This window comes from Pungitius pungitius, chromosome 9, assembly GCF_949316345.1.
Source record: "Pungitius pungitius chromosome 9, fPunPun2.1, whole genome shotgun sequence".
In the NCBI taxonomy this organism is placed as follows: Eukaryota; Metazoa; Chordata; class Actinopteri; order Perciformes; family Gasterosteidae; genus Pungitius; species Pungitius pungitius.
Window position 1 is genome coordinate 12,506,998 of NC_084908.1, and position 143,083 is coordinate 12,650,080.

General features: G+C 42.9%; 6 protein-coding genes and 4 long non-coding RNA genes across 14 annotated transcripts; 1 reads left to right on the plus strand and 9 right to left on the minus strand.

Moving 5' to 3' along the window:
- Positions 1-1,199: 1,199 nt before the first annotated feature.
- On the minus strand, positions 1,200-7,629 carry LOC134132772 (mucin-2-like). Its single transcript, XM_062564777.1, has 10 exons — positions 7,519-7,629; positions 5,730-5,781; positions 4,894-5,427; positions 4,556-4,755; positions 3,984-4,048; positions 3,706-3,854; positions 3,291-3,610; positions 2,469-2,533; positions 2,230-2,369; positions 1,200-1,934 (listed from the first exon to the last, which is right to left on the minus strand). The coding sequence occupies exons 1-10, from the start codon at positions 7,519-7,521 to the stop codon at positions 1,831-1,833; spliced, it is 1,632 nt and encodes a 543-aa protein (XP_062420761.1). The 5' UTR covers positions 7,522-7,629; the 3' UTR covers positions 1,200-1,830.
- Positions 7,630-14,612: 6,983 nt separating this feature from the next.
- Positions 14,613-17,814, minus strand: LOC119218388 (uncharacterized). Of its 3 annotated transcripts, none has more exons than XR_005120383.2 (2): positions 17,153-17,814; positions 14,613-14,775 (listed from the first exon to the last, which is right to left on the minus strand). It is a non-coding gene; the product is annotated as an uncharacterized LOC119218388 (long non-coding RNA). The 3 variants fall into 3 exon arrangements; XR_009956938.1 differs by having other exon boundaries at positions 14,613-16,760; XR_005120385.2 differs by having other exon boundaries at positions 16,736-17,814.
- Positions 17,815-19,194: 1,380 nt separating this feature from the next.
- LOC134132707 (uncharacterized) lies at positions 19,195-24,019 on the minus strand. The gene is made up of 7 exons (XM_062564375.1): positions 24,003-24,019; positions 23,640-23,788; positions 21,858-22,030; positions 20,332-20,396; positions 20,093-20,232; positions 19,907-20,017; positions 19,195-19,495 (listed from the first exon to the last, which is right to left on the minus strand). Exons 1-7 carry the CDS (start codon positions 24,017-24,019, stop codon positions 19,392-19,394), a joined length of 759 nt encoding a protein of 252 aa, XP_062420359.1. The 3' UTR covers positions 19,195-19,391.
- Positions 24,020-25,824: 1,805 nt separating this feature from the next.
- LOC134132743 (uncharacterized) lies at positions 25,825-26,368 on the minus strand. The gene is made up of 3 exons (XR_009956934.1): positions 26,307-26,368; positions 26,028-26,176; positions 25,825-25,915 (listed from the first exon to the last, which is right to left on the minus strand). It is a non-coding gene; the product is annotated as an uncharacterized LOC134132743 (long non-coding RNA).
- Positions 26,369-28,019: 1,651 nt separating this feature from the next.
- Positions 28,020-28,984, minus strand: LOC134132740 (uncharacterized). The gene is made up of 4 exons (XR_009956933.1): positions 28,903-28,984; positions 28,576-28,640; positions 28,297-28,445; positions 28,020-28,184 (listed from the first exon to the last, which is right to left on the minus strand). It is a non-coding gene; the product is annotated as an uncharacterized LOC134132740 (long non-coding RNA).
- A 1,979-nt stretch (positions 28,985-30,963) lies between these two features.
- LOC134132708 (uncharacterized) lies at positions 30,964-32,589 on the minus strand. Its single transcript, XM_062564376.1, has 4 exons — positions 32,391-32,589; positions 31,580-31,779; positions 31,253-31,317; positions 30,964-31,126 (listed from the first exon to the last, which is right to left on the minus strand). The coding sequence occupies exons 1-4, from the start codon at positions 32,587-32,589 to the stop codon at positions 30,964-30,966; spliced, it is 627 nt and encodes a 208-aa protein (XP_062420360.1).
- Positions 32,590-33,407: 818 nt separating this feature from the next.
- Positions 33,408-34,098, minus strand: LOC134132771 (uncharacterized). The gene is made up of 3 exons (XR_009956968.1): positions 34,051-34,098; positions 33,602-33,750; positions 33,408-33,476 (listed from the first exon to the last, which is right to left on the minus strand). It is a non-coding gene; the product is annotated as an uncharacterized LOC134132771 (long non-coding RNA).
- Positions 34,099-41,165: 7,067 nt separating this feature from the next.
- On the minus strand, positions 41,166-47,031 carry mettl14 (methyltransferase 14, N6-adenosine-methyltransferase subunit). Its single transcript, XM_037470919.2, has 11 exons — positions 46,830-47,031; positions 46,226-46,314; positions 45,586-45,670; positions 44,937-45,014; positions 44,089-44,176; positions 43,912-44,002; positions 43,627-43,768; positions 43,132-43,224; positions 42,154-42,270; positions 41,772-41,982; positions 41,166-41,675 (listed from the first exon to the last, which is right to left on the minus strand). The coding sequence occupies exons 1-11, from the start codon at positions 46,893-46,895 to the stop codon at positions 41,374-41,376; spliced, it is 1,362 nt and encodes a 453-aa protein (XP_037326816.1). The 5' UTR covers positions 46,896-47,031; the 3' UTR covers positions 41,166-41,373.
- Positions 47,032-47,153: 122 nt separating this feature from the next.
- On the plus strand, positions 47,154-67,122 carry prss12 (serine protease 12). Of its 2 annotated transcripts, none has more exons than XM_037470916.2 (13): positions 47,154-48,573; positions 49,009-49,147; positions 51,563-51,735; positions 51,890-52,040; positions 52,609-52,787; positions 53,464-53,605; positions 53,702-53,922; positions 56,022-56,163; positions 58,928-59,133; positions 59,852-59,930; positions 60,439-60,561; positions 62,934-63,229; positions 64,102-67,122. In XM_037470916.2, exons 1-13 carry the CDS (start codon positions 48,237-48,239, stop codon positions 64,446-64,448), a joined length of 2,535 nt encoding a protein of 844 aa, XP_037326813.2. In that variant the 5' UTR covers positions 47,154-48,236; the 3' UTR covers positions 64,449-67,122. The 2 variants fall into 2 exon arrangements, with proteins under 2 accessions (XP_037326813.2, XP_037326814.2); XM_037470917.2 differs by having other exon boundaries at positions 51,893-52,040.
- A 922-nt stretch (positions 67,123-68,044) lies between these two features.
- On the minus strand, positions 68,045-99,685 carry ndst3 (N-deacetylase/N-sulfotransferase (heparan glucosaminyl) 3). Of its 2 annotated transcripts, none has more exons than XM_037470913.2 (15): positions 99,528-99,685; positions 96,525-97,801; positions 88,788-88,875; positions 87,972-88,126; positions 86,899-87,084; positions 82,813-82,941; positions 77,006-77,188; positions 75,878-75,974; positions 74,950-75,073; positions 74,265-74,439; positions 73,676-73,846; positions 73,250-73,359; positions 70,765-70,867; positions 69,843-69,953; positions 68,045-69,115 (listed from the first exon to the last, which is right to left on the minus strand). In XM_037470913.2, exons 2-15 carry the CDS (start codon positions 97,515-97,517, stop codon positions 69,086-69,088), a joined length of 2,655 nt encoding a protein of 884 aa, XP_037326810.2. In that variant the 5' UTR covers positions 97,518-97,801; positions 99,528-99,685; the 3' UTR covers positions 68,045-69,085. The 2 variants fall into 2 exon arrangements, with proteins under 2 accessions (XP_037326810.2, XP_037326812.2); XM_037470915.2 differs by having other exon boundaries at positions 68,045-69,120.
- Between the last annotated feature and the right edge of the window lie 43,398 nt (positions 99,686-143,083).

Genomic DNA, 143,083 nt, shown 5'->3' on the forward strand with positions numbered 1-143,083 from the left:
GTGAAAATGTCTTTTGGATTTTAGAGCCACATGAGTACAACCAACACAAGCACGCTACAATTTTGATCCAACAATGACCCGCTGAAATTAGAATTAAAAAGAAAAAAATCACAAATCTAATCCTCCTGGGATTATATTTTGAAGGGACTTTCTTTAATGCAGAGGAGTGTCGGTTTTTTTGCCGGCTCGTCCATGTTTTCAGCAGCGTGTGGCAGGTTGGGTCAAACCATTCTGATATGGGGGAGACATTGGGTTTTTAGGATAATTAAACATCCTGAATATAGAATGATTGATTTTGAATAAATTTAAGAAGTTGAGAATGTTCCTCAATTTGGGTCGCGGCTTGTCATTAAGGGGGGATGGTGGCTCCCGGAGCCAGACCAGTTGAGAACCACTGCTCTAGACCCTCCTAACATTTTCAATCCCTTACTCTAGCTTTCTACATAGAGACCTACCTAAATCTAAATGGACCAAAAGACGAATAAAGCAGAAGGATCTAAAAGTTTAATATTTGAAAATTAACTCCATTGTACAACCATGCTAGGACCTAATGATTTTCAGGGTGTTAGCATTGGCGGACCTTAGACAACAGGTTGGGGCATGGAGAAGGAGGAGGTCTGAGGGGCCAGGTTGTTTAGAGCTTTGTAGGTAATAGGTGATTTATTGAAGTCTTTCCTGTATTTTACCGGGAGCTAGTGGAGGTTGCATGCTAGCGGTCGGCGGCCGGGCTTGCAAAATCTACTTTTTCTTTGCAGCGTCAGTCTCATCTTTTTCCGTTCTAATTGCCGCGCTTGACTTTCAAGGTGTAACCTTTATTATTGTTCGGTCTGAAACGGCGCGCCCGGTGACGGATGGTGTAGCAATATTGTTGTCCGGGTGGGAATCGGGAGAAATTCGGGAGAAAGGTCGGTCCGGGAGATTTTCGGGTGGGGCTTTGAAATTCATGAGTCTCCCGGGAGGGTTGGCATGTCTGCACGCGTACCGAACCCCTGTCTGAAGTAAAGACATTGTTTTTACAACCACCTCGCCTTGAGTCTAGATCCTTGTTGCCCCAGCTCCATAACAATTGTTGACACTCATGTGATGACTGATCCAAATCATTTCAACCTTTTATGAAGTATTTTCTTTTTACACTAAACCTGTGTCTAAAAGAAGAAAACCAACAAGTTAATTGTAATGGATGTATTTTAATAATGATTGATTAATTATAATACCAATATTTATAATCCCCCATGTACAAGGATTCAATTTGAAGAGTTAAGAAATTACAATCAATACATTTCAGTATTTTAAAATAACAGCTTGACACTCTTAAATGTGCATCTACCATTCCACTTACACAACATTCTCAATTGAAAACTGTGGTGTTGTTAAAGTAAGCAACCTTAAATAGCAGGTTTATGTTTGGATGCATTGTCTTTATAATTGCTGGTCTCTGGTTTCCCATAATTAGATTTCACCATGAACATGATATTAATCCACACCATTGTTTTCTGGCACCACAGTATATAAACTTTACACTTCTTCCTTCATTTGTGCTTCACAATGGCATTGGATGTAAATTGTGTCCTCCTTAGTGTTTAATGGTTTTAATTGGCAGTAAAAATGTACATAATTACCAAGAAAAATATAAAGAAGCATTTTCAAAGCAATTGGTGGTAATTCATGTATTTTTAAATCACATAAAAGTCAAGCACATGTAATTCTAACATAAATGGTGATAAAAAAGGCTCAATCTTTGACAAATAATACACATCTTTAAATCATGAATTATGCTGCTTTGATTTCGTTTTTCATTATTTGTATTTCTTTTGTTACCTCCAATGTCTGTTATAGGTCTACCAGCATCTGTGCTACAGCCAGCAGTGTAAGTGAAAAGACTGCCAGTGAGCCCATTGTGGGCACAGGGGGGCTGCTTGAAGTTGATGTGGACTCTGAAATATTAGAAAAAGCAAAGGTTTTAGTGATTGTGAGGTTGTGTTGCCAGTGAAATTTTCTGGAAAGAAAGTAAGACAGTAAAACTTTCACAACTTCAAAATATTAGCTTAAAATAAAGTTGCATCCCATACTTGTTCCCTTATACTTTTGAATTTAAAAATAAATAGTAATGACTATGAAATTGTTAAATTCATTTTATAACAACTAATATTGACATATATGAACCATAAAGTCAAAGCAATTTGAGCTAAAACGATATAGTACAGATATTTGATGTCACCAACAACTTACGTGCAGAAATGCTGCCTGGTACGATGCCAAGGGAGGAATTGGTGAGCGCACTGATGAATTGTGAAGTTGCATTGCTTGCTTCAGGAACTGAGCTCTTATCTTGGAACACAAGGGTGCTGTCAACCTTTACGGATCCATTCCTACAGTAACAGTGAAGGAGAGCGGTACTTTGTAAAAAAAGAAAAACATAGCAAATAATAGTATAGAAAAAGTAGCCAGTAATTGAAATCTATTCTTACGTGAAACTGTTAATGATGGTGCGTCTGAAAGATGGTCCATAGAGATTTTTAGCCACTCGGTTAACCTGAAAAACAATAAAAAAATGAAAACACTGGATGCAAGCACAAATGCATAAGTTCCCTAACTGCTTTGTAAATCAAGGATGTTGCTACGGTCATTTAAAGGAATTGTGAACAGAAAAATGAAACTTCCAACATAACCCAATAATCACCGTGTAAATAATGGAAATGTTTTTATATAATTCGTTTGCACACGGATTGCAAATATCGCCTTTAAATACAGCAAAACCTCCATGAGCTACAAATCTCTTGTGTTACTTTAGTAAGAGATTTACCTACTCAACAACCTCACACTTTGTCTTTCTATGATAACATTTAGTAAATTTTCTATACATATTTCCGTTAGCCAAATTTGGAATGGAAGGAAAAAAGTAATATATTATTAAAGATGGTATTTGGTTTTTGCTAGAACTGTACCCGGCTTTAAGAAACTCGCTCTGGCGACACATGACCTGCCAGCCACTGAACATTCTGCACTTAAATTATGCCATGTTGGCACAACTATGCCATATTTGCACAACATCGTCATTCATAATTACAACCCTGCGCTTAATGTAGATACTCCTCCATGTATATTTCACACTCTGCATTTATTTATATATTCTCTTCACTTCATCTTGTTTTTTTATACTTCTGGTCAGGAACTAAATAACTGGTAACTAAATAATTTTGTTGTCTCAATATACAGTACATTGATAAGTATTGTTAGAATATAATCTCAGTTGATTTGCATGCAAGTTTTTTGCAGCAAATACATCTTACCTCTTTGATGACTTCAGCAGCCAACGTTCTAAATGCCGTTGAGGATCGGTTTGAGAGGTCGGATGTGAATGCTCGGCTGAGACTGAAAAGAAGGCGAAGGCTTCCCTCACTGGATGTCGGGGGATCAGTGGATGCAGGGGCCTCTGTAGTAGTAGGGGCAGGAGTTGGGGCCACTGTAGCATTAGGGGCAGCAGTTGGGGCCACTGTAGCATTAGGGGCAGCAGTTGGGGCCACTGTAGCATTAGGGGCAGCAGTTGGGGCCACTGTAGCATTAGGGGCAGCAGTTGGGGCCACTGTAGCATTGACAGATGTAGATACAGCTGTTGGAAAAAAAAATCATCTGATTGTAGAATTTGAAGCAGCTTTGGAAGCAGTGACATAAAACATGACAAAACAAAACATAAACTTCTCATACTTGCAACAATGGTTGACACATTCACTGGTAGGGAGAAGTTGGAATTGTTGGACGCTGCCTCCACCAGAGTGGTCTGTGCATCATTAGCTTCTGGCACTGAGCTGGCATTGGCAAAAATTAGCTCGGATTCTACCACCACTGAACCTTGTCTGTAAGAGAAATAATCATTTAAAACTTAATATAGGTACCAATGGATACTATTTGTAAGATGACACCAATGGGACACAATGTATTTTATTTTCCTTCTTGAATGTTGGATGAAGAGTCTTGTCAAATACCTGAATGAGCGTATCAATGATCGAAGGAATCTTCTCCCAAATTTGGTTCTAAAGATGTTATCGAGCTGGGCAGATGATACGTACAAATGGTTAAACAACATCTCAACATTAGGACAGAGGTTTTGCAGGGATTTGCTATGACCAAACTATTATGTAGTTTTAGTTTTTACTTTAATACTCTTTTTGTATATCAGACCTGGTCAATCGATCTGTAAACACTAAACACCATGTGTGCATCTCGACTACAGCCTTCAGAAATCCAGGTGACTTAAAATTAGACTAATTGTCTTTTCTTTAAACCAAGCTAGTCTGCTACATTTTTTTGTTGACTTTGCTGTTTTGATTTAAATTGTACTTATAACGGCTCTTGTCTATAACAAGTTGTAAATCGGCTTATTTGGGGAAATTGCACATTCTTGTTTTTTTTTTAATCAAACCTGGTCAATCTATATGTAAACACTAAAACATGCTAGAGTATTGATAGTTCTGCTTCCTGTATTTGCAAAGACACAATCCTTGTTTTTTATTTTGAATTAGACAGTAGGTGTGATAAGAAATTTCAATGTACTTACTGCGGTTGTTATTGTGTTTGCTAAATCTTTGAACTTTTGAGAAGCTCTATTGTTAAGATCTGAATCAAAACTTTGAATCAAGCTAAATCCCAGCTTGATCGTTGAGTCTGGTGCTGGAGCAGCTGTGGTCGTTACTGGAGAACCAGTTGTGATATCTGGTTTGAGTGATGTTCCATTTACTAGTGCAGAGGTGACATTTCCTGATGAGAAATAAACTGGTTATGAATTCTGCAAATTAAGCAATATCACGTGACTTTGCGCAAAACTTTTTGAACTATCCAACTTGAAGATATATCTCCAGAGTAATATGATGTAATTGTGTATTGAGACATTGTTACCTGGTGGTGACCTGGTAAAAATTGTGCTCATGTTGTCTGCTGGTGAGGTCATGTTGACTCCTGGTGAGGTCATGTTGACATTTGTTGACGCCATGGTGACTGCTGGTGAGGTCATGTTGACTCCTGGTGAGGTCATGTTGACATTTGTTGACGCCATGGTGACTGCTGGTGAGGTCATGTTGACTGCTGGTGAGGTTATGTTGACTGCTGGTGAGGTCATGTTGACTCCTGGTGAGGTCATGTTGACTGCTGGTGACGTCGTGTTGACTGCTGGTGAGGTCATGTTGACTCCTGGTGAGGTCATGTTGACATTTGTTGACGCCATGGTGACTGCTGGTGAGGTCATGTTGACTGCTGGTGAGGTCATGTTGACTCCTGGTGAGGTCATGTTGACTCCTGGTGAGGTCATGTTGACTGCTGGTGAAGTCATGTTGACTCCTGGTGAGGTCATGTTGACTGTAGAATTACGGGCTGCAGTTGGGGCTTCTGTAGCATTAACGGCCACAGTTGTACTTTGAGCTGAAATCATTTCACCTAGTCATGTAGAGAAGAAAGAAAAAATCTAACTTGCATTCAGTCAAATTCAAAATACATTTTATATTCATAATAACATTTTATTATTCCAGTCTCGTTTAATCACTGCAATGTTGCAACTTTAGTCTCATTTTCTCTTTCTGCCATCTGCTCTCAGGCTTCACCTCAGCTTTTAGATAATTATGTGCACAAAACAAAGCAAATAAACCATGCACTCCAAATGAAAAACTTTGCTCTTGAGATAGATCCAAAAAAAATCATTGTGACACACACTCAAAACAAGCGTGCAATGTAACAAATACCTGCCAGCAGTAGAATCATTATTAGAGGCCCGATCCTTGTTTTTTCTGGTCCCTATTAAATATAAAGAACACATTGCAAATACATGGTGAATTAGGTTCATCGCACAGACCAGATATAATGCAATTCTACGTTCCAAGTTCTAATTTTCCGATATGGTAGAAGCTTTTTTAGAATGGCATGGATTCCACTCAAAGGCCAGTTTAATGTTAGATTTAGAACTTGTAGTCGTTGATTTCATTGTAATTCAAAGAAAAATCTGTAGTATTCTGTCATTCCATTGAATTCAAGAAGGACGATCATTGTTGGAAACATCTCTTGGGGTAAAAGATACAATTTCACAGCCTAACACATTACAACTAGATAAGTGACTATAGAGATTAATTAACACTGCAAATACACTGCATTTGCAAATATCACTCCTATTAGGACTGTTCCAAATAGAACTTATTCTTTCTTCTGTATTTTGCAAAATGTACACAAAATAAGTTGGAAACAAAGCTATGAGTGCTTTTGACTAAATTACTTAGGTGTTGTCTTCCTCTGTGTTACAATGACTCACTGAAACTCACCCTGATAATCTAGTAACAATCACCTGAGTGACTAATGCATACAGAGACAAATTTGAGAAACCTTTGAATTTCTGACATATAGTGTCACAACCTGCTGTTCAAGATTCAAGCAGAAAGCGCATGCCCCGCCTACAACACTACCAAAGAATGAACTAAAAGACGTTCTTTCAAAACTGAAGCTCAATTCATGCAGAGTGTAAAGCAAAAGGTGATCCACCCCTATTTCTAAAAGGAAATCATTTATTTTATGAGGCCTGTATTTTAAATACCTTTGTGGATTGAATTCAAAGGAATTCAGAAAAAAAGTTTCAGCTATTAGTTAAGCATCTGAATTTTATTACCAGACATTATTTTATTGTGTCAATTTAAAGAGAAAACTAATCAATTATTCAACTCCTCAGACATCCAAATGCTTCAGTTCAGTTTTAGCCCTAAGCAATGGTACTGAACTGAATTAGTTTTATGTATGTTGTTTGAAACTACATTTCCTTCCTTTTTTATATATTAATTTTGAAATGTGTCAAATATGGCAGTTATTTTACAAAAGTTTCATTAATTGATTATTTGGACAATCTAAGCATTTAAAGCATAGAGCCTTCTGCTCTTCATTATAAAAACAGAACTAGTCATTAGATTGGAAACATTTTCTCAATCAACTTAATGAAAGTGTGTCCAAACTTTTGATTGTTCCCAGATAGAGCAGCCGCACCCTGATAAATCAAGGAGCAAAAAAGTTTAATATAGAGTTTACTGAATGTTTAACTTTTTCGGCACTCAGAATCAACAAAAGTTTTCTGACTGAACCTCTTCACATTTTAGTTGAATACGCCTGGTATTTCAGCCTTCCGAATCATAAGAGATTTTTTAACGATGCTTTATCAGGATTCTGATGCTGTGACACATTAGTAATCAAAAGTGTATCCATGCAAATACCTAAAATGATTGAGTCAAGGAAAATGAGTAGATAAAGTGTAAGACATGTTAAAGAAAAATCTTTAAATTGATCCTCACAAAATATATTTTGTCATAAAAAAGTCATAAATAGAAATGGAGAAAACAACCAGATCAAAAGTACATCAGTATGTATGCATACATTTAACATTAAAACAACTAAAGCTACATTTATGGCTCACTGACAATCTTTTAAAGGTCAAACATTTACTAATTTCTTATGATGTTATATGTATATCTATGTCAATATATTTGTTTGATTTCTTACCATGTTGGAGGCCCACTGTGCAGCAATATACGGTACAAGTTGACACAAAGAAGGTAGCAGGCGGAGACGTGAAGATGGAAGTGAAGGCTTGACAGTCTCTGAGTGTTTTGTAGGGAACGGTAGATTTATTTCCCTAGACAATTTTCAACAGATCTGGAAAAACTTGTTTTTCTTTGTTATACGTATATAGAAAGGAGGTGGGACCGAAAGCACACTGTATTGCGAATGCAGAGGGAAGGTGGGTGAGTTGAAAGATTTGAATAACAATGCAATGAAGGCATCCTCGCTTTTTTTCAACATCAATAGGTGTGTCAGTACAGTCGATCCCAAATCAATGTGCAACTTATCAGATTTACACGTGGGATATGTTCATTGCTTCTTAATTGGCCGCCACACTTAAAGTATCAAGCTTTAACTTTTTGTAGAGTCAGCTGCATTAGGGTCAGAAAATAAGAAATAAAAAAGCAGGCAAACTGTTGATCCAATAGCATGTGTCATCGGCCACTGTGTCACCCCTGTCTGCAGAGTAGCGGCTGGGGGTTTGACGAACCTCTCATCTGTTACAATAAGAAGACTTAAGAAGTCAGCAGGCATTCTTTACCATTATAGAACAGGTAATAAAAATGGCCATAAAAAGATAGGCAGGTGGCTGCCAAGAGAGTGAAATGTGTCACACACACACATCATCTGAAGAGAGATAATAACAGAACAAAAGGCAAATGCAATTGAAAACCATGCTTGTCCTGTTCATTAAATCAGTAGTGCTATTACACAACACAGAAACCTAAGCTCATAGGTTGTGACCTCAAGTAGTTCAAGAAGTTCTCAAACGATACTCCAGCTTACCAAAGATCTTGGCAAACAAAGTTGGTTTACCAGTAGAGCTTAATGGCTTGAGTGGCCTTGGAGCGTTCCAATTATATAAGCCACCAACAGGCGTAGTTAAAAAATGTGTCTTCATGTAAGAACAGTAATTATGAATGCCAATTTATAGCAAAACTGTCACAAATCATTTAGCAAATTAGAGATGAAGGTTTCTGAGAAAGGACTTTATATATCTAGCATATAAGTAACTTCATTAGTTAAATCATAGTTTAATAAAACAGTTATAACATATATATATATATTCTATATTTTTAACCAACCAAAAGCAAACATGGTTTTATTTAATATTGTTAGAAATGTATCTAATGAAGCTGATTCTTTCTACAAGCATACATTCAAAATCATTCTACAGAGATTCACCCTAAAAAAAACAATAATTTTAAACTTTTCACCCCTTCTCAATTTGCTCTCTTAGTCTGCAGTCAGAAATAAAAGGGTTAAGACAGCCGAGGAGGAAACAAAGACATCCATTTAAAGGAATCAAACTCAGATAAATGTCCTGTTGGTATCTCATATAGGAGTCATAGCAAGGGTTGGAGTCAGAATGGTTAAACTGTCTGTGCTTTGATTATGGCATAAAAATATGTTCATAACTAAAACAACTCACATTAGATTAAAGTTCCTACAATATAAATTAATAAAATACACAAAAGCTATAATGAAAGACATGACACTGTGCTTTGAGTTTTCGTTCAATTAACCAGTTTAGAGAGTACACACGTCACAGGCAACAAACAGCACTACAACAAAGGGGAAGAATACAGTTTGTCAGCCAGCCTATCCCCGGTTCAACCCTTTCGTCCATTTTGCACAAAAGTACATGATTCATGAAGCTGTTGTCATAACATTCTACAAAAGTTGAGTAACTCTGATGTCAGAACCACACCCAACCAACACAATACTGAATGTTTAAAAATGCCTAGCATGTGTCAAGATGCAAGACCAAGTGGACCTGGAAACAGAGTAGTAGTTTTTGTGTCATTTACTTTCTGCTTTTGATTTTGGAAAAATAAGAATAATGTTACCATTCTGCCCAAGTCCAGACTAAAAACTACTTTTGGATTATGATTGTTGTTGTCTCCCTCCTTTGCTATAGCCAGTCATAACAACATTTCATATTTTCCACTTATTAGCAATAATTCAAGTATAACTGGCATACATACATCATCCCATGTCCAGAAACGTTCAGTGTGGCTGAGGGTGATGCCCTCGCTGTAGTATTCCTCTAAGGGAGGCTCAAGCAGAATGACGTCAAACTCACATATATATATTAACTTGATATCAATTTGCTCTGCTTAATTAAATCTTCTAAAAAAAATTCTATAATGTCTGTAATCACACAAATATGGTCTTGAAGGTTCATAATTTAAAATACATTGGAAGGGTTTTGGTGGTAAGAGATGAGCTCGGCCTTTCGTCTGATCAACTCTCGAAACTTAAGGTATAAACCGGTCCGTCAAGGCTAAACCACAACGAGGTCAGAGCCACACACCCCAAGCACTGTTAAAGATCTGATGACGTTATGTGGACTGCGCCCTGTGTCAACAAAGAGATGGTTCACAATGACTTGGCCTCACAACAATTCAACCTGTTATACAACAATACAACTTGTTTTACAGCTTTGTATTAAAAGAAAAGAAAACTTGTTCATCTCACTGTTTGATGTAAATACTGATGCACATCTGTACGGTGGCCGAGAAGGTTCAGACAAATACAAAAGCAACAACACAACCGCAAACGCCACAACGCAACACGAACGCCACAACACGAAAATACAAAAGCCACATCACAACCGCAAATGCCGCAACGCAACACGAACGGCGCAACACAACACGAAAGCGAAAACGGAAGTAGCTGCCCACGGGAGCGAGCGTATTTTGGAGGAACGCCCACGGGAGCGAGCGTATTTTGGAGGAACGGAGCTGGAGGATGCCAGATCGTTTAAGAAGTAAGTGAAACATGATTCCTTGCGGCTACAGTTAAAGTAAGGAATCATGTTTCACTTACTTCTTAAACGATCTGGCATCCTCCAGCTCCGTTGTTACGTGCCGACTGGTTTTTGAACCTACTGGTTTGGCTACGCGTGCGTGTTTGTTTTGCCCCGACAGCGGCAGATGTTGTCTGCCTCGGTCACCTGATCCGTCACACATTCGCAAACATATTGCTGAAAATGTTCAAAATGCATCCCATATCCAATGCAGCGATTATGATTGTATAAGTGAGCACTACATCACTGTCACGTATAAAGAAAGAAATAAAAGAACATACGTTTATTAAAAGATCGCCACAACCTGGATTCGAACCCGCAGTCGAGCAAAATAGCAAAATTTTATAACACGGCGGCGCTACGCCGTCGGCCAACCGAGCTGTCAGATGCCGCTACTGATTTCACTACTTATCATGAAATTGCAAATCGTCAGTGGCAAGAACATCTTTTGGTTCAGGGTGAGCCAAGACAACTGGTTTTTGGTGGCGTAGCGTGAAATACATAGTTCTGTCAGGTTTTCTAGCACATTGTCCAAGTAGGATTACTCTCTTAATAACATCTAAACGCGTAGCCAAACCAGTAGGTTCAAAAACCAGTCGGCACGTAACAACGGAGCTGGAGGATGCCAGATCGTTTAAGAAGTAAGTGAAACATGATTCCTTACTTTAACTGTAGCCGCAAGGAATCATGTTTCACTTACTTCTTAAACGATCTGGCATCCTCCAGCTCCGTTCCTCCAAAATACGCTCGCTCCCGTGGGCGTTCCTCCAAAATACGCTCGCTCCCGTGGGCAGCTACTTCCGTTTTCGCTTTCGTGTTGTGTTGCGCCGTTCATGTTGCGTTGCGGCATTTGCGGTTGTGATGTGGCTTTTGTATTTTCGTGTTGCGGCGTTCGTGTTGTGTTGTGGCATTTGCGGTTGTGATGTGGCTTTTGTTTTTTGTGTTTTGGCGTTCGTGTTGTATTGTGGCGTTTGCAGTTGTGTTGTTGCTTTTGTATTTGTCTGAACCTTCTCGGCCACCGTACATCTGACTATCACACAGTAAAATATTTATCGGACTGCCTGTGCTAATTGAGTCATTCAAAATCAGCAAATGTCATAGGCTTTAATACTGCATTGAACCATTGAATTATATGAATGTAAGTGAAAGAGTAAGCCTCAAATCCAAATTCAGTTGGAAGTATTTTCTGTAGTTGATACTGGTGACATATTGAAGACCAAATTTCCCTTTGTTGTAGCTATGTCTCATTTTCTTTTGTATTATCTTAATTGGCATGTTGAAGGAGAGAGTTTACATGGCCAATACAAAGTGAACAAGTATTGCTCAGGGATAAAAATGTAGTTGTTTTCCTTTTAGAATAAAACAAGAACACCACCTCATGCATGCACACAACCAGTAAAAGAACCTGCATAGGCTCAGAAGAGGAAACAGAAATGATTTGTTTACCTCGTTCACTTTTGCGTGACTAGGTTTAGTAAGACGTGAATTATATTTGTTCATAAGCAAGAGCGCAACCACGCATTGTTGAGGAGAGACAGGGGCCATTTCTCAATACCTAAGACGGCGAGAACGGACTCGCGTTCCCGCGAGAATAGACTCGGGAGACAGACTCGGGAGTCCTGACTCGCAGGTTCGGGAGAACGGAGAACGGTCATTTCCGCAGTTGGAACAGCAGCTGACTTGATGACGTCACCACGTCAGCTGGTCTTGCTAATACGTTTTTATTTTAGTTTTTGACTTAAACATTTTACTATTCAGTCAGAAAATTACATTACGTTACTTAAAAAAAGTAGTATTTATAAACTTCGACATAAAGTTGTGTTTATTTTCCTCTGTCGTTGTTGCCTGTTGCATAGGTGAAATGCATTCTGGGATATATGTCTCTCACAAGAACAGACGAGCCTGCTTCGATGCATGCCCGGTAAAATGGGCGGGGCGAGCCACATCCGGGTATTATGACCGTTCTCGGCCAGATGCGGACTTGAGAATTGGAACAGTACTCGGGCTGAGACTGATGACGTTTCACGAGTCCACGAGAACAAAAGTCCACACAAGAACGCATATTGAGAAACGGCTAGAGACTTTTCTACATCCTCCGTTTTGTGCTTCACGGTGGCTCTGTGGATCGATACTGGACTCTGGTGTTACACCGGTGTTACACCCCTACTGGTTTTTACACCTACTGGTTTCCCTACGTTTGCGTGTTTGTATTCACCCGACAGCAGCAGATGTGTCTGCGTCTGTTTCATGATTCGTCACACATTCACAAACATGTTTCTGAAAATCTATTAAACGCATCACAAATCCATTGCAGCGTTCACGATTGTATAAGTGAGCACTGCATCACAGCCATGTATGAAAACATTTATTAAGTAAATATATTTTTTAAAAGATCGGAACGACGGATTCGAATCGCATGGAGCAAGAAAAACATTCACACCATTGATATGCGCTCTATACACTGTGCCACAAGGCAGGACATAAATAATTTACAAGTTGGTGTTATTTATTTATTAATGCAATACATTGATGTGGAGGACACATTTACTAACCCTTACATTACATGTCATTTCATAGAACACTTCCGGACAAGTGTATCGTTAATGGGAATTGACACTCAACTGTCAGTCATCAGCCCTCAGGGTGCGAGCGGTTGTCTTTACGAGCCGGCAAAAACACCGACGCGCAAGGCTGCAGCTTCGCGAAGAAGTAGCTTTACACGTGTTTGTAAGTGTTCTACGACACGCCCAAAGGTAACAAGTTGTATTAGATCCCACACCAGAAAGTCTTCTCCATCCATTGTGTTCTGCTTTAACTTAATAGATGAATTAGACAAAAGGCAGGCACAGCCGTGGGAAACTCCGTGGTGCACTGTGAGCAGCAGGCAGGTTGGTGTTTGCATGTTTTCATCAACGACGTTCGAATCCGATCTTTTTTAAAATATATTTACTTAAATGTTTTCATACATGGCTGTGATGTAGAGCTCACTTATACAATCATGTAGGCTGCAATGGATTTGTGATGCGTTTTGTAGATTTTCAGCAATATGTTTGTGAATGTGTGACGAATAATTAAACGCAGACACATCTGCTGCTGTCGGGTAAATACAAACACGCACGCATAGAGAAACCAGTAGGTGTAAAAACCAGTAGGGATGTAACACCGAGGTGAGAGGGGTTGGCTAATCTTTTTAGCTCGCTTCAAGGTCCTGGAAACGAACATGTAGTGGAGAGACTAAAGATTGCAGCCGATCAGCCTCGCTTCAGAGCAGATGATATGCTGCATCCTGTCCTTGTAACAATTGTAAAACTTTTGTAGGTCTCATTATTTTTAGAACCACCGCACACCCACTCCCATGTAGACAGGCTGTTGCATAAACACTGGGCTTATGGCTGCGGGTGACAAAATGTTGTCTGGAGTTCCACACGTTACAATAGCGTGTGGCTGGGATGTATGAGGGGCCGTTTAGGACTTAACTACTGAGACACTCTCACACACACTACTGAGACACTCTCACACACAATACTGAGACACTCTCACACACACTACTGAGACACTCAACACTCTCACAGCTCTACACACCTTCAAAATAAGTTAAACATAAAATCATTGAAATCTGGATAAATGTCGTGCAGCAGTGCCGGAACTGCACTGTTGTAAATGTGACCCTGAGGGACATAGTAAGGGATGAATGGATAAGGCCTACTTTTGGAGCTAGTGACATCACCTCTGGTTTTCAAGTGACTAGTCCTTTCTAGAGAAAACAAGCAAGGCTTTAATAACCTGTACAGATGCCAAATTATATTCCCAGCAGGGTGGTAATCGGTTGAACGATTAGTAGCGGTAACCAAGCGGAACAACACTGCTGCATTCCGTCAACGAATCTATAAATAATAAAAAGAACCACCCTCTCGTCTGTGATAAGCGACGGAAGCGTCAAGCATTCCACACATTCTGTCATTGCCTTACTCGATGACTGGCACTGATCGATCGCCCTATTTGACACCCCTGATTTACAGTATATAGAAAAAACAAAAGCTATCTGAACTGGAGCCTGTATTTCACTGTACATACATTCATTCCACACAGTGAGAATAGCTACAATGACATGAAGTTGGATAATTACTCAAAAGGCATCACTACAGAGCATTGATGAAGGAGCAGCAGGATGCCCAAACCTATATATATTGTGACGGGGGCGAAGAAACACACGGCACAAGGGTCACGGTGAGTGCCCCGAAGGGCGGATTTTATTAGATTGCGTGAGGGATTTTTCCCTGGTGATCGCTCCTCTCTCGGTCTCCTTCCCGGGGCGCGGTGCTGCGTGTGTCCGTGGCGTCCGTGGAGTCCAAGGGGACGGAGGGATGGCGGTCACCCACTGCTCTCTGGGGGGAAATAACACAAGCCTTGTTACTCGGGTCCTGCGGGACATCTTCCTCCCCCCCGGTGTGTGCCACTGAGGCTTATCAAGCCCGCGCCTGATGGCACGCAGGTGTGGCCGCTCAGCCCGTGATGAGCAGGTGCAGGTGTGTCTGCTCTGTTTCCAGGGCGACGCTGACAACGGCTCAGGACCTTGTGTCACAATATCTATACGAGATGGATTTCATAGGCAAGTCAGTCTTAACCCCTTTAAAATGACTTATTCACAGATCAAGGTCTATTCATGACTATTCATCCAGATGGTCATGACTATCTTCAGATGGGCCTAGACATGCGCTGTCTTGAGCAGGGGGACCTTCCATGCACTGCAGGATTTTAATCCACGACAACGGAGTGTGTTACTGATGGTTTTCTGTGGTCTCAGCTCTCTTCAGGTCCTTGAACAGGTCCTGCCGTATAGTTCTGGGCTGAGCCCTCACCTTCCTCACGATCATTGATGCCCCAGACCGAGTGAGATTGACCGTCATCTTGAACTTCTTCCATTTTCTAATAATTGCGCTGCTGTTGTCTTGTTGCCTTGTCACCAAGCTGCTTGCCTATTGTACACAGCACTCTGGTCTTAGCCGTTGTGGAGAGGATGGAGTCTGTTTGAGTTTGTGGACAGGTGTCTTTTATAAAGGTAACGACTAAAGACAAACAGGTCTGTGAAAATCTGAGTTCTTACTGGTTAGTAGGTCATCATATACTTATGTCATGCAAAATATATATTTTTTAAATCGTACAATGTGATTTTCTAGATTTTTTTAGATTCCGTCACTCACCAATTTTGAATGAGGGCAATTTCATTTTCTTCATATACTTAAAACCGACTTTCTTTTTGTTTCAGTGAGCAGTACAGCACAACCAATCCTGCAACGCTTGAATACCTTGGGCCTCAGCCAGTGACAGACATATCTCAAGTGTGGCGGATGAATTCTAATTAGTCATGGAGGGAGTGGGGCGGTGAGACATCTTTATATTTTCACCTATTAATATCTCACCTTTGCTGTTTTCTTATCAAATTTTGTGTTTAACGGTATATCAATGACCCTCACGCCTCTGTATAATCTTCGAGGCGATTCAAGTGTTGATTTGTCAAAGGTGATTCTGTGTCCAATCACTGCCTATAAATGTGCATGGTACAAAGGAGAAATTGCAGTCTGCCTTCTCCTAGGATAAAATTGCCATTTCTCTGCCAGGAAACACTGTCCATGAATCCATTTGGAGAATAATATCTACACGGATGCTTCAAATAGAAAATTTCTTTTATTGGGGTTTGGGTTGGATTAAAAACATTATTTGACTTTGATGCTCAATTGGCCATGGCATGGCAGAGCTAGTCGAGCGGCGAAAGTAGTTTATGGGTCACATGCGCCTTCATTCACTGAGTAGAAAAAATACAAATAAATAAATGTAAATGTATCTTTGAGTAACACTATTGTCTACTCTTGCAGAAGGGCCAGGGGGTAACGTGAGAACCCCGTGACCTTGAGAAACAGCACACAAAAATGTAAATGAAACATTCATGGGGTAAAAGTTGTACAGACCCGACCAGGGTGAACCTTGGGGGAAATGCAGCCCTCTTCTGGTGTGTCATTCCTATTGCACATACAGTATGTGAAGGTGTGCATTTATTGTGTTGCAATTGAGTTCTCTTTCTATGACATGATGCATATACATGTCTCTGCACTGCATTTGATGACCTGGGTCATGGGGTTTGCAGGGCGTGTACTACCTGTGTTTTTGATCCCTACAGAGTTTAGATATGTGTTGGGTCTACAGGATTAAGATGCTACAGGAAATGGACACCTATATTGCATTATCTATTCATTTGATTTTCTAATCTTTGTTATTGAACGGGCATATGTGCTTGTGCTAAGATATATTATGTACATGTGTAGGTAAGTGAGAATAAGTTATACTCACACAGGCACTGAGGTCACCAGGAATGCTTTTGAGCACAAGAACGAGAAGTAAGGAAGAAGGAAAAGAGGAAAAAAGTGTACCTGTAACTTGGTATTTTTGGCATTTAAAACAAAGATTTCAATATTGTCAGCTAAGTTGTGGTGGAACTAAAGTGGAGCCTTCTACCGAGGGAGCCCTGTCTCTCTTGAATGTGTGGGTGTCACCATGGCCAAATGTAGTCCTGGAGACGGCAATGAAGCGGGAACTACCTCAGAGGCGGTTTTGATTGCATTGGAATGCAGATTAGCAAAGTAGCAGCCAAGGGCCAGTCAGACAGCAACATAATAATAGGTCTGTTTGTGGTATATGCAATTATCAAAAGCTTACTGTAATGCTTTGATCCTTGTTGTGTTAAGCGTTACGAAAGTGAAATCTTACATTGTGTTTTACTGGACGCCGGGACCAGGGCGCTATAAAGGGACCCGAAAGGCAGGACCATTCATCTCTGTGCCTTCATCTAGTGCGGTAGTGAAGTTTTTCCACCTAGTAATGGCTGAGCGGTTTGTCCAGTGTGTCCCCCCTTGCACCCGTTTTATTACGGGCAATGACTCACACGCCTTGTGTGTTGTCTGCCTAGGCGTGGAGCACACTTGAGGGGGCTAGCTGAGCTGTGCAGTTAAGGTGGCGGCCCCTTCAATTTCAGCTCAGCTGTCGTGGCAATCTCGTCTTTCCCGTCGAGCTCTCTTCACTGAGGAGCGGCTCGATGAGGCGTGCTCCCCGCAGCTTCGGCCCAGCTCGTGCTGAGGCAGAGCGCCGGATGTTTTCATAGGGATCACAAATGGATCTCGCGGAGGATTCCGGGAGAGCTGAGGCCTTTTCCCGGCCCTTCACCGCGGGATCCAGGTGCTCGTTTCCGGCGTCAGAGGCAGGCTCCGCGGCTTCCTCCACCGCGGACGAGACGCCGCGCTCACGTCCTCCCGGCTCCGAGGAGCTGGACGTGGTGAGCGTAGAGGCAGCGGAGGCTGACGCCGAGGCGACTCATTCCCCCGCTGCTGCAGAAAAGATAAGAGAAAAAGAAAAGAAGAAGAACTGCTGGAGGTCCTCACCGAGCCGCTGACAGGATCCATATCAGCTGGCCGGCGGGTAAACAACAGCCTGCTGCTTCCGGTAAGCTGCATGAACGGTTTCTGCCTTCCCGTAGAGTACCTCCGCGCCGGTGCTTGCCTTTCTTCCCGGACGTCCACGCTGAGGTGTCGACGACCTAGGGAAGCCAGTCTCCGCTCGCGTTTACAACCCGCGTGCGGCTTTGTATTCGTCAGTGGCGGAGGCTAAGCGACATGGCTATGCTAGCATGCCGGCCGCGGATGCAGCCCTGGCTCAGCGGCAGTGCAGATGGCTTCCTGCCTGCATACGATGGTGCTACCTTGTAAGAGCCCGTCGGCGGCACGTCCAGGGGGCCGCTCAAGGGCCTGAGGACGGAGAGTATCACCACCGGAGGGGCTAGGGTGTCACCGGATTTTTCAGTGCTCCCTTCTCCCCGGTACTCTCCGGGAGTTGGTCCGTTGTCCCCGCCGCCGCTTCGGGGCACGACCGGGTCCAGCGAGTGCGAGCCCGAGGGCCGTTCGCCCCTCCGAGGAGGGTTCCGGCGCTACAATACTACACTGTGGTACAGGGCGCTGTGTCTGTAGACCCGAGACGTCCAGAGACCGGCCCCGGAGACTTATTGGGAGAGTGGCGAGCCCACCCCACGCAGAGGCGTTCCCACAGCGTCTTAACGCAGCGCCTCGTTCCCTTCTGGGAACGAAGGTTACATACGTAACCGAGAGACGTTGTGTGATGACTGATTTAAATCATTTTATCCTTTTTTGTAGCATATCCATCAAAACACAAAATCTAAATGTTCAAATTTTCCATTCTGTTGACCAATTATAACATAGTATTTTCTTTTTCTAATTAGTATCTGTCTAAATTAAGAAAACCAACAAGCTAATTGTAATGGATGCTTTTTAATAATTATTGATTAACTATAACACTCATATTTATAATCCCCCGTGTTTCGAACATACAGAAAGTACCAGTATTCAATTTGAAGAGTTAAGCAATTACAATCAATACATTTTTTTTAAATAATAGCTTGACATTCTTTAACCTGCATCTACCATTCCACTTATGCAACATTCTCATATAGCAACTGTGATGTTGTTGAACTAAGCAACCTTAAATAACATGTTTATGTTGGGATGCATTGTCTTTATAATGGTCTCTGGTCTCCCATAATTAGACTTCACCATCAACATGATATTAGTCCACACTCTTGTTGTCTGGCATCACAGTAAATAAACTTCACACTTCTTCCTTCATTTGCGCTTCACAGTGGCATTGCATGTAACTTGTATCATGCTTAGTACTGTAAAGGTTTTTTAAATGGCAATAAAAATGTACATGATCCAAAACGTACTTCCATTTTTTTACCAAATTAAAAAAATAATATAATAATTGGTGGAAATTAAAGTTTTTTTTAATAAAATGAAAGTAAAACACATGTAATTCTAACATGAACAGGTGGAAAAACTGTCTCAATCTTTGACAAATAATACACATCTTTTTATCAAATGACGCTGCTTTGATAGATTTCATTATGCATTATTTGTATGTCTTTTGTTACCTCCAATGTCTGTTATAGGTCTACCAGCATCTGTGCTACAGCCAGCAGTGTTAGTAAAAAGACTGCCATTGAGCCCATTGTGGGCACAGGGGGGCTGCTTGAAGTTGATGTGGACTCTGAAATATTAAAAAAAGCAATGATTTTGGTGATTGTGAGGTTGTGTTGCCAGTGAAATTTTCTGGAAAGAAAGTAAGGCAGTAACACTTTCACAACTTCAAAATATTAGCTTAAAATGAAGTTTCATCCGAAACATTAGCCCTTATACTTTTGTATTTAAAAAAAATGACAATTTCATGAATACAAAAATGTTCAATAACAACAAAGATTGACATGTGTGAACTATAAAGTCAAGTCAAATCAATTCAATTTTAACAAAAATTGTATAGTTTAATTTGTTGTGAAGAGTTACAAATATAAAATTGTCAAATTTACTCAATGACAACAAAGATTGACATATAAACACCATAAAGTCCATGTCATTTCTAGCTATAACGATGTAGGTTAATTTTACGTCACCAACAACTTACGTGCAGGGGCAGCAGTTGGAGCCACTGTAGCAATAGGGGCAGCTGTTGTGGCCACTGTAGCATTAGCAGCAGCAGATGGGGCGAATGTTGCATTAGGACCAGGAAGGGATTCTGAAACCAATGGAATTTCAAGGAATGAGACACTCAAAAGTGCACGTTACTTTTGATTTGTAAAAGCTTACTTACGTGCAGAAATGCTGCCATTTACGATGCCAAGGGAGGAATTGGTGAGCGCACTGATGAATTGTGAAGTTGCATTGCTTGCTTCAGGAACTGAGTTCTTATCTTTGAACACAAGGGTGCTGTCAACCTTTACGGATCCATTCCTACAGTAACAGAGAAGGAGAGCGGTACTTTGTAGAAAAGGAAAAATAAATCAAATAATAGTATAGACAAAGTAGCCAGTAATTGAAATCTTTTCTTACGAGAAACTGTTAATGATGGTGCGTCTGAAAGATGGTCCATAGAGATTTTTAGCCACTCGGTTAACCTAAAAAACAATTAAAAAATGAAAACACTGGATGCAAGCACAAATGCATAAGTTCCCTAACTGCTTTGTAAATCGAGGATGTTGCAAAGGTCATTTTGGGGACATGTGGAACATTGAGGAATTGTGAACAGAAAAATAAAATGTCCAACATAACGCAATAATCACTGTGTAAATAATAGAAATGTTTGTATATAATTCGTTTGCACACGGATTGCACATATCGCCTTTAAATACAGCAAAACCTCCATGAGCTACAAATCTCTATTAATACTTTAGCAAGAGATTTACCTAATCAACAACCTCACACTTTGTTTTGCCTTCCTATTATAACATTTAGTCAGTTTTCAATATATATTTCGTTAGCCAAATTTGGAATAGAAGGAAAAAAGTAATATTTTCTTAAAGATGGTATTTGGTTTTTGCTAGAACTGTACCAGGCTTTGAGAAAGTCGCTCTGGCGACACATGACCTGCCAGCCACTGAACATTCTGCACTTCAATGATGCCATGTTTGTACAACTATGCCATATTTGCACAACATTGTCATTCATAATTACAACCATGCTGCTTAATGTATATACCCCTCCATGTATATTTCACACTGTACATCTATTTATATATACTTTGCACTGCTCTTTTGTGGTTGGATACTATACTGCATTTTGTTGTCTCAGTACCTGTACAGAGCATCACAATAAAGTTTAATCTGATCTGATCTAATGTAGAACAAAAATGTAGGCAAAAAAAAGATAATTTTTATTTTATTTTATTTACTTTGTTCATTGAGTTTTATCTTTTCACATAACTTCTTACCATAACTACAAAAAATGAATGAACTCAATAGGAGAATTGTAACCCTTATCTCAACATGATGTATCTGTTATCATGAAAAAGACAATGTTATGTAGATTACAGGTCTAGAAAAACTACTTGTCTGGGATATGTCAAAAGTATTTAGCAAAGGTTACGTCCGTTATGGTTGACGGGTAAATAAATTCAAGAGAATTCAAAATTACTTTTTATACAATGTGTCCTATTCCAAGTTTGTTTGTTTTCTCTTCTCCTCATTTCTGTAAATGTCTCTTTTTTGCCAAAGTGTGATGCCATATTTTTATTAGAACATGTGTGCTCTGATCAACTGGACACTAATAGTTACTACACAAATTTGTTCGTAATATTTGGATTTGTGAACTCTATAAAGGGTGATCATTAAAGTTGACCGGATGACACATTCCTTCTGTATATGTGTGCACTGTTTTGCACATGTATTTGGCCAGGTACTGCGGAGTAATTTATCTCCATCAGTGATGAAACAGTCAGTGTGCAAACTGAGAATTTTTTCAAAAGATTATAGCATTTGCACTCATATTTTATTGCTTCTCTTTCTTATAATATCTATTGATAAGTATTATAAGAATCTCAATTGATTTGCATGCACTGTTTTACAGCAAATATATCTTACCTCTTTGATGACTTCAGCAACCAACTTCTTAAACTCTGCAGAGGATGCATTCGAGAGGTCGGATGTGAATGCTCGAATGAGACTGAACAGAAGGCGAAGGGTTCCCTCGCTGGACGTTGGGGGATCAGTGGATGCAGGGGCCTCTGTAGTAGTAGGGGCAGCAGTTGGGGCCACTGTAGAATTGGGGGCAGCAGTTAGGGCCACTGTAGCATTGGGGGCAGCAGTTGGGGCCACTGTAGAATTGGGGGCAGCAGTTGGAGCCACTGTAATATTGGGGGCAGCAGTTGGGGCCACTGTAATATTGGGGGCAGCAGTTGGGGCCACTGTATTATTGGGGGCAGCAGTTGGGGCCACTGTAGCATTAGGGGCAGCAGTTGGGGCCACTGTAGAATTGGGGGCAGCAGTTGGGGCCACTGTAGCATTGGGTGCAGCTGTTGGGGCCACTGTAGCATTAGCGGCAGCAGTTGGGGCCACTGTAGCATTGAGGGCAGCAGTTGGGGCCACTGTAGCATTAGGGGCAGCAGTTGGGGCCACTGTAGCATTAGGGGCAGCAGTTGGGGCCACTGTAGCATTAGGGGCAGCAGTTGGGGCCACTGTAGCATTAGGGGCAGCAGTTGGGGCCACTGTAGCATTGGGTGCAGCTGTTGGGGCCACTGTAGAATTGGGGGCAGCAGTTGGGGCCACTGTAGCATTAGGGGCAGCAGTTGGGGCCACTGTAGAATTGGGGGCAGCAGTTGGGGCCACTGTAGAATTGGGGGCAGCAGTTGGGGCCACTGTAGAATTGGGGGCAGCAGTTGGGGCCACTGTAGCATTAGCGGCAGCAGTTGGGGCCACTGTAGCATTAGGGGCAGCTGTTGGGGCCACTGTAGCATTGGGGGCAGCAGTTGGGGCCACTGTAGAATTGGGTGCAGCTGTTGGGGCCACTGTAGCATTAGCGGCAGCAGTTGGGGCCACTGTAGCATTGAGGGCAGCAGTTGGGGCCACTGTAGAATTGGGGGCAGCTGTTGGGGCCACTGTAGCATTAGCGGCAGCAGTTGGGGCCACTGTAGAATTGGGGGCAGCAGTTGGGGCCACTGTAGAATTGGGGGCAGCAGTTGGGGCCACTGTAGCATTAGCGGCAGCAGTTGGGGCCACTGTAGCATTAGGGGCAGCTGTTGGGGCCACTGTAGCATTGGGGGCAGCAGTTGGGGCCACTGTAGAATTGGGTGCAGCTGTTGGGGCCACTGTAGCATTAGCGGCAGCAGTTGGGGCCACTGTAGCATTGAGGGCAGCAGTTGGGGCCACTGTAGAATTGGGGGCAGCAGTTGGGGCCACTGTAGAATTGGGGGCAGCTGTTGGGGCCACTGTAGCATTAGCGGCAGCAGTTGGGGCCACTGTAGAATTGGGGGCAGCAGTTGGGGCCACTGTAGAATTGGGGGCAGCAGTTGGGGCCACTGTAGAATTGGGGGCAGCAGTTGGGGCCACTGTAGCATTAGCGGCAGCAGTTGGGGCCACTGTAGCATTAGGGGCAGCTGTTGGGGCCACTGTAGCATTGGGGGCAGCAGTTGGGGCCACTGTAGAATTGGGTGCAGCTGTTGGGGCCACTGTAGCATTAGCGGCAGCAGTTGGGGCCACTGTAGCATTGAGGGCAGCAGTTGGGGCCACTGTTACGTTGACAGGTGTAGGTCCAGCTGTTGATGTAGAAAGTCAGGTAAAAACCAAATGTATATGTTTGCAGAGTTTTAAGCAGCTTTGGAAGCAGTGACATAAAACATGACAAAACAAAACATAAATTTCTCTTACTTGCAACAATGGTTGACACATTCACTGGCAGGGAGAAGTTGGAATTGTTGGACGCTGCCTCTACCAGAGTGATTTGTGCTTCAATAGCTGCTGGCACTAAGCTGGCATTGGCAAAAATTAGCTCGGAATCTACCACCACTGAACCTGGTCTGAAAAGAGAAATAATCATTTAAAACTTAATATAGGTACCAATGTATACTATTTGTAAGATGACACCAATGGCACTAAATGTACATTTTTTTCCTTCTTGAATGTTTGATGAAGAGTCATGTCAAATACCTGAATGAGCGTATCAAAGATCGAAGGAATCTTCTCCCAAATTTGGTTCTAAAGATGTTATCGAGCTGGACAGATGATACGTACAAATGGTTAAACAACATCTCAACATTAGGACAGAGGTTTTGCAGGGATTTGCTATGACCAAACTATTATGTAGTCTTAGTTGTGACTTTAATACTCTTTTTTATATCAAACCTGGTTCATCCATCTGTAAACACTAAACACAAAAACATGCTAGCGTATTGAGAGTTCTGTGTCCTGTATTTGCAAATACAAACAAGAAAAGAATTAAACAAAAGGTATGATAAGGATTTTCAATGTACTTACTGCGGTTGTTATTGTGTTTGCTAAATCTTTGAACTTTTGAGAAGCTCTATTGTTAAGATCTGGATCAAAACTTTGAATCAAGCTAAATCCCAGTTGGATCGTTGAGTCTGGTGCTGGAGCAGCTGTGGTCGTTGGTAGAGAACCAGTTGTGATATCTGGTTTGGGTGATGCAGATGGGGTCACTGTAGCATTAGGGGCAGCAGTTGGGGCCACTGTAGCATTGGGGGCAGCAGTTAGGGCCACTGTAGCATTGGGGGCAGCAGTTGGGGCCACTGTAACATTAGGGGCAGCAGTTGGGGCCACTGTAGAATTGGGGGCAGCAGTTAGGGCCACTGTAGAATTAGGTGCAGCTGTTGGGGCCACTGTATTATTGGGGGCAGCAGTTGGGGCCACTGTAGCATTAGGGGCAGCAGTTGGGGCCACTGTAGCATTAGGGGCAGCAGTTAGGGCCACTGTAGCATTGGGTGCAGCTGTTGGGGCCACTGTAGCATTTGGGGCAGCAGTTGGGGCCACTGTATTATTGGGGGCAGCAGTTGGGGCCACTGTAGCATTAGGGGCAGCTGTTGGGGCCACTGTAGCATTTGGGGCAGCAGTTGGGGCCACTGTAGCATTAGGGGCAGCAGTTAGGGCCACTGTAGCATTAGGGGCAGCAGTTGGGGCCACTGTAGCATTAGGGGCAGCAGTTAGGGCCACTGTAGCATTGGGTGCAGCTGTTGGGGCCACTGTAGCATTTGGGGCAGCAGTTGGGGCCACTGTAGCATTAGGGGCAGCAGTTAGGGCCACTGTAGAGTTAGGGGCAGCAGTTGGGGCCACTGTAGCATTAGGGGCAGCAGTTGGGGCAACTGTAGCATTTGGGGCAGCAGTTGGGGCCACTGTAGCATTAGCAGCAGCAGTTGGGGCCACTGTAGAATTGGGGGCAGCAGTTGGGGCCACTGTAGAATTGGGGGCAGCAGTTGGGGCCACTGTAGCATTGGGTGCAGCTGTTGGGGCCACTGTAGCATTTGGGGCAGCAGTTGGGGCCACTGTAGCATTAGGGGCAGCAGTTAGGGCCACTGTAGCATTAGGGGCAGCAGTTGGGGCAACTGTAGCATTCGGTGCAGCTGTTGGGGCCACTGTAGCATTTGGGGCAGCAGTTGGGGCCACTGTAGCATTAGGGGCAGCAGTTAGGGCCACTGTAGCATTAGGGGCAGCAGTTGGGGCCACTGTAGCATTAGGGGCAGCAGTTGGGGCCACTGTAGCATTAGGGGCAGCAGTTGGGGCCACTGTAGCATTAGGGGCAGCAGTTGGGGCCACTGTAGCATTGGGGGCAGCAGTTGGGGCCACTGTAGCATTGGGTGCAGCTGTTGGGGCCACTGTAGCATTAGCGGCAGCAGTTGGGGCCACTGTAGCATTAGGGGCAGCTGTTGGGGCCACTGTAGCATTGGGGGCAGCAGTTGGGGCCACTGTAGCATTGGGTGCAGCTGTTGGGGCCACTGTAGCATTAGCGGCAGCAGTTGGGGCCACTGTAGCATTGGGGGCAGCAGTTGGGGCCACTGTACCATTAGGGGCAGCAGTTGGGGCCACTGTACCATTAGGGGCAGCAGTTGGGGCCACTGTAGAATTGGGGGCAGCAGTTGGGGCCACTGTAGCATTGGGGGCAGCAGTTGTTTCGTTGACAGGTGTAGGTCCAGCTGTTGATGTAGAAAGTCAGGTAAAAACCAAATGTATATGTTTGCAGAGTTTTAAGCAGCTTTGGAAGCAGTGACATCAAACATGACAAAACAAAACATAAATTTCTCTTACTTGCAACAATGGTTGACACATTCACTGGCAGGGAGAAGTTGGAATTGTTGGACGCTGCCTCTACCAGAGTGATTTGTGCTTCAATAGCTGCTGGCACTAAGCTGGCATTGGCAAAAATTAGCTCGGAATCTACCACCACTGAACCTGGTCTGAAAAGAGAAATAATCATTTAAAACTTAATATAGGTACCAATGTATACTATTTGTAAGATGACACCAATGGCACTAAATGTACATTTTTTTCCTTCTTGAATGTTTGATGAAGAGTCATGTCAAATACCTGAATGAGCGTATCAAAGATCGAAGGAATCTTCTCCCAAATTGGGTTCTAAAGATGTTATCAAGCTGGACAGATGATACGTACAAATGGTTAAACAACATCTCAACATTAGGACAGAGGTTTTGCAGGGATTTGCTATGACCAAACTATTATGTAGTCTTAGTTGTGACTTTAATACTCTTTTTTTATATCAAACCTGGTTCATCCATCTGTAAACACTAAACACAAAAACATGCTAGCGTATTGAGAGTTCTGTGTCCTGTATTTGCAAATACAAACTAGAAAAGAATTAAACAAAAGGTATGATAAGGATTTTCAATGTACTTACTGCGGTTGTTATTGTGTTTGCTAAATCTTTGAACTTTTGAGAAGCTCTATTGTTAAGATCTGGATCAAAACTTTGAATCAAGCTAAATCCCAGTTGGATCGTTGAGACTGGTGCTGGAGCAGCTGTGGTCGTTGGTAGAGAACCAGTTGTGATATCTGGTTTGGGTGATGCAGATGGGGTCACTGTAGCATTAGGGGCAGCAGTTGGGGCCACTGTAGCATTGGGGGCAGCAGTTAGGGCCACTGTAGCATTGGGGGCAGCAGTTGGGGCCACTGTAACATTAGGGGCAGCTGTTGGGGCCACTGTAGCATTTGGGGCAGCTGTTGGGGCCACTGTAGCATTAGGGGCAGCAGTTGGGGCCACTGTAACATTAGGGGCAGCAGTTGGGGCCACTGTAGAATTGGGGGCAGCAGTTAGGGCCACTGTAGAATTAGGTGCAGCTGTTGGGGCCACTGTATTATTGGGGGCAGCAGTTGGGGCCACTGTAGCATTGGGTGCAGCTGTTGGGGCCACTGTAGCATTTGGGGCAGCAGTTGGGGCAACTGTAGCATTGGGGGCAGCAGTTGGGGCCACTGTAGAATTGGGGGCAGCAGTTGGGGTAACTGTAGCATTGGGGGCAGCAGTTGGGGCAACTGTAGCATTGGGGGCAGCAGTTGGGGCCACTGTAGAATTGGGGGCAGCAGTTGGGGCCACTGTAGCATTAGGGGCAGCAGTTGGGGCCACTGTAGCATTAGGGGCAGCAGTTGGGGCCGCTGTAGAATTAGGGGCAGCAGTTAGGGCCACTGTAGCATTGGGGGCAGCAGTTAGGGCCACTGTAGCATTAGCAGCAGCAGTTGGGGCCACTGTAGAATTGGGGGCAGCAGTTGGGGCCACTGTAGAATTGGGGGCAGCAGTTGGGGCCACTGTAGCATTGGGTGCAGCTGTTGGGGCCACTGTAGCATTTGGGGCAGCAGTTGGGGCCACTGTAGCATTAGGGGCAGCAGTTGGGGCAACTGTAGCATTCGGTGCAGCTGTTGGGGCCACTGTAGCATTTGGGGCAGCAGTTGGGGCCACTGTAGCATTAGGGGCAGCAGTTAGGGCCACTGTAGCATTAGGGGCAGCAGTTGGGGCCACTGTAGCATTAGGGGCAGCAGTTGGGGCCACTGTAGCATTAGGGGCAGCAGTTGGGGCCACTGTAGCATTAGGGGCAGCAGTTGGGGCCACTGTAGCATTGGGGGCAGCAGTTGGGGCCACTGTAGCATTGGGTGCAGCTGTTGGGGCCACTGTAGCATTAGCGGCAGCAGTTGGGGCCACTGTAGCATTAGGGGCAGCTGTTGGGGCCACTGTAGCATTGGGGGCAGCAGTTGGGGCCACTGTAGCATTGGGTGCAGCTGTTGGGGCCACTGTAGCATTAGCGGCAGCAGTTGGGGCCACTGTAGCATTGGGGGCAGCAGTTGGGGCCACTGTACCATTAGGGGCAGCAGTTGGGGCCACTGTAGAATTGGGGGCAGCAGTTGGGGCCACTGTAGCATTGGGGGCAGCAGTTGTTTCGTTGACAGGTGTAGGTCCAGCTGTTGATGTAGAAAGTCAGGTAAAAACCAAATGTATATGTTTGCAGAGTTTTAAGCAGCTTTGGAAGCAGTGACATCAAACATGACAAAACAAAACATAAATTTCTCTTACTTGCAACAATGGTTGACACATTCACTGGCAGGGAGAAGTTGGAATTGTTGGACGCTGCCTCTACCAGAGTGATTTGTGCTTCAATAGCTGCTGGCACTAAGCTGGCATTGGCAAAAATTAGCTCGGAATCTACCACCACTGAACCTGGTCTGAAAAGAGAAATAATCATTTAAAACTTAATATAGGTACCAATGTATACTATTTGTAAGATGACACCAATGGCACTAAATGTACATTTTTTTCCTTCTTGAATGTTTGATGAAGAGTCATGTCAAATACCTGAATGAGCGTATCAAAGATCGAAGGAATCTTCTCCCAAATTGGGTTCTAAAGATGTTATCGAGCTGGACAGATGATACGTACAAATGGTTAAACAACATCTCAACATTAGGACAGAGGTTTTGCAGGGATTTGCTATGACCAAACTATTATGTAGTCTTAGTTGTGACTTTAATACTCTTTTTTATATCAAACCTGGTTCATCCATCTGTAAACACTAAACACAAAAACATGCTAGCGTATTGAGAGTTCTGTGTCCTGTATTTGCAAATACAAACTAGAAAAGAATTAAACAAAAGGTATGATAAGGATTTTCAATGTACTTACTGCGGTTGTTATTGTGTTTGCTAAATCTTTGAACTTTTGAGAAGCTCTATTGTTAAGATCTGGATCAAAACTTTGAATCAAGCTAAATCCCAGTTGGATCGTTGAGACTGGTGCTGGAGCAGCTGTGGTCGTTGGTAGAGAACCAGTTGTGATATCTGGTTTGGGTGATGCAGATGGGGTCACTGTAGCATTAGGGGCAGCAGTTGGGGCCACTGTAGCATTGGGGGCAGCAGTTAGGGCCACTGTAGCATTGGGGGCAGCAGTTGGGGCCACTGTAACATTAGGGGCAGCTGTTGGGGCCACTGTAGCATTTGGGGCAGCTGTTGGGGCCACTGTAGCATTAGGGGCAGCAGTTGGGGCCACTGTAACATTAGGGGCAGCAGTTGGGGCCACTGTAGAATTGGGGGCAGCAGTTAGGGCCACTGTAGAATTAGGTGCAGCTGTTGGGGCCACTGTAGCATTAGCAGCAGAAGTTGGGGCCACTGTATTATTGGGGGCAGCAGTTGGGGCAACTGTAGCATTGGGGGCAGCAGTTGGGGCAACTGTAGCATTGGGGGCAGCAGTTGGGGCCACTGTAGCATTAGCAGCAGAAGTTGGGGCCACTGTAGAATTGGGGGCAGCAGTTGGGGCCACTGTAGAATTGGGGGCAGCAGTTGGGGCCACTGTAGCATTGGGTGCAGCTGTTGGGGCCACTGTAGCATTTGGGGCAGCAGTTGGGGCAACTGTAGCATTGGGGGCAGCAGTTGGGGCCACTGTAGAATTGGGGGCAGCAGTTGGGGCAACTGTAGCATTGGGGGCAGCAGTTGGGGCAACTGTAGCATTGGGGGCAGCAGTTGGGGCCACTGTAGAATTGGGGGCAGCAGTTGGGGCCACTGTAGCATTGGGTGCAGCTGTTGGGGCCACTGTAGCATTTGGGGCAGCAGTTAGGGCAACTGTAGCATTGGGGGCAGCAGTTGGGGCCACTGTAGAATTGGGGGCAGCAGTTGGGGCAACTGTAGCATTGGGGGCAGCAGTTGGGGCAACTGTAGCATTGGGGGCAGCAGTTGGGGCCACTGTAGAATTGGGGGCAGCAGTTGGGGCCACTGTAGCATTGGGTGCAGCAGTTGGGGCAACTGTAGCATTGGGGGCAGCAGTTGGGGCAACTGTAGCATTGGGGGCAGCAGTTGGGGCCACTGTAGAATTGGGGGCAGCAGTTGGGGCCACTGTAGAATTAGGGGCAGCAGTTAGGGCCACTGTAGCATTAGGGGCAGCAGTTGGGGCCACTGTAGCATTGGGGGCAGCAGTTGGGGCCACTGTAGCATTGGGGGCAGCAGTTGGGGCCACTGTAGAATTAGGGGCAGCAGTTAGGGCCACTGTAGCATTAGGGGCAGCAGTTGGGGCCACTGTAGAATTAGGGGCAGCAGTTAGGGCCACTGTAGCATTAGGGGCAGCAGTTGGGGCCACTGTAGAATTAGGGGCAGCAGTTAGGGCCACTGTAGCATTAGGGGCAGCAGTTGGGGCCACTGTAGCATTGGGGGCAGCAGTTGGGGCCACTGTAGCATTAGGGGCAGCAGTTGGGGCCACTGTAGCATTGGGGGCAGCAGTTGGGGCCACTGTAACATTAGGGGCAGCAGTTGGGGCCACTGTAGCATTAGGGGCAGCAGTTAGGGCCACTGTAGAATTAGGGGCAGCAGTTAGGGCCACTGTAGCATTGGGGGCAGCAGTTGGGGCCACTGTAGCATTAGGGGCAGCAGTTAGGGCCACTGTAGCATTAGGGGCTACAGTTGGGGCCACTGTAGCATTGGGGGCAGCAGTTGGGGCCACTGTAGCATTGGGGGCAGCAGTTGGGGTCACTGTAGCATTAGGGCCAGCAGTTAGGGCCACTGTAGCATTGGGGGCAGCAGTTGGGGTCATGTTGACTACTGGTGAGGTCACTGTGGCATTAGGGGCAGCAGTTGGGGCCACTGTTCCGTTGACAGGTGTAGGTGCAGCTGTTGATGTAGAAAGTCAGGTAAATGTATATGTTTGCAGAATTTTAAGCAGCTTTCGAAGCAGTGACATAAAACATGACAAAACAAAACATTAACTTATCATACTTGCAACAATGGTTGACACATTCACTGGTAGGGAGAAGTTGGAATTGTTGGACGCTGCCTCCACCAGAGTGGTTTGTGCATCATTAGCTTCTGGCACTGAGCTGGCATTGGCAAAAATTAGCTGGGAATCTACCACCACTGAACCTTGTCTGTAAGAGAAATAATCTTTTAAAACTTAATATAGGTACCAAAGGATACTATTTGTAAGACTTCAATGGGACACAATGTACATTATTTTCCTTCTTGAATGTTTGATGAAGAGTCATGTAAAATACCTGAATGAGCGTATCAAAGATCGAAGGAATATTCTCCCAAATTTGGTTCTAAAGATGTTATCGAGCTGGGCAGATGATACGTACAAATGGTTAAACAACATTTCAACATTAGGACAGAAGTTTTACAGGGATTTGCTATTACCAAACTATTATGTAGTTTTAGTTGTTAGTCTAATACTCTTTTTTATATTAAACCTGGTTCATCCATCTGTAAACACTAAACACAAAAACGTGCTAGTGTATTGATAGTTCTGCGTCCTCTATTTGCAAAAACAAACTAGAAAAGAATTAAACAAAAGGTATGATAAGGATTTTCAATGTACTTACTGCGGTTGTTATTGTGTTTGCTAAATCTTTGAACTTTTGAGAAGTTCTATTGGCAAGGTCTGGTTCAAAATTTTGACTCAAGCTAAATCCCAGCTGGATCGTTGAGTCTGCTGCTGGAGCAGTTGTGGTCGTTGGTAGAGAACCAGTTGTAATATCTGGTTTGGGTGATGTTCCATTTACTAGTGCAGAGGTGGCATTTTCTGGAATTATATCAGAAATAAAATAGTTAGGAATTCTGACCGCATTGTGTATTGAGCATGGGCAACTTTTTTGCATTCTTTAGAAATATTTAATTTTGACCATGACCAAATTTTAAAACCTTGGGATTTAGGTTTATATTACATTACTTTAAATGACATGTCATTTAATGGACGCTTTGATCCAAAGCGACTTACATTAAGTGCATTTCAACCATAATGAAACAAACTCAGAAGAACAAGAAACAAGTGCAATTTGATCAAATAAGCAGTTTTACAACATAAGCAGTTTTACAACAGTTTTACAACAATGGCTCTTTAGATAAGAGCCATTGTAAATACAATTTAAGTGCTAAAATTTATTAGTGTTTTTCTTTGAGGTATAAGACGTGTGTCTTTAGTTTGCGGAAGAAGACGTAAAGGTTCTCTGCTGTCCTGATGTCACCAGAGAGCTTATTGCACCATTTGGGAGCAAAGACAGCAAAGAATCGTGATCTTGCCGAGTGTTTTGCTCTCAGCGAGTGAGGAATAAGCACTTTGACATAGGCCCAGGGGATTAAATGTGTTTGGCTTAAATTATATAAAGATAAATTGAGGGTTGCAGACTTTGTTACCTGGTGGTGACCTGGTGGACATTGAGGTCATGTTGACTGCTAGTGAGGTCAAATTGAGGGTCGGTGACGTCATATTTATTGCTGGTGATGTCATGTTGACTCCTGGTGAGGTCATGTTGACTGCCGGTGAGGTCATAATCATTGCTGGTGAGGTCATGTTGACTCCTGGTGAGGTCATGTTCATCGCTGGAGAGGACATCGTGCTTATATCGTTCGTGACTGCTGGTGAGGTCATTTTCATTGCTGGTGATGTCATGTTCACTCCTGGTGAAGTCATGTTAATCGCTGGTGAGGTCATGTTCATCGCTGGAGAGGACATCGTGCTTATATCATTCGTGACTGCTAGTGAGGTCATATTCATTGCTGGTGATGTCATGTTGACTGCTGGTGAGGTCAAGTTGACTCCTGGTGAGGTCATGTTCATCGCTTGTGAGGTCATATTCATTGCTGGTGAGGTCAATTTGACTCCTGGTGAGGTCATATTCATTGCTGGTGAGGTTATGTTGACTCCTGGTGACGTCATGTTGACTGCTGGTGAGGTCATATTCATTGCTGGTGAGGTCATGTTGACCGCTGGTGAGGTCAAATTGAGGGTCTGTGACATCATATTTATTGCTGGTGAAGTCATGTTGATTCCTGGTGAGGTCATGTTGACTGCTGGTGAGGTCATGTTGATTCCAGGTGAGGTCATGTTGACTCCTGGTGAGGTCATGTTGACTGCTGGTGAGGTCATGTTGATATCAGTTGAGGTCATGTTGACTCCTTGTGAGGTCATGTTTACTGCTGTTGAGGTCATGTTGATTCCAGGTGAGGTCATGTTTACTGCTGGTGAGGTCATGTTGACTCCAGGTGAGGTCATGTTGACTGCTGTTGAGGTCATGTTTACTGCTGGTGAGGTCATGTTGACTGCTGGTGAGGTCATTTTGACTCCTGGTGAGGTCATGTTGACTCCTGGTGAGGTCATGTTAACTCCTGTTGAGGTCATGTTGACTGCCGGTGAGGTCATGTTGATCAGTGCTGAGGTCATACTAGCTGGTATCAAAGAAGTTGCAGTTGTGGTTGGTGGTTGAGTTGGTGCCACAAACACTGCAAATTAAAATAATTACATGAGAAAGTGTAATTGCTACTTAATACATTATATATTATATTCAGTGAGTGCTTGCCATAAGGATTAATTAATATTGAAATCTGGACACAGCAGGTTATCTTACCTTCTGCTCTAATAGAAGATGTGTTGACACTGAGGGAGAAATTAGCGCCGGAGGTCGCAGTCTTCAAAGTTTCACCCGCAGAACTGGCGTTTGGTAGTGTAGCCACATCATTAAATATCAGTGAAGCATCCACCGCAATTGACCCTGCACTGTAACAGAAATATTTGTATTGTCTTTGTGTTTTACTACTGTAATGACATTTTGGCTTTCATGCTCCTTGTTGACTAACCTTGGCTCCTCCAAAAAAAAGATGATTGTTATATTAAAAATAGTATTCCATCCTTATAAATCTGTTCCTAATATTCTGGAGACTTGTATCAAATATGATATTATGACAAAAAACAATATTACAATGTACCTCCCTTTTTATATTCAAAACCCAAATAATAAATAATCCTTATATTGACAAACTTGCATTTACAACTTATTAAAATTAAATGGTTATATACCTGAAGCTGTTAATGACAGTTCGATTGAAGGCATCTCCAAATTTGGCTGAATACACCGCGTTGAGCTGTTTGAGAATAATAACAAAATTTAAATGCAGGCAAAATAATGAATATTGGAAAGAATGGAAAGGAATGGTATTCCATCTATTACTCTACTCTATGTTTGTCCTGCTTTGTTTTTTTTACACATGTTTAGCAGAGTTCAAAATTAGGTAACATCGTCCTATTATGATATTAAGGTCACTGTTTTGGCATCAACTATGTTTTTTCTTCAAAAATGCAACTAATGTTCTATGCTGCAAATGTCCTAAAACCATCTCAACTTGATCATTACAAAATTAATGACATGTGTTACATATATTTATATATTACTGTAATATTAATATAGTAATTGTGTTTTTTCTATTACAGTGTTTTGAACATTTTTATGGGTTTTATGTGATTTAAGATTCCCATTGAAGAATATTACTGTAATGTTAGTATAGTAATAATGTATTAAAAATAATAATGTACATTATCTATTACTACAAAAGTTGAAGTTTTATGTCGTTTAAGATTGCCATTAAAAACTTTCTCCAAATGTAAGATTTATTCTTTGAAATATGATTGTGAAAAGTTTTGGAAAAATGTCAATAAAAATTTACAAAACTCACCGCTGTGGTAACTTTGTCATTTAATGCCTTGAATTCTGGAGAGGACTTGTTTGTAAGTACTGCGGTAAAGGTTTCCTGCAACTTAAATGCCAATTCAATTTTTGGCTCTGTTGTTACAGCCGTTATGGTTGTAGACGCCGTGACTGCTTGAGTGTTCATATTGACTGCTTGTGAGGTCATGTTCATCGCTGGTGAGGACATCGTGCTTATATCATTCGTGACTGCTGGTGAGGTCATTTTCATTGCTGGTGATGTCATGTTCACTCCTGGTGAAGTCATGTTAATCGTTGGTGAGGTCATATTCATCGCTGGAGAGGACATCGTGCTTATATCATTCGTGACTGCTGATGAGGTCATATTCACACCTGGTGAGGTCATGTTGGCTGCTGGTGAGGTCATGTTCAATGCTGGTGAGGACATCGTGCTTATATCATTCGTGACTGCTGGTGAGGTCATTTTCATTGCTGGTGATGTCATGTTCACTCCTGGTGAAGTCATGTTAATCGTTGGTGAGGTCATGTTCATCGCTGGAGAGGACATCGTGCTTATATCATTCGTGACTGCTGATGAGGTCATATTCACACCTGGTGAGGTCATGTTGGCTGCTGGTGAGGTCATGTTCAATGCTGGTGAGGACATCGTGCTAATATCATTCGTGAGTGCTGGTGAGGTCATTTTCATTGCTGGTGATGTCATGTTCACTCCTGGTGAAGTCATGTTAATCGTTGGTGAGGTCATGTTCATCGCTGGAGAGGACATCGTGCTTATATCATTCGTGACTGCTGATGAGGTCATATTCACACCTGGTGAGGTCATGTTGGCTGCTGGTGAGGTCATGTTCAATGCTGGTGAGGACATCGTGCTTATATCATTCGTGACTGCTGATGAGGTCATATTCACACCTGGTGAGGTCATGTTGATTTCAGGTGAGGTCATGTTGGCTGCTAGTGAGGTCATGTTCATCGCTGGAGAGGACATCTTGCTCATATCATTCGTGACTGCTGGTGAGGTCATGTTCATCGCTGGTGAGGTCATGTTAATCGCTGGTGAGGACATCGTGCTTATATCGTTCGTGACTGCTGGTGAGGTCATGTTCATCGCTGGTGAGGTCATGTTCATCGCTGGTGAGGACATCGTGCTTATATCGTTCGTGACTGCTGGTGAGGTCATTTTCTTTGCTGGTGATGTCATGTTGACTGCTGGTGATGTCATGTTCATCGCTGGTGAGGACATCGTGCTTATATCATTCGTGACTGCTGGTGAGGTCATATTCACACCTGGTGAGATCATGTTGATTTCAGGTGAGGTCATGTTCATCGCTGGAGAGGACATCTTGCTTATATCATTCGTGTCTGCTGGTGAGGTCATGTTGACTGCTGGTGAAGTCATGTTCATCGCTGGTGAGGACATCGTGCTAATATCATTCTTGACTGCAGGTGAGGTCATATTCACACCTGGTGAGGTCATGTTGATTTCAGGTGAGGTCATGTTGACTGCTGGTGAAGTCATGTTAATCGCTGGTGAGGTCATGTTCATCGCTGGTGAGGACATCGTGCTAATATCATTCGTAACTGCAGGTGAGGTCATATTCACACCTGGTGAGGTCATGTTGATTTCAGGTGAGGTCATGTTGACTGCTGGTGAGGTCATGTTCATCGCTTGTGAGGTCACTTTAGAGAAAACCAAAGCAAATAAGCCATGCACTCAAATAAAAAACTTTGCTCTTCAAATTGAACCAAAGAAAATCATCGTGTCACACACACTCAAAACATGCATGCAATGTAACAAATACCTGCCAGCAGTAGAATGATTATTAGAGGTCCCATCCTTCTTTTTTCTGGTCCCTATGAAATATAAGGAACACATTGCAAATACATGGTGAATAAGGTTCAGCGCAGAGACCAGATATAATGTAATTCTACGTCCAAAGTTCTAATTTTCAGATATGGTAGAAGCTTTTTTAGAACGGCATGGATTCCACTCAAAGACCAGTTTAATGTTAGATTTCATCATTTTCATTGTAATTTAAAGAAAAATCTGTATTATTTGGTCATTCCTTTGATTTCCAGAAGGATGTGTTTTGGGTGTTGGAAACATCTCTTAGGGTAAAAGATACAATTTCACAGTACAACACATTACATCTAGAGAACTTACTATAGAGATTATTTAACACCTCTAATGGCAAATGTCACTCCTATTAGGACTAAATAAAACTTCATTGCAAGGCTTTATTTGGCCAAATAAATTTGAAGAAAGTGCACCTAATAAGTTGGAAACAAAGCTATGAGAGCTTTTGACTAAATTACTTAGTGTCGTCTTTCTCTGTGTACCAATTATTCACTGAAACTCATCCTTATATTCTAGTGACAGTCACCTGAGTGACTAATGCATAATTGTGGACGGACAAGTTTGAGAAACTTTCATTTCTCACTCTGTCGTATAGTGTCACAACCTGCTGGTCAAGATTCAAGCAGAAAGTGCATGCTCCGCCTACAAAACTACCAAAGAATTTAGCACCGGACGTTTTTTCAAAAGTGAAGCTCAATTCATGCACAAAGTAAAACAAAATGCAATCCACCTCTATTTCTTGAAGGAAATCATTGATTTGACTGGTAAATAGTTTATGAGGCATATATTTTAAATGTCTTTGTGGATTAAATTCAAAGAAATTCAGAATCAAGTATGTCAGCTTATGGTCAAACACCTGATGTTTAATACCAGACATATTACCTTGTGTCAATTTACAAGAGAGAAAACAAATGAATCATTCAAGTCCTCAGACATCCAAATGCTTCAGTTCAGTTTTAGCCCTAAGCAATGGTACTGAACTGAATTAGTTTCATGTATGTTGTTTGGAACTACATTTCTTAACTTCATTACTTTACTTCTAATTTATAAATATTGAAATGTGTCAAATACAGCAGTTATTTTGCAAGAGTTTCATTAATTGAAATTACTATTGGACAATCTAAGCATTTAAAGCGTAGGACCTCCTGCTTTTTATATTAAAAACAGAACTAGTCAAAAGTTTGGACACACTTTCTCATTAAATTGATTGAGAAAATGTGTCCAAACTTGTAGTGCAGCCTCGCCCTGACAAATCAAGCAGGAGAAAATTAGTGTTTAGTATAGAAGCCATTGAATGTTTAACAATTTCACCGTTCAGAATCACAAGAGATATTTTTATAATGCTTTATCGGGACTCTGATGCTCTGACACATTAGAAAACAAAAGTGTATCCATACAAATACCTGAAAGCTTTGAGTCAATGAAAATGAGTAAATTAATAGTGTAAGACATGTTAAAGAAAAATCTCACTAAATGTTTTTTAAAGTCATAAATATAGATGGAGAAAACAACCAAATCAAAAGTACATCAGTATTCATCCATACATTTAACATTGAAACAACTAAAGCTACATTTATGGCTCACTGACAATCTTTTTAGACAAATATTTATCATTTTCTTATGATGCACATGCTATATGTACATCTATGTCAATATAAATATTTAATTTCTTACCATGGTGGAGGCCAACTGTGCAGCAATATTGTAATATTGCAATAATTCTTCAAGAAATGGTACAAGCTGACACAAAGAAGGTAGCGGACACCTCGGAGACGTGAAGATGGAAGTGAAGGCTTGACAGTGTCTGAGGGTTTTGTTGGAATGGTAGAATTTCTTTCTTTGAAAAACCTCCAACAGTTCTTGAAAAACTTGTTCCCATACATCTCTATGTAGAAAGAAGAAAATAGGACCGAAAGCACACTGGGTTGTGAAGGTAGGGGGGAGGTGGGGGAGTTGACAGATGAGTTGAGAGATTTGAATACAATGCAATGAAAGGATTCTGGCTTTTTTCCACAACAATAAGGTGCGTCAGTACAGTCTTCCTCCTGTGCCGTGACTGAACTCTGCCACCAGGTTGGATAAAGAACTGAGCTGCACAGCGGATTTAATCTAAAAGTTCAGTAACTCTTTCAATCTCCTGTAATGCATCCATTACTGCACCAATCAATGTCCATCAGCTGTTTTTTCCATATCTTCCTATTGTCTATACTTTAATTTAAAAGGTATATTTACACCGGGGATATGTTCATTGCTTCAGTTGTATTAAAGTGTATGGTGAGTTACTACGAAGTTAAAGGGTAAACCATGGAATGTCACTCTTTTTCACATACTGTGCTTTTATAGTGTTATAACTGTTTTGTATAACTGTTAAGGTGTGGCACAGTTACCATCATACCTGCCGTGATGTAAACTGTGAAAGGAAAAATGAATATGAAAGAGGGGAAAACATCAATCTTCACTTTTAATATGCTATCATCTGCCACTTTAAATGAACTTCACTGTTATGTTGAAGAGAAGGATAGATAGAAACACAACATCTCTCAAAGAGAGGTCATTTTAGAAAAAGTCTAAAAGCAACACTGTCATACCAAGTTTTGAAAGTGGTGAAACACGTTACTATCAATTGACGGTATCTTCTCAGATCACTTAAAACTGATTCCAAAAACACGGAAGCATCTACTCTGAAAGCAACATAGTGGGTGAAGGAAAGAGAAAATAACCAATTCTGTTATTTCTTCAGCCGAAGACCATTCCAGAAATTAACAGCTACTACCACAGCTGAAATGTTTGAATGAGCAGTGCTGGTGCAGACATCACTAACTAGGGGATTGATACACAATAAAAAGACATGGAATGGCTTTGACGCACTCTGTTTGTGTTTTTCCTTTAGCTGTTAGCTAAGCACACAGTCAAAAAGAATAAAAGCGGGCAAACTGTTGATCCAACAATGTCACCGTCAGCAGAGTAGCGGCTGGGGATTGACCAACCTTTCATCCGGGTTATGATAAGCGGCCCTAGACCGGGACCGTTTAATAGTAGTAAGAAGTCAGCAGGCAGTCATTGGCATTATAAAACAGGCAATAAAAACGGTCATGAAAAACATGTGCAGCTGGATGCCGATAGGGTGGGATTAGTCATTCACACACACACACACACACACACACAGACGCATCATCTCCAGAGAGATAATAACAACAGCAGAAAATGCAAATGAAGTTGAAAACAATGGTTGTCTTGTTTTTCAAGTCCTCCCACTTACGTCGGTAGCGCTATCAAACAACACAGAAGCCTAGGCTCACAGGTCGGGACACCCAGATGTACAGGAAGTTCTCAAACCATAATCCAGTTTGCCAACATTGTGCTCAATGGCTTCATGGGCCTTGTAGCATTCCAATGGTTTAATCCAAAGATGTGTCTTCATGTTAGAACAGAAACTATGCATGCCAGTTAATAGCCAAACTGTCATAGATACATCATTTTGCAAAAGAGATGAAGGTTTCTGAGAAAGGATAATATCTAGGATATAAGTAACTTTATTAGTTAAATAAACGTATGAACGTATTTATCCTATATTTTTTACCAGTCAGAAGCAAAAAAGTATCTAATAAAGCTGATTGTTTCTTCAAGCAATACATTCAAAATCCTTCTACAGAGATTCAACCTAAAAAAACAATAATTTTAAACTTTTAACCCCTTCTCGATTTGCTCTTAGTCGACAGTCAGAAATGAAAGGGTTAAGACAGCCGAGGAGGAAACAGAGACATCCATTTAAAGGAATCAAACTCAGATAAATGTCCTATTGTATCTCCTATAGGAGTCAAAGCAAGGGTTGCAGTCAGAATGGTTAAACCGTCTGTGCTCAGTTGCTCAGTAAAGAAAAGCAGACTTCCTTAAAAGTTTCACTTCCACCATCAAAGCAGGTGTCACATCTTGCTACGGGAATTGAGTTGGCTCCAACTGTGCACAATAATAAGAGCATTCCAGTTTTTTGTCACAATAGTTGAGCTCAAAATGAAGCCTGAGTTTACAGCTGGGAGTGGCTTGAGCACAGGTTGCACAAGTACGGAGTTTGGAAGTCGGGAAGTTGGATGTTATTTTTTTGTGGGCGTATACGTCTGGCTGATTCAGAACGCCGAGTCCTCACTAAGACCAAGAAAATGGATCACATCACTCCAGGGTATAAAGCCCCGAATGGCCATGTCTGACTTGCTGCTACCTTATGTGTCATCGCCCCCCCAGGCAGTCTGGGACAGGTCTCCCAAACAGGGAGAAGCAGTTCACTTTTTCTGCTCCACACATCTGAAACATCCTCCCGGAAATTTCAAATCCAGATTTGCTTGATTGCAGCAAACAGTAATGTTGATAAATGTCCTCTATTTCTGTATTTTATTTCTTAAATTGTCCTGCAACTTTCATTCTATTTTTAATGGTTCTAATGTTAAAATTAAAGATACCGTCTCTCTTTTACAATGTTTTTATGTTCCACTTGCACATATTTACTTTCAATCACACCCTGTACATATCAGTTAACTTTAATGTTGTCATTGCCACCATAATTAGTAAAGTATAGATATTTAATTACAGACATCCATCACAAAGTCAACCCACAAACAGTAAAAGTGGAAAACAATTTATTCTGACAACTCACATTAAATCTTGAGTATGTCGATAAAAACAAAACACAAATGTTCACATTAACTAACTTCTCACCGTTCACATGCTAACCACATCATACAATGAGTGCATTAAAAAAAAGCGTGTGTTTGTGGGTCAAGCAGGTGTGGATATCTACTATCAGTCTGGGGAGCATTACCTCTTTGCTCTAGCGAGGAGGGAAGCCCCTATGTGGCCCTCCTCTGCCCCTGAACCCTCCCCTGTCCCCACGGAAATTTGGCCGGTTTCTCTCACGGCCTCTGTCCCCGCCTCTTCCTGCATTTGGCCCCCCACGCCCCCCTCTGGTTGCTCCGCCACCACGTTCGGACTTCAGCTTAGAAGGGGGGGACTTAGGCCGCAGCCTCTCTATATCCTCTGTGCAGCCAGACAGGTGGGAATTGACAAAATGCGAGGCGTAGGTCTCTGGGTTGAAGTTACTGTTGGTCAAAGTAGGACCCACGGTCAGCCAGCCTAGAAAGAGCAAAGCAACAACATGGCCATTGAGAAACAAGCGCTGTACAATACGCAGTCATCACACACACTTAACAAGGAAAGAATCCAGCTCACCCGGTCTGATGGTCGAGTCTCGTCCAAACAGGTGCAACCTCCTGCGGCCCAAACAGAAGTGCTCAATTATGTGGAAGATCTCAACAGGCTTCTCTACATTTCCCATCTCGGGCTCCTCGGTGATGATCAAGTCAATGTCCACGTTAGCATGGATGAAGTCCCCGTCAGTGCTCCTACGCACCGTGCCCTTGATTCCCATCAGGCAGTGCTCCTGGAGGGAATAGAACAAGATACAATTAATACTTTCAATTCAACATGTTTGGATGGGTTCACTTTGAATGGTGTGTTGAAAACAAGTTTAAAAAAGAGTAACAAATCCCAGAACAATTTGATTATGTAAACTGTACATTGACCTGATACATATTTCACATCTCTGCTGTACCTTGGTCCTTTGGAATACTGCTTTGGGATCCAGTGCCTTGGTCTTGCCTGGGTTGTTCTTGTTGGTCTTGATCCAGCAGATATCCTCACACCGTCTAAAGCCCCACTTCCTCAAACACTTGAATAGTTGTAAAAAGTACAGCTAATGTCAATTGAAAATATATTATATTGAAAGTTCATCTTTTCGTAATAAATGTTACATGACTGATGCACTCTTCAAGCATCACTGCTATGTGGCAGACCAATTCCAATATGTCTGGACCGTACTTCTGTGTACAAATGGCAAAGAAAAATCTTGAAAATTGATATTGTAAATGGAATAACAAATTCCAGTTTTTCCTAGAAAAACGATGACCTACTCGGTTTCAAAATTTGTGATTCTCTTAGTTTTACATACACCACGAATAAGTAATTTGCACAAAAACATAATGTTTTGGCTATAGATAGAAAAGAAATAATGTTTGATAAAAAAAACATGTTTGGTCTTCTTTTGTAAAGTTGGTTGATATTTAGCTTTTTTATATTATAGCATGAAAATATTTAACTAAAACAACTCTCACATTAGACTACAATTCTAATCTTGGAAATGGAAAACTTGACACTCTGGCTCTGCTTTGAGTTTCCCCATTTGACTGTGACGCAGTGGAACTAACAGGCTTGGAGAGTACCTACGTCACAGAGTCAACGAACAGCACTACAACAAAAGGGAAGAATACAGACTGACAGCCAGCCTATGAATAAGTGTCACCGGAGCAACTCAATGTCAACTTTGTCTGTCTGTTTTTCACGCAAGTACAAAATTCATAAAGCCATTGTCATAACATTCTAGAAACAGTTGCCTAACCACACTGAACCAACAGGAAACCGAATGTTAAAAAATGCCTTGTGTGCGTCAAGATGCAAAACCCGGAAACAGAGTAGTAGTTTTACTGTCATTTACTTTTTGCTTTTGATTTTGTAAAATTAAGAATGATGTTACCATTCTGCCCAAGTCCAGGCCTTCGCCAGAGCCGCACCAGAGAAAGACAAAGGAACGAAGAGATGATATCTCCTCAATTTCCAGTTTCATGATCTGTAATCGCAGATGACAGAGAAGGGAAAGGTTGGTGAGAGGACACAATGTCCTAGTCTTCTACACTATTTACAAATCATTTTTACGCTGGTTTTCAGCAGTCCCGTCATTAGATAACAGGACATCTAGATGTTGACAGGGTCACTCTGAATGGGGAAGCATATTCATACTTATTGGCACACACAACCTCCCAAGAGTTTCCTTGTTTATAAAGTACCGTTTACGCATCACTGACAATGACTTGCAGACTATATTGCATTTACTATTCAAAACTTCTTTAAGCAATTTTGGATTATAATTGTTATTGTCTCCCTTTTTGGCTGTAGCCTATGAGCCAGTCATAACAACATTTCATATTTTCCACTCATTAGCACCTAATTCAAGTATAACTTGCATACATACATCATCCCATGTCCAGAAACGTTCAGTGTGGCTGATGCCCGATTCTCTGTAGTATTCCTCTAAGGGAGGCTCAAGCAGAATGACGTCAAACTCACACTTCAAATCCTGCAGGTCAAAGTGCATTGGATCAGCCTGGAGGTACCTTAACACACAAGTAGAGTTTTTTTAGGTATATATTAACTTGAGCTTAATTGGGTCTTAATGTGTGATGTGTGATTACACTCATAAATAAATTCTATGGGTGCAATCACACAAATATGGTCTTGAATGTTCAATTTAAAATACATTGGAGGGGTGTTGGTGGTGGAGATGAGCTCGTCCTTCAGTCTGATCAGCTCTCGAAGCTTAGGGTATTCTTCAAACCGGTCCGCCAAGCCTAAACCACGAGAAGCAACGAGGTCAGAGCCACACACACGAGCACATGGATGTACATAAAAGGGATGAACACAAGCACACACTCACCGACATCTCTGATGAAGTTTTGTGGCCTGTGCCCTGTGTCAACAAAGTGCTGACAGTAGTCATTGTGGGGGTTCAAACTCTGGGTACCCTGAAAAACAATTAATGAATGAATGGAGATGATTATGACCGTACGACAAATATGTTTGGATTTGGAAATAAAAATCTGTAGGGCTTTGGCTGCATAACACATTTCAACCTGCTGAATACAACTTGTACAGATTTGGATTAGTCAAAGAAAACAAGACTTGTTCATCTCACAGTTTGATGTAAATACTGATGCACATCTGATAATCTCACAGTAAAATATTTATCTGACTGCCTGTGCTAATTGAGTCATTCAAAATCAGCAAGCATGTCTTGGGCTTTAATACTGCATTGAACCATTGAGTTATATGAATGTAAGTGAAAGAGTAAGCCTCAAATCCAAATTCAGTTGGAAGTATTTTCTGAAGTTGATACTGGTGACATATTGAAGACCAAAATCCTTTTGTTGTAGCTATGTCTCATTTTCTTTGTATTATCTTAATTGTCATGTTGAAGGAGAGAGTTTACGTGGTCAATAAAAAGTATTTCTACAGAGATAAAAATGTAGTTTTTTTCCTTTATTCCATTCTTTCCTAGAATAAAAAAAAAAACAGAAAACCATCCTCACTTTTTCTCTCGTACAAATTTTACCAGTTTCAATTTGCCATATACTAACCACTTTCAAGATTTCTTCCTTCAGTGTCTGTTGATATTTTCTATAGTAACTACTTTTTACCTGCTTAACAGGCTAAAACAACACAATTAGTGAGACATGACATGAATGAGGCATTGTGTGTATAAAAGAAAAAGGGAAAGTTTTTAACCTTAAGAAATGTGCTTGAGTCCTTGTACACTTCTTCAAATGGGTTGCTTTGATCCACCTGTGGCACCTCCACCTCCTCCTAACACATAGAAAAAATACTTTGCGTTTAAGACAGGTGTGGTTGACCTATGAATGCAAATGAAAAAACATTGATAATTCATAAAATATGAAGAACTATTAATAACCTTAATAGCAGTGGTCAGGATCACAAAGTACATTATCAAAAGATATAAAAACGTCAATTGTTTATATTTTTGCATCATGATGTAAAAATACCAGAGGCCAAACTTTCTTAGGTCAGTATTGTAAACATTCCGTTTACATTCTGATAGTTGCGGTTTAGATATAAAGAAAACGTCCGACTTGCACCAGAAAACTTTTTAAGACAATGACCTTTTTGTTTCCTTAGCAGGTAAACAGATTGCGGTACACAGAAGAGCGCTAACAACGTCACTTTCCCGGGCCGCTTACTTAGATCAGTATCTGTTGCACAATACTTGAAGAATGTGGAAAGTAACAGACATTGTTTCAATTCGTGTTGGCAGATTTGTGATTGGCAAGAAAGTTTGGCTTTGTGAAACTACGTGTCCATTACTCATGGACACGCTCATCTGAAACTGTGTAATCAATACATGTAGAAAATGTCACACCTTATGTTCTTCCACATCTTCCTCCGTGTCATCTCCTTCCTGTGCTTTCCTTTTGGAGGGTGCAGCTGAACTGTCAAAAGAAGACCTGCAAATCACAAAAATCAGAAACACATTTGTGATCAAGTTCAGACATAACATATTAGTCCTGACGATGGACAAGATTATACTGGCAAGCGAGATGGAGAAATATTAACATAAATACGATACGTGGGTTGTGAATGTTACAAAATTAGTGAGTTCAATATGCTCAACATAAGCACCAAAAGTAACAAATAACTCAAAAAGGCTTGGGCAACTACTCTGTCAGGGCGTTTCTTTTGTGTTACTCGTGAAATAAAGTCAATTTGTTCATGCGTTACAAAGTTTTGGTCATGTGCTCACAAGAAAGAGTCAGCATAGCGCACACAGCTCTGCCAAAAAAAACAGCCTCAATTGTTTGCTCATAGCAGCGATATATCACCTTTAATGAAGCTGAGGAGTAATATTAGGGAGTAATAAGGTGATACCAATGTTTTAAGTGACTCAAACTGTTTCACAAACATGATATTTTTAAGAAACTGTGAGCAATATAACGAGTCCCAGCTGTGCATGCATTGTCTGCATGCACAGCTGGGGATTACCTCATTACCTCATTTCTTACCTGCATGTTTCTCTCGTCTCCTCTATCTCCTTCAGTTCATCTTTACTATTTAGAACAGCTCCGATGCTGTCTGCGCTTTCGGCTCCCAGCTGTGGTTAGACAATAACGAGAAAGGTTACATACTTTTCAAATGATGGTATCGTGCCATTTTATATATGTTTAATTGGTGTACGTTGTCAACGTTGGTGTCATTAACGTTTCCCTCTCATTATATCCAAATCCAGTTATATAAAAACATATTCCACTTTTCTCCCGAATAATGGTCGATAATATTTTACACTTGTGGAACGTTGTCATAAAGTGGAGAGGAGTAACGTTATATTTGTTCTCGGTTACTTATTTGTAAAGTTATTCGAACTGAAATGGCGTACGACGGTGTTATTTGTGTTCACTGTATTTGCTCGAAAAGCTTTACCGTGTTAATGTACGTTACACGTTTTTGTTACAGAAAAGATGTTGGTTAAGTGCATAAAATGAGTGTTTGGCGAAGACATGCCAGTTGACTAATTATATATGTCGGCGACAGAACTAGTTATGGCCATGTTCACGTGATAACTTGAAAGGTAACTACATGCTAACAACAAGAGGCTAACTGTCCACTTGCCTGTTGAGCTAAAAGCTGCCGTCTAAGTTTTTGTCGCTCGCGGATCTCTTGCAGTCGACTGTTCATATCTTCAGCTGTAAGGGTTTCTCGACAACGCTAACTGTCTAGTACACTTGGGCTTTGGTGCATCGAAGCTCTTTATATGAATCCAATCGGCTAGTTTTCCGTAACGTGGGACAAAATCGGCCGATGTTTAATAGCTGCTAAAAATCACGATCGGTGTGCTCGTTATATTCACCGGGGTGTTCGGATTCAATTTACGGCCTTAGCGTAGAATTAAAACATACACATTAGTGTTACTGCTAGATAGTTGTAGTCTCAATCATTTAGAGATTTGTGCATTCGTAACAAAGTTCGCAGTGCAGGGTCAATCAGATAACGGAGCGGTATATCGAGTGTCCACACCGCCCATCTAAACGAGTTCCGGGGGCTGCCGGTTCGAATTAGGAGTGCATACTTCTGGCAATGAATTGACGCGGGGTGTTGACGTCATTATCCAGGGCGCTTTAGTTTGACGTTACCAAATCTCTCCTCCAATCAGATAATACTTCGAGGGAGACGCAGCACTAGAGGAGCTCTTTGGTTCCGTCTCTGTCGGTTATCGCCATTGTCACTGCATTGCAACAGAAAAAAGGGATGGCGAAAGCGAAAGCATTTATACAATACTTCCCGATTTACTAGCGTTCTGCGCCAAATCTGCATTATATCAGTTGTGCATAACTAAAGTGGCTACTTTCAAAACAATTTTTGAATGCCCGAGCTAATGTTGCTAGTAAAAGTGTTGCTGACTTATGAATTGATGTGAACATATTATTACTGGGTTCTATGCTGTAAATTCGTGTTGGACGTACTTCAAAAGTCATAAATCACAAAACTACCAAGTAAAATCAAACGATTAAGCTTCCTGACTTTTTGGGCACTGTCGTGTTACCTGAGCAATAAAATATTATAATTATTGTAAGAGAATTACCTAATACTATACACAGCTGACCATTTACAGTATAGTTGAGAATTATATTGGATTACCCCCCCCCCCCCCCCCACACACACACACACACCCCTCCCCTTTACTTTCTGCAAATTTGCTTTATACAACAATAAGACTTTGTTTCCGTTTAAGTTATATGTATTTTTTATTAAAAAAATAGCCCCGTATAATTTAAATGGGGAAATCGCCTCAATATAGCAGGAAGTGCCTCCAGTATTGGATTTCTGCTGGAGGCTGATCGGTCAGTAGCCCACGCAAATGGGATCTTTATTGATCCGCGTCGTTTCTCCTTTCCCGGTTCTCACTCTGGTCCCACGGCAGGTCGATGAGGCTGACTGCGAAACGCCTCTTCAGATGATGATAGAAGCTGCTGAGGATTTAGGCATCGTTCCCCTCTGCCGACAAACCAGAGACCAAACATGAATGCGGGATTCGTCGCTTTATTAACAGCCGCGCTTTTCGCCCCGAATAGTGTCTTCTGTCATTCCAGTAGCGCCCCTTCATTCATCCTGCCGTTCACCGACTGCATTCAGAGCCGTGGGAAAGGCGGCTTCTACCAGGGAGCGATAGACGTCACCGAGTCCGGCACCCGGTGCATGAACTGGACCGAAGTGGACGGCTTCAGGGAACGCTACCCGGGCAAGGGATTGGGAGAACACAGTCGGTGTCGCAACCCGGACGGCAGGATTCGACCCTGGTGCTTTTTCAGGAACCACAAAGGACGCGTGGACTGGGGTTACTGTGACTGTAAACAAGGTAAACACGCAGGCCCACGGCCAAGCAGCCGTAGGCTACTCTTTTCTGTCAGTTCTATAAATAACGTTATGTCAGAAACAAAAACGCAAATTACTCACACACAAACCCCAAATGAAATAGCTCATACTAAAAAGCAATGCAGTCTGATATATTGCAGATAACAGTTGTGTTGGATTTGGTGTGCAACTGTCCAGACAACTTCCACCCTTAAACAATTAAACATGTGTACACCTAAATATGTCCCAGGTGTGAGTTGGCTGCTTGTCACTTCTATTTGGAAATTACCATTTTTTGTATCCCAACTTTTCCCCCAGTTTCAGTGCTTTTCTATCTTTCATACATACTGTATATATATATGATAAAAATATTATCTCTTTTGTGTCATATTGTACCTCCCCCCCATTTTGTGTGTTCTATATAATCTTTCCATCCCAGGCTCTGTGCGTCTGCAAGGAGGCCGCTCCAAGCTCGACGGCAGGGTAGAAGTCTACCTGGGAGGAGTGTGGGGCTCCGTCTGTAGCGATGGCTGGGGGGACGTAGACGCAGCAGTGGTCTGCAGACAGCTGGGCAAGGGGTGAGAGATCGCAAGTGCATACACATGCAATTTTTGCCACTCTCTCTGCCTCTTTCTTTTTTTCCCTTTTTTACACACATGTTCCGACACAGGTGCCATTACAAACCCCATCGGTCATATACATTCACAATGGGAATCAGTCCACAGGGGTCTGGCGAATGGCGAGAGTGTAATGGAATTTTGTGGTAATGTAAGCGTACACAGCAAAATTCAGAGTTTATTTTCCGGTGTTGGGCCAAAGTGTTGACGTGCAGTGTTGAAATCACACTGCAAAAAGATTCAACTCTTACAGAGTCAATTGTGCGGAAGAGCTGGAGTCATTATCCAGTGCCAAGATCAGATTAATTTGCAACACTCAGTAGAGTATGGAAGTAAATCTGTGTCATGAAATTAAATCGTGATTGAAAAATTCAGCCGCAAAAACACCAACATCCGGGACACTAAGGAAGAGCAATCGATTCTAGATTCAAGATCAGTAGCCTGCGTCAAGCGAAAGGAGCGAGCACCCAAAACACCTTCGGCTTCGGATTGTAGCCATGTCCAATAATACCGGGGCTTTAACTCTTTTTTATGCCATCAGTGTGGTTTGTGTGTAAGATTCCGTAACAGACAGCTCACATTTGTACATTAACAGACTGTCACAACACAGCGACCTGCAAGTAGCGCAGAGTCTTACATAAAGGGATGTACGTCTTAATGCGAGGCTTTAAAATTTATCTCAAAGGGATCCTGTATTTGCTCATAAAGTCTGAAACGAGGACCCATTTTTCAGTGACGGTGTTACGTGCCTACTGGTTTTTCAACCTACTGGTTTTTGAACTACTGGTTTAGCTACGCGTGCGTGTTTGTTTAAAGTTTAAAGAAGAGTTAAAGCCCCGTTATTATTGGACATGGCTACAATCCGAAGCCAAAGGTGTTTTGGGTGCTCGCTCCTTTAGCTTGACGCACGCTCCTGATCTTGAATCTAGAATCGATTGCTCTTCCTTAGTGTCCCGGATGTTGGTGTTTTTGCGGCTGAATTTTTTGGGCTGAATATTGTAACCATGACTTTTTTTGCGGCTGAATATTTTAACAGTGATTTTTTTTAGGTTGAGTTTTTTGCATAAATATTCAGTGCTAGAAATTCAATCACCTTTTTATTTCAACCCCCGATGACACAGATTTACTTCCATATAGAGTTTAATTAACTCTTTGATAGGATTGAAATGTAACTGTACAGTGTCACCCTTCTTGGTATCAGGCTTAACTCCATGTAATATGGCGCAAGGATTGTGCGCCAGGAGCCACAGGGTTGTTGGTTCGAACCCTGGCTTACCCATGTTCCAATGCAAAGTGTCCCTGAATTGCTAATATGTAAACACCGTGGGTTAAAAATGCAACACAAGTTGCTTCTGATAAAAGCATCGGCTAAATGACGTTGTATTCAACACTCAAATTTGCTGTGTAAGTCACAGACACATGCACGCACTTTTTCCACAGTCTTTGTACTTTTCCTGTGTGACCCATGCATTCCGATCCACCAGCCCACTCCCCTGAGGTACTTAAATACATTTAGTGCACCGCTATTTACCTTGTAACCAACTCTCTCTTTGCCTTTGTTTCTCCCCCCCCCCCCCCCCACACACACACACATACATACATATGTATACACATGGATGACTGTGTCTCATTTGGAGATGGTTTCATGCTGGAGGAGCAACTGATTAGCGGCGTCTCAAGGGAGCTAACAGACAGATCATACATATGGACAGCGTTCCTAAGATGGGGCGTAGTCGGTTGAAAAAGCGTATTTGTTGCCCTGGAGGACAGAGACGTTGCGTTAACATGCGACACGTCAGCGCTGACACCAACACATGCCTGTGCGTGCATATCCACACGGGAGTCAATGAAAACCGTCTGCGTAGAGGAAACAGGGCGAATGTCAGACAGATGTCAGATGGAATGGTTGGTGATGATTTTCACAGTTACTGAAGCTGTTGGATGTAAAACAGCTGACCGCCTTGGCCCTGGAACGGCAGATGGTGAACATACAGATGGATAAGGGTTGCTGCTATCGGACGTTACTAACTGTACTTCTTCCTCTGAGATAGTTTGCCTTTTGGCTGGCTCCAGGACTGATCTCAGATGAAATTGAGTAATAAGTGTCAAGCAACTTTTGTGAGGTTGCATTTTTCTTTAAAATTGTTAATACAATAAAAATACTGTTTCAGGGGTTCCTAGTAGTTTTCCATGTAGAGTGCACATCTATCGTTCATTAAGGCTCGGACTCCAGCTAGTGCCCTTTGTTACATGTTATTCCACTCTTCACCTCCTGCTTTCCCTGTCTTTCTGCTATCTGAAACTACAACATCCCTGTCGAAATAAATATTTCACACTGGTTATAGAAACGTGTTTTGCTTTTGGACCCCTTTCCAGGATCTCCGGTCGAGCACGGGAAGTTCCCCTGTTTCGTCCGAGCATGGTCAAACTACATTGGAGGGCGGTCCATTGCCAGGGAGAGGAGGCAGACCTGCTCCAGTGTCCTAAGACTACGTGGAATGGGGGGGAATGTCCCCTGGTTGCTGCCGTCACTTGCATACAACACCAAGGTACACATTCCTCCCAATGAATTCTATGATTGAGATGGATGGATAGAGGTTTGCACATTAATGACATCTGACGACTCTAAGTCTTTATGTTTATGTTCTGAATAGTGGGGATTCAATTAGAGTATGTGATAATGTATATATATATTTTTTTCAGCAGTAGTGGCGCTCCCTATACGGCTGGTAGGAGGGCAATCACAGTCTGAGGGCACAGTGGAGGTATTCCATGCAGGACAGTGGGGTTCCGTATGTGATGACCAATGGGACAACAGCGATGCAGAGGTTGTGTGTCGACAGTTGGGGCTGAGGTGATGAGACTTATATTCAATGTTCATATTCAGATTAATACTTACTAGTAATAAGCATCAATTAAAAACATTGAGCATGAGCATGAGGAAAAAGAGGAAAACTGTGGAGATGGAAGTTAACGTGAGGGTGTGGGTGTCCAGTCGTGTGTCTCTCCATCTGTCTGCGAAAGAGAATGAGAAGAATTCTTTCTATTCGAAGACACACAGAGAGAAGAGCAAGCAGTAAAGAACATCTGGGGGTCAGACAATGAATCAGGCTCATTGTTCCTGCATGAAGTCTAGTACCACAGAGATATGCATATTTAGCAACACTACACGCTCCGCAAATGTTTGTGTGTCCATATTGTGTCTATGCCAATGTAGTGTTGGTGTTGTCAATGTATTCACAGACATGCGTAACTAGTCATTTTAAAAAGGTTTATTTGTAATACAATAGGATTATCCCATTCAACATCCAGTGTATTCAAAACACATGTGTTCCCCCACAATTTGCAAGCCGGCCTGTTTTTCATTGAATCAGTACTTCTGCAAGCCAACGCTTTCTTCTGTGCTTCTATGTCCTTTGTAGCGGTGTGGCAAGGGCCTGGGGCCAGGCACATTTTGGCAAGGGTTCAGGTCATGTGTTGCTGGACGAGGTGCGTTGCACGGGCAATGAGCTCACTCTGGAGCAGTGTCCAAAAAGTGCCTGGGGGGAACATAACTGTCTGCACTCTGAAGATGCAGGAGTGTCCTGTAACCCTCTTACAGGTAGAACAAGGATCCATCTTGGCATGCACAACCCATAACATTCACATAGTTCATACTACACATATTGATGCAAGAAATGAAAACCTATTGGTTGCAGACGGGTTTGCATTTATCCACGAACCCTGAAGCTGTGTTCCTGCAACCTTTCGTCGTGTCAAACACAGTAACTGAGCAATCATTTAAGTTATTCGTTATACCTGGGCCTTTCCTGTTAGGACTAGTCAGAAAGGTACGATATAAACTATTGGTCTGATGAGGGAAAAACAATTCAAAGACCCTGTAGAGAAGGGTCCGAGGGGAACGGCCTCAGAAGGGTGCTTTTGGTAGAGCTCATGGTGAATAGACCTAAATAAAGTGGTTGACTATGCTCATCCGTGTGGTTTCACCACCTACACGTAGAGGATCGAGGGTATAGTTGGTTGCCAGGTGATCAATGTGGGAAGGTAGAAGGCTTTACAACTGAATCCAAGCTGCAGACTGCAGACAAGTCAAATCAGGATCTCACAGAGCTGTTTGGAACCAAAAATGACTGCGTTTTGTTACAAGATTGAGATCAATAGCAATAACTGAATCTTTTTTTGGACTAAAAAAAGCTTCATGAGGATGAAAAGCCAGTAAAAAATCCAAATAAGCTCATTAGTACCTCACTCTGCTTCCCTCTGTTTTTCATCTCCAGATGGTTCTGTTAGGTTGTTAGGGGGCACGCGCAGATACGAGGGGCGCTTAGAAGTATTTTACGGCGGTCGCTGGGGAACAGTGTGCGATGACGGCTGGACAGACTCAAACACACAGGTCGTTTGTCGACAACTTGGTTACAGGTAATATATTCATGTACATACCGTACATACGATAACATATCAACATTAATAAACAGAAAATACGAGCGCTTGTGTGTATACGTGTCTACCTTCCAGATTAGGTGAGACACTCCTTTCCGAAGGACTGGACATCACACCAGTCCAACGCTTCGGGGTGGGGTCAGGTCCCATTCTTTTGGATGATGTGAGCTGCACAGGGAAAGAGCCTGGCCTGCTCCTGTGCAGCAGGAAGGAGTGGCTCCGTCATGATTGCACACACCATGAAGATGTTAACATCAAATGTAACCCTGATCGCATTGGAGAGAGTCTTCCAGCAAGTAAGATACAGTGAGACCATTTAAATGTTTTTTTCTATGTATTTAATGAGATATTGCAATGCTTTTTTTCAAATACCCCTTTTTAGTAAATTCCAAATTCATCATCATTATATACAGAAGCTCCCCGAATCCTGTTTTAGTGTTTTTCAATATCATTCCTTATATTACTTATTGTACAACTCTCACTTCAGTCCTGTTTCACAGTGATTCAAGATGAAAAAATGATATCTATATTATATATATAGTATATATATACAGTATATCTATATCTATAAACTGCGTTACTTTTCAAGTAAAGTGTTTCTCAAGTTATTTTTTAAGGTCCAGTTGGAGACAATAAAACACTATTTTAGTTTCTCTGCACTGGTTACTCATTTTTCGTAGTTGGTTTGAACTTTCAAACTTTTACAGCTGAAATGCTTCAAGCTCCTAACCACTGACCTTTCACCCCCTTTCAGTTGAGATTTTTTATTTTGTGAAAAATATATTTTTTTGAAATTTTTAAAGAATAACAATACAAATGTATTATTAGAAATGAATAATTATATATGCATATTATATATGAGTAGAAGTAGCTTAACAGAGAGAACACATACTTGAAAGTTAGTGAAAAAGGTAAAACAGCCGAACCCAATGATGTCATTTCTATCACTTCATGAAACCCGGTAATGGAAGTGCAAGCTGATCTGAAATCTGTCCCTCAGATCTCCCTTCAATTTGATCTCATCCCACTTATATGAATAAAGCCAACATTCTCCAACAGACATATAGAAGATGATGTGAGTCTTAGCTGTAATAGGCACAGATGTTTGTTGGCTTTTCCTGCCTTTGTTCCTGCGACGCTTGTAAAGTCGTCATCATTAAATGGATCTAACTTTTACCCTAAAAGTAAGTCTCCTTCAGGCCCCAAATGCAACACCATAAGTATCAGATACTAGTGGACAGAGATGTTCCCAGAGGCACCTTTTTATAAGAATAGACAGAAAGGTTAAGTGGTGTTACTACTTGCCGAAAGAGGGAGAACGGGTGGAATGGCAGCAACATCAATCAAGCTTTTATATGTAGCCTGTAGACAGCCATAAAGATGCGTAAGCAAAGGGCTGAATGGAACCAGGAGTGGCTCAGATGTCACAACATACTGTATAAATGTTGTATAATGTGAACGTAACAGATATCAGTCTGAAAAGTCTGGTGAACATCACAAAAAATAATACATCATGCTTGTACTTTAAGTACTGATACACATTGCTCACATTTTTTCTGAGTGGCACTGGACAAACAATCTGGAGAACCAGTGTCATTGCGGCGTGGCGTGTGTGTGTGTGTTTGTGTGCATTTCTTTGGGCGTTTGTGTGCACACAAATCCTTCTGTCCCGCTCGACATGCTCCAGGCAGATTAGTTTGTGTTGTTTTTGGAAAAGGAGACAAAGCAGATAAGCCAGGCTTTGCTTTGAACCCTCTCTCTGGTGGTGTCTGGTGAGGGAGACCATCACATTAAGGTTGAATCAGAGCAGAAATTGAACGTGTGTGCGTGCTGAGAGGTGTTGGTTTTTCTAAGGGAGCGACAGATGACCATTTCTTCCACGGCAAACACCAACAGAGAAGTAAACATTCCCATAATGAATTCTAGCTGCCTACCTTAATCCCCCTCGCACAACTCATTTGTGCCACATATACACAATCCACAGCGACACACTTTACACATTAAAGTAATATAATTGACAAGACCTTTCAAGAGTGTAAGCTGATCCTGATCCGCTGCAGGTGGAAAAGACATCAGCTTTCTCGTAAATGCGGTTAGTGTGTGTGCGTGTACTGTGTGTGTGTGTGCGTCTGGGTGCAGACAAATGATGATGGATTCTATGTGAATGCCATTTGAGAGAGAAAGGGATCATGTGAAAAAGGTGAGGGCAATACAAATAGCTCATGTTGTCATTCTTTGGAACATTCACTGGACATGCTAGCCCAGAGGCCCTGTTTTTTTTTGTGTACGTGTGTAATGTCTGATTATTTATAGATTCAAGGTTTTGGGGGTTGACGTCAGAGAACAGAAATAAATAAGTGCATGTTGTGCATTTGTGCGCGTGTGTGTTCTCCAGGTGTGCCGATGAGACTTGTGGGAGGAGAGAGCCCGAGAGAAGGCAGAGTGGAGCTCTATCTGTCTGGACAATGGGGGACTGTATGTGATGACGGATGGACTGATCGTGACGCCGAGGTGGTGTGCCGACAGTTAGGATACAGGTTTGTATGTACAACTTTCACTTTGGAGAGATGGGGGAATTTTACGGAAAAGAAGTGAAACGCAATGTTAGAAAGAAGGGAGATTGTCGGAAAGAAGTGGAAACTCCTAAACTACCTAAACATGTACAGTTTTCTTCAACAGCTGGCCGAGAAAACCTGGAATCATTCACTTTTGAGAAAGTGAAAAATGTTGGGCGGAAAACATGAAAAGTGAATTCACTTTTACAGTTTGACAGGTCAGTTAAGTCTTTGCAATGGGATCACTATACATTTCACTTGCTTAAGTGAATCCAGACTGCCTCTGGATGCAAAATTCGGTCCCCGCTTTTTAAACTCGGCATCTGTCTTACACAGTTGCTCCCGCTTTCTCAGTCCGCCTTTCATCTCTCAACCCTTCTGCTTTCAGTTTGCACCTCATCACGCACATCTCAAGTTTCAAGTCTCAAGACCTACAACGAATAAACCAAAGTATGCTTTGAATGGTTAAAGATTCATTTATTTTATTAATCAATCCTCAAGTTTGTGAGCTCTTCTGATACCCTCTGCTGTGCTGCCAGCTGCCTTTATTAGGGGTGTTAGTTGTGCCCTTTTGCAGAGCCAAGATAAACACCCAATTAGAGAGCAGGCTAATTGTGCATGTGACGCATTCACAGTGACCCGACATGGTGAAGGAAGGCCAACTACCTCATCCCATTCTCTCGTGTACAATTATTCCCCCCCCCCCCCGCTGTTCGGATTTCCAAAACATTGGCAATGAGATGACAGGGGATAACTGGACTGTAATAAACCACCTTCATGTCCTCTCTTAACATTGAAAACTTTCAGGGAAACTTCTCATTCATTTTTCAGAAGACTCCTTCCTCATTCCTAGTTCACACTTCACAACTTGAAACCACATTTTTAGTCTTTAGGAATTCCCAGGGAAATGCCCCAGGTCCCGCAGACGCATTTTCGATATCTCGCACGCTTAAAAAACTCTACTCCTGAGGGGTTCAGCAAGCTTTAGTCACCCAATCTTCTGTGACACATCTGTGTGTAAATGAAAGCCACATCTGGAACACATAAGCGTGAAAGAGAAAAAGCGTGTTGGAGGTGTGTAAGAGGCCTGTACGGATCATCATTCTGTCTCACACAGGGTGTGGTGAAAGGTCATTACATAAACAAGAGGTCCCCAAGGGATAGAGGTTGCTCCGGGGGCAATAAAACAAAAGAAATCACACACACACACACACTTTCACACGCAAATTATATTTACATCCAACAGTTTGACCCACAGTTACCTCGAATAAGAAGCAAGATTAAAATGCAATAAACGTGCACGTTGGACATTTTTTAGCAACAACTTAATTTGCAAGTGTTTTAAAGCCTAGGATAGGGACTGGAATGCTCTGAACAGTCTTTGCACCAATAACCTGAGAACCTTGACTTACTTGGAAGCAAAGGTGACTTGTTTTTTGGATAATCAAGGAGGCAGGAAACATGAGTGATTGAGCTTAAAAATCTGGAGATGTTAGTCAACACAAAACAGTCAACTTTCACCAAGAAATGTAATTGAATAGGGAGAAAAGGTCAACAAAAACCAGAACACAAAGGCCTCTGGATAGTTGATCATACAACATTAGAGCTATAATAACGATAATAAAGATGTAATAACCATGTGAAAAACGGGAAAATAAAGAGGATTGTCTTAGATTGAGGACTTGTTTGAAGTTTGTCCAAACAAAAAGTGCCTGTTACCTGCAGCTAAAAAATAGATACATTCAAGTCACCATGACTGCGTCTTTTCTTCTGTCGTCTCTATCGCAAAATGTGTAAGTGAACAAAAATGCAGTCAAGAGGTGTGGCTGATATTTTTAGGATATTTTGAAGGTATGTCACGGTACATGGACCGAAAATAGTCCAACTATTCTTTCTAACTTGAGCATGGGGTATCCAAAACAGGTTTGACGCACACAAAAGCATGGTTTTCCGCTTTGCATGTTAAGTACTGCTTCGGTTGTTATCGGAGACGGTCACACGACACTAAATGTCTCAATCAGAGAACTGAGTGTCACAAGACCTGCAAACCTGTTAAACCCCAGGGAGGCAGCCTAAGAGTCTGTTATCTGTAAATGTTAATTCTTGCTGCAGCCTTCGCCGGCACACATAACCTACAGGGTCACATGTTAGCTGTTTGCTCAGAAAGTCAGAGATGTTCCACACATACATTGTGTTATCAGATTGTGTGAAGATTGTTGTTGACCGGGGGGGGGGGGGGGGGGGGGGGGTGACATTGGTACATTTAAAAACAAAAAAAGGCTGTAAGCACATTAATCCAGGGCATCTGTGGGGTTTAGAGTTTTAAAATTCATTTGAGTACATTTTTGTTGAATGTAATGTTGAAATGCTGTCCATGTTGTCCAGGTCACAGGCTTCTTCTAGATGTTCAAGGAGCTACGTTTGAATTCTGATGGGGCCTAGCGCTTTGTGTCTTTCTGGATTTTTTTGGGAATGTTGGAATTCATAACATCTAGTCCTTTACAGCAGTCCTTTCTACTGGCCCCAAAGCTTCTCAAGACATACCTATACCCCCCTTTTATTTTGGTGTTATTTCTGTTTGGGGAATTTGCATGTGTGTGAATGCGTTGCCATCCTGTTCTTTTCATATTCAATGCTTGAAAAATGTCAGTTTGTTTGGTCTCTGGCTTTAATATTAAGTATTTTTCCAGTTTAACAAAATGTATTTAGCAATGACAATAAAAATCTTTTCCTGGGTCCTCCACAGTGGCGTGGCAAAGGCCCGTGTGATGGCGTACTTTGGGGAAGGGACAGGGCCCATCCACGTGGACAACGTGAAGTGCAGCGGCGAGGAGCGTTCGATAGCAGATTGCATCAAACAGCCACCCGGGACACACAACTGTCGCCATAGTGAGGATGCCGGGGTCATCTGTGACTATGGGGAACCACAGCACAGCTACAAAGAGGTCAAAGGTCAGTTAGCTCTGTTTTTATTTTGACTCGAAGCTCTTGTGACTGACAGAAAAGTGAACAGGACTTCAGTTCGTGCGAAGCCAGATGGTAAAATGGAGATAGGGCTGTAATCGCCGCACCCTGTCGGTCACACGCCGGGGCAGACTCACAAAGTGCTATCCGTTACCTGCACATATGCTGTTTTATTCCTCATATGCGCATACTGCAGAACGTCAAACCAGTGCACGTGTGTTTTGTCGCTTCAGTAGAGGAACTAGATCCACTGAAAAAGGGTTCAACCAAAACTTGTAGAGCTTAACGTACACACAGACACACATCTATCCATCCATCCATCTTCAAACCGCTTATCCTGCACTCAGGGTCGTGGAGGGGGCTGGAGTCCATGCCAGCCAACTTGGGGCGAGAGACGGGGTACACCCTGGATTGGTTCCCAGCCAATCGTAGGGCAACATACAACCATTCATAACTCACATCCATACACTTACGGGCAATTTAGAGTTCCCAATCAACACAGACTATAAAAGTAATTTATTTATTTAGCTTTATTTCAGGTTCATATTTAATAGTATTGAACGATTTCAAGCGTTTATTTTTCTTTTAAAGGAGTCTAAATATTTAACATGAGCAACATCTGAGCCCAATAGTATGGTAAAACAATGATCACCCTCCCACACACTCACATACACACCCCTGATGGCTCCTCTTTTGTTTCTGTCAGATCCTGTCAACTCAATTTGTGGTCTGCGGCTCAAACACACTCGCCAGCGGCGAATCATAGGAGGAGCAAACTCTCTGAGGTAAGCTGGCTGGAAGGGACAGGAGGGATGAATGACAGAACAGAGGGCACCTGCAAGAAGCGTGTAGGAACAGAACATTTGACCCCTTTTCCAAGTCCCCAGGCACAATGTTTCCTCTACTACTATAACAGGGGGCACACATCCTCCCCACGACTCCCTGAAAAAAGTGTGCAGTAAAAATAAGTTCACATTTTGTTATATTTCAACACACGGCTGTTCCACACTCCGGCGAATATGTCTGTGTGCCGTGTCCCTCACAGCAGCGGGGCAGAGAGCACCAGACAAATATTTGTGCGTTTGTGTGTGCGGATGTTTACATTTCGGCTCGCCAGGTATGCTAATGTTTAGTGTCCTCCCCCCAAAAAAATCACAGGAATCGTTTTCGGATAGAATTCCTCTTGGCAATAACTGTTTATTATTATTGTCTCTTTTTAGTACATCCGTGTACTTTTCGAATTCCTTGTGTGTTCACGTGTGCGTGTCTGGCCGTGCGCGCGTGTGTTTCTAGGGGTGGCTGGCCCTGGCAGGCTGCGGTTCGACTGCGAGGATCTCGAGGGGACGGGAGGTTGGTGTGTGGAGCGACTGTCATTGATACCTGCTGGGTCCTCACCTCGGCTCACTGCTTCAAAAGGTCAAACACACACACACACACACACACACACACACACACACACACACATGCAATGACGTCTGCTTACACACCAACGGATCACAATGAAAGACCATGCTCAACTTTTAAAAGTCACTTTGCCTCGTGGTAATTTCAGGTTCGGCGTGGATTTCAGGACATACTGACGTACCTTCCTGTGTTCATAGGCGCCCCAAAAGACGTGACACAAAAAGCGTGCTCCCTCTCATCCGGGCCCCTGTGCTTTCCAACACGCCCACAATGCTGAACAGACAGCATTTCCCTCTGTCAGCGACAGTGATAGGTGTGGTGGCATTCCACAAATGTCCAAATGCCGTACTGATTGAACACACCATTACCCCCCCACCCCTCCCTCCTCCTCCTCCTCCTTTTAAAGACGTGCAAACACACACGGATCTACCTTTTAACGTGGTCTGTTTGGATTGGTTTGAGTTTAATTAAGTTATCTTTATTCAGCGTAGGTGTACATACGGATCCATTTCCCTCTGCCTGCAGCATTAACTCCAGAAAGCGTTGACTCTTTCACTATGTCTGTGGCTGACATGGGCAGGAGAACCTCAACAATGCAAGCAGCGGTCAGTGGGTTGTTGTGCTGCATAGAGACCAAAATTCATCTGGGCAGGGGGCCGCCGCATTGCACCCCCCCCCCCCCCCCCCGGCCCCCCCTGAATTAAATCAATCTCTTAATGCATAAGGCAGAGGAGGCATACAGAAATAAATAATGAGTGAATAGAGAGAAACACGTTTTGTGAGAGCTGAAGAAGTTAACGGTTGTTAGGGGACTACCCCCCAGAGACTGCCTTTAATATTTAAACAGCACATCTGCTTTTGTCAGACTATATGTTTAGAATAATATATTTACATATTTTAAGTATTAGTTCCAACATTTGGGTTGGGGAAAAACAGAAGTCTTTACCGACCCCATTAAGTCTAAATTCTGGGAAATACATTTCCCCATTAAAGAGAAGATGAGGTAATTTCCTACATCTTTTTTCAGTGGCATTTCTCCAGCTATTCCAGGGTCAGAGTCATACTACTGATGCAGGAACCTCTGCAATGTGATTTGTACACCTCCTCCACACACAGAAAACATGTGTGCTATGGTGCAAAAAGAGACCACTGGGAGTGTAGCAATCAGAACTTGTATGACTGATTAACGGAAAGACTGTAATTAGTTAACCACAAGTGTCGTTGCGTTGATTGAGATTAATCCTTTTACTGTTTCAAGCTTTACTAACAATGGTAGGTCATTTAAAACTTCACGTTTGGTACTATAACAGCCACAATAGGTATTCTCAAACATCTTTAACTTGTTTTCTTGTTATTTAATGTCACAGCTTGCTTCTGAAAGAGTTAATTAATGACAGGCTTTATCCAAACAAACTACTTACTGTAAAGTTAGGGTTTTGCTTAATATGCCAGGTTTCAGTAATTCATCTCAAATTGACATTCCTTCAAAAGTAACATTTTGTAGAGTATTTCTGGAAGACTTTTAATTTTCAAGTATTTAAGTGTATGTAAGTGTATGTGAGATGTTTGTTATTTTTGCCATTGTAAGCAGTCTTCAGTGCTCCGAGCTGTTAGGATCAGCTGTGATAGCTCTGAACAGCAATTTCCTGCATGCAGACTTCCGACTTTCGCCTTTTTTTTATATGGTAACAGAAGTAGACTGATACGCAAGCACACAAGCACCAACAGTACAGTCGAACCACAACCAACAAATACATCAACAAGCTAGAAAACCCATCACCTCTTTCTCTAAATTGCACAGATGACGTTACAGTGAAACGTGATACTTTATCCCTGGAACTGCCATTACCATTAATAGGTTCATACAATTTGACCACAGGCCAGTGGCAAGATACTGCCAACATATTAAAACCTATTTATACCTTCCTGCTGTACCGCTGGTAGCAGGCCAACAGTAACACCTCCAGCCGATGTGGAAGTGTTATTCCCATCAAAAGCCTCTGAGAGGTAACTGAGATGTCACATTCAAAGTCCATTCTTCTCCTCCGATCTGGCCTTTCATAGTGCGAGTGTACTGTGCGCAAATGAGCGGCATTCCCAAGTCAGGAAATCCATCCGGAAACACTCTCCCAGTCGTAACTGGACAGGGCTCGATTCCCCTTCATTCACACCTCTCCCTTTCCTTCTCTCCTTCTCTCCTGACCTGAGTGGAAAAAAACGTGTGTGTGCTCAGTGTTTCAAGCTCCAGATGAACTATCCGTGATGTGACCCTCGTCATTTTACCGTGCTGTGTTTTTTGGCGTGACCAGTGGGATTGCTCACTAACTCAAACACACACACACACACACACACACACACACACCTCTTTTAATCCATTCCTGCAGGTACGGAAACAGCACCAAGCAGTATAAAGTTAGAGTGGGTGACTACCACACCCTCGTCCTCGAGGAATATGAAGAGGAGTACGGCGTCGATCAGATTGTCCTCCACCCCAGCTACCACTCCCACAGCAACGATTACGACCTGGCCCTGGTCCGCCTGTCACCGGGGGCAGTGGGCCAGACGCCGGGGGAGTGCGTTTCGTTCAGCCGCCATGTTCTTCCTGCCTGTCTGCCCGTGAGGAAAGAAAGAGTGCTCAAACAGGCCAGCAACTGTCACATTACCGGCTGGGGTGACACTGGTGAGGGCCTGTGTGTGCGTGTTGTGTTTGTGTGTGTGTGTGTGTGTTGAGGGGAACTGGATACTGAGACCTTGAGGTGCAAGACGTGACATGATTTGACTTCATCCCAGCATTTAACGCGTTAGCGGCACTGTATGTGGAAACGTCCAGGACCCTTAAGTCAAGAGCAGCACAGAGAACACATAGATGGCATTAAAAGACGGATCCAGCGACATTTTTTCACCTTCATAATGTTAATTTCAGCAGTGTTCACAAACACGTGTCATGAGCAGGGAAAACATTTCATAGTTGTTCAATTCTCTTCCTTTTCAGCCAATTTACCTTTAACCGGTCAAACCAAGTCGATCCTGTTTCTTTATTCATGCTAACGGAATAAGACATAAAGAAATGTCTAGACTAATTTACTAGAAATTGGCTTTTGTAAATGCAAATTAATTGAACTAAAATAAAATCAGTTAACACGTAGCTGTACAAAGGGATGACATCCTGGGACTTTGGGGTAAAGTCTGGGGTACATTTGGACAGAAAAACCACAGTATAACCACAGTATTCCTGCCATATGCAAGTTATTTTCAAGGTCAACTTCAAATGCATATAAAGTACAAGTGATTCCTCCACCAGTAATTACACTTGCCTGCCTATAATCAGATATGTGTCAGTTTACACGGTCACACATCTGGTTGTGAGCTCTTCATGCCAAGCTGATGTCATCAATTATTGCAACTTAGTTACGAAGAGTACGTGCTCAGGCGGAAACACGTTCCCCCCTGTTGAGAGGCTAGGATGTCTAGGTGAGTGTGTGTCTGTGCGTGTCCCTCTACTTTGTGCCTCTCATTTTTAAACTCTCACGCTTTGCCTAATTTTATTTCCAGGCCGTTCGTACTCCAAGACCCTGCAGCAGGCGCCCCTCTCCTTGCTCCCCCGCCGTCACTGCCAGCAACATTTCCACAGCGCCTTCACAAGCCGCATGCTGTGCGCCGGAAGCATCCAGTCGGAGAGGCGCGTGGACAGTTGCCGTGGCGATAGTGGAGGTCCACTTGTGTGTGAGCGTCCGGGAGGGGGTTGGGTGGTTTACGGGGTCACGTCCTGGGGCCACGCCTGCAGGACACAGCGGTCTCCTGGCGTCTACACGAAAGTCTCTGCTTTCAGCTCGTGGATACGCAAGGTGATTGGACGTGATGAGAGAAAAGAGAAGAAAAAAAAAAACTCCGAAAGGTAACTGACTCGTGAAGACAAATAAATTCATGATCAGAGAGATCAGAGTGACTTCCGTGATTAACTGGTCAGGTGACATCTGATACAACAAGAGATGTTAGGATTAACTGATGTGCCGATGATAGCAGCTGATGATACGGTCATGTAAGTCCATCCTGATTAACAATCAACCTTTTACGAAAATATTTCATATTTTTTAGAATGGAAGTCCTTTCATTCTTTTATTGATCTTAATCCTGAGGCACTTATTTGAATGATTTAATGTTCTCTTGAGCTGCAAGTATTTAACTGGAGTTAAATGTCCTCTCAAGAAAACGGCAAATGTGTAACTCAAATGTATTTTTGTTTTGACTGACATTGAACAATACACTAAATTGTGTATTTTTTTACAATAATTGTTTTATTTTATTTGATTGTTTTTTGTTATAAAATTATAATGTAATTTATGATGTGAAACATGTGTTTAAAAATGTTTTAAAGGGACCAGAAAAAACAGTACTCAATCATGCGTGCACAGCAAGTATCTGGCATGATATCCCTTTGCAGACCTGCACTATGAACCCCTCTTTAGTTACTTAATGCACAACAGTCTGGTCTTTTGTGTTAAGTATTCAAGTCATAATGACAATTCCCAAACCGAACTATGTGTTTCAACCTCTTTATCTTTATCTGTATCATTGTTCACATAACGTTTGACCATTGTGCTCATTGTTTTGCTGTGTAAAAAGCAGATTATACGTCTTTGTAATTTCTCAGCCATTCATAATAGGTCAGTATTTGTCCTTGTTTCTTGTTCCCAGTGCTGCTCGACATTTGCAGAGAAATGGAGGGACTACTTTCTAAAGTCTAAGGGCCTCTTGTACTAACGCTTTTGTGCCCATTTCAGACATATTTGTTTAGCAATGTGGGCGTAAAAGCCTGCCGAGGTATGTTCAAACCTCGCACTGAGATAAAAGCACACACTGCCTGTCACGGAAACTGACGCTCACAAAAAGTGGGAGGTTTCCATAAAGGCTTAAATATTCTGTTTTCAGGCGTAAAGTGCGTCTGAATATAGATTCCGCGCTGTGTACAGAAACCGCCCGTCGAACCGGTTGTAAACCAGAGTGGGGGTTTCCTCACATACGCCTCCTGGTGAAAATGGCGGCAGTCATCCGAGCCAGAAGGCGACATAGGCCAAGGAGATGAGATAAAGGGTTTTTTTCCCATGAGCATCACACTTTTACAGTTGAGGGAACACAAAAAGATTACGCGTTACAGATTAAGCATGACCACGCATTGTTACAGTTACTGGAAGAAATCAAAGATGACATCGCTTCTCCGAGCATTGCATTCCATTCCGACATTTACTCCTCACTACATTACAATTACATAACATCATAACATCAGCAGTGGGAATATCGCAGTCTGCACAATGTAGGTACATGCGGCAGCCTTTCCTTGTGGTCATTTGTCATATTGGTACAGTTGATTGGTGTAGTTGTGTAAAAGTCCCAGATTTTACAACACTGAATGGAGAGAATGCTGATGTGAATGATGTGTTGTTGTTTCATGTAGTGTAACATTTCTTCAAAAATCTTTTTACATTTTTTTATTTGTTGTTGTGTGTTAAGGTAAGACGTTCAAAGTTTTGAGTCATAATGACTGTAGTCTGCTAATGTAAAAACGTGTACTGTATGTTCTTTCGAAATTGTTGTCATTCCTTCACAGCAGACGGGTAACTGACTGACGCACACACACACACACACCCACGCGTCACTTGTTTTTCACAGAGGTTATGGGAAAACCAGCGATATATCTAGTTGTCCTCGTTGACAAGTCAAATAAAAATCATTTTGACCGAACAAAGATTTGAGAACGGGAAAGACAGCTAGAGTGAGTAGCAACAAACGTACAAATGTTGACAATATAGCGACTATACATTTTAGGTCTTTGAAACTACTGGCTACTAATTAGGCAGACTTGTTTAGTGATGTGCTGATAAAACTATAAACCATGTTTCCAATACTTTATATTCCTGCATTTATTGTTCGATCTAGACTCTGTGAGTGTCTGTCCCTGCCAAGTCTAGACAAGTCGTTTAAACAAGTAACACTGTGAACCCCTGCAGCTACTTGCCAGAAATGGCCTTTAAAAGGGACTATTCAGCTAAAACACAGTTGTACTTTGTGAGATGGTCCTCTAGTGGTCATTATCGTGTACTACAAAACATGGTTATATATGATTCTATGAGCCATTTAAAAATATAAATTAAATAGAAAGCAAACTCTGGATAAAAATCTAGATATACATAATAATTAAATGAATGTAATCTGAAATCTGAAAGTTTAAACAATTTTTCAGTTTATTTTTACTTTTCTTATGTTAGTTTTGATGCTTTTGCCTACTGATTTAGATTTTCCGACTTCATTAATATTCCAATAATTTAACATGAGGAAGTAGACTACCATTGACTTTATAATGAATGTAGTACCGTTGAACTATATTATTGTATTTGCTATTTTGACTGAACCTTTAGCTGTAGTCCTCAGCACTTATGAGCCTATATTAGATGTCACAATAGGTGGTTAAGAACCGTAAGTCTCATTATACACAGGTCATGTACTTCTCCTAATGTCTATTTCATCCATTAACTTTGGCAACATGTGGGAAAAAGAGTTGGGAGCCATCTGACGATAATTAAATTTGCTTATAGTACTCTCACGGGCCAACTAATGGCACAAGATGGTAAAAAAATAAAATATGGTTTTTGGATTTGTGTTACTTTTGACTGTGAAATGTGCAACACCTGACTAATGCACTTCCTTCTAATCATGGTTAAGTGGATTACACAAAATGATTTCAGTCCCTTACAAAAAAGGGACCTACTGCAGGAAGGGAGCGACTTTTTAAAACGGGTTCAATGAAAATCGCTTGAAGTTGATTGAGTTCCTAGAAATCATTAAAAACTTTCTTGGATTTCGTCATACATAGTTAGTCAACATAATTAGTTCTCGCTGACAATCCCATGCTGTGTGTGAACAAAACAAAGAGAATGTCAAACAAAGCTACCACATGCCAGAAGGGACAACAGGAACTCCACTAAACGAGCAGAGCACGCAGCGGCCCGTGCAGCAATGAAACAAGGATGAGAGGGTTGTCACATGACTTGCTTGACTTGTATTGAAATAGCTTTTCTGAGGACCCCGTCAGACAAGTTTTGGCAGTAGCGTGTGACTGATAGATGTTGACGGTGGCTGAATGCTTGTGCTCACTTACCCACGCCTTCTAACTATCTCCCGTTTGTTGTAGGGTCACATTCTTTCAAGTCTGTCTTAACACATGAGCTGGCTACCTACGTCAATGTTCATTGATGTTGCATTCTTTCGTAATGAAATTTACTTTAACTTAATAATAGGTTCCGGCCCACTGAGGCCTCCTATTTGTCTTGTCACTGTTTAGAGATCTGAGAGAACAAACAAACAAAGAAAACTGAAAGGTTTTGTCCGTTATTTTGTTGTTTTGTTGTCTTTACTGACCTGCTTTGTGTGAAGGTGTTTCCCGGCACAATCTGGTTCCTCTGTGCTTCCTCAGTAAAAAAAAAAAATCGTATGCTGTGAGTCATATTCATTTCTTTTATTTCTGTTTCTGTGTTTGACATTTATCTTTTTTTTTGTTGCATTCAAATAGATGCTAGACAACGTAGGCCACTGGTTTTAAAAAGGAAATAAAAATACTTTGATGAAACACGGACAAAACAAAAACTGCCTGCGGTTACTGTAGTTTCTTAAAGAGTCTCAGAATTAAGTGTAATATCCAAAAAGATCTTTTTTTCGTCAGCTTTCATCACAAACTCACGAGGCCTCAGTCAATAGTGCCGGAATCATCACCGCTCATGCTCTGCTAAATGGACACAGAGTTCTTCTGCATGGTTTTTTAACAGGGAAATAATGAGCGTGCAATGCATCTTGATTTAGTGACCCATTTCGGAGCCCCTAATTTCCAGTGAAAGCCTCTAAAGGTGAACAACGCTACCAGATCTACCAGAAACTAGCTTCACTTTAAAAAAAATAAGCAATGAATTAACTTATCATGGGAATACTGTCCATCACCCTTAGTCAAAGCACGTATCATCCCTGCTTACTCTCATTGTGACAAAAGAAACAACTAAAATATAACAGAACCACATAGGAGGTTTCTTTTATCTTGGAGAGATGAATGGGACAGAACTTAGTGCAAAGTCTTCTCTATGGGAACCACACACAGCTGACCAGCGCTGTTCTGGCATCATAAATTAGAGGTGAAAATTAAAAAAGTAATAACTTTCATAGTCGCTGCAGCTCTTCACGAGAGTTCACCCCGTTTCAGGGATGGTGCATCAGCCGCTTTCCAAATGCTCCTTGTCCATCATGGTCGTCTTCATCCCAGATAAGGTGGCCCTTCCTTTTAGTCCCACATTCTGCTGAGCTGGCAGAGCCACCTGGAGCCCTGACTCCTCCATCCAACCTGTCGTCCTTCAAAGAGTTTGGCTTCAGCCCAGCTGGGTCACAGCTCCCAGGAGTGACAAGGCCTCCTGTCCTAGCTTCGCCTCAGGGGTCACTAAAAAGGCCACAGATAGACCATCTGAAGGACAGGTGCTCCTGGTCTTTGACCCCGTGACCTTTAACCCTGGTTCATGGATGCAAAGGTTATCTAACCTTCAGAAAGTGGTAAAGAGAGGGAGGGGATGGAGAGGGAACCAGATAAGAGAGAAAGGAGGGGGGGAAAGTAGTCATTTAATCCCATTTTGTTTACATACCCATTCAAATACCAACCATGCAAAGGGAAAGAGAAAGCGATCACAGCCAATGGGCTGAAAAACCTGAACGGACTTGTCCAGACGACAATCGTGAAAAACAATCGTGAGCACGGCAGAAGAAAAAGGGGTTGAAGCCTCAATTAAGTACATTCTTTGAATCCTCAGGAGGTGATCAAAGGATGACTTCTTACAAGGAAGCAAGACGCATTCACGTCGATACGCTATCCAAACCTTTTCGATTGTGTTTTATTGTAAGGTTCAGCTAAGGGCTTGAAGGCCATGAAAACATATTTAATCAGATTCTCAAAATGTATAGCCTTATTTCATATGAGGGATTCCTGTATCGTGCCCATCTTTCCTCTCTCACTAGTTTGTGGTGGGACGGGTTCTGTTACAAAGACGTGATGACGAATATATTTCCATGCACCAAACCGAGGTGAACAAAATGTAATCAAAATATGGCGACGCTTAATAAATGATGATTAAAAAACAACCCAGGAAGTACAAATAATCAACGAAAAGATAAATAAGATAAAACCAATCAGTGGTAAGTCCGGTCGGACATTTTTATTTCCACTCATTAGCTGAGGCAATAAGTGTCAGAGTTTAATGCATGCTGACCTTCTGCAGCTCCTCTCTGAGCCAGGAGGGGAGGGGCTGTCCGAGGCGATGCAGCAGCTTTGACAGCTCCACGTTGTGTTCCCTGTAGTACCTGGAGAGATATGCATGCGCCTGAAGAGAGAAGAGACAAGGTGAGAGCTAATTAGGTTTGAGCATGAGCAGAAAAGGGTAGAGGAGCGAGGAAGATTGAGTAAGGAAATTAAACATATAGGGAAAGAGTTATTAAGGTGCTGAGTCAGTAAGAAAAGGAAGTATAGGAGGAGGCAAGGAGGGTGAATGGAGAAATTTTTGAAGGAAGGAATATTTAGAGGAAATACAAATACAGCCTGAGGGAATGGGCAAATGAGAAGGTGAGAGCGGTTATCGAAGCGGCAGCATCTTCAGATCAGTTTATTTCTCCTCAGTAGGATTTAGGGCCGTTAAGCTCCGAGTGGTATGAACCGAGCTGAGAAAAAAGAGAGGTTTAGAGAGAAAATGACATGTCCCCCTCTTTGTCTGTCCTGCCTGGCATTCTCCTTATATCCCCTTGCTGAAAACTAAAATGCAGATTAACTACAAGTGACACTGAGAGGCAGCCATTGGCCACGTGTGAGCGTATGAGGGAAGGAACACTGTGTGTGTTTGTCATCACGTGAGTAAAATGTTAGACTCCCTCCCCCTCACAGACATACAAGTGCAATATCACTATTGAGTCCTCATAATTAGGTTGGAACTTTTTGTCTGGAACTGATTGGCTGACAGTTTCCACCCCCACCGCTAAGTCCTGTGGGAAATGTTGCCACAGTGGTGGACGGGACGGTGTATCACTGTCAATGAGGCTGTTTCTTTTCCACTTTTTTCTCCTTTTCACCAATATTTCATTCAGTGCAAATCCTTTTATCCAGAGAGCAGAGAACTCTATTGTATCTACATATATATTTACCTCTGGCTCCATTGGAGGGTACTTTCTCCCTTTGCTCTTTCCCAAACATTTTGTCTTCCCTCCCTCAAGGAGCTGGCACCAAAAGCCCTTCTGGGGGTCAAACCTGGGATGAAAGAAACAGAGAGAGAGAAATCTTTATAAATATTTCAATTCAAATTAAGTTTTCGACCAAGGTTGTTGTAAATGGTAAATAGATCTGGACACTGTTTCTAACAGTAAATCTCATTCACAAATTCACAGACTGTCGGAAAGGGTTAACATGCCCATCAGGACTATCTAATTATTCATACCGACTGCAATTATACGAAGAAGCCAACCGGAGCATTTAGGGTTAATGGCTTGGCCAATAAAACATTGACATGAGCAAACAGAGATGGGGATTAAAGCTCTGATCCTCAGATTGGAGGAGAACCACAATATTGTCCCCTCGTTCTATCCATGGTATTATTTATACACAGATTTGGATAGTTGGTTCTATTAACCCACTGACCCATTAGCACTATATCAGCAAGACCAAAAACACAAAGCAGTACAGCAATCATAGATGGAAGTGAAATAAAAGGAAGTAGACGCCCTGTGCTGCTATAATAGAGCAAAGCCATAGCGCCTCTCGTGTCAGCAGTCACATACCGCCACATACCGTGCAGCTGGAGTGCAAAGACCGTTGCACTCCAGCTGCACGGTATGTGACAACCTTTCAAAAGGTGAGCAGATGGTAGGTGATTTCAAAGCAAAGAACTCTAATACATACACGCTTGCTGACCTCACATGAATACATGCGCAGGTACATATTTATGAATGTATGCACAGATACTGTGCACGCATATTTAGGTGTACATTCCATAGCTATGCCTGTATGTGTACTCTTTATTCATATGCTTGATTATCACTATCATTACATTGATAGTGATAATCATACATTGATTTTATTTAAAACGTTTTTGCATGTATACATTAACACACCTTGCTTTTGTGATATTGTAGTATATCTAAAGAATAGGAAAAAACATATACGAACATGACTGCAATTTCAGTGTAAAGGCTAATGTTGATGTGACTGAAAGATGCAAATATTGTCAGTGGCTGAACAAAGAAAAAAAAATAGTTAAGTGGTTCTCCTTCAGTTTTCCTCTGACAAAACAGGCAGAAGAAAAGAAAGAGGGATTAAATGAATAGGCCCCAGTGTTGAGGATCTGTCAGACCGCTGCCATGTCAAAAGAATCAGAAGTTGAAAAGAAAGAAATTTGGCTTTTGTGTACCTCTGTCTTCACCCCAACCCCCCTCCACCCCCCCCCCCCCCCCCCACACACACACACAGTTTGCTAGTTATTCCATCTCTTTAGACATTATTTGTATGCATGTGGGCTTGTGATTCACGACAGAGGCACTCACTGTCCCAATCTGAGTTACACATTCGACATGTCCCTGACTGGAAATTAGAGGGCAAATAGATGCATTCCGATGAGTAGTGCTCAAGATTAATAAACCAGCTACCGCTCCTCTCAAACTGAGTTGAGGGCATCAAGAGGCCGAGGCTAATTTGTATGACATGAGTATTCAAGGCAACGTCGTATAAACGCTTCCTCAATAAACACAGTCGCTTCTCCTTTTCGCCGGCCTGTTTTATCGTTGAAGAATATGTAAGGATCATAGTGCAGATGTCGCTTTAGTTAATTACCTTGATGACTGGTGTCTCTGCTATTTGACTTCCTTCAGATTGACAAGATGGAGTGCCCTAACCTTTCCATACTTGTATTTAATCAGACAGCTGTAATACAGACGGGCAGGCAGTGTAAGTGAGTGCTGAGACACTGTTGGGATTTATCCCTGCCAGCGGCTCAGGGCTGACTCTTCACCACTTGACTGTCTTTTGGCAAGATCAGGCATCCATTTTTTATTGCTCTTTCCTGTGTACGTGTAATTAAAAACGTAATGTACTTTAAACTTGTTCAAGGAACAAGTAATCGAATGTGAATATCCCTGCGTTTGGAAGTGGGTGTCAAAAGTGTCATTGAATACATGCAATTGGAAGGCTTACCCTTTTTTTTCTTCTTACCATTGTAGCTAAAAACTTCGGCCATGTCCTCTATACTAAATAAGACAATATTTCTTCATGTTCATCTTCTCTTATTTGTCTTGTATCTAATTTCTCTTTTCTCTCTATTGGGACGACATACAATTTGCCCCTTATACGATACTGACACTAGTCAAAACCTACATTTTAGTAAAGGGATAAAGGTAACAGCGTTAACCATATTTTATTGGCTAGTCTTTGATGCCAGGTGATGTCACCGACTGTTGGTTTTAAAGCAGTCCCACTGTTCACCAATAGATGTCAGGCTTCACGCCGATTTGGGTTTGGAGTCTGGTTGCAGCTTGAGTATGCACTTCAATTTCCCTCAGAGTGAATTTCAGGAGAAAGCCCCCTTAGCAAGGGACGCCAGAGATGGAGGAGACCTTAGAGAGAAGGTAAAATTCGACTCACGTGAGGGTCTGGGAGTAGTTGAAGTGAGGAGTGACTCCCAGGAACTTCTGGACTTCATCCATCACCGCCGCAGGGTCAGTTCTAAGCTGATGGCCATCTATGATCATCACCTACACACAGACACATTCACACTGTAACACCGGCTACTATTACCTCATTTTGGTTTGTGAATAGCATGGGAGAGCCTTTTTTCCCGTACAAATCGATCCACTTAGGCTACAAACGCTGGCAAACAGCGCTCTGAAGGTGAAATATCATAAAATATCACTTTACTCGTTTTGTTATATATGAAATCATTCATTCTAGATTATCAATGAAACAAATATCAACCCTACAAAAAAACAACACAAGGCTTTTACATCCCATGTTATCTGAGTTTGGTATGTCAGAGCAACAGGATGCATCTGGGTGTGTGCCTGTGCGTACCTGGTTAGCAGGGTAGTTAGCAAGCCACCTCTCCAGGTGTGAGGAGTAGAGACCGGGGATGAGACAGCGGCTCTGCAGGGAGTGGAGCTCGGCCGGCGCCCCAGCTCTTGCACTGATGACATCATAGAAGGTGAACCTCAGGGCCGCGTGGTCCTCGTGAGCTCTTTGATGCTGGAAGGGTAAGCAGATACGGCCCACGTGAAGAAATACTCTAATTGTAGCATGTATCTCATTCCCTGTCTTAAACGTCAAGTAATAAATTCACAACTTTGCACAAGAGATTATTTTTAATGTCGACAATGACATTTGAGCTGGCACGTTGTTGACATTCATGTCTCATTAATCACAGACTTGAACGGACAATTCCGGGATCTTTGTGACATTTCCCACACCGTGAGTTATGGGGAACTCATTAACTCCATCCTCACAGAGAGGAATCTGACTAGAAGCTCAAATCTTGGATACAGAATTAATTTTAAAATCAATACAGAGACAAAGCACTTCAAACGATGGAACAGGCCGCTGTGTAGAGTAAAACGATTTTAAAAATAAATATATATTTGTGTATAAAATGTGCTCGTGTGTGTACCTGATACCAGCTGTAGGCCCTGTCGGAGGGGTTGATGAGCAGGGTGATGATCTTGGCCTTGGGCAGCAGGGCGGCAGCTCGACGTGGGGACTCCTCCGAGGGGAAGTAGTTGGCACTCTTCTCAAACAGGAAGTCGGTGCTAACATTAGAGGGCACGGGGAAAAACTCCATGTACCTGAGACAACAAACGCACGGACAACATTCACTGGAGTAAATGCACATACACCCACTGATGCACAGCATTACCGCAAAGGCAGTCACCCCCGAACGTAGTGAGCTACTTTTCTACAAAGTCAGTCTAAAAGTTATGCCCTAAATCTGCGCTAAGACAGGCAACCAAAAATAGACTTGACAATATCATTTTGACGGTGTTTAACGACACATTTTCAGAGCTACGTCTTTCTGGGATGACTTTGGATGCTGCACCAGCTGTGTCTTTGGCAGCTAAGTAACCCGTTTATGGGTCAATTTAGGCGTCCATATGTCTTTTGGCTTATGTTTGCCGGCTTAAAAGATAACTTTGAAGATTTTTAAAACTTGTTTTAAACTGCTTAATGTATAATTGAAGTCTATATGACACATTAACATTTACAACAACCTTGCAGAATGGAAAAGGGTTATAATTAGTTTAAAAAGAGCAGAATAATAACTGTGATAAGATGTAGGGGTGTGTCTGTGTCCTTACCAGTCAATTCCTTTGTGGTAGTTATTGGTGTTGAAGAACTGGACTTCCTCATACGTCTTGGGACTGGGGAAGTTACTGGAGATGGAGGGATGCATGAGTAGGAAGAGATAAAGTGCTGTCGTTCCTGGGAGAAAGGGCATAATTCATAACCGGCTCGTTAATGCAGCTCAGCAGAGAGCAGTCTGTGTGTGTGTGTGTGTGTGTGCTGTCATCCGCTGATCCATACGGGATGATTTTACCCTCCGCAAGATTTATATCTTGCTGAAAATACACTATAAGTGTGCGCGTGTCTGTGTGCAATGGTCAGAGGGCTCCCTACCAAATGATTCAAAAACTGTTTGACACCAATTAGCACCTGGGGTTTTGGTCGTGCCCTCTTTCTCACCCTCAGCAGCTCCCTTTTCACCCCCGTTCCCCCAAAACGTACTCCCAGGCATTCTGGTACATCCCCTCTAACCCTGTTTTTCCATTTGCTCCAACATCTCTGTCATGTGAATGTATATAAATAAATAATGTTGACATGTGAGGCATGCCCTGCAATAAAATGAGAGTGAATTGTACTGTGGCTGTTGTCGGACTGCTAATGGTGACCCCCATTAGTAAAATATCACCTGGTTAACGAGCAGCATTAGTGGACATCCTCATCTCTCACATCAAACACCAGCAATTACAAATCACGTGATCAATACACAGCCAACGTATACACATTTATTTCCTCTTTGAGAGAGAATCTCAGAAAAGGAGAGAGCGTTAGGCAATAGCTTCTACTTTCGTCTTGCTCGGACAGGACCAAAGGAGCGGGAGGGATTGAATGAATGGGCTCTGATGTGAAGCATCTATCTATAGACACCTGGGCACACTGAAGGAGTCTCTCTGTTGTATGAGATGTCTAATCGTGATCATGTCCTTGTGTTTAGGTGTAGCTCACCTGTTTTCTGTGGGCCCACGACCATGAACTTAGGCAGCCTGTCACAGGTTTTCTCTTTAGACCAGATGTCTTTATGCCGTTTGTCATCACACGGGTTCTACAGAGGCACAGACAAAACAAGTAGGGATTAAAGCAATGATGTACACAACAAGTCCAAGAAACAGAAAGGGAAAAATAGTTTTTCAAACATTACTATAAAAAGGTTACGTAAACAAAACGTTAACAAGTTTACGATCACATACTCAGACCTGTCTACATCTAAATTCATATGATGAAGAAAAATCATTTTTTTAAAGCTGATCGATGAGACCATAATTTAAATTGTGCCTGTGATTAATTGAATTAGGAGGGAACCTAGATATCCTTTTAAGATGTTACCATCAAATATTAAATGACTCCTCTCAATCTACACTTATTCACACAGATTGACCTTGATTTTCTACTGAGCAGAAAAATTCTTTAATTAATTTAAATAATTCTTTGATTGCACCTTCTTCATTTTGGAATAATCAAGTTGGTGATGTCCATATTTTGGATTTTGAAATTATTTCTTGTTTTAAAACAGAATAATTTGGAGGACTTCAACGAATGCTCTGATCGGGATGTCCAGATAAATTTAAGAGGACCGTCATTAATTATTTGGCAGTCTATCCTGTAATTTATTTTGTTCATGAAAAATTGGAAATGTTCCTTGCAAATTGGGTCCTTCAAAAGCTAAAATCATTGAACACTTTTGAACTGTGCATACAATTATTCACTTATTTTGGTCAGTTTTGTCAAACTTCTATAAACTGCTACAATATAGTAACATTCAGATTTTTTTAATACATCTATATTATAGTCCTTGCTATTTTATTGTCTCTTCCCCTGTTCTTTCATACTCATTTTTCACCTGGATCTTTCCTTTTTGTCAAGTAGTTAATTGTACGTTTGTATATTGCCACCTCATTGATTTATTGTTTGTGTCAAACTCTGTTTGGCAATCATTTCTATCTTTGAAGATTTAAATATAATTTTTCCAGACATTTAGGGTGGCATACTTGAAAAAGAAACCTTCCACATTAAGTCTACATAAAAAGAATGTTTTTACACAGAAATGCACCGTAAAAGACAATAGAAGAAACACACCTGCCAGAGCGGATTCTTTTGTTCAGGAAAAAGCTGGAAGTACTTGTGTGCCAGCTGCAAAGGTGGGAGTGTGTGGAGTTTCAGGTTTGTCCACGAGCGAAGGAAGGAGGCCAGGTGAACGAAGGTGTAAAGGCCCAGTCGGTCATTGCCGTAGTTAGACAAGTGGGTCATGAATATACTGATCTAGGGTGGGGCAACAGAGATGGAGAAGAGGGGTTAGAGAGGCAAAGGGAGACAAGTGGAAAGAGAGGAAAAATATACTTATGGTAATAAAATTCAAAATTCAAAAATTATTTCCCCAAGTTCCCGTGTTTCAGAAGAATCGAGGCGGCGCAGTCAATAGAATGAAGGTTGTGACTGCAGTGGAATGCAAACAAAGTCACTAAAAGAGCAGCTGTCCACCGGGTATCACTTTGCAAAGAGACACACTCACTTCTGTTATGTCAGATTGCATTCACTTTCAGCAAAAATACACTTTCATGCATTAAGAGAAAATCAGATAAACTGAAGCGGATGCCTTCCACCCTTCTGATAGATAAAGCTGAAGAGGCAGCACAATACTCCACACGGCCTCTGGGTGATGGGAGAGATGCAGCTATCCGCGGGAAAGTGTGTCGGTGTGTGTTCATGGCGGTTAACGTGTGCGATGGAGGAGTCACTCAGAGTGAGCGGAGGAGCGATTGCGTGTTGGTCTGGGCTATCTGTACACGCCTCAGTGCTCTTATAGGCTGATCAAAGAGACAAGCTACGAAAGCTGCTATAGATAAATGCATGTACACACACACACACACACACACACACACACATACATATCCTTTGTGATTGGAGGGAGCTCTGGATTGTGAAGTGTCTGGTTGAAACGATAGCATCAGCCATTAGGATATGAATTATTTGGTGGGTGTGAGCCCACATGTCAGCATGTGCATGGATGATTGTGCGTCAGTATATTTGGGAGAATGTCGGTAAATGTGAAACTACACATACATAGAAAAGACACACAAACATGCACAGAACATTTCCTGGTGACAAAGGACTGTCGGTGCTCCTCTTTACTGCTGAAGGTTGCCGCGGATACAAAGCGACACAGTGTCGGGGTTTGATGGATCAGCGTCCGGCCGACCTGGGAAGCTGTTCAGAATACTGATCGCACCAGAATACTGATGTGTGTGTGTGTGTGTGTGTGTGTGCGTTAGACACCGTGGGAGGGAGAAAGAAGAGCCAGATGTGTGCAGCTGGTTGTATGTGTCTTTGTGACAAAAACCACAACATAGAGAACAGAGAGGAGCAAAGGTATGCATGTCACAGTCATTTTTCCTCTGTGTGTGTGTGTGTGTGTGTGTGTATCCCAGTACAAGAGTGTGAATCCGCCGTGGCTTTCTTCACTTGTGCAAACCACCAGTGCACAATTCAGCGTCGCCTGCTTCACATCAATCTGGTTTATGTGAGGCCAACAATGTGGAACCGCTGTCAAAGCAACACCAACATGCACTCAACTAGGAACAGATGCACACCGCAGTATTACATTTTTGCTTATTCGTCGAGGGTTTAAAAAAGAAAGAACCTCGCTCTTCTAAGCATGCACTGAGATATTGGAATACTGCTCCTGGAAACTACTGAATTCAAATGAGGGGGATTTTAGACTGATACATAGTGAATGCAGAAAAATCAGACCTGAGTGAACAGACTATTAAATATCTTAAAATGTGTCCCACCTCTCCCTTTTTGTATTGTTTTGTGCTTTTTGAGCTGGCAAAGTGATCAAAAAGTGATTCATGTTCCTTTCAAACCATTCAATGCCCGATCAAATCGGGCCCAGTACGGTTGTGTACGCAGGTGTGTATGCATGAAAGATTGAGAGAAAGAGAATGTGGGTGCGGTCGAAGGTTAAAATTCTCATTATGGAGCTTAAGCACTGGCTGACAAATGAAACAATTGGGGAGGGAGAAGATGATTTCTATTTGTAATTAGAGAACTGCAGAAAAAGAGAAAACAAAGTACAGAGATTGTGTGTGTGTGTTTGTGTGTGTAGGGGGGGGGGGGGGGGGGGGCTAACCCTGACCGGTGATTCTGAATTAAAAAGCCCCCAAAAAAGCCACTTGAGAGTGCAAGCCCCAATCCATTTGGGTTTTTCCTCTCTTTTTTTGAGTCTCGCTGTGGGCAAGAATTCCATTAACGGAACTTTATAAACCATTTCTCTGCATCTGGTGCCACGTCGCATTTCCTGACTATTGGATTGCTTTGAGTCCACTATGTGCTTTTAATTTTAAAAAAATGTGCTTTTTTAGAACCAGAATTGGGCTCAAATCATACTTGGAAATGGACTAGAAGAGAAGTGTGAAAATAAGAAAAATGAACCCAACCCTTCCCTCTTAAGCTTTTCCCCTTGTCTTTTGATTCCATTGCTCATATTCAGCTTAACTTCCTCCTACTCCTCTCATCCTTTTACTGTCTTGTTCTCACTGTCTTGTTTTCTTTTTTTTTACCCAAGTCACTGTGGCTATTTGTTTTTTTGTCTCTACTCTCTCCGATCTCATGCTGACCTAGATGCTCTACTGAAGCATGTCGGTCCAGCATGGAGTGATGTTCAAAATTCTTGTGCACACATGAACAAACAGCCACTAAATAACTTCCTCACACACACACACACACACACACACAGACATATGCCATGTCTTGGAAGATTAACAGAATGCCACCCATGTTTTTGAGTTTGTGACATGCTCAAATCCCCTCTGACATGATTGCATTTATTGAGGAAATTGAGTGTTGAGGTTGGATTAGTTTCCAGTTTTGGCTCACACATTTTTTCGCTATCTCTATCCGTCTTTCCATGCATAATCTCACTTCGTTCCTACTCTGCCTTCTCTGCGGTTTTCTCTACCCGTTAATGTGTACCTGTTTCTCATTACACAGCACTAAGTTCTATATACATTTCTCCTTAATTGAATCGTTATTACTACTAAAAATGAGCCTACATCACCCCCCCCCTGCCTCCTCGCTCTCATTTCCGTTCTCTTCCTTTCACATCGTCCTCTCTCCCCTTCTTCCTTCTGCAGTGTCTCATCAGTGGATAATTGAAATCTGAACGTCAACACACCAAATGATTTCGTTCAATTTATTCAGTCAACATCTTCCTCCACATTCCATTCTGCCAAATTCCACTGCTTTGCTTTAACTTTGTATTTCCTATTCCTGTTTGGATTTTGCGTTGTGTGTATGTGTGTGTGTGTGTGTGTGTGTGTGTGAGAGAGCAAGTGGCTGTAAGTGTTGATGAGCTGCCAAAGCCTTCAGTGGCAATCAGCAGGATTCCGGAGAAAGGAAATAAAGGAGTGAAAATTAGACAAAAAGAGTGATGTGTGAAAGGCAATATGAAAAGGCTTTTAAAAGAATTTGAGGCAGAAATAGTTGGAGGAGAGGTGAGAGGAGTGAGTTGGTGAATACTGGGTAAAACAAGTGGAGGGAGGGAGATTATGCTGATATGCCTAATAAGCTTAGTGGCAGAGCTAAGCGTTAAATGTCAGCCCTGATATATGTCCACAGCTCTGCTTACGTCAGCTATAAACTCATTTGTACAAAAATACACATGCACACATACGCAGATATTTAGAAGCTGACACACAAACATATGCAAGGGTGTGTGTTGGTGTGTGTGCCTGCATGTGCATTACTTCCCCCCCTGTATGTGTCTGGATTCTCAAGTGACACAAGATGCCGTGACCTGGAAATTAAATCTCAGTCTGTCTGCCACCTTCTCACCCTTCTCTCCCCGACTCTCTTCCCCCTCGATCTCTTCTTGTTCTCCCTCCCTCCCTCCCTCCTCTCTCTGACTATCGCTGCGGCCATTTATTGGGGAATGACTTGTGCCCTATTGGCTGTTTGCAGTCTAGGTCGTCCAATCGATTTCTTAGCTTATGCGAGACGGGGGAGTTCAATGATTGCTGATGCGGCCCGGAATGATGCACAAGTATCCTAACGCACATGGACACATGCACACATGCACACGTGTGCACACATACAGTTTGTGCTCATGTGCACTCACACATTAAATAAGTTGCTCCTGTTAATGGTCAACTTCCACCGTAGGCCAAATGCAATTTAAATTTGCAGAATGGGAAGTGACATTGTTACCAATGTGCAGATCATCAAACAATAGGAAAGCCCCGGGGACTAGAGCAGTGAGCTACAGAACTCTATCGATTATACACACAAAGTCCACACACTAACGAAAGCTTATGCGTCTGCAAATAAAAACATAGCAGGGAGAAGCCAAAATAAAACATCATTTTTTCTTTTATATGTGTGCATGTGTGCGTGGACCTCCACACACACAGACATATATAAAACAAATGTTATTGCAGAATAGTTCTCTTCATTCAACAGGAGGAAAAGTGTTACCTTATTACACAGATTAAAAAGGAAGAAGTAAGTAAGTGTGAACTACACTCCCTTTAGCCTTTTACACGATGGCGACCATCTAGTTTTGGCTCTCCTGCAGGGAATGTAAAACAATTCTCCACATTCGTACCAAAGTGTCACGGTTTGGGTTTGTTTCCTGATTTATTTTGTAGTTTCCTGCCTCTTGTGTCCCTGGGTTAGATTCACTTCCTGCCTCGGCCTGTCATCCCTTGTGATTGTCCCTGATTGTTTCCACCTGTGTCCAATCACCTGCACCTCCCCAGTGTATTTAGGCCCTGTGAGTCTTTTGGCCCCCGTCGTGACGCTGAAAGTCGTCGGCACCCTGTTTGTGAGTTCCAGAGCCCTGTAGGTGGTTATTAAAGTACTTTTTGTTTGCAACGCTGCATTTGAGGTCCGGCTTCTGCCACCCAGTTGTGGCAAAAAGATGTTTCTCTCATAGAAGAAGCACAACCTCATACAGAGAAGTATGGAGCAGCAATTAGAGTTTTTCTTTCAATGTAAACAAACGATTTTGATTCTGTTACTGACAAAGGAATCACAAGCTTATCCTGCCATTTTTTTAAATTTATCATTATCATTTTAAGACAATAAAAACAAAGGTAGGAAGAGTGATGCACTGACATGCAGAGACACAGACGACAGGCAGCACAAAAGAAAATAAACCTATGAATAAATAAAACGTTAAAGGAACACACACAAGTTGAAAAAGAGAAGAAGTAACCGCCGTGTTGTTGTGTGACACAACACACAGGAGGTCCTCTATGTCAGCGAGCCCCTACCAGACACTTCAATACAGCCTGCTGGTCTGTGTCTCTTTCAGAAATGATGAGTCAATGGAAGTTGTTTGCTAATAATTCCTGGGAATTTCTATGGCTACCTTTAACTGTGTGGATGCATTTGTTTGCAATTGTTTGTGTGAACATTTTAAATGCCACAAAAATGCCCCTAATTCTTTTACTTAATTCAAAGCAGAATTGAGTTGAGCTGACATACACAGGAGGGGGTAAGAGAGGTAGGGTGTGTATGTGTGTGCGTGTCTGTAAATGTGTGACAGCAACTCCCTCCGTGGTGTGACCTAATTTAAAGTATGGAGATGAACACAGCTAGACAGTAAGAAAAAGCGCCTTACAGGAAAAGAAAAAGAGAGAGACACACACACACACACACACACACACACACAAACAAACGCATACGAGGCAAAAATGAATGAGAAGAAGGAGCCAGACGAGAAAGTTACCTTTACAGAGCGGAAAACCCACCCGGGCCTCTTTAAGGTGCATCAATGAAAACAGAAAGTAACAGGCTTTGCAGCTTCCCCCTCTGTATATCCATTTGCTTGTGCAATAGCGAGTGTGTGTGTGTTTGAATGTGTGTGTTGTTTTGTGACTCACTGGGTTGAGCAGCACGGTGAGAAACAGCTCTCCTCCAAGGATGCTTTTGTCCAGTTCTTTTGGCCCGCCAGGGTATTCCTTATAGTAGATTGTATGAGTAAACAAGCCACACGTCTGGCGGGGCAGCACCTACACGTACACAAGAAAGGAGCAGTTTGAACACACAGGAAGTGAAAATCAACCAATTGTTCAGGAGAACAGTCAACCAAGAAATATATATGACATATGAGGTTATTTTTGGGGGGAAAAAAATAACAAAGACTTGTTTGTGTGTCTTCCGCATGGCGCCAAGTGTTGAATTTAGAGCAAACTGAACATGTGAAGCAATCCATATTGACAGACTAAATCAAAAAGGGATGGGGGCTTTTAGGGTGGGCCATCAGGGGTCTGTGGACATGCTCACAGCAGGCCTTAACACAGATTTGGGCGTGTTATGCTAGTAGTAGCTGTTGTTGCCTTGAGCCTTGATACCACACACACACACACACACACACACACAGACACACACACTTTTTTCCATCTCAGGCTTGTAATTGAGGAGCTCCGGCACATTTATCAGGTTTGACTTGGGTCCCCCTGGAGTCACAAAATGCTTTCTACCCTTTCTTCGCATATGCATTCCCCAGGATCTGTAAACACAATGGCATGTTAAGTGGCATGTTTACAGTGATATGGTGATTCAGCCAGCTCTGTTTGTGGTCCTTAAAGCAGTGCTGACCCCCCCATTACAAGGCCGAAGTAAAAAAAGCTTAAGTTGACTACAACTAGCAGCACAAAATATGATATAAGGATGAAATGTACAGCTAAAAAGAAAACACAAAAAAAAATCACAACTCTTGCAGTTTAACGAACACATTTTTCACAGTTAGCATTTTGAATTATGATAAAATAAAAAGCACACGTGTAATTAATAACATAAACTGTGGTTTCACTGACAAGGGCTACTTGGACACTTAGAATACAACATCATCAAATGTTACTAGCTCCACCTGTGCTTTTCCTACAATGACAAGTCAACATGACCGCTGTGTGAGGATCAATAAGTCAAATTAGGGTTGTCCAAGGGACACATTATAGAGTCTAGAGACCTTCCCTTTCCGAGCAGGTTTATGCAGCGCACAGGTGAAGTCCTCCCGAGGCACCGTTCTTCCCCGCCAGCTGTGCATTCCGAGGACTATTATGGATCAATTATAATCCCACCTCGAGCAGGTGCCCCGTGCATCCTTGATCACAGAGCACTAAATGCTGTCTCGTGCCTTGATTGACCAAAGCGGTGTCAATTCTTTTTGTCAAATAGTTTTCAAGGTTTTAATATTTAAGATTACATTGAGTGTATTATAGTAGTATAAAGTATAAAAGACTAACAGTGCGGGATCAAGTGTTTAACAGAGGATGAATTCATCTCCTTTTCATTAGGTACCGTAATTAAATGACTTAAAGAAAGAGAATAGAAGGTGTTATTGTGAACTCCTTGTGGAGCCCTTTTCTGTGTGAAATAGAGAGTAAAGGCTGTAAGCTCATATATTGGTTTATCTATAAAACACTGCAGTCGTTCACACTCACACACACAAATGAGACAGAGGAAGGAGAGAGAGAGAGAAAGAGATAGAGAGAGAGAGAGGGAGAAGCCGCCACAGCCACAGACACTATTTCACCAGACCAATTATCCACACAGCTATAGCTCAAAATGATATACTATATTTTAAAAAGAAATACACTCTCTCTCACACACACACACACACACACGTATACAGCACAATCCAATATTTCAGTCTGATTTGTTCGGATACTGTGGGTCCGTTGGGTGGCTCTCAATCTGCTGATAGAGACACAGAACCACCCATTTTACTTGCCGTCCTCCTCGGAGAAAACAAAGATGGAGCCAGGGCGGGTGTGTGGGGGTGTGTGTGTGTGTGGGGGGGGGGGGGGGGGGGGGGAGTAACTTATTGAGGTTTGGTCAGGAGTCTGCATGAATTGACAGCTATTTTGTTTATTTTACATATACTCAAGTCAATGTCTTGGAGGCCTGCTGGACGTCTTCTTTCTTTCCTAGCGTGGTTACCTCGCTCCCAATTTTGAATATATTCAACAATCGCTAGTAATTGAGAGAACTTTTCGGTCATGCCGCCGTAAAAATTGAGCCTTTAAGAAAAATAAATCGGCTCTCAAGGTCCATGTAATAGCTGATCTGGAACTTTTCATCATTTTGAGTAAGCTTCAGCTCCTCTTGATTACGAGGAAAATTGCTTTGTAACGGTTAGATGTCTTCAAAACACACACATAGAGAACAGAAAAGGCGAAGAATCTAAATTCCTGTGCCGCTGTGTTGCATCGTTTTGAGGGAAACTGTTGCAGGTGGGAGAGTGAATTCAATGCAGCATCCACTGGACACCTCTGAGAACCACAGCGGTGGCTCTTCAAATGCATGGACTCGGCTTCAGATGTGCTTTCAAGGTGTCATTTTGTCATAAGTCATTTGCCTCAGATAATTTATTGATCACTTTGCTGACCAGAGTTAAAATGAGGGCAAAGCTGAGAGAACCGGAAAGCTCAGCTGATGGAAGTTCACTCTATACGTAACCATGGACAACGCATGTGATTAGCATGTGTCCTCACACTCCCACCAATATCGTCTTGGTGCAGTGGCAACATTTCCAACAATAAAAACTATTGTCTAAGACAACAAAAATTTCAAAGACAATTTTGTGGGGAACAGCTGCTTCTATCATTGGCTTTATTGTAGGCTTGAGAGTTATTTTTGCTGGGGGATTAATTATATTTCAGCCCACTTACTCTACTAAAACTTTTGTTGTTCAATGCCAAAAATAAATTGTATTTCTTTCCGACAGTTTGTTTCTCCTGGCGTTTGTGCAAGGTATCGTGTTTAGTATGTTGCATGGCTTGTTATCTAGTTCAGTAATTCCCTGATGCTTCTCAATACCCTATTATTGGTACTGTATAAAAGCACATTATGGCCTTGTCAAAGTGTCAGCTGGCTGTTGTGTTGAGAGGACATAGGATTAGGAGGCTGTCTTTTATGACTCTGTGATGAGATGTCACGAAATAAAAGCAAACTTCGAGGACTGATTAGGAAATTGACATAGCTGTCAGTTCAAATTGTCTACTCAACACCCAAATACAGCAGAACAACATGGACTCGTAATTTTGGTGTCAGATGTGATTGGTTCTTTTGTCGATATAGGCGCAGTTGTGCACATTGACAAAGAGCCTGACTGACAAGTGAAGAAAAGGAAGAGGGGGAGGAGGAGAAACGGAGAGAGAGAGAAAGAGAGAGATAGAGAGAGGCGGCGACGACAACTCGCTGAGGTGGAATGGGTGACGGGAGTTTTTTTTTTCCCACCGCTGATTCGAACAGTGACTGATTATTTATTTGAGCATGAAACGCTCTCATTAATAGATCCTTATTGTCAAACAAACAGACGCGCGCAGGCTCACGGGCACAGAAAGGCGAAAACTTCTTTAGCTGCCGTCGAAATTGAATCAACACAGAAATGTGGTGAGACGAGGTCAAGGAACACATTTAACACACATAAACACAGACACACACACATCAGGGTTACACACCACGAAAAGCATCATTGATTTTCCGTTTAAGACCGCAAGAAACAATCAGCAGACGATTTACTATTCAGCAAACACTGGAACAAAGAGACAGTGGATAGAAACAGTTTTTATTCATATGCACCTAAGCGTTCAATCTAAAGTTTCATTCAAATCATTTAAGGCAAAAAAAAAGTATTTTTTTTCCAAAATGCTTTGTCCACCAACCCAACGTATTATATAAAATGTGTCTACACAGCACTGACTTCTATCAACGGATATCCACAACCACCACCTGTGGAAGCCCAGGCTAAACTATTACTATCTTTAGCCCTACAGAGGAAAAGAGAAAAGCAGAATATTCAAAACAACGAAATAGTAAAGTAAAAATATCATTACTTTAAATTGTTAACTGCCTTGTTATATCAATTTATATGTTTCTGCGAAACCGATGGGCAGCGATGGATGGATGGATGGAGGGGGAGGCTTTTTACAGACATACGATCAACAACGTTGTCTGCTCACCATGATGTTGTTGTGGATGAAACCCTTGCGGTAGCGAGCGGGTTTGAGATGGGGGTACTCCTCCGTGCTGGTCACTTGGATGTTCCACACGTGTCTCCAAGCCTTGTAGAGCTGAAGGTGGACGGGGTAGACCCCTGAGTGGTGAGGGGCCACGGCGTAACCCATGTCCACCGGGATGCTGTGCTCCTGGAAAAGGATCATGTTGTACGCAGAGACAGGTGTGTGAGGGCTATGTACATAAACAGAAGTTATAGCGCATTTACAACTCTTGACAAAGGACCTGGCGGGACATAAACACAGAGCCCAGCAGTCTGGCCTTGTAGAAAAAGCACATTGGTTTGTGTTGTGTTTGTTACGACACTGGCCTTCATGTTCAAAATAGTTTGTGTGAGCATGTGTGTGTGTGGGGGAGAGTGAGGGTGGATGGTTGCCTGGTGCATCTCGCAGACGGATGGTGTTGTCCTTCGCTCTGACACACACCTACACACACTGTCAAAGCTAAGCATCAGCGGTCAGGGGATGAGGGAGTGCAGTATGTGTGTGTGTGTGTGTGTGTGTGTGTGTGTGTGTGTGTAATAGAGGTGAGGGATCACACTTTATGAACATTCATTTTCAAAATGTTAAAAATATGTATATATATATACATATACGTATATTGTGCACTGCAAGAGAAGCACTGTCAATATTGTTAATTTGCTACGTAATTAGCAATTTCAAACCTACGTCCTGTGGTGTAACTCCTCCGGGATGGGGGAAAAAAAGCAATATATTAACATAAACAAGGTGGAAATTATTTAGTTTTCCTGTTAATAATGTAGAGTATGTACCAAACAAAGCATTCTATGTTTCAGTTCCAGCGCTTTGACCTGTGAAAATCACTGCTGTAATCTGCTGTAGCAAAAACAAAACAATTACTAACAGCAACAGACGTCCTTGAAGAAAACGCAATCATGGGAAGCAGGCATGATTAGAAGGACACACGATGGGTCCGTGTACAAAATAAACAGCTGCGAGAAATGTGTGTGCATGGATGTGTGTGCTTGTGTGCGTTTGTGCACGTGGATCCATCTCACCAGAGCAAACTCCTTGTTGAGGACCATCTGCTCCAGCAGCGAGGACTCGTTGTGGAAGAGGTGAGGCTGCATGTGGCTCCACATGTGGGGGAACCACCAGAACTCATCCACATACTTCAATAGTAAATCATCTCCCTCATCCTCCTCCACTGTGCCTACATACACACACACACGCGCACACAGAAGGACAAAAGGACAAGGAATCAAAGTACCTTCCATGCAGGTCCAGAACACATTAAAATGGTTTCCCCATACAAATTGTCGCTGAGTTTTTTTTAAGGTTGTGTTGTTAAATATAACATTCTGATACCATAAAAAACCATGTCACAGCAACACTTTAACCAAAAGCAACACATTCTATTTATTTATTATTATTCTATTAGACTTTTGGTAGTTTTATGTGGGGTTGATTACTATATCTGTCAAACTTTTATTATTTCTAAGGTAATATATTAATGACTAAGCCTAATTGTGACTACGTACATTTTTTTAAACCAAATGCGTTAAGCCCCCAGTATCTGTTATGGCCTAAAATATGTTTTACAGTACAATCAAAACTAATAAATGAGCGATACTTAGTTTAAAACACATGGATAACTCTTAACGAAAGCAAACCCTTTAACCGCTCAATAGAGCCTCCATACATATAAAAAACCCACACAAATAGATAATAAATATATAATGCCAAAGATCAGTCTTTTGAAAAAACAACTTTTTGGAGAAAAAAATTGCAGCTTTTATCTTTGTACTTATTATAGTTAGTACGCCTGGTACTGGTGTGTAAGTCGGGATGGAAAGCATATAAAGAGAACACACCTGTGTGGTAGAACTTCCCCGAGAAGCCCAGGTTGAAGGTAAAGTTGGAGATCTGAGAACGCAGCTGTCTCTGAGTATCAAGAAGAGCCTGCAGACGGACAGACGGAGATAGACGTATGAATACGTATGTACATGAAATGGACAGTAGTGAGAGAATCACATTCAGTATATCAGCTACATATATCCCAGCTGATCGTATACTGTGTTATTTCCTGTGGTGCATGCTGCTTTCTATGTGCACTTCCAAAGGTCGTGCCGGTCCCTAAAGTTACCGTAGTCTCCGGTTTCAATACTTGAATCATGAATTTCTCCATGTATTTAATGACTTCATTAGTTTACTGGCCTTTAAACAAAGACTCTGTAATGAGTGTTAACTAAAGAGAGTTGAACATTCACACACACCGGCGGTAATGCGAGTTAATGAAGGTCAGTGCATTAGTAGCCTCTGGAGGGTGGACTAATAACCCCCGCGCACACTCGTCCCCTCACATCATTCTCTCCATGCATCCCTAACACTACCAAGAGAAGCCCTGCACCATGCCCCCACCCTCTCTCTTTTCTCACTCCTCTCATGCTGCCTCTTTTTCGGATTCTCCCTCCATTCTTCCATCCCTCCGCTTCTCCAAACCTGCAGTCGCCTCTCTGCCCCCCCACCCCCTCCACCTTTCACCATTTGTCTTCCACCCACCCTTCTCTGAACCTCCATCTCTCTCTCTCTCTCTCTCTCTCTCTCTCTCGCCTGCGCCGTGAAAATGTCACATTCTCAGGAGACGGGGGCTGCTCTAATTTGAAAGGAAGGCTGGAGCGGCATGGCGGAAAGATCCCTCTCCCTCTCTGTGACGCCCTCCCCTCCCCTTTCTCTTGCACTCTCCCACCTCGTCTTCTTGCAATCGTTGCACTTCTCGCTGCTCCCCTTCCCAAATATTTTGTTTATTAATGAAACTATTAAAATTCTCTGTGTACTTCGGTCTGCTAGTTCTTTCTGTTGGGCTACGCGCCACATCTCTGTTACCAATCTTTGTCATGCTGCTTTTAATCGATCCCCAGGAACACGGCCTGATTTAAGAGACCTGAGCGGCTGATGTCAGAGCGAGGAATTGGTTCCAGGCAGTGTCTCTGCCTCTCCTTTCAGCTCCTCTTCTCCTCTGTGTGTGTGTGTGTGTGTGCGTGCGTGTGTCTGTGTGTCTAACACGTATACAAACACGTGCACACAGTGTCTTCATTAGCTTTAATCTAATGGTGTTGAAGAAGGCTGCATGCTGACAGATGTGCACTGATCACTAATCTGATCCTCTGTTTCCTCCGTTGTGACACCCTCTAAATCTTATCCACAAAACACACACAAATACGCACACACAAATGCAAAGACATGTGAATTAAATTAGGTTTGTAGCTGAATGCTTGGCATCGTAACTCAATATACACTCCCCGATGCACTCGCTCGTCCAAATGCATTATTAACGTGTGCTGGTATCTGTGCGACTCGGCGTCGGTGTGTGTGCAAGCGCGCAGCGTATAAGTATAAACACCTCATTTGTATTCTGCTTCCTTGGATCCATAGCAGAGGACAGAACAGCTGTGTAAATGACCAATGGTTTTGACCCGGATTTTAAACCTTGTAATGTCACGGTGAAAATGTTGCTGCCTTCATTTCTTTCATGGAAAAGCTACATTTCATTCTTGCAGTAATGCCATTGTGAGAAAATCCAGCAAAACAAAAACTTTGGGGGTAAAAATGTTTTTTAGCCAGAAGTCATTTTCGTAAAACCCAAAGAAAGGACAGAAACAAGAAAAGTTTTCAAAACACTCTGATACCAAACTATAACACGGATTATGAAACTTTTACAGGTAACAAATAGCTCACGGAGATGGATCAGCCTTCACCTGCAAGTTTTAGGTAAGATTTAAAAAGTCTAATGTGCTACATTTAATGAGTTAACTTTACAGATTAGTGATTCCATTTAAATTACGGATGATACAATAGAATATCCTATAATATAATATATTTTCCTATATGTATACTGTATATATAACAGCAAAGAAAGAGATTATCTACACATCTGATTTTTGAGCATCTCTGTGGAAGCATACTGGCTGCTTAAGGGCCTCTGTGAATTGAATAACAACTCGTTTTGGCAACTCATCTTGCGTGTGTCCCATCCAGAGGTAAACTGCACATTAATGTCAAAATATTCATAGCCCAACGACATCAGGATACCGTAACCACACCAGAGTCCATAAATAGCAAAAAAATTGGTAGTTGAGGTAGTTTACTGCCTGACCTGAGTGTTGCTATAAGAACACGTACTGTCGAGAGCAATGGGATTACTACTATTGACCATCATAAGGAGGCAGGATTGCTAACTATGCCCAGCGGTAAAGACGAGTGTACCTCTTGGACTAAATCACTCGCACGGAGTGTATGACAAAACCAAACCTCTGGCTCTGAACGAGAGTCAAGTCAAAGTGTCTTTCTGTTTTCATGGGGGCAGCGGATCGCGGGAAAACAAAAGAATTTCAGCAAGAAATTGAGCAAATCTCTCTACTGGTTGCTGAGCTCAAAGCTGGGCATTGTTTTTAAAGGGGCCATACGACATACTTTATGAGAAAGAAAGGGGGGTTGAGATTGGCAGGAGTCGGGACGAGTAGCATGTGAGAGACTTTGACAATCCCGGCGACGAAGGAGAACACACAAATGGATTAGCGGTTAGCGATAGCCCTCATTTCTGTGCCCAATCGCACAGCTGCCGAACACTGCTAAAGTGTCAGAACTAATGCCAGTCTGATTCCGTGTGTGTGTTTTTGTGTTCCTGCACGTGTGCGGTGATAAGCACTGGAAGATGTGCCAGCTAGATGTTGGGGTTCAAACAGATGGGAGACAGGCATCTGGGCAGCTGGCATTCAGAGCCTTTCACAAACCCTTTACACCAGCCACCTCCCCATTCTGTCATTCTCCCATATGCACCATTTCTTCTCCTTTCTTTTCACAACCTTAAGCCTGCCTGGGAGATCTAAAAAAAAAACAACAAAAAAAACAAAGTAATTAAATGTTTGTTAGTGGGATATTATGCCCACAGATTTGAAGCTGTGATAAAAGGAGGAACGAGACAATTAAAGGGTGTCATTTTTTGCGCAAAAACGGATCGGAGTTCTTCTTGATGCGTCTACACGAGTGCAGTGTGTGTGTGTGTGTGTGTGTGTGTGTGTGTGTGTGTATCCGTGCGTAATGTGAACACCAGACCAGCAAATTTAACTGGGTCAGGCATCTCTATTTGATGAAGAGAGAGACTTTACCCGTTAATGCCAGTCTTCCTTTACCCTACTCTTCCCCTCTGTGTCTCACTTTTAGTGTCGCTTGTCAGATTTAAGTCAGTGTAGCTTTTTTCACTTTTGAGAATTAAACAAAATCATCTACTCCCTTGCATTTAGATCCAAGGTACTTGTGATTGCTTTGGCATCGCTTTGCTTACACTAAATTCTACTTGGCAGACCCTCAAGGATTTTGAGTTTCAGTGATTTGTGTGACCAAAAAACCTGCCTCGTTTTTTGGAAGAAATTGCGTGGCCCAGTGCCACATTCTCACGGTTAATTTGAATAAAATCGAGAGCAGTGATGAATTGGATTTCATTAAAATAATAATTTATAATTTATTACAATGGCATAACTAGGTTTTTTTCTGTACTGTATGTTCAAATGTTTACCATTTAACCGCCTTTTTTTTTCTTACCAACAGTAGAACTAAAACCTGACTGCGAATTCTCTGAAAATTTATTTTACAATTCCAGATCAGAGGGGGGGGGGAGAGCAGATGTCAGGACGCATCATGCTGGAAGCAATATTCTGCTCCATCTTTTATGTCATCTCCTTTTCTCACTCACTCCCTTTCCCACCTGCAACTGTGTCACTTTAAAAAGACTTACTACCTAAGATCCCCTCACAAGGGTGCCAATCTTTGTCAGGTATTAAATGAATGATACTAACAGACAAAAAAAAGTGATATATTTGTGTGCCTCATGTAACAAAAGTCAAAGTCTATTTTTTCCCCCATTTCCTTGACTTCTTCCAGTCGTCTACATCTCTTCTCCAAGTATTTTCTTTTATTAATTACTTGGCAAAGTAATAGTCGGATACGGAATGAGCTCAGTTCCGCTGACTCAAGTGGCATCATACTTAATTAGTCTGAAGATTATCTTTAAGATTATCTTAGAATAAATCATAGACTGTTGTGCTAAAAACATTCATTGAAGTCTGAATTTTGCCCATTTTCTTTTCAGTTTTAAGCCAGGTTTCAGGGCCAGTGATATTGTCAAAATGAAAAAAAGGCTTTAACCTGGACAAAGAGCAAAGACACGTCCCAAACTCATTACTCATTCTCCTCGTTCTCTTAAATTTCTCAGCGCATTGCAATAAAATGTAAAAAAAACAACCTACTGGATGAAAAGCCAAGTAATGAAAGTGCAGCAACAGCCCTGCTGTGCTTTTGGAGACAAAAGCTGTAAACTTATTTGGCCAATGATTTCTTTTCGGGGAACTAGAGACTCCAGCAACATGAAATACAAAGGATTTCCTTTGACATGATAGCAGTCCATTCAACGCACACACACACGCCCACACAAACAAGAGGATCATTTTCATACGGAGCGGCTACACAGAGATGTTCTCAATCTGTCCTGAAGATAAGCTAACTGTGCATATCCCTAAGCAACTGCCTTCTTTAGATACATACAAATGGTCGAAGTCAATGTAGCCCAGAAAGGTGTGTGTGTGCCGGCCTCATGTACGGTATGTGTGCCTCACACGTGGGTGTCCCCTCAACTGACATGACACCTGTGTACATGACGCACTCCACCCTGTGAAGGGAGAGGCTGAGACCGAGCTGAAAAGGCAGGCTAAGGTAGGAGTACAAATAGGCCAGAGATGGTGATCAAAGACTCGGGCGGAGGAGGGGGGGGCGAGGAAGGCGAGTGGATGAGGAGATAAAGAGGGATCTGAAGACGAGGACCGCACGCCTCCCTAATGACCATTCAGAATCAGAGGAGATAGGGCGACATGAATCCAGAAAGAATACACCCACCGGCACGCGACAAATCACAGTTTTTGACTGGCATCATCCCTCATTTTGAGGCACCTCAACCGTGAATCATTTTAATAGATGTAATGCAGCTGTGTGTGTGAGTGCCCGCATGTGTGTTTGTGTGTGTGTCTGGGTGCAGACAGGAGGAGGCGTAGGTATTGTTTGTCACCAGATGAACTCGTGGGGTGAGACTAATGAAGAGTGCAGAGAGAAAGAGGGGGGCATTTTAATTGGCCTCTTTCTCTCTCTCTCTCTCTCTCTCTCTCTCTCTCTCTCTCTTTCGCCTGTCTCTCCTGTCTCACTCCAGGAGAGACAAGGGATTGAATGTTGGCTTTACAGAGTTAAGAGCGGATTTCTAACATTGGCACTGCAAACGCCATTACTAATTGGTCAATGACACATCCTGTTGCATACTCGGATGCAGTGTAAGACACGTAAGAGGATTTACATCTTCACATAATTTGTCTCGTTTCCAATAATTCACCACTATATGTTTGTGTTGTGATGTCTTAAAACCATTCTTTGCCTATTACATAATCATCTTATGCAGCGTTTAAATATTAAGTATGATATTAGATGCCTTGATAAAGTAAGGATGTAATTACAAAATGGCTTATCTTGCTAAAATGTAGATTTTTGAAAAAAAACAAACAGTTTTGTGATGTTATCATGGCCATCAGTCAGCTTCAGCTTTGATTCAAATTTAACCTAAAATGGTTTTTAAAAGCATTTGACCTGGTGCAAACGTCTTGCTGTCATGGTTAAATCATTTCCCTGGAATCAAAATGCATTAATCATTTTTAATACAATAATGAAATTTCTTTTCAGCTGTCTCCTTCGCAAAAATCTAGGTGCGTACTTGACACTTGCTCATCTAATATAAGTCATCCTTTTGACAGATTTTCAATGACACTCTGATTAGGAGTTCCATTTCATTTGAAAACTAACCAGCCGGATTTCGTGATCAAACAATCCCTGTCCCATGAGAAAAATAAAATACATTTAGCCAACGGCGAGATGAATTAGCTCAGGCAAATAATTATGAACCTGCAAGATTTACGCAATTCTAGCACCCCTTCTCTGCTCCCACATCCATCCCCCAGCATATTGTTTTTCTGAAATTAGCTGGCAGCTCGTCCCCGAGTTGCCATACTCCACCTTCCCCTACCTCCCTCTCTTCCACCACTCTTTTTCTAGCCGTGATTGTAAAGACATGAGAAAGACGAAATGTGGAAGAAATGCGACTGAATGACATCACTGTCTCTTTTTATATGCCTCTCTCTCTCTCTCTCTCTCGCTCTCTCTCTCTCTCTCTCTCTCATCTTCTTCCTTCCCCATCTCCCTGTCCTTCTGTTAAGGCACTGCTACATCCTCATGTATATTTATGCTACAAAGCTGAAGAGTCAGGCAGACTTAAAATGAAAACTCCAACTCGAGAGCACTTGTGTGCTCATTTTGTGAATGCGTGTGTGCGCACTTTCTGCTTGTGTGTGTGTGTGTGTGTGTGCGCGCGTGTATGTGAATATGCATTATTTGATCCTTTTTGGATTCCAGCATCTTTTTTATATTCAAAGGTGGAATTCCTCTCCACCTCACCACCCACAGCCCCCCCCCCCCCCCCCCCCCCCCCCCCACAGCCTCCCCGTTTTTCTCAGCCTTCCCATTCCTCTCATCTTTTCCTTTACTTTCTGCCAGGGACAGGTGGCTAGTCTTTTTTTTTTTTCTTTCAACGGGTGACTGGACAGGTGTCAGCCATTGATCGGGAGTGACATTCCAATCTAAAGTAGCGATTTAGAAAACACACACATACACAGATAGCTATCGTGTATATTGGGCGGCCAGGATTAGCTAATGCGCGTCAGTGATGAGCAGCATAAATCTCACCTGTCATAAAGTCCCACGCGCACACTAACTCCCACACATGAAAACCCACCAAACACATGTCTTGCTCTCTTGACTGGCCCTGATTGAGATGAAACAGAAAGCTCCCTCTGGAAGGGGTGTTTTATCCACACTGCAAACGTGAACTTTGTTTGCTCCTATTTTGGAATATATTCTATTTTTCACTTCATACCAATATTAGGGTATCAATGCATGTGAACGGATGTCAATTTAACTATTTAACCACTCTGTGAATGCGTGTGTGTGTGTTTGCTCATGCGAGCGTGTGTGTTGAAACAATAGCTGTCTTGAGAGGCGGGCTGCATGGCTGACTCTCCTTTAGTTTCTCTAAGAGGAGGAACGTGGGAAAAGAGGAATAAGTGCCATTCATCTTTTCACTGGCTCATTCACTGCCTCGCTTTCTCTCTCTCTCACTCAATGTCTTTGTTCCCCTAAATGGCCTCTTTACTTCTGGCTAAACCTCCATTTGAGATAAATAGGCTCTTGCTGTACCCCAACACACAACACGCACAGACATCAGACACACAAAGGCAAGCTCTACCAAGTACCTTGTTGGCATACCAGTGCCGAGAAGGTATTTATCTGCAGACTTACACAGCAATAATTGAAAATCACTCATTTTCACTGCTACACTGCTATCAACTATTGTTGTTAGAAGTTGATAGCAGAGTGAAAAATATAATCCAACATCACTAACCCAACAAGGGTATTTTCTCTTTCCAAAGCACATTAGCACACACCCATCATCAGTCACTCAATACCTTCACATCCTTGTTATTCATCCGGGTCCCTTCCTTTCCCACGAAAATGTCGTCTATATCCACCAGTATGTGCCGGTCCAAACCCAAGGTAAGCTTCCTGTCTGTGAGGTAGGAGATGGCATCCACCAGAATGAGTCTGTGGAGCCAGTAGGCAAGTCCCTGGCCAAACAGCACCCGCCTCACCCCGTCATACAGCCCCATGTCCTGAACCACGGTGGCTTGGAGGCCTACGCTAAAGCCGGGCCCCGGGTTATCGCCGCTACCTGCTCCGGCTCTGTCCTTGGCCCGTGCATGCAGGACAGCCTGGTAGGTGGAGTGATTAGAGGAAAAGGAGGTCCAGTCGGCCCCCGGCAGAGCCCCCCGATCCGTGCCGGGCTTGGTCAGGTGGAGCAGAGGTGAGCTGGACACCACACAGCAGTCCCAGAGCGCCTGGTTGGTACGAAGGACCACCGGGAGGCCTCTGAGCTTGAGGAGCGGCGGGGAGTTCTCGGTGGAGCGGTAGAAACCGATGATGCCCACTCTGTACTCCGTACAGTACTGATGCAACAGCTGTCTGTTCCACGTGTCCGCATGTGCATACTTCAACAGATTTTCATAAATGATGAGTGAATATCGGCCGCGACCTTTCTCGGTCAGCGGCGGGAGGTCGCCCTTCCCTGAGGCAATCTCCATGCGGAACTGGAAGTGCGCTGACTCCAATATAGCCACAATGTCCTGACCCAGCTGGGAGTACTGGGACTCAACGAGCACCAGCACTACTGGCTCCGTGTGGATATGTGTGTGAGGAGGGTTGGGGGGGTACGGGTACGGGAGTTGATGGTAGGGAGACAGCGGCTGGGAGCAGGCGGGTTCGGGGGATTGTCCAAGCTGCATGGAAGGGGAGGAGTTGGTGAACAGGAAGTAGGCCGAGAGGAGGAGGGAGAGGAGGCAGCCGGAGGCCAGCAGGAGCAGGAGCCTGCGCAAGTGGCGACGGAATCGCACGGCCACCGTCATCGCAGAGGAGGGGAGGTGTTGAGCGTAGGAGGGGGAGATGTCTCTTTTTGTTTGCTGGAGTTAAGAGTTCAGGGGTCCGGGGGAGCCCTAGGGGATCGTCTTTGTGTGCGAGAAAGGAGCAAAGCCACTCAGGGGTGTGTCATGTCACCATGGCAGGTGGGGAAGGGAGCTGCGCCGGATGTTGGGGAACAAAGGTCTTTATTGAGGAAATGCAGCCGAGGTACCCTCCTTCCAATCCTCACGGAGGAATCCCGAGCAGAGACGGAGGGCGTTAAGACGAAGGCCTGCAGGGAACGGGTGGATGGAGAAAAGGAAGAGTGAATTCGTTGGCAAAAGGTGGAGTAGTATGCAGTAGTTCTCTGTGAACGTGCTGCTGGTGGGTGCGCGTGCACCTAGGTTGTGCCACTCTAGGGAATGTCAGGGCACAGCTGGTAACTACAGAGCTGATTGAACAACAACTTGTTTCCTTAGGGCTTATACAACCTCTGGTGCACACACACACACACACACACATGCACACACACAACATGAGATCACATGTAAAAGCATAAAGCTAAGACTAAAGTCAATCCTCACAAATAAACAACAGCTGGTTGTGTGTTAATGTGGTAGTTTGGGGAGGTGGATGGGAGCTCGACTAATCAGTCCCACACAGCTCTACAGAAAATTCCTATAATTGCGCAAAACTCTGCACACTTCTGTCTTATTTCTGAACCTAATCATTTGAAATACCACTAAATTGGAGTTGGAATCCTTGTGCCAGAAGCACTAATCTGGGGGGAGCCCATGACAGTACAGAGGAAATGGAGAGCAAGAGAATAGTGCTCGAATAAGAAAGACGGGAAAAAAGAGGAACAAAATGCAATGAATTATAGAAAGAGACAAAAAAGACCAGGATTAGCATCTTAATGTATGTGCCCGGAGCCAGGGAGAAGAAAAGATCCCACAGCATCTCTTTCTCTTTCCTTTCCCTCCTTGCTTCACTCTCCACCTCTCTCTCTATCTGTCTACACTGCCTCTTTCTCTCCTTCTGTCTGTTTGAATATCAATAGTCTTCCCTCACGTTCTGCATCTTTCTATCCTTGTTCCTTGCCTTTGGAAAATAAATGCACAGAGAAGGCTGTGGAGAAAGAACAGAGATGTTCCTTAAATATGACACAAAAAGACAAAAGATGTCTTTGTATTTCCCTTTAAATCACAGTAGAAAAAAATGTGATTTTTTGTGTTAGAAATCCTGCTAAATTGCTTGATAACTTTATTGTTATTTGAGTGACTAAAATAGATTCTCTGGTGTAATGGGTTTCTTTAACGTGTGGAGGAAATTGTCTTTTGGAGTCTACCAAGAAAAACAGCATGCACCACGTATTCTTTTGTTATGTATGTCTGAACTACAGGTGAGTGTTAACTTGTTCCTGCATGTGTGTCACTATTAGGACCCACAGGAGGGCGCTGGAATTGGATCAACACACAAGAGTTCGTATGAAAGTTTTCACCTTAGCATTTCAACAAAAATACTAAAGTGCTAATGTCAATCATGGACTATGATTAAAAGCTAAATGCTACTCGGCCTACTATTTGTTTTGCGGCATCTTGTAAAATGACTCATGGGAAAAATCTAAATTTAAATTTGTAAAGAAATGTAGTCAACTTCAAAACAATAGTAAGGTGTTTTTGTATTTCAGTGTTCAGGTCAAAATAATAATAATATGTGTTGCATAATGGTATTTTCAACTTTAATCATTTTTAAAGCCATGTAAAAATGATCCACTAGTTAGTAAATTAGTTTTTTTTAACTAATCATGGCAATCAATCCATTTTACTATTGTGTTTGTGGAATGTCTCAAACGAAAAAGAAATCACTCCGTAGAATAAAACATAAAAAAAAACTGGCTCAAATTGGCAAGCTGAAAGATTAAGCCAAACAAACGACAGACAATCCCAGAGAGTTTTTCCTCCCGCTTATTGCCTAGAAGTGAATGTCTCAGAAGGAGTACCGTGGAGCCGACTTACCTCTGACCGAGGCCGGGCGCCGACGCGCGGAGCAGAGGCGTCAAGGGAGGTCGGCGGAGCGTGCCGCTGCTTCGGGTGGGTCCGGGGCTCCAGTCTCGGCGGCGAACCACTCCCGTGTGTTTTGGATGCTCAAGCGAGTGTTCCATCTCCCACTCCCCCCCACCTCACCACCACCACCACCCCACACCCTCCCCCCGCCCCCCTCGCTCTCTCTCTCTCGCCCTCTCTCTCCCTCACCCTCTGCCCTCCGCTAGAGCAGCGGATGCGGGCAGCCGGAATGATCGGCTCCCTCCTCCACCCGTCACCATTCTTCTCTCGCTTTCGTCTCCCCCCGCTGTCTTCGCCTCTCGGGGGGGAGATCAGCCGGCGCGGAGTGGTCGGAGGAGCGCGGACATCAGCCAGCGCGTCAACGTCTGACTACCGCTGCGTAAATGCTCTGGGTTTGAGAGCGCCTGCACGAGAAGGGGCGTTCGAGGGAGAGACGCGGGAGGGGGTTTCTGGGAGGGGAGGGGTGGGGGGCCCGGGGTTTGATTGACACGAACAGCCGTTTTCTCGCGCGTCTGCAATCACTGGCCCCGGTAAAAGCTCACGGCCCGTTAGTTGACGTTTGTCGGATGAAGGATGTCACGAGCGGGTACTCACCGGTGCGCGTTAATGGCGCGTCTGGTCCTGCACTTCGCTCCGTGCACAAGTTGTGGTATTCCAAGGATAAAATGAGGGAATTACTTACACCGCAGTGGGTGCAAAAAAACAAAAATCATTTTCGCGCAATCAGAAATGTTAACGGTCATGGCGGGGGGGGGGGGGGGGGGGAGGGCTTGTGCATGGAGGAATCAGCCCCATCGAGCCTACACGTCGGTAGAATGCCATTCCACCGCCGCAGCATGTCCATCACACCGTGTTTTAACTTGATTAGGTGTTCCCTTCTCCCTCTGCACTAGTTCATCAATCTCTCTAACCTATTTGCACTGACACACACTTACTTACACTCATCTCTGTGGAGCTGGTGGGCCCCTCATTCACATTGTAATGGCCTTACAATAGAGCTTATTTAGTGTGTGTGTGTGTGTGTGCATATAGTGTGTGCTTCACAGAGAGAGATAGAGAACACTTGTCCAAAGCGTGAAGAAAATGTATGAACCCGAAGCAAGACGGACACACAGCGGTGCTGCCACCTCCCTGGCGGTGATGTGGGGTCCGATTGTTGGCAACATCACCCACATAATTATGCACATAATGAACACAGAGCGTTGAGAAACCACTTTTCTTACTTCTATCACGTTCTCTTAAGAAACAAGAAATTACCATCTCACTAGAAATCCTATTTGGGGGTTAGTGTAATGACCAAGCAGTGGTGTTAAGAAACAGCTTGAATGAAACATAAGAGGCAGAATATCATGGCCTACAGAATGGAATCCTGTAAATAATGAAGGTTTGGAGTGGAGTGCGATTGTGTTTGTATGTAAATTAGTGTCAGTGGGTGAAGTGTAATTAGAGAGGCTGTTCACCCATTTCCTCCACATTGAAGCAAAGAACCAATTCTGCAATGGTCCCTGTTGGAGACAATAAGCCAGAAATGAGAACTTTACAGCTGTGAAAAGGCTACATTGTACATTGTGTGTTTTCACTCGTTTGAATTAACCCTAAAGATAATTACACAGACATTCACTGTTGCCAACAAAAGAGCCTCTGAGAAAGCCAAGGAAGAGAACGCACACATACACATCATAAGCATGGTCACTCTAACGGAAAGCTTGTTCTGACCCCAAGGCCAAGGTGCAAGTTGACAAAGCACAAACGTTGGCAAGCGAGTGCACAGACACAAGTAAGCTTGTGCTTTAAACAACAATATACGCATGGTTTCAGCCACTCACACACACACACGTATGAGCGCACACAACAAAGGACTAGAGATGGGAAAAGTGTCAGAGCTGCCATGTTCCACTAGCACTCTGACAGTTGAACAGAGGAGTGTAGGAGACAAATGGGAGGGAGCATAAGAGAGACAGAGAGCGGGACAATGCTTGTTGTCTTCATCACAGGCTTTTGTTAAGTGAGAGATAAGAGAGGAGGAGCGACTGATTTCCCCACTCTCCTCTCTCCCTGCTGAGAGCTAAATGGTGGCTCTGTTAGTCCCGTTCGGGGGCCCGAAGAGAGCAAATTGAGCTCGGGTGTAAAAACAGGGAAAGGCATTATCATCCCGATGCATCACATCATCCCAAGAGTCCAGTCACGCTTTACCGCCCCTAATTAAAAACAAAACAAAGCACATGACAGATTGTTGCATGCTTGCAACGAACACATTCCGGACCCCGAACCTTTTCGCTAATAACGGTACTCTTCTCTCGTGGCGGTTTCCACAAAGAGCCAGATCTATGGGCCGAACGAGCAGCTCTCTGAGATGCATCAGCTCTTTGCCTCCCACAGTGTAAACAACAACAAGCTGGAGCTTTTCTTAGGTGTACTGGCTCCTCGATGCTCGTTGCTATTTCAACGATTCCTGCTCCCTCTCTCCCTCTCTGTGTGTGTAATCGAACCACCTACCTGCCCCTGACCACTCCCCCCTCCCCCTTCTCTCCCCCCCTCTGCATGCCTGGAAACGTTGATAGATAGATCTTCTCCTAAGAGCTTGGAGCTAAGTGAAAGCCCCCCCCCCCCTTCCATTCCCTCCATCCCCTTTCCTCCTACACCTTATCCCCGAGCATATTAGAGGAAATATCTCTTGGCCAATCAATACAGCGCTTGCAGATTGATGACGCAAAGATAGACATGCGCGACCTAGCGCACACATGTACACGCCCACACACGCCCAAAGACTCTAGTGTATAGAATAACAAGACCCAAATAAATCTATTACTGGAAGGTTGCCAATAGCAGGATTACCATAGCAACATACACCACCAAACTGTACTTTGCTAAAAATAATATCAAATCAATTCTTTATTTAGCAGTTCCATAAACTTCACATTTGTATTTAACCCATCCATTAGAATAGTGTGAGATGCCTATACGGCAGGCCTATTAAATGCATTCCATTACATGAAAGTGGAACATTTATAGGACAATTCATACATAAAAATATATCAAATTGAATTATTTTGAATTGTAATATAATATCAAATCAAAGAACCAAATTCTTTTCTATTCTATTGTTACACAATGTTCAGTTTGAAAAGTTTTTAATGCTGTCTCTTTGCGTTCATTTTGTTTTTGTATGTCTTACTGTGTGTGTGTGTGTGTATTTAAGGCAGTAGAAACAAGATCCATATCATTTTGTTGTCAATGACATCTTCACTATCAAAGGGTATATACTTTTGGGCATTCAATGAAAGCAAAGAAAATAAAAATCAGGTGTTATAGTTTTTATTTGGCGTGTTGAAACCCCAACAACAACCAAACGTTCACGTAAGTATAATCGTAGTACAGTGTTTTGGTAAAGCGTAAAAGTCTTTTTGACTCATTGAATGACAGGATGCGGTAGCCCAATAAGAACAAAGGTTTTTTTTCATCTATTCAGAAACAACACAGCCTCCACACAAACAGAAACACACATAAATGCGCACACATGCCCACAAAATCATGCTTAACGCCCACACATCTCGGTAAACAACCCAACACTCCCACACGTTTAAAAGCCACAAGTTGCAGGCTTTCTGTTAGTGACAGAAAGCACCTCCATTTCATATCAACACTTCAACTCCAAGTGATGCTTCGAAGCGACATCGTACGGAGGATAAGTGCGCACAAAAGTGTTTAAGAATGGGTCTGGTTGTGTTGAAAATGAGTGCTCGCAGCATCGTATGGTTATGGAAGGATTTAGAAAGTAGAAACGAGTGAAGAGGACGGGGGAGGATGTCAGAGAGCACAGCAGTGATCAGATCGCGCCGCACTCAGGGGAAGGAGGGGTAAAGTGATCCATCTCCGTCTCTCTCTGACCTTGTTCACTCTCGCCAAAAACCTGACTTACAACCCCAAACTAAATATGATACCTTCTCCATCCGTCTCTCACCCCCCACCCCCCACCCCCACCCCTATGTCTCTGGTAATAAATCGCGCTGTAATTACCAGGCAGGGTCGATAACAGTCACATCACTCCTCTCCCCTGCTCATCTCACCCGTCTGCAACTGACACTAACGTGTTCATCCCTCGCAGTGTGCCACTGTTATGGATCCGCGAGTGATAGATTGCATCCTGTTTCCTCCGTACACACACACACACACATGCAAAACACAGGTTCCCACTTAAAGGCTGCACATACAGGTGGATGAGCCCATGCAGATAAACTCACAGAGGGACGTGGACACTCTCGCAAGCACAAGTATGAAAGCTAGACGCCGCAGGGGGCAAGCCATAGGTCTCAGTTGCTATTGGAGACGTCTCTTCAGCAGAGCAACCAACAAAGAGTTACCGCTCTCTCCCAGAATAGCTCTCTCTGCCCCCTGTCTAATGAAATGGATGACAAAGATGAGCATCACATGGGCAGTCACACAGTGTGAACTTGTTGAGTTTGTCTTTGACAGAGAGGCACCGTGGACATAAATGTGCGTGTGTGTGTGGTTTCAGTGCATAATCATGTAAGATTAATGATGTTTAATAAGAATATCCTGGAGAGCGAGACCTGTTTTCACGCCTCAGAATTGCTGACTTGTAATTTTCTCTGGCATCCACACTTCCATGCACACTTGATGGTTGTGTGAGTGTGTGTGAGACAGAGAGCAGGGGAGTGTATGTGTCAATTAGCGTAACAAATCAGCACGAGTGAGACTCAAGATGGTCCGAAATAAACATTCAGTTAGAATATGGTCCAAATATGTTTTGCAGACTCTAAACTCTTTTCCACACATTATATGCCCTAAACTGATCATTCCCACTACAAAACAAAAGGTCAGCAGAGCTTCTTGTGAATACAAATAATTTCAAAGCAAGTGTGCACAGCAAGATAATACTCTTGCATGCCTAAGCCCTTTGCTTTACTCCTCATCACATCTGCCAATCACCCCTCACGCTAGCTCACTCACTGCCCGCAGTCAGGAGCTGTCAATCAGGACAACAGCTGTTTCTGACCAAAGAACACAACAATACAATGGCATTGTTAGCCTATCATCTTGCGGCTGGTCTCTTTTAAATACGGTTGTGTCTTTACCCTCAGTACGTTCACGCTGCAGTTCTGCGTCCCTCCACCTCCGCTCCAACCTTCATTGGATTCATCAGCGTCATCAGCTTCATCGAGGCATCATTCTAGCAGCCTCATTGGCCAGAACCAACACCAGGTCTGGACTCCACAGGGGGGATTCATCACGCTGCTGCTCAAGGCATACATCCATCGATTACAAGTCTCCCTGTCTGAGTCTGAGCATCAAAGTCTTTTCAGAAGACTTCTAAGACAATTATCCTACTTTTTCTGTCCAATGTCTCCTGATTGCGCGGTTTTGAAGTGCGACGGAGAAATGCCACAGCTTTTGTTTTGCTAATGTTACATATTTACTTAAGTAGTTGTTCTTGAATCCAATCCTTGTATTTGTGTGTTGAATACTGCATTGACTGGCTGAGAGATGAGATATGAGCTGGGCAGTGTTCAGACCGATCCAGGTCCAGGGATAGAACCTCAATCTGCAAACAAAGATGAGGTAGAAGAATGGGTTGGGTGTGTATAAATGGTTATGGCCTCCAAAACGTTGGAAATGTCCTTGATGCCTGAAGGGTTTAATCTCATGATACTCTGGGTAATTTATATCTCAAATTTCATCTGTACAAGAAAAAATATATACACAGTCGAAGCATCATAATAAAAGGCCGTTTCCACTATAAACTGCAGTATCCTAGAAATGACGCTCATATTGGTTGTTTCCGCACTACATGATTTACGGTCATTGCCAATGCAGAGAAAAGAGCTGGGTATGTGCACAGAGTAGCAAAAAGTCGACATTTGGAGGTCAGGGTGGGAAGTGGGTATTTATGATCATACATTGACAGCCATGGATGGAAGCATTTACCTTGTATTTACCCAAAGCAACCGTAGACTTAACTTCAGTATATCAATTATCATTCTAATAGGAATATTACAGGTCATCATCACAGAGATTAACATTATCACACAAAGCAGCAACAGTCTCTTCAGTGCTTGATTCAGCGAGTTGTATATTCTACTCTTTATTTCATTCTCTAAGGACATAGTCAGATGTGCTGACACTTTTGTTCTTAAAATGGTTTGTTGCAGCTGTGGATACATCTGGAATAGGCCACGGTTGCCTTTATTCTATACAGAAAATGTTGTTCATTAAGCGATTCCCCATTTCAAATGTAATTAATCAAATAATATTTCTTTAAAAAAAGATTTCATGATACTTGTCATACATTCATTTAAAGTTTACAAAGTAATTAGAGGGACAGTGTAGTTCGCTAGTGAGCAGATAGTTGTGCTTTTTCAGGTTACTTCTTTTCTGTAAAGTACCAGCAATAATGTCCACTTAAAACTGAGACAGCATGCTGGAAGCATCTAGATCTAGCATAAGCCCAGTAAGTTCACACTAGATGAGACATTTTCCAAGTCTGGATGATTCCACACAACCTTCCATAACAACTCGTGCATCATTGCTGAAGATCGCTGAAGGTGAAGGTGACAACGTGCGAAGAGTTACAGATTCAAGCTTTAAACACACCAAAAATTATCAGCAGAAATACCAGCACTTTCAGCAACAAAAGCTTCAACAGGACGGAGTTCAAGACATTTTAACTGCTCCATCAATTTGACATATTTTAACCATTTTACCCTCCATGGAGAGTACTATTCAGCCTATAAATAGGAGCTGTGTAATGTCCTCTGTGGCTTGTATCAGTTTTGAAATCACAGAGGACAAATTTATTTCCAAAACTGGGGGGCAAAATCTGGATGGATCTTGAAGGGATGTTGGAATTTCAAGCTTCTTCTTCTCCTTCAACTCATCTTTACCCCTTACCTTGAGTGAGTTATGAAGGGATATTTTAATCATCATATACCTTTTGTTGTTACACTGCAACAAAATTGCATTTTTGAAAGAAATTGGTTTTCTCTGGCATTACATTCAATTTGTATGCATGGTATGTTTAGCTGTGTTGGAGCATCATTCTGTGGGAGATGCCATGATTGTATGTACAAAATTCCCAAGCATTGCATCGGTGTCCCCTAGCTGGCTATATTTGAGATTCACTATAGAAAGGCCATATTGAGCTGCCTTAAAAAAAGGGTTCATTACTTCAAAAATGACCCTGGCCCCCAGAGTTTTGATTGAAATAAGTATTTTTTCTTCATCTCCTTGTTTTTTAATACTGATGGGCAATATAAGAAAGGTGAAGCCAGGGAACAGTTAAAAAAAAAAGAAAAAGAAATGTGTGATAAACGGACAGGAGACGGAGAGATCCTCTGTCTTGTTGAAAATAAAGGTGTAGATCTGGAACCGCGTGCACATACGGACGCACACAAACACTCGCGCACACCTAGAATGAGACCTGCAGAGAGTTTATGATTAACTGTTCTGTCACAATGGAGACCTCTCTGGGGCGGGACGGGCACAGGAGGGGGAGGAACAGAAGAGAGGAGAGGATGAATTGGAAAGGCAGGAAGACGCATTGTGAGGGAGGTTGAGGTCTCTTGGGGTCTCTGAGAGGAGGCCTCGTGGCTTTTAGGGAGCAACGCTACAGCCAACTGTTGGCCCTGGGGCCTTTGTGCGTTAATACCTTCTAAAGTGCACGTGCAAGAGAGTTGACTTGGGACACTTTTGCAGAACCCCGTCTTTATGTCCATATGCAGAGCAGAATGGGCTCTGCAGTAGAAACTGCTGTTGCTGGTTAAGTTCATGATTGTGTGTTCATGTGTGGCTCTAATCACAATTCTGCTGTCCCCATGGTCAACTGAATCTCCCTCTTTCTCAATAAAGCAGAATGGCAAACCGGTGTAGCCGCGGACACTCACACAGACTCACACACACACACACACACACAGTGTGATTCCTCTATTTTCTCCAATTCGTCACACGGCTTGTTGTTCTAATGCCGTGGACAGGTCTGCATTCAGGGTCCCCATGCTGTGCGGCTCTGCTCATAATGACTGGTGTCTCAACGTTTCTCACCGACTGTGGGGAATAAGCCGACAAAGAAAGCAAATGGACTACCAAAATTGGTTTAAAACATGTTTAGCATTAAAAAAAAGTCCACATTTGGTTGTTGCCGCAGCTTCTTTTTTAATGTCCAGTTACTGTGCGTCATTTGGAGTGCTGGGCAAGTTCTTTAAGGTGCTGAACATAGCTCGAGGCTTTAAGGGAGAAGGGAAACTAATCTTGTGAAACCTGCAACCAACAAAGTGTGAAGATTATATACAATACCATCCCCCCCAAACACACACATCCACACTCACAAACGCTCTGTGATTGCTTAAAATAGAATAGAAGTTTTAACTGAAACATCATAATAATTTAGTTGAAGCTGAAATGAGACTCCAAAATTTCCCTCTCTCGCTGTCCATCACAAGCTTCTCCTCCATCTCCCTTGTGTCTCTCAGCCGGAGGGTCTTCTTGAACGCAACCACATACTTTTAAAACGGTTCACCCCACTTTAAATCCAGAGTACTTCTACATGGTTCTTCTAGCTTCTGAATGTTGCTTATGAAAGGCTATTGTTCGCCCACTTCAGCTGATATGGCCTGGGAGCTGTAAATCACCGGTTACTACTTAGCTTACTAACACTCCATTCAGGAGCTGGACACAATAGATCCACAACACATTCATTCACCCACTCTCCCACTACCGCCTTCCTCCTATTCAACTCCACTCTCCTCCCGCTCTCTCTCTCTCTCTCTCTCTCCTACCTCCTGCTACGCTAAGCTGTTTTTTCTCCTTCCCCTTCTTTCTTCTGTACCCCCACCACCAATTCTGCCATTCTAGTTCCTGATGCGGTTTTGTCTGTTGTAGGGGCCAACAGTTTCCCATGCACCTGTCAGTTCTTAGATATGTTAGAATTCACACACACACACACGCACACACACACACACACACACACAATCTATTCTCAAGAAGCTCAAGGAATATGCATGTTTAATGAATTCATTTCACCCAGTAGATTCCATCTATTACCATTGTGAGAGTTTTATTTGCAGAAAGGCTGAGAGAGAAACATCCAAACAGCACCACAGAGAGAAACATCACTTCTGATTGGTCTTGACATTCCAACACTCCTCTCTGATTGGCTGTGGCACTTCAAGAGTATGCACTTTCACTTTCATATCTGTTGGGTGTTTAGCAGTAATAACCACACACAAACACGCATGCAAAGAAGACCAGCGTCGACTGTCAGCCGCAATCGTCTCAAGATGTGCTCAATGTCCAAGCAGCAGGTAAAAGCAAGGAGAGGGAGAAGAAATAAAATTGAGTGAGAGAGAGCGAGAGAGAGAGCAAGAGAGAGAGAGAGAGAGAGAGAGAGAGATGCCAAGCAGTGATTTATGACCTGAAAAGGCAGATTAACTCCGCTGGCTGCCTAACTGGCCCTGAAACAAGCTGAATTACACTCCAGACCAGAAGGAGAGGAAAGGTAGAGAAATTGAGGAAGAATGAAAATGAAAGGTCAGTGGTATGGCAGGACTGACAGAGAGAGTGTATACGGCAAGATGGAGGAACAGATTGGTACGGGGGGAACTCAAAAATGAAAGGGTCAGAGGTAAAGAGGAAAAGATAGATTGCAGACTGCAGGGGGACACAGAGATGGAGAGGTGTGAGTTTTGTCCAAAAGGAGACACTAGACTCTGTGGATGTTGCATTGGGCCCTCAAGTTTGTGTGATCTGATGAACCTTATAAAGCCATGTGAATCACATCATTTCCTTTGCATGCTGTGATAACGCATGGCTTAGGGTCAACGCTATTTCACCTGCTTTCATGGCATGAAGTGAAAGGCCCAGCATCCATTGTGTGCAATTCACACAAATCAAATCATTTGAAGCTAAAAACCTCCCTGATCTAACCCCTGAGCAGCATCCCCTCCCTATGTAAGATCATTTTCTGTTCAGAGGGCAGGGGAAAGAAATCAGATCTCATTAAATCCACTAGATTGCTTTACTCATTTGACATCAAGTCTTGATCCAACTCTGAATTAGCATTGGAGGCCAGGTTTTAGCTATGGGAACCGCGATAAGATCACATTGGGCTAAAGTGGTCCAGTCTTGTATTTGTATATGGTCTTATTGGGAAAAGCAGTTTTTTTTTGTTGGAGTGACTACTTAAGGTGTTTGCTTATGCGGACAAAGCTGATATTTGCAAACTGTTTGTATGTTTTTGTGAGTGCAGAGTTGGGGAGTCCAAAAAAGAAAACAGGGATGCACACATGGTTGTACTTGAAACTGTTGACGAATTGAACTACAGTTAAATACAAACGCAACTAAGTCAGCGTGTGGATGTGCGGAATATGTGGTGCAGCGGTGCAGAACCCAAAGAAGCCGATGCAGGGTAAATGTGAGCTTCGGGAAGAGTGCTCGGCAGAGAGCAAATGGACCAGCTTTAATAGCCTGAGAGGCCCAGGTGAGCTTAATCAAGCAAATGACCAATGTCAGCCAACTGCCCGGCAAAGGTTAGCCGGGACTGCCTTTCAAGACGGAGGGAGGGGACGTCACACACTGGTTTATCAAGCTGCTGAGAGAGTGACCACATCTGCTCAGTAATCTGCGTCGCTAAGTACTCAAGTGACCGCAGCTCTTGGGCTGTAAAGGCACAGGTCTGTCAGCCCGAGACAACCACGGGCAATCATGTTAAAGATTAAGAGGAGCACAAACTTAAGCTCAGACAGCTAGTAATCCGGTGATACACAGGGAATTCAATTAGTCGGCGGGAAAGACGTATGAGGGCAGCTTCTTAGCCCTTGAGAGAGAATCTGAGGAGATTTTTGCAATCCTGCTACACTGTCAGCATTGACAGTGTAGTTAGCGATTTTTACACCACTGCTGATAGGAACACCACTGGCAACATATACCGATAGCATTTCAAGTGGGTTGCGGTAAATGGGGCCACCCCTCTGTGACATTGAGCCTATACCCTCACTCGGCCAGCCTAACTGTGGCATCTATTGACATAAAACAGTAGAAACCCATGAATGCATGTAGAACCTCACCGTCTATCCATGCACGTGTAATCAAATGGTGGTGCATTAGCATTATAGCAGCACACAGCACATTTATAAAATTTAATCATAACACAAAAAAAGATGTAAGGGAGCAACAATGCGGTGAAGCATGAGAGAGACTGCATCTAGAGACAGATGCAGTATACATAGACAGACCGAAAACAGCAATCTGATGCATGTATCAGAACAATGAGCTGCCAGCTGGAGCTGGTGGTATGTAACAAGTGACCTAGACCTAAGATACTGTCAATAAACTTTAAATACCATGTACACAAAAATGTCTCTATAAACCTTTTTGGCCTTTCACTCCCCCTTTTTTCACGTTGACTAAACGACTGTAAACAGAGAAAGAGACAAGGCTATAAATAAAAGCAGCGATACCCCTCAGAAAACGCTCAATAAGAGCTGCTGACAAATTAAGAAGCCATTCACCAAGTGCCCTAAGCCCTATTAATGTCTCTCAAGTTGAATAACTTACTGTTTTAATGGTTATCCTGTACCGTCTTTGTGCACACACGGCCCATATACACATCCAGTGAAACGTCTTGTTCCATTAGGCATGTGTGTGTTTATGTGTGCCTCAGTGTGAGTAATGTGACCGGTCGCTAATTGCAGACAAATCGCTTTGCCGCACACAATCCTTCCTGATATTTTTTCATGTTTAATTTCACCAGTTGATTACCGGCAGAGTTTAGCGCCGTCGTTCCTCTTCCTCCACCACCGGGACGACTCATTCGTCTTCTCACACCCTCACTGTTGCACATACATAATGAGCTCGCTCTGACGAACAGAGAGGTGGATTTCATAAATCACGCTCTTGTTTGTAACAGCTTTCCTCTCCCTTTCCCTGTCTCTCTTTCCTTTTCAATTAAAGTGGCAGAGCCCATTTTAGAATGTTGAGTGCCTAGAGACGTACAGTCCAAGCAAATTATTTCCTGTACGGTTTTTTCTTTTCTGTTTGAGGCAATTCTGCTGCCCTTCTCCCAATATCCTCCCCGCTACTCTTGCCAAATGAGACTCCAAAACATTGGCAGGGCTTTGGCTGAGCGTTTTATGTTGACTTTCCAATGATAAGAGGCATAAAGAGAAAGAAAGTAAAGGCACAGTATAAGGACAGCAGTGAACCCGGAGATGAGCTTATTACATGTTCATATGTGCGCACACACCATGGCTGTTATTTCGCTGTTGTTAAATAGGATCCAGTGCACTTTTAGTGTGTATTACTTTTGACGCTGTGCAGATGTTAATAGAAACTCGATCTTCTGTTTCAAGCACACCCACAAAAGTGCAGTTGTCGCTGACAAAGGTAACTGTCTCGCACAAATACATTCACTCCCGCACACATATATGCCACGCACGGGAAAATGCAAGCGCAGCCTAACAGAGGTGTGATACAGTTTTTATCACTGCTCTCTGTGATGGAAAATAAACCCGGCAACTAAATTGATTTATTTGTTTTTATCACTTGCTCTGTTGCACACCTCTTCCTCCTTGAAGATTGGATTCTCGTATAAACCTATGAGCTACACATTTTTACAACCCAATTTAAAGGCATTTTTAGAAAAATGGCAGACGGTATGGGATGGGTTCTTTTTGGTAGCATCTTCCATTCAGGCTCAATTTTTGAAGTGTATTTGCTCTTTGCTTTAATTTGACCTCTTTAAATTAATGAAAGACACAGTTCGCACAAGGTGTTAGCACCTCACCCTCAAACCCTCCACTAACAGGTTCAGTCTCATCACCTAAATAAATAGCACTTTTCACCGTTCCTATTCAACTCAGCCCGTGGCCTCTTGGAGTCAGCAATACAATGTGCTTGTGTGCAAGTGTGCTTGACACTGTGTGTTGCAACAGGAAATGTAGAGAACGAGCCCCTGCGTTTGTGTAAAGGCTGGCACACACTTTTTTTCTTGTGTTCCAAATGATGAGGGAAGCTTGCCCTTGGCATGGAGGAAATTGGTGTTCGATCCTTTGCAAGCCCAGTGAGCCTCCAGGCTAGCCATTAGCCACGTGCTAAGCTAAAAACTATGCAAATACAACCCCGTGGTCAAGCAGAGGATCATTAACAGGCTCTCAGCCTCTTCAATTATACAAGAGGTGATGCATTGTAACATTGAGGCGATGCTTACACCAATTGTTCCTCAATAAAGCTCCAATGACACACTCACTACCTATGAAGGGGTCAAGGGAAGTGCACCGCACTGAAAATGTTTTGTGAGAGGAGACTGACGCTGCAGGCTTTGTTATTATAAACTTGAATGCAGGGGAGGACGTGTTGCTGCCATTTGAGGTATACTAAGCAGATCTGGATATATGTTTTGGAAACAGATGAAGGAGCTTTGCTTTATCGTGAGCTCGTGTAGGCTCCAATACACGGTTCAGCTTGAGACACAGGCATTCGCGTTGATAACGGCTTTCCGGGAGGACACATGTCACCAGCGGGTAGGAGGAATACAGCTACATTCAGCTTTCACTCCGGGGCGACTATCCATCATGGCTGAGGTAGCTATTGACCACCCCTTAGCCTGCCAAGACTTCTTTCTTCTCTTTCTTTATTCCTTTATTTCTTAATTTGGAATTTTCATCCAAACACATGATCCAAACAAACACCCCCACACACACAGCAGTAAGTAGAGAGAAAGTGCCTGTGATGAATGTGTGTGCAGTGTCGATGATGGGGACCACTGATGTTAATTCATCCAGACTGTGTGCATTGTGAACACTAATAGACTTTGGCTGTGAGTGTGTTTGTGCATGTTCTGTAAGCTCAGTAAGCCTTCCTGCTTGAGAATCTCAGAGTGCATTTTAAGCATCAACATCCCCACCATTGGCCTTTTTCATCAACCCTACCATGTTCACTATTGTGATGTAAATGTACGTGTGTGTGGGTCAATCTGAGCGTGTGTGTGTGTGTGTGTGCGCCGTAGATGTGGTTGTTCCAGTGATTCTCATTTTGCTGACAGGAATGAACACGCTGTTGGGCTCGGAGTGCGGTGAGCCGAGACCGGGAAGGAGGAGAGTGGAAGAGAAGGAGAGGAAGAAGGACAGGAGAAGAGAAGCACATCGGACACCACCTATTTATCACCCTCACTCCTTCCGCACTGCCAAGGAGAGAGAGAGAGAGAGAGAGAGAGAGAGAGAGAGAGAGGGAGACGGGGCTGATGAAGACAACACAACTAGAGCTGTAGAAATAGCGGGGAGGAAAAAAAAAAGTGGATGAAAGAAGGACTTCAATCTGCATCACAGCTGTAAAGTCGTTATGCTTGTATTGTGCACCATGGTTCATGTTTTCCTCACAACCTTGAGGCCCACCCCCTGCTTTCCATAAAGCCCTCACCTCCAGATGATTTGGTACAGCAGTGGATGAATAGACTAGTAAGGTTGTAGGGGGTGGTATGGGTGAAATGGTGGTAAAGGGCCCCCTGCAGAGAAAGCTTGTGTTACCAAGGAGAGAGTGAAGGAATGTGCATTTCAACAAAGCAAAAAAAGAAAATCATCTAGTGGAACAAACTACGAAAATGGAGATTCCAACTTTCAATAGCTTGATGGTGAGCTGGTCCATATCCAGAGAAATGTTCTGATCCTCACCCACAAAATTACACATTTAACTCCCATATCCAAATTCACACGCTTCACACAATTTTGTGTCCAAGTGTGTGTGCGCCACGGGGCATACACAATAAAGATTTTTATGGTCACAAACCAATTTAGGGCCTGAAATGAGATCTAAAGTACCGTCTCACCACGCTCTCATAATTAATTGAAAATAACTAAAATAATGATATCTGGGGAGTTATATTGAGAACCATGTTTTATTTCTGACAGCTGGTTCAAACCGAACCCTAAAACCCTTGTTATTATTAAGCCAGAAAGAACTGAAGATTTAAAATCTTCATGGCTGCTCAGCATGCCTTTACTTCTTTCTGCTTAGAATATATTTGTGTGAAAGGAAGACAGAGAAATACAATGCTGCAAGTCCTGCTTCAACAGAGGAATATAATCACATCAGCAAGGCTTTGGTTTGAAATAGTTCATATGAAGCTTAGGCGACAATTCAGTCGGGAAGACTGGACAGGCTGTGTCGTTCCCTGGTGGCCTCCTCTCTCCCTGTGGGTTAACGGACAGCTGATTAGGGGCGGGGTCGGGTAGTACCAGCCAACCAGACGTGTGTGCCGTTACCGTAAACCAATTGCATCGCCGCTGGCCAACTGTTCCTCTCTCCGTTGCTGTCAGTTGTGATTTCAGCACGCGCCAAAGGCACCGGACACCTCCAATCTGCAGCAGAACCTGGCGTATCAGAAGATTGGAGCACGGCAGGATGGAGTTCAAGCCCCAAACAACAATGCACTATAAATATTTATGCCTGCTTATAATAAAGCATTGTTCAAATTTCAACAAGTCTCTCCGGATTGAATTACATGTGTAGTGTAGTTATTTAGGTCAGGAGAATGTGTAAGAGAGAGTATTCCGTTCTACGGGCTTTTGGACTAAAGCAAAGGTCCCCACCGCCAGTGGGGTGATAAATTGCATGACTAAGAAGAAGGGACACCTGTCAGCCACCCCCAACTGAGGCCAACATTACAAAAGAGGAGGCATACGCATGTTTTCTCCCACACACAAGCCTGCACACACACACACACACACACACACACACTGTACACAGAGCTAACATCACACAGCGCAACGCTGGATTGATTGGAATTAGTCGTCACCTTGAAATGTCAATTCTTCCATCCTGAACATGTAGTGGCCTTTGAGAGCGCAAATGAAGTGTGTATGTTGTAAGCTTTACAGGCTGTTGTTGCGTGCACTGGCATGCCGTAGTGTTTATTGTTGTGTGCTGCTGTGTATTTGTGAGCATGTTTGTGTGTGAAAACCACTTATTACTGAGTGTGAGAAGTTGTGACAAGCAGGAAATAAAGTGAAATCAGAGAAATCAGTGGCGATTGGTGTTGGTCACATGATGATTCACACATACGGGCCTTTTATTGGACTAAAACCAGTTAAACACGCATATGAATAGCTTTTTGAACTTAATATATTGACATTTTTATTCATAGTTGTATACTATGTCCTTGAGAATAACGGTTATACTGTATATCTGTACAGTATAAAGTTGCCTTCTTCCTTTGAAATATGCCGTGCAAAAAAGTTCCATGTAAATTAAATTTGGTTTACTAAATGGAGACGGGCCTGAATTGAACTCAAACGAACCCAGCTGGAAGATTACCTGTTAACGTGCTTCTAATGAAAACCAACTTTTCTCTTCACTTTATCTGGGCACAGATTAGTCAACCAGGCCTCATTTAAATAAACACGTTACTTGACATTTAAATAATCTGCTGCTGTTGGACAGAGACATATTGCAAACACACGTGCCTTTAAATATGCAGCTAAATTTTTTTAAACCGTCTTGTTTGTTGTCTTCCTTAATGCAGGGTGTGTTAAACAGGGAGGGATGGATGAAACGAAATGAATTAATTAGTTACAAATCTTCATGATACTTTTCTAAAGGATAAAGCTACGCAGGCAGCCGTGACCTGGACCAGCACTTTAAATGAGCTACTGTAGGCCTAGGCTGCAAGGGGATTTCCTAGGACACACCAAGCTCCTCGCCCTCCTTTCTCTCTCCTTCAAGCTCTCCTTCCAACTCACATCTCATTAATGCACATCACTAATTCAGCTTCTTCCCCAGAGTTTTTGTGCTTTCTCGCCTCGCAGGTTTCCATGGATCCAGATGGTTCGGTTTGGACTCTGGTCCTGCCTCCTGCCATGGCCCCCCCTGACAACTGCTGCTGCTATCACCATCATTATTAATATTAATCACATTACTATTACTGTCATCATAAACCAACATTATAGCGTTGCTTCTTTCCTGAAGTCGTTGTGCTTTTCCTCCCCACAGGCTCCGGTGGATGGTGGTTATATCTGATGGTGGTTGTCCCTGCCGTACACCTGGCTTACTACTCACAATATTTGAATTATTTCCCTAGTAGAAATTGAATGAACTGTACATTCTGTGCACATGACATCCTTTGCAGTTTGTCCATCCCGGGAGAGGGATCCTCTTCTCTGACGTTCTACTTAAGGTTTCTTCCCTTTTTCCCATCAAAGGGTTTTTTTTGGGAAGTTTTTCCTGTGCCGTTGTGAGGGTTTTTGAGACAGAGGATGTCGTATGTGTACAGACTGTAAAGACCTTTATGCAAATATGTAATTTTGCAATGTTGGGCTATACAAACTAAAATTAATTAAATTGAATTGAATAACTTGTTGCTTCCATTTCTCTCTCTCTTTAAGGGGCTCTATGTGAATGAAGTCATTAAATAAATGAACAACTCAAATTCATCAATTTATTTTGGGGAAAAATTATCCATACAACAAATGTAACCATGCAAAACAACTAGAGCTGAGCTGTTCAGAAACTCTATACTTGTATTAACATTAGCATACTAAATTTACTAAAATGTCATTCAATTATTAAAATATGTAATTGCTGAAAGTGTATCTCTGGTTCCCTAATAGCTATAAAAAGCTTAATTTAAAGAAAACTACAGGATACACTGTGTTTGTGTAAGTTATAAACATTCTATTTTATATGTTGTCGCAATGCAAAAGGCTTGCCAAGAACTCAACACCATAGCTTACGGTAAGATTTCCATTCATTTACATACTGTCAAGGAATCTGAAATGATTTCTTACTAAACATTTCCACATGGTTCACTCTGTTTTATCCTGCAAATCCACCCTGCAGGATTAATGGGTGAGGGGCTGAAATAATGAATCTAAAACAATTGAAGCCCATTAAAAGGAAAAAGCTAAAAAGCATTAATAGAAAGGAACGTGACAACTTTCATTTGGAGTAAATACCTGAAAGATTTGATAAAAAAGCAGGTAGGTCAAGAAATATGTTTATTGTATTACAAAAGGAAAATAATAACTATTACAATTAGACTTTCACAGCTAGTGATTATAACTTGCTGCTTTGATTGGTGACACAACATTATAAAACATATTCGAATCCACCAATATAAACAAAGCAAATTAGGAAATAACTCCCCTGTGGTGTTCATAATTTGTCATAGCAACTGGGTTCCAAAGTCGCTGGTGCCCCACTACACATTTAATGCCATTACCAGCGAGAGTTGGCTGAAAAAAGCGTCTTTTCGCTGACTTACACAGACTGCTGCGTGATAGCTGTTCTATTGCCCTCACAGAGGAAAACAATTAAAGGAAATGTGCTTGAAGAAAAGGCTTAAACTGCGAATTAATCATGCGTAACAAATTTCACATATGTCAGAGTGCTGTTATTATGATAATTCAGCTAATTTATGCGACGCAGCTCAATTGAAAGAATCTGTTCCTCCTATCTCGATGTTACCCTCTATTACTCTTCCTCTATCCGAGGCAAATGGGCATAGCGGGCCCCTGCTGTGGAGAGGGAACCTGGAGCCGACAAGGCTTGAACTCCTAGAAGTTCATGCTCCTGACCGTTCACGTTCAATCACAAGATTCAGTGCTAATACAGAAAATAGTCCAGCCATGTTTGGGCAACTCTGCTTCGTAGTAAGAGCGAATCGGTAGTTCAATCCCCCGCTTGAGTAGTCCATTTCAATGTGTCCTTGAGCGAACCCCATATTGCTCCCGCCGGCTGTTCCTGAATGGATACGAATGGTTCAGCAGTCCAGATGAGCCTCTGCCATCCGTGTGTGAGCGGCTGTGAACGAGGGAATGATGCCATGTAGTGTTAACGTGCTTTGAGAAGAAAAGTCTATTTCCCTTATTGTGTTTGTCCAAAAATATTTTTTTGGGGGGGCAAAATCCAACATATGATAATGTTAAAAAACGTTCCCTAGATCACAAAAAAGGTAAAACCCTCCGTCCTCCTCTGCTCTACCAATCCCAGCATGCCCCTTGACCAACCCGTGTGATGCTTTCCATTAAATGTTGGATTGACTGTCAATGCCCTGTGTACATTTTTTGTGTGTAGACTATAATTTGGGTGGGAGATTTGTGGCCTGGTTTTAAAAAGAGGCTGCGCAGTAAATTTTTCCCAACAGCCTACTAACAGATTATAGGTGGGCTTTATCCTCTTCAATAACGTTGCACTCGAACAGTAAAAAGACTGTGGTCCTGCAGAGAGGCGATACGTGAATGGTCACATTTCCGGACTGTCAATCTTGGGAAGTGCTGGATCCTCAAAAAGTATGAACAAAACTGCAAAATGAAGTCCTAAACAGCGATGTGACGCATCTCAACAAGGTGTCCCCAACGCATGGGTGTATTTGTATGAAACCTATTATTATGCACATTTATGTGTAAACAACCAAAATAATTGTCAACATTTGAGGGAAAATGAAGGATGGAAAAAGTAGATCAGTAATTGAATCCTAAATGAATGATGAATTTGCATACCTTGAGGTGTAGCTCATTTAAAGTTATGGTGTTTTGCATTGTGTCATTGAGTAAGAACTTCACATACATATCCTGGTGTACCTATTTAAAACAGCTGGCAATCTGTGCTCGTGGTCTCCTCCGTCACTGCTTCTATTATCTTAAAGCGGTCGCGCCTGACAGTGTGATCACACATGCCCAGAAAATATAAGAGCACTATGGGACGTATACACTTTACGCGACACATCAGACAACCGTTTCACAGGCAGAGGTAAAAATAGCCTTATACTGGGAAACCAAGCAGACACAGGAAGACCCAAAAAGCACCCTGGTATAGACTGTATGAAGGCACAGCGTTCACTCACTTTATCAAAGCAATATTGTTATGCTTTTGGTCCCAATTGACCTTTATCTAGGATGTCTTGATAGAAGCTAAAAGCTTGACAATTTGATTTAAAAATGTCTTTGCTAAAGTGCGCGAAAGCGTTCCGCCTTCTAAAGTTCAATTTAGTGTCACGGTTCATCAGTTTTCATTGTGATGTAGTTATGTCAACCTGATTCTATTTATACATACTACAAAAATATAAAACTGAATGTAATTATTATAAGTCCAAAGGCAATAAGAGAGGAAAAAAACAAGAGTTCACAGCAAAAGAAAAAAAATAATACAACCCAGCTTGGTAAACTAGTGCTTCGAGGCATGTTTGGATGACGCAATGATACATTTTAATAACAGTTTGAACAGCTTGTGATTATTTAAATGGCTTTGACTGCCAGAAAAGAAAACCATATGCAAATTCAACAAACGTTTATTAGATCACATCTTCACCACGATCTGTCTCGCATTTGTCTCCGTGGGTGTTAGCCACAAGGCTCTGTCATCCTCCTCTGCATCCTCCCATAGCCTCGCTGTTTCTCTACTGCCATTCTCAGTGTGCACTGCGGTACCTCTCGCTTTTTCCCTTTACAAACTCTATTAGGCAAGCGTGGTTGTGGATTTAAAAAAAGTGAATGTTTCATTGGCCGTGTAATAAAAAAACACTGGATGCTCGCAGACCTTTTGACCTGGGAGAAGAAAAAGCCCAGGGTAAATTGGAGCTGAACAAAACATTAGTTATATATGTTGGTTGTCTTGGTAACAGACAGGAAATATAAGTCAATACATAAAGTAACAGTTACACTAGTAAGTGGCACTTTTTAAATTGTGTTTCTTTGGGAAGAATGTATTGTTTCTCTGCAAAGCCCACACAGCATTGCACCCACAACCATAGAGCCACCCACACATGCACTGTGTCACAAAACCGTGAAAGTTGTACTTCATCTACAAACACGAGGTGAGTTATGAAGGATTGTTTTCTTAACTCTCTCTCTCTCCCTCCAGCCCCACCCGATATCATCCTGTGTATCAGGCTTTCTACTTGTCGATCTCATTCGCACAATAAGACGTTTCTTGATTTTATAGAGATAACCCTCGAAGTAGGCAAAATAAAAGTACCTTGTGCTTTTGTGAGAACTATGTGTGTGTGTGTGTGTGTGTGTGTGTGTGTGTGTGTGTGTGTACGTTTGTTTAGTTATTAGTGGGTGTGTAAATGTGTGTGTGCAATGCGGTGCACTGATATTCTTGTCATTGGGAGTTGAATGATCATGTTTAATAATTCAGGCGTTATCATCACCAGTTTCTATCCTCTTTTTTACACTGATATTCGTTTCATCTTGAATTTTTTTAGCCAATTTTTTAGACGATGCCTTTATAAAACAAAATCATGAACTGTTTCATTAACAACTAGCAATTAACTATTTAAATTCTTCTGTTCTGTTCCTTAGTCAGTGCTAAATACGACGGACAGTGCTAATTATACAGGTTATTTTCTTCTATTATGTATATATATATGTATACTATATTTGGCAATGTGAAGCATTAATACAGCTGGATACAAAAGCTACAGGAGCGATCAGGCGTTTTTCACATAGTTTCAGCAAAGTGGTCAAATAAGCAGTAAAGGCAGACAACCATGTAGAAGTGAATATACTAGTAAATTTGCTTATGGAGGAATGAAGGCCGGTGCCTTCTCATGAATATTGTATGACAGCTGACAGATGGACACGACTGATATGCCAGCAGTATTCAATGACTTGAATGTCTCCTACTCACCGCTGATCTTGGCTTGGCCTCACACAAAGGAGGTGACAGACAATGCATGAAGCTCATTTGTAAACATATCTCCATTACATGAATAATCACAAAGACTATGGAATACCTTAAGTAAGCGACAGTTCTGGTTGCAATGTTGATATGCCTTATTGTTGTTTAATTCATTTTGTGTTATGTTAATATATTCTTATTTTGGTGGCTTTTTATACATAGATTTCCCTTTTTTAGAGATATTTTTAGCTTGAGTTGCAAGTTAGGATCTTAAGTATGTTCCCTCTTAAAGCCCAGGATAAAACCTCAAGTTGTTTATTTATGGGAAGAGAAAGTACTGTTTTCCTCTTTTCTCTGCATTACTATCCTCCAACCCTTCCCAAGTGTCATGTTGTCATGCCAACATTTTTTCTAAACCAGGAGACAGGAAATGATTGCACCCAAACAGCACTCCCCCCCCCCCCCCCCCCCCCACACACACACACACACATATTTCCTCACACACAGTTGTATATACTGAACAACTGGAGGCAAACTACCTAACTCTGCCAAAAATAAGTGCAATGTGGCATACAGAGATATTTTGTAAATCATTTAATGAATACATTAACACATGTTTGAAATGCAACATCACAAAAAAACACAGATTTTCTCTCTTGAACATATGTTTTTGACTTCAAGAAACAAAAAAACAGCAAAAAGCAAAGTGGGGAATCAGTAAACCCACGAGGTGAACCTCTCCAGCACTTCCGCGACAGGAAGAAGTCCTGCCACTGAGGGTAGTCATTATTTTTGGTTGAAAGCTTTGGAAACACAGCTTCAAGGAAATCAGACCTTGTGTCGAGCATTTTCTTTGTTTTGTCGATGTGCAACATAACGAATGAATAACAAACTAAATGCTGTGCTTAAAGAAGCGAGCCGATGATCCAGCTGGGCTAGTAGTGAATACGGTTTCAGAACTTTGGAGGACCATGCACCTTTAAGTGGGTTTATTATTGCACTTGTGAAAGGCTGCTGCCTCAGTTGGAGGAAGAAGTAAGTCATTGAAAGTCACCCCAATACAGCCAGGATGATAAATTATTAATTTCAATGATTGATAACAAAATGACCATTTAGTCTGAATGTCTTAGTCTGATATCCTTGAAACGTCATGTCCAATTGCGTCGTATTCATTCATGGACGGCATCAAACTGTTGTCCGAGGCGCAAGGTTAACCATCGGGGAAAGTTCATCATTCAGTGTATCGAGAACATTTCAACATGGCGTATTGAACAAGGATTGAACAACCTACTCTTTCCAAAGAGTCATAGATGACGTTGGGATACCTTGATCCGTTTGGTACCATAAGTCAAACACAGTGACCAAAGTCATCCTTTTAAACTCAGGGCCTCTCAATCCTGAAACCTGGAAAAACATATCTCTAAAGTAACTGTGGTGCAGCCATGAAACAGCAGAAGGACCAGCATTGGCAATGAAGTATAAACGGTGACATACCAGACAAGCGAGAGACAAATTATCAAATTACTATTTTTAGTTTGGCCGGGGACAAAGACAGCAATCTCCTTGACAAAAGCCCTTTGTTTGTTTGCCATATCCCGCTCTTTTCCAACTTACACTGTGTGGACTTACTATGGCTCTTTGTATGTAAGTTGCTCTGACAGTCTAATAAGGACCAGGGTGGCTTTACACTGGAGTTGGTTAAACACATCGGTTGAATGTCCCTGTTTGGCCTGTTGGGAGCGAGACCGGGTTGTTTTTTTTTTCATCACGATGATGGCGAGGTAAGCGTTGGAAATACAGTGGAAGTTCTTTTTCTGAAATGATCCACTCAGAATGTGCTCTTATTCTGTGGCATTGGCCTTGTCATTACAGGAAATGTTAAACCTCATTTGATTTATTTCCACTGTGCCGACAGACGGGGTCCAAATGTGATACTCTCAGTAAATAGATTTAAATGCTTAAAATTGCAACTGACAAGTAGCACATTGGGAGAACTGAGTCACTGGATCTTTAAACAAAGCTACAGATTCCAAGGTGATGTCCAACATAACGTTTGGTATTATGGGGCAAACAGTGAAATGCAATGCTTGCGTAACATGATGAGACAGACAAGTGAGCCTTGAATGGCAGATCAAGGTTGTGCCGAAAAACCCTCACTGGATTTTATGAAAAGGAAGAGGGAATATGACATCAATGTGACTCGGGAGAATGATGTGGGCAGATGCCTGCCATATGAAAGCACACTGATGATTGGATTGGCAGAACTTTCCAGTTTGAATGTTTAAAAATGGTGTTAAAGTAAATGATGTGTACACACATAAGTCCCCTGACCTCTACAGAGTTATTTCTTATATCAATGAATGAGGAGAAATTGAAGAAAGGAAAAACAAAGAAAAAGATTTTGGTGTGAAATTGATATTGGAATCAGGCTCCAATTGGCAAGAAAACTACTTGGATGGGAATAAACTTTGATTGTTTGTGTTGAAATAAGAGCGTCAAGTAACTTCCTTTAATAAATAACTGTCTTTCTTATGTAACACGCTTAAAAATATTCAGCACGAAATATAAAGTCAACAATTGCTTTTAGTTTAACACCAACAGAGGCGTCCTGGTGGAAAGCCCTCTGTGTTGTCTGAGCCTTCTACCACCCGCCAACCTTTGATTCCTGGCGAATGGACTCCTTTAAACAAAGCTTTTAATCCTTCATAAAGACAACAGCCTCTAGATGTGTGTTTTTTTTTCACATCACGCTTTCCAATGCTGTTACTGTATTTTTTTTTATTATTTTCCTCCTCCTGTGCAACGTTTTGTTTGCAATACACCTTGTGTAGCCATCAGGGACTGGTGAATAGGGCAGGGGTAACCAATGATTGATGTAACGCCCTCACGCACTCACTGACTTTGAGGCCCGCTCCCACCGACTTTAAGTCTGTTATGATCCCTTACCGTTAAGTCTAGGTAATCTATGATCCCCTCTCATCTCAAAATTAAAGAGCCTGAATGATGTTGAATCAAAGAATAAAAAGAATTAAACAAATACCCTCAATTTACAAGTTTTACATTTACATGTTTATTTTTTTTTACGTTGTCTGGGTGACGTGACATGTTGGAGCAAAGTGCTGTCCTCTTTCATAATTACACAATTTATTTTTAGGGGTGAGATTGGGATTGGGCCTAACTCTCCGCCCGGGATGCACAACGTAGAGGGTACATCTCAACCCTTTGAGAGGCGCTGCACCTCGCTTGGGAAAGTAAACGAGAGCAGGCCGCAGCCGCAGGGGGCGAAATTAAAAATATGCCATCGAGAATAAACAAGAAGTCGAGGAAACAATTACATCCCGTAGGCTACTTGTGGTCAGCAGACCGTTTAAATGTTGGTAAATATATATTAATGTGGAAATGTATGCCTGTATCTGCATTGTATGGTATCCTTGTTCTGTATAACATTCATTGCAAAACAAGACTAGAGCCACAATTGAGTGTTAAGTTAATTATACAGATTTTTTTTTCTTTTTTTTCTACAAAACATGGTGTTTGCTGTTTGCTGTCGCCTGGCTCTAAAAGCTGCCAAGGCCGATGCCAAATGACAGATTTAGGATTTAAACTCAGGTCGTTGTTACCAGCGGCTGTCTGGGGTCCCACCACCTTTTTGGGTGTTTGCTGTTATGAAGACGTGTGACAGATGATGGTGGAAGTTGTAGCTTCTGGTTCTCCATCAACAAACAACAACAAACTCAAAGTCCAGACTGCTGCACCAACGAGACAATTTCTTTGCACATGGCCATCAGCATATGGTTGTCATCAGTTTTTTGGGGAGGTTTTCCTTTCCCCATTCTGCAGCTCTGTCTTGTAAACCTTAGCCATAACACGGTTTTCAAGAGAGGTGCAACTTATCTGATTTGTCATAATTTGTGTCATAAGTGAAGTGTTTGAATGATATTTTTCAATAAGTTACCTTTGTTTCTCATCTGATTCTTTGCATTTCACCTATTTTATAATAATCTTCATGAATTTTAAGTTGTGGATCACAGAAATCTTACCATGTCTCCGTTTCAGCTAATGTCATGCTTGAAAACTGCACATCATTTGGTCTTTATTATATTTATGATCCAGCAACCGACTCTCAAAGATAGCAGTCCTGCATTGGTGTAGCCGAATAAGACCCAGGGCGGTTTGTTAAATTCGTAACATGGTGAATACCCTAATTGTTTTTTGCGAGGGATTCCAACCGGGAAGCACTCGGTTCGACTCGGTTCGGTCTTTGTAATGATAAAGTTCATTAAAATGAATGGATGAAAGCAATTAAAACATTCCGGGCCGAGAGGCTGGAAGGTCTGCGTCCAGCATTACATAAAAGTGTTATAGCCAAGATTCACTGGAGTGAGTGTCCTCTTGGTGTCCAGGAGTCAGGGATACAGAGGGGCCTACGTGCAGAGAGGCCGGGTTAAGAGAACAATTGAACAGTCTTCCAAGGCGGCTCCTAATGCCTCTGCTTTCAAAAATCATCATACGGGTGAAGCAGGAATTTTCTCCCCGGAAACACTTTGAGTCAGTTAATCAACAATTGAAATAACAAAGAAAACACTTGGCAAAAACATTTCCACACGATTTAAGAATAAAGGATTGTCCTGGCCACAAATAAGCCAAAGCAAAAAATGTGGGGTGTGTGTGTGTGTATGTGTGTGTGTTGTAAAATGTCCAAACTCTTTGTCATCGTTGACTTAAAGTGAATCAGGCTGAGATCCATTTGGTAACTTCCCAATAGTTGAGTCATCACAAATGCCCCACTGGTACTGCTCTCTCTCTCCCTCTCTCCCTAACATTGCTATCATGAATCAGCTGATGGTTAAAGTAAAAATTATATTTATGACCGTATACACATCATTCCAAAACTCATTATTCTAAGACCTGTCTTGGCAGGATTAATGTAAGGCCTTGCTGTGTGTGTGTGTGTGTGTGTGTGTGTGTGTGTGTGTGTGTGTGTGTGCGTGTGTGTGTGTTCTCCAGGGTGGAGTGTGTCGACTGATGGAGGCCTGATTGATTTGATAAAAATGAAAGCTATTGATTTTGTCGTGAATTTACAGCACCTCATTTACATAATTCGGAAAGCTGAGTTGCATCTTAGCACAGACATTAATGGAAATTGTGCTCCCTGCAGTGCCCCACTAGCACGCACACACACACACACACACACACACACACACACACACAGTTATATCAACCTAGCTATCAAAGTGCACATGAAATAAATGCTTACAAAGCAGTCAACATACACAAAGTGGCGCAATTGGAACATTTTTTATTTAAGTATATCAACTGTTATGATATGTTGTGTGAAGCTATAGAAACAATAGTAACGAACGGAAAATAAAAAATAATTTCTAAATTAAATATAAAGCTGCAGAGAAAAAAAGAGCAAGAAGAGGTTTGTAATTTCTTTGTGGGCTGAGAAGTGATATTTGGCAGCGGGACACTCGTGTGTTTTGTGGTGATAGTGTAGCAGGTTCATACTCTGCCCAAAGAGACCCTCTGTAACAACTGCTTTTCCTTGTTGCTTTAAGAGCGGGGGCTTTGCTCTAACATGAAAAGCAGCTTTTCAACTTTCATACATGTTCTCAACTGTTTTCAATTGACTGAAAACGTACGAATGACCAATAATACTAATATATGTGTAAACTGATTTACTTGTTGTACCTCTTTACAAAAATAGTGCATTAACTATTTAAACGCGATTCAACATGCATCGCCGAATCGAAGCTAGCTGTGGTCGGTCACATCGAGAAGGAGAGAGCTTTTTGCATTGGAAGTAAATCGAGTCGCAACATACAGCAGAGAAGTGTGCAGAGGAATTACTCCAAACAGATGTCAGTGTCACACAGATGGGGGTGAGTGGCAAGCGGAGCACTTAAAGCACTGCACTATGCTAAGCTAGCTGCTAGGCCACTTTCATCTCAACATCTAACGTTACCCTGCGCGGCACGCAGTCTGCAGAGGACCTCCACTGGGTCCCTAAAAGACTGTGGTTTGAAAACGTTTTGGCTAAATGTGGGGAGATTGTTCGAACTTCAAACACAGCCGTCAAATTATGGAGAGTTGAGAGCAAAGTGCACGAGGACATCAGCAAGAGTCGCTGGTTCAACATGTTCCACCAGGTGGAAATCTGTCTTCTGTCAGATGATCAAATGTGTGTAGTTTTGAGTTTAAATTATCATTAACAATTAAACAACAGTGTACAAATCTAAAATGCTTTCTTAGCTGATTACCTATTACTTTTAAGATTTAGTCCTTAGGAGAAAAACAAACATTCATTAAACACAACATTGTAACAACAACTTTCATTAATCGCCATTAATCGAGATTAATGCATTTCAAAATGTGCGATGAATTAGTTTTTTTGATCTATTGAAAGGCCTAATTAATACACTTTTTATTTAAAAAGTTAGAAATTAACAAACAATAACTACATTATAGTCTGCTGTTTTTTGTAACCAATCATGAATTAATCGCTCTAGTGCCCCTAAATGCCACAGTTAATAAAGAAGTGATGATGACGTAATGCCCAAACCACTGAAAATCACTCTTCCAGTAAAATCGACATCTTGATCTTAGATAAAAAATATTTACCCTTAGGTATAGACACTGTTGCGTGTGTGTGTGCACACAAACTCACACAGAAATGCAAAAACTTGAATCCCCACAACCCCACAGGAAACATAATGTATCACCTCAAAAGGTTCATTTGAACCGCGTGCACATATGTTAACACGGCTCATTTGTGGCAAATCATTGCAGATTGTTTGTCTGTTTCGTCTAGCAAAATCCCCCAAAACAAAAATATACACAAACAAATGAAGTTTCATTTAGATTGTAATGATTCTTAAAGATGGGATACGAGAAAAAAAATGTATTTGCCTTTTGTGATGGAAAACTATAATTTTCTAGGTGAAAGCTATAACCAACCATAAAAATCTATTTCATTCATACACATTTCATTCAATGCGACTGAATCTGTATCATTCCCTTGAACATTCAACAGGCAGCAGAGGCTCTTGAACATAAGTCAATCATTACTGTGACAGAATCTACATCAAGTGGATAAGCGCTGTCCTACTCTGGTGGGGGGGAAGGCAGAAGATTCTATGAGTTGCTTATAAATGAGGTGTCACGTGACAAAGTGTTGATATAGTGTGCGTGAATAAAGTCATGGCAAGCACCCCAACAGATCACATCTATCCCCAATGCATGCAGCGCTGACGCAGTGCTCCCACTAGCATGCTAAAAAAAGGATTCACTCATAACCAATCATCCCCTTCATAATAGAGCCAAATTGAATGAACAAAGAACAATTGTGACAGTGATGTGAATAAAGAATAAAGGAATAACTCCTCTGTTTCAGCAGATAATGTTTGTAGGACATTTGGTAAATACATGTCCCTCCGCTCTAGCTCACAATATACGAAGATGACAACCCAAACCATTGAGACAGAGAGTGCAATTAAAAACCTAATTGCAAATAATTTACCACGGATGACAGCCCAAAATGCTTCTAGAATAAAAAGACATTAAACCAACATATGTACACCCTGATAACAGTTGCATTTTCGTCCTCTTCCTCATAACGCCACTCAAAATGCTTTTTCATTCTTGAGCAGATGAACAATTATAGAATATAGAAAATATATTTCTTATAAAGAAATGGTGTGAACATCTGAACGGATTGAAAATACATTTTCTTACTGTTTTAGCTTTTAGGTGTTAGAAGTGTTGATCAAAACGGATTGAGAGTGTTTAACAACTGAGAAGTCAAAGAGGCATTATTTCTCATCCTTCTTAGATATGGATAAAGTGACTCATGCTTACACAATGATGACTGTAAATCCTTCTTCCCCTTAACTCATTTATAAAACTACCTGTCACGCAGTAGAAGCATTTTACAAGACTAATGAATGTAGATTGTGTATCCAGTTTCCCATGGGATCCCCAGATTTGGGACGCCAGAGTGATTGGATGTCCAATTAACAAGGGACAGTCCCCATTTTGCATTAGTTTCTCAAGGGACTCCCCTAATCCCCAGGATATGACACAATGTTTAATTAAACAGAAAACAAAAAATCATGAAGGATTTCGTGTAGGGTTTTTCTAGTAGATCATTAAAACTCGTTCTGTCAATGACTGACACCATTTTTAAACATTTTAAAATGAAAAAAAAAGAAAAATACCATTTCAAGGCCACTTCTTTGGGCCACCTTTTCTGCCGACAATATGTGTACTATATGTACAAATGCTGGGTGCTTGCAATTTGAAACTTATTAATTAATTAATCAATGAATCCCGGCATGATTTAGAAAAGCTCTTTTATTGAAAAAATCGGGAAACGTGTTACAGCAGGGAGAGGAGGTTTGGAGCACGGTCAATTTTTTAAGGTGCAAATTTCCTGTGTGAGCAATTTTCTACATCCTCTATTGTGTTTTGCATAGCTGTTAAACATAAGAGTGAAAAATACAATGACTGAGATGTTTTTAATTACCCTCCTAATCACATTCCACAACAAACAAATGCTCTAGTTATTAATATTCAATGATCTGGCTTGCACCCTCAGCCAGAAGACTCTATCATTGGCTTCAGCTCATTTCTAAATGTATTTACTTCCGATATCCATATTATTTATCGCAATATTTAGTGCCTTACAGTTCACTTTATAGTCTTCGTCATAATGAACAGATTTTTTTTAATGTTCCTAGAGTTAACAGAGAAGTTGGGAAATATGCTTTCTGTGTTAGAGCTCCTCGTGACTGGAATAGCCTTCCTGCATCCATTCGCTCGCTTACGTCTTTTCCTTTGTTTCGAACTGTTTTCTTAACACATCTTCAAAATACTTATTTATGTTTCTAGCGTTTCAGATTCAACATTGATGAATGTCATATTATGTGTGCGTATATATTTAGGAATGAGCTTATGAATGTACATAGTGATGTTATCTTTGTTAGTTAGTATTTGGGATTATTATGTTATATGTAGTTGTTTATCAATAACATCTTATATATGATGAGTTTGGGTTTGGGGATAGTGAAAGCGTGTGTGTGTGTGAGTATGTGTGGTTTTTGCTTTTTGTTGTATTTTTATTTTTATTTTTATTATGATTATCTTTTTTCATTGTAACTAATCTGTTGCTCGGTTGTTCTGTCGATTAGATATGATCCGGAGGACCCCCATGAAAACGAGACGCTGCATCTCATGGGGTTGATCCTCTAATAAAATGTTCATAAATAAATTCATTTATGATAAAAATAATTTTAGTCTTAGTCGGTGAATAAAAAATAAAAAAATGAATTACTCATATCGGAATAAATGTTCCTCTCATTGTGTGAGAGAGAAAGGGAGAAAAACAGGCGCATACATGTGTCTGTGTATCATCACAATTATGTAGAAGACGCAAGCTCGATCATCCTTCACTCAAGAGACGCATCTCCACAGCTTCTGAGACAAAAAGGCACTGAGCATCTTTAAAGCAAAATGAGCGCGCATCAGAAAGGAAAAGAGAGGACTGGAAATAGATAGAGCAGAAGTGATCCTCAAAGGTAGAGCGGCCACGCGATTACAGACACGAGTATACACAGAGAGAATGATGGAATAAGTGTGAGAGGTCGTGTGGGAAATAATGAATATGGGGTAGCATTGTCTTCCAGCGGATGAAGTCATTTTCTGCTGACACAATGTTCCCGTTTCTGTTGAGCGTCATGGGAAAGAGCTGACAGAGTAATGGATCACCGATTGCAGGGGGGGGAAAAAAGCACTCGCGTGTGTACATGTGGACACACTTTCTAGCACGGAGAAGAAAAACTGCAAAAGCTCACACGTAATGTCTTCTTCTCACAATGGAAAAGTGTGTGGCTAGTAGTCGCTGCGGAATGATGGTCCGATAATCACGGAGGGCCGAATTAGTAGCCATTCAGTATTAAAGGGTTACCGCTTCACTTTAAGACGCTTGTAACTACGAACCTTTGTGTCCCCGCATTGTAACGCGTAACCAATCTGCTTCAGTGTTTGTGAGTAATCAGATTGTACGTAAGAGGCTGGATTTTAAACTCTAACATCTGTTGAATTGGATGGATAAGCCGAAAGGATTAAAGGCACATGCATGCAGAGTTACACACTCGGGCAAGTGCACAAGCACACAAAGCAATGTTTCATTTTTGATTTGGTCAGCTGGGAGGAGTTAGTGTGCATGCTTTGTCCATTCGAGGATCTCACCCTGCCAACATCTTACACCTCTGTGTGTTACCCCTGAGGTGCACCCCAAGGTGTTTCTTACAAACCTCTATCCCTGTGTGCTCTATGTACATTCATCACTATTTTGTTGTGCAACATACATGGAAATAAACGGCTTCTGATTCTGACACCAACCACAGCAGACCTCATCTCCGTTGTCCTAAAGTTGTCGATAACGTGTTGACGGCAACTCTGCAGCTTTGTGGTTAATGATGCCAGCTCAAAGCAAGCTTTAAATATCATCCCTGGTTTATTTTATGTGAAGTTTTCCCCGCCAACCTTTCCAAGTCATGTAAACTGAAGATTCTGAATTTCCCCTTAGGTGTCAATGTGCTTGTCTGTTTATGCACTGGCCTGCGGTGCACAAGCAAACAGTCCAAGGTGGTGCTCTGCCTACCCCAGGATCGGCTCAGGCACCCCCATGACCCTGAAAATGAGTAAGCAGATATGGAAAATAAATGAATGCTGCCTGGTTGTACTGCGCAGTCTCGATGAACCGCTGTGGGCCACTAATATTTCTGTTTGCTTTGTGCTGTTGCCGTTCCTGAATATTCCTGTCCTGCATGTATGCACACAGCCGATGCACAACAAACTGCAACTGTATAGACTAATGGTTGTGGGGATACATGTTTGTGCATCTAATAATGTGATGAAAATATCAGCATGCACCGTATTAAGGCATCTTTTTTGGAAGGTGGACAGATCTGTGCAATACAAATAAATAGTCCAACATCTCTTTAATTATTATCAAATTGTTCAATATGTTTGTCATTCACTTAACTGCTTTGGTATTTCTTTGTAAACGGACAGATCCTTTTGTGATAGAATGTCTATTAATCCTTTAAACGTCTCAATTGTACAAATACATGTGGCTTCCTCTATTGTGACTCATCTGTCATGTTACCCTGACGGGGCGAACCCAGGTGCTGGAACCCAGAGAAAAGACAGGTAAGTCGTGGGAGAGTGTACAGGTTTATTGTGTCGGTGCGGCAGACAGGGACTTGGCTTGGACGAGGTCCGGGCTCGAGGATGGGTGATACCGCTTGGCTGGAGGTCCCCCCTGGCGTGCTCCTGAAGCAGTTTCCTGAGGCACGAGAACAATGGTTAGTTTAAATAGAAAAGGCAAGGCAGGACAAGACAAAGCTTGGCTGGGGCCTGGCGAGTCGACGTTGAATGGCAACGAACTGACGACGGCACAGGGTTTTGCAGCTCCTTAAGGAGGTGAGGTGACGAGGGTGATTGACTGCAGCTGGTGGGAAGAGTGGAGCAGAGCTGGCGGGGGAGGAGTCCGACAGGGGCAACATGACAGTACCCCCCCCTCAACGACCGCCTCCAGGCGGTCCTGGACGCCGATCCGGGTTGGCACGGTAGAAGTCCTCGATGAGGGTACGGTCCAGGATGAGGGAGCGAGAGATCCAGGCACGTTCCTCTGGACCGTACCCCTCCCAATCCACCAGGAATTGGTGGCCACGACCCCGTCGTCGGACGTCCAGGATGCGATTGACCGTGTAGGCCGGCGCACCGTCAATGAGCCGGGCGGGTGGTGGGGGTGCGGAAGGCGGGAAAAGAGCGCTGTCTCGAACAGGTTTGATCTGGGAGATATGGAATGACGGGTGGACCTTGAGGGCAGCGGGCAACCGGAGGCGGACACAGGAGGGATTGATGACCTTCTCAATCTTGTACGGACCGATGTAGCGGGGAGCGAGTTTCCGTGACGTGGCTTGGATGGGAATGTTCCGTGAGGACAACCAAACCCTCTGACCTGGCTGGTAGGTGGGTCCCACCACCCTGTGGCGGTTGGCGGAACGGCAGTTGCTCTCCTTGGTGCGGAGGAGAGCAGCCCTGGTTTGGTGCCAGATGTCTTGGCACCGACGAAGATGTTCCTGAACCGAGGGCACTGCCAAGTCCAGTTCCTGGGATGGAAACAGTGGTGGTGGGTACCCGAGGGCGGCCTCGAACGGGGACAGTCCTGTGGCAGAGGAAGGGTGAGAATTATGAGCATATTCGGCCCATACCAGATATTTCGCCCAGTCCGTAGTGTCCTGAGAGGCCAGGCAGCGAAGGGTGGTCTCCAGCTCCTGATTAGCCCTCTCAGCCTGCCCGTTGGATTGAGGGTGGTATCCGGAGGTGAGGCTTACAGTGGCGCCCAGCGCTGAGCAGAATGCTCTCCAAACTTGGGAAATGAATTGAGGCCCTCGGTCCGAGACGATATCAGAGGGGATGCCATGGTGTCGGAAAACCTGTTGGACCAGGATATCTGCAGTCTCGGTGGCTGTGGGTAACTGTGGAAGCGGGATAAAATGGGCAAACTTGGAGAACCGGTCAATGACTGTAAATACCACAGAGTTGCCTTGAGAGGTGGGGAGACCAGTAACAAAATCCACCGCAATGTGTGACCATGGCCGGCTGGGGGTAGACAGAGGATGAAGTAGTCCGGATGGTGGAGCGTTGGAGGTCTTGGAGCGTGCACAAGTTGGACAGGCGGCAACATACTCCTTGACGTCTTTACTCATCGATGGCCAGAAGAAACGTCTGCGGAGGAGGTTGAGGGTTCTGGTGACACCTCCGTGACATGCGATACGGGAGGAGTGGGCCCAGGTTATGGCGTCAGATCTGAGAGAGGATGGAACATAGAGTGTGCCGTTAGGAGGATTGGGGTGGTCCGGTTCCTCACCTTGGGCTTGAAGGACTTTTGTTTCGATGTCCCAGGTGAGGTTTCCAACGATGCAGGATTGCGGGATGATGGTAGTTTTGGCGCTGTCCTGGTCCTCCGAGGAGCAATATTTACGGGAGAGGGCATCTGGCTTGACGTTACGGCTGCCTGGTCTGTAGGTTATTGAAAAGTTGAAACGGTCAAAGAACAGACACCAACGGGCTTGACGTGAGTTTAACCTTTTAGCAGAGCGTAGGTACGAGAGGTTTTTATGGTCGGTCCAAACGATGAATGGTTGGACCGCTCCCTCCAGCCAATGTCGCCACTCTTCTACCGCCAACTTGATAGCGAGGAGTTCACGGTTGCCAACATCATAGTTGCGTTCTGCGGGAGTGAGTTTCCTGGAAAAGTAGGCACAAGGTTTTAGTTTGCCGGACTTCTCTTCTCGTTGCGAGAGCACTGCCCCAACGCCAGAGTCCGAAGCGTCTACCTCGACAACGAATTGTCTGGCGGGATCCGGTTGGATAAGGATGGGGGCAGAGACGAAAAGTCTTTTGAGGGTGTCAAAGGCATCTTGAGCAGCCGGGCTCCACTGGAAGGTTCTGAGGGTGGATGTTAATTGAGTGAGGGGGGCGGCGATAGAGCTATAGTTTCTGATGAATCGTCTGTAGAAATTAGCGAAGCCGAGGAATTGCTGAAGTTTTTTACGTGAAGTGGGGGTTTCCCACTGAGCGACGGCTTCGAGCTTGGCGGGATCAGGTCGGATACTGCCGGCCTCAAAAATGTACCCCAGGAAGGGGATAACGGTGGTGTGAAACTGGCATTTCTCGGCTTTAACGAAGAGCTGGTTTTCGGAGAGTCTTAGAAGTACACGACGGACCTGTTCCTGATGTTGAGTGGGGTCTTTAGAATAAATAAGTATATCGTCAAGATAGACGAACACAAATCGATTCATAAAGTCCCTAAGAACGTCATTAACTAAACGCTGGAAGACGGCAGGCGCGTTGGTCAGGCCAAAAGGCATGACCGAATACTCGTAATGCCCCAAGGGTGTATTAAAGGCCGTCTTCCATTCATCCCCCTCTTTGACCCGGACAAGATGATAAGCATTGCGAAGATCTAATTTGGAGAAAATACGAGCCTCCTGAATAGAGTCAAAGACGGAACTTATAAGAGGGAGAGAATACTTGTCTTTAATCGTGATTTGGTTTAGTTCGCGGTAGTCAATGCACGGCCTAAGTGTCTTGTCCTTCTTTTCGACAAAGAAAAACCCAGCACCAACAGGAGAGGACGAGGGACGAATGTGTCCCGAAGAAAGTGCCTCTTGGATGTACTTCTCCATAGCTGCTTTCTCGGGACCTGAAAGATTAAATAACCTTCCTTTAGGAAGCGTGGCACCATCGAGCAGACGAATAGAGCAATCATAGGGTCTGTGTGGCGGGAGAGAGCTAGCTTTGGCCTTACTGAAAACGGTTCTTAAGTCATGATAGCAGTCGGGCACGTTGGATAGGTCGACCTCTTCAAGACTAGGGCTGGAGGAGCCCTTAACGGGAGGCACAGCGGACTGCAGACAGTTGGCTAGGCAAAACACACTCCAATTGGTGATGTGACGGTGAACCCAGTCACACTGGGGGTTATGGCGCTGGAGCCAAGAAAAACCTAACACGACCGGGTTCTGGGGGGTGTGAGTGATGAAAAATCGTATGAATTCCCGATGATTACCGGAGGTGACTAGCAATACAGGCTTGGTGCGGTGAGTTATTAACGAGAGAGGTTGTCCTCCTAAACCAGCAGCTTTAACAGGAGCTTCTAGTTTTTCTGTGGGTAGCGAGAGACGAGAAACCACACTGTGGTCGATAAGGCTTTGTTCAGCCCCGGAGTCAATGAGCGCTTGGTGTTCAGAGATCTTAGACTGATGACATAGTTTGACAGGAACGACAAGAAAAGCTTTAGAAGAGGGTGTCGAGTCACCCACCCGCGGCCTGTCGTCTAGCGGGGGGTTCTGGAGTTTAAACGGGCCGTACACTGATTTACTTGGTGGCCCTGCTGGCCGCAGTAGAAGCATGCCCCCTCATCGCGTCGGCGTTGGCGTTCTTCGGCGGATAGTTTCGAGTGGCCGATCTGCATGGGTTCTTCTTGCGACGTAAGGGGCCGTTCAGACGAGGAAATGAGTGGAGAGTGGTGTGTCGTACCTTGAGTGGTCTTTACTGGGCTCTTGCGGGACGGAAAAGGGTTCTCATGCCGACGTTCACGTAGTCGGGTGTCCGAGCGGAGAGCAGCGCTGACGAGCTCCTCAAAAGAGTGGGTTTCTGGTTGTGTACATAAATGGTCCTTAATGGGGTCATTCAATGACTGGTAAAAGACCCCTTTTAATGCTGGGTCCGACCATCCTGCCTCCACCGCCAGGATCCTGAAATCGATCACATGATCATTAACGGGACGGTTGCGTTGTCGCAGGGCTAATAACTTACGGCCGGCTTCTTCTTGTCTTTGAGGGCGGTCAAACACCAACTGGAACTCCCCGATGAAGTGGTCAAAGGATAGGTGAGAGACGGGGTTGACAGCCAGAAACGCTTGAGCCCATTGTAGAGCCTTGTTACGCAGTGAATTGATGATGAGCGTAATTTTGCTGTGATCGGACTGATAATACCTCGGGGCTTGTTGAAACAGCAAACGGCACTGAAGGAGGAAACCGCCGCAGGCTTCGACGTCCCCATAGAACGGTTCGGGCAGTAGGCGGACGTTCTCCGGGTTCATGGCGGAAGGAGGGGCGGAAGCGTTGCTGGGAACCGGAAGTGAAGCTGCGGTGGGGGAAGTGGACATTTGACCAGTTAGATCCATTAAGGTTTGTGTCAACCCATCTAGGCGTCGGAAGAGCTCTTGTTGGGCAGATGCAATCTGGGACAGAGCGTCGGCTTGGCGGCCCAGGGCGACGCCTTGTAGGTTGACGGCAAGACGGAGTCCTTCTGGGTCAGCTGGGTCCGGAGTATGGTCAGTTCGTTCTGTCATGTTACCCTGACGGGGCGAACCCAGGTGCTGGAACCCAGAGAAAAGACAGGTAAGTCGTGGGAGAGTGTACAGGTTTATTGTGTCGGTGCGGCAGACAGGGACTTGGCTTGGACGAGGTCCGGGCTCGAGGATGGGTGATACCGCTTGGCTGGAGGTCCCCCCTGGCGTGCTCCTGAAGCAGTTTCCTGAGGCACGAGAACAATGGTTAGTTTAAATAGAAAAGGCAAGGCAGGACAAGACAAAGCTTGGCTGGGGCCTGGCGAGTCGACGTTGAATGGCAACGAACTGACGACGGCACAGGGTTTTGCAGCTCCTTAAGGAGGTGAGGTGACGAGGGTGATTGACTGCAGCTGGTGGGAAGAGTGGAGCAGAGCTGGCGGGGGAGGAGTCCGACAGGGGCAACATGACATCATCGGGTTTAAAACATTTGGCAGTGATAGAAATATGCTTGGAGTTGGTTTTTATAGTTTTTCACATTTGTTGTTCTCTTTTTGATTATAAAATGATAACTGATACACAATTGGTGAGTTTCTCAAGGCAACCCAACTGGGAATCCCCTAAATCACACTACTGTTGCCAACTTTGATTTGATGAATTTGGGGATGTTAGCAACTTTATTTTGCAAACAAGCCCAGTGATCAACCTACTTGGGCCTTCCTCTTTCTGTGAGGAGGGTTGCCAGGTGAATGTGCTTGCTGTGGTCAAATCTCTGGGCTGACGGCTGCATCCACTGAGCGAGAGGAGCAGCCAAGTACACTAAACCACACAGGTACACAACTGTAACAGGTAACCGACATGCAGTATCACGGCAGCGAAAAAGCAAGAAGAAAAGCCTATAAATTCATTTAATTATCATGTGCATATGCACCAGTAACCTAACTTCTCCAAGGGGATGTATATAACTCCATATAATTTCCAAATAAATGAATTTTGTTCTACATTTAGGATATTACATGAACAAATCCTCTATGCATTCCAATCATATCAAACATTAAATGTGATGGCCGGTAAAATCGCAGCATCTACAAGCAAAGTAGAGTGGCTTGTTTTATTGGGATCTAGTAAAGATGATGCTTGACAGATGTGACAGAAATGCGTTTTAGTACCTCTCACACACAGTGAGAGAAACAGATGGACAGATTGATGACGGACAAGCAGGCGGACTATCTGATGAATTAACAACGCGATTGATAACTGGAGGGAAGGGCCGAGAAAGACAGAAAGTGATGCATCCATATGCGTGGACAAACAGATGGACAGACAGTTTGAACAGGCAGACAGACAGACAGATGGTGCTTCTATTAGGAAGAGCGAGCTTTGATGAGATGGACAAACAGAACAGACTCCACTGGGATTCACTAAACGGGCCGGCTGAAAGATGAACAGGCTTGACTTTGTGATGTAGGAATGGGGCAGTGGTGCCCGGGGCCAGGTGAAGAGAGGACGTTGTGTCTCTGAAGAACATCGACATGAGGAAGGACTCAATATGCAGATGTGTGTGTGTTGGCTCAAACAACAGTAAGTGCTTTGTGTGTGTGTGTGTGTGTGTGTGTGTGTGGGTTAAACATGTGTTAATGTGTGGTAGTGGTTTGCGTTTGTGTAGCGTAGTTAAGTGTGTATGTGCATGCCTGATACTGCTCGGGCCATTACCCAGGTACCAGATAAAAGTAGTGAACATGCTGCCAAAACTAGGTGCTAAACGTCAAAAAATACTAATGGCTATGAATTTGTACAGTCTCACACACACACACACACACAGGGGCAACAGGGACATCTGCTGCATCTCCTTTTTTGCAGAATGTTACAAGTAACAGCTAACCTGTTTTTTTTGGTTTTATTGTTCCGTTCCCCTAGGCCTAATGTGAATGACAAGGTTGATTCATCCAGTTAAACAAATCCACACTTGTGAACTGTATGAAGAGGAAAGGTAAGCATGCATTAGGCAGAGAATGTTTTTTTCTCCTCAGCCTAAGCTTTTTTTTTTCTCACTCTACTATATTTTCAAGCGTATAGTTTTGAGGCCTTTTCCTCTTAAGCAATTGCAAATCCATTTGAAGGCTTGATAGGGAGTTGTGGCAGTACTTGTGTGATGTGTGTATGTGTGTACCGAGTCCCCCACAGGCCCTTAAGTGGTGTGTATTTATAGAGTGTGTGTCTCTCTAATGCCCAGAGGCTGGTTATATGAGCCCCTTCTAATGGCTAGGAGGAAAGGAAACATCCACAGTCATGTTCCCACAAAACAGACACACATGCATGCAAGCAGCCAGGCTTTAGATAAGACGTGCTGTTGTTCTGTCCTCTCTTGGTTGAACTCTGGTCTCTGATGGCACCGGCCCCGTTGTACACAACTTCAAAAACAACGCTAAGAGGATAGGTACTTCTAAAAAGTGCATCTGCGACCAACACTGCGGTGCTGATAAAGTGGAGAATTAAATTCCCTCTCATAATTTAATCCCGTAAAGTCTTCCTGTATAGCTGGCGGTGGAGCTTAAGTAGCTTTGGACAGTAAGAGGACAGGGATCTTGGCTGTCTTTATCCCAAATGGAAGGTCCTGTCTGCACCGTTTCACTACACTTCTCTTCCTGTGTGCACAGACAGGTGTCTCCAGTTCCTCTTGTCCTTCAGTTGTACTCAGGTTACATACAATAAATGAGGGAAATCCAGAAAGAGAAGGGCCATATGGCTTTGCTTGGATCTGTATACACGGCAACCGCAGTGTGTGTGAGTGTCCGTGTGTGTGCGTGCATGCGTGTTTGATCCGCACACAGGCCAGGCAGCGCTGAAACAGGAGCAATTTAACTGATGCTCCAACCATATGGCTAGAGTGATAGCATTAGAAAACCTGCGCTGAACCTGAAAAAGAGAGGGAGAGAGAGGGTGGCCCAGCCAGGATTTGTAGAGCAGCCCCATTATGGCACACTAGTGTACAAATCATGCACAAACACGAACGCACATACGCTTCATAATGTACCTACAAGTGTGCAGGCACGTATATGCAAATGAGGGTTTGTAATCATCACATTGCCCAAAGTGTGCTTGTGGAGAAATATTCTCAGGCTGGTGCACAGGCATGTGATTGTGTGTGTGTGCGAGCGAGCGTGTGCAGGTGCGGGTCCGCGCACACACACGGATGCATGAACACAATCGCAGAGTTATGTTATGTTTCAGCAGTCTGGATGATTTATGCATAGAATACTGCAGTGTTTTAGGTGGGATCTCAGGGAATTCACTGCCATATGTCCTCATTTTCCTCCCTCTATGTTACACACAAACACACTTTGCTAAATACATAGCCATACACACACTAACTGTGTCCCAGTGATGTCGCAGACACTCTTTTCAGCTTAAAGGGCAAGGACAAGAGAAGAGTGTGTGCAGGTTTGAGAGTGCAAAGTCGTGGAAGGATGAGGGCTATAACGCAGGCAGTCTGAATTTTCTGCTCCACTTTCAGGGGAATTGTTGGCCCCTTCTTTTTGGAGTAAATGGACAAGTGGGATGAAAGGACCGAAAGAGACAACATGGGCTTGGGTACAATGGCAGTAAACTGGTGCCATTGGCTGATAATGCTCTGTTGTTTTGTTCTAAGAGCGTTATTGTGCTATTCAAGATGTGGGTGTGTGATGGAAATTGCATTGACAGTGTAAAACTCTGGCTATGTATCACCACTTGTGACAGCCAAATGAATAGACGATACCCTGATAGACGAGGACAGCTGTGACTTGAAAATGACATGAGATTATCAAACAATCATGTTGCTGACTGACAGAAAAGAAGAACATTAATTTGAACTGAATGTAGTAATACGTAAATTGTGTGACAAATACCTATTGTTATTTAGGGTTAGGGTTGAATATTCATTATCATGTTGTTAGCATGATAAAGTCAGCATGGACTCTTTTTTTATCATCATGCAAAGATGCCTGCGTGGCAGGGCGCAGTAAATGAAGGGTTCAATAAAACCTAGCTTAATTAACTCCACAGCCAGAGCTATGTGTTTGCTGTGCTGGCAGAATGAGATAAATAATCCACTGAAGAAACTACAGTGGGTTTTTATTGCAACCAACTCTTAAAGGGCACAAGTTAGTACCATGACAGTTCCAACACAATTTACTCTTTTATATCAACCACAGCGCTTAAATTAGTGCCAGCTTGCAGCTGCAGATGAGTATTGTAGCACAGCTGCCCAAAAACTAGACCGATGAATTAAGCAGAGGAGAAACAGAGGGGGGGGGGGGGGGACCATTTGAAGAGAGGAATCATGTCATGCCGTGATATGGAGAGCAGGAAGCGTAAATGAAAAGCAGTCACACCACATTAGGCCGACTACTTTTCAAATGCACCAACCATCCTGGAACTACTCAGGAGACAAAATCTAGGTTGAGTATTTTGACTGCGTGCAACCCGAACATGATCTTCATTCCTTCAGATTGTTAGATTCGATTTTTTTTGTGTGTCCTCGGCTCAGCCAGACGGATTAGGCCCCTGTTTAACCCAAAGAAGTGAAAATACAACCTGACGACAATGCTCCCTGAGACAGAGTCAAAGAAGTTGACTTCTATTATTGAAATTGTATACCATATTAATATTGAAATATCTTTGAGAGCCATCGTCTTCCATTCACCATCTGTCTCCCTCCCCCCATTTCCCTGGTTCCTCAAAGGAGAACTGACAGACTTGAAGTACAGAAAGAAAAACATTCAGTTGGAAGGGGGGAATAAAAGGGAGGAGGGACGACAAAGACTCAGAGAAAACAAGAAGAAACAGATATGAAAAAGGGGAAGAAAGAGGGGAGACAGACGAAGAAGCGGAGGCAATCTCAAAAAATGTTTGGGCTCATCCATCTCACCACGTTCCACTCGCCCTCAATTGCCTTCGCTCCTCCCTGCCCCTGTCCCTTTCTTCTTCCCCTTCCTTCTGAAGTCTGAAATCTCCGAGGAAGCTTGCTCATAAGGCCTAATTTATTTACCACCAAGCCAGCCTCATCACTCCGTCATTCATCTCCCAATGTCACATTTCCGTGGACAGTCGGACAGCAGGACGGCGGCCCGCGCCGCAGCCACCAGGAACGCGCATGCAGGGAAACTCATCCATAAACATGTACTTTGCCATTGCTATTCCCCAGGGAGTAAAGCCACTTGGTATGAACCACTAATGAGCCCCAATATGACCTATATATTTAAATCATAGACGTATTTCTGCTTTCAGCTGTTTTGGCCATGTTTATGAATCTGACCCATTTTCTGTTACACGCCACTACATGGCAACTACAAATGTGTTGTTTACGAGACCAATTTCTATGTGTGCGAAAAAAACAATTGGTTAGTTTGCAAGATTATGGTCAAAAGTGTGAACCAGAAACACACACACACACAGCGTCCAAGTGTATGAATTACAATAATCACAGAGACAGGGCAGTATAATTGTGCTGGTATGTGAGACAAAACCCTGTGTGTGCATGTGTTTAGGTGTGTGCGTGCAGGGAGAAGGGGGGAGAAAAGCAAAGTGTGAGTGTGTGTTTCTAAATCTTCACAGCTCACTTGCAACATTAAGGGTAGTATCACATTGATTTTGCATCACGTAATAACAAAGTACTTCAAATTAATTAAACCTCACGCCAAACACATTCATTTTTGACCCAAAAATGTATTAAAATCTTGACAAGAAGCTTTTAATAATACAATGGTGTAATGAAGGCATAATTCTCAAAGCCGGAAAGGTTTTCTATGAAATGTTTGACTAAGATGAATTACAGTAATTAAGTAATCGATAACGATGAAAGTTTCATTTTGGGGATTCTCCAAAGAAACTGTTTAATTTTTCATGGAGGAATATTGAGCATAAGCAATTTTTAAGACCATTATAGACAGAAGTCAATGGTTTCATGTGTGAAGGATTAATGAGCCGATACTGAGATAGCTCAGCGGATTTGAATCGTTCTTCAATGCGCACAGCA

What these genes read in the sequence shown, in the direction of transcription:
- LOC134132772 (XM_062564777.1), bottom strand. An exon ending in CAAACACAATAACAACCGCA is followed by an intron (nt 4,049 to 4,555) that starts GTAAGTACATTG and finishes TCATCTGCCCAG; the next exon opens with CTCGATAACATCTTTAGAAC. An exon ending in CTGCTGAAGTCATCAAAGAG is followed by an intron (nt 2,534 to 3,290) that starts GTAAGATGTATT and finishes ATTGTTTTTCAG; the next exon opens with GTTAACCGAGTGGCTAAAAA.
- LOC134132707 (XM_062564375.1), bottom strand. An exon ending in TTGCTGAAGTCATCAAAGAG is followed by an intron (nt 20,397 to 21,857) that starts GTAAGATATATT and finishes ATTGTTTTTTAG; the next exon opens with GTTAACCGAGTGGCTAAAAA. An exon ending in TCCAACTGCTGCCCCTGCAC is followed by an intron (nt 19,496 to 19,906) that starts GTAAGTTGTTGG and finishes TTAATATTTCAG; the next exon opens with AGTCCACATCAACTTCAAGC.
- LOC134132708 (XM_062564376.1), bottom strand. Translation starts at nt 32,589, where the DNA reads ATGTCCTCTCCAGCGATGAACATGACCTCACCAGGAGTCAACATGACC. An exon ending in CAAACACAATAACAACCGCA is followed by an intron (nt 31,318 to 31,579) that starts GTAAGTACATTG and finishes TCATCTGCCCAG; the next exon opens with CTCGATAACATCTTTAGAAC. An exon ending in TCTTTGATACGCTCATTCAG is followed by an intron (nt 31,127 to 31,252) that starts GTATTTTACATG and finishes TTTCTCTTACAG; the next exon opens with ACAAGGTTCAGTGGTGGTAG.
- mettl14 (XM_037470919.2), bottom strand. Translation starts at nt 46,895, where the DNA reads ATGAACAGTCGACTGCAAGAGATCCGCGAGCGACAAAAACTTAGACGG. An exon ending in AAACTTCATCAGAGATGTCG is followed by an intron (nt 44,003 to 44,088) that starts GTGAGTGTGTGC and finishes CTCGTGGTTTAG; the next exon opens with GCTTGGCGGACCGGTTTGAA. An exon ending in AGACTCGACCATCAGACCGG is followed by an intron (nt 41,676 to 41,771) that starts GTGAGCTGGATT and finishes TGCTCTTTCTAG; the next exon opens with GCTGGCTGACCGTGGGTCCT.
- prss12 (XM_037470916.2), top strand. Translation starts at nt 48,237, where the DNA reads ATGAATGCGGGATTCGTCGCTTTATTAACAGCCGCGCTTTTCGCCCCG. An exon ending in TGCAGACAGCTGGGCAAGGG is followed by an intron (nt 49,148 to 51,562) that starts GTGAGAGATCGC and finishes ACCCCTTTCCAG; the next exon opens with GATCTCCGGTCGAGCACGGG. An exon ending in TGTCGACAGTTGGGGCTGAG is followed by an intron (nt 52,041 to 52,608) that starts GTGATGAGACTT and finishes TGTCCTTTGTAG; the next exon opens with CGGTGTGGCAAGGGCCTGGG.
- ndst3 (XM_037470913.2), bottom strand. Translation starts at nt 97,517, where the DNA reads ATGACGGTGGCCGTGCGATTCCGTCGCCACTTGCGCAGGCTCCTGCTC. An exon ending in TCACCGTGCTGCTCAACCCA is followed by an intron (nt 77,189 to 82,812) that starts GTGAGTCACAAA and finishes GCCCCACCCTAG; the next exon opens with ATCAGTATATTCATGACCCA. An exon ending in CGTGGGCCCACAGAAAACAG is followed by an intron (nt 75,074 to 75,877) that starts GTGAGCTACACC and finishes CCTTTCTCCCAG; the next exon opens with GAACGACAGCACTTTATCTC.